The 144,179-nt window shown below is 32.2% G+C and overlaps 2 protein-coding genes and 2 long non-coding RNA genes across 10 annotated transcripts; 1 reads left to right on the top strand and 3 right to left on the bottom strand.

The window, feature by feature from the left end:
* Positions 1-23,710: 23,710 nt before the first annotated feature.
* Positions 23,711-42,908, bottom strand: LOC148281532 (uncharacterized). 3 transcript variants are annotated; one of them, XM_088226582.1, is made up of 11 exons: positions 42,701-42,908; positions 42,280-42,390; positions 39,570-39,765; positions 37,474-37,552; positions 36,689-36,766; positions 35,159-35,249; positions 34,456-34,575; positions 33,248-33,289; positions 31,868-31,967; positions 26,494-26,602; positions 23,711-23,959 (listed from the first exon to the last, which is right to left on the bottom strand). In XM_088226582.1, exons 1-11 carry the CDS (start codon positions 42,737-42,739, stop codon positions 23,908-23,910), a joined length of 1,017 nt encoding a protein of 338 aa, XP_088082708.1. In that variant the 5' UTR covers positions 42,740-42,908; the 3' UTR covers positions 23,711-23,907. The 3 variants fall into 3 exon arrangements, with proteins under 3 accessions (XP_088082708.1, XP_088082709.1, XP_088082710.1); XM_088226583.1 differs by having other exon boundaries at positions 42,285-42,390; positions 42,701-42,893; XM_088226584.1 differs by lacking the exon at positions 42,280-42,390 and having other exon boundaries at positions 42,701-42,893.
* A 15,254-nt stretch (positions 42,909-58,162) lies between these two features.
* Positions 58,163-67,934, bottom strand: LOC148281531 (uncharacterized). Its single transcript, XR_015822335.1, has 3 exons — positions 67,714-67,934; positions 61,373-61,578; positions 58,163-58,302 (listed from the first exon to the last, which is right to left on the bottom strand). It is a non-coding gene; the product is annotated as an uncharacterized LOC148281531 (long non-coding RNA).
* A 7,349-nt stretch (positions 67,935-75,283) lies between these two features.
* Positions 75,284-80,638, bottom strand: LOC148281530 (uncharacterized). 5 transcript variants are annotated; one of them, XR_015822336.1, is made up of 3 exons: positions 80,469-80,638; positions 79,413-79,720; positions 75,284-75,793 (listed from the first exon to the last, which is right to left on the bottom strand). It is a non-coding gene; the product is annotated as an uncharacterized LOC148281530 (long non-coding RNA). The 5 variants fall into 5 exon arrangements; XR_015822338.1 differs by having other exon boundaries at positions 80,525-80,615; XR_015822337.1 differs by having other exon boundaries at positions 80,533-80,599.
* Positions 80,639-83,562: 2,924 nt separating this feature from the next.
* LOC148281529 (uncharacterized) lies at positions 83,563-132,508 on the top strand. The gene is made up of 19 exons (XM_088226581.1): positions 83,563-83,921; positions 89,300-89,474; positions 91,611-91,749; positions 93,913-94,035; positions 100,515-100,650; positions 106,854-106,981; positions 107,052-107,182; positions 111,350-111,533; positions 113,313-113,391; positions 113,605-113,778; positions 115,091-115,272; positions 115,366-115,538; positions 117,722-117,890; positions 121,222-121,388; positions 123,676-123,814; positions 125,110-125,230; positions 126,751-126,849; positions 128,901-129,016; positions 132,480-132,508. Exons 1-18 carry the CDS (start codon positions 83,739-83,741, stop codon positions 129,009-129,011), a joined length of 2,613 nt encoding a protein of 870 aa, XP_088082707.1. The 5' UTR covers positions 83,563-83,738; the 3' UTR covers positions 129,012-129,016; positions 132,480-132,508.
* The last annotated feature ends 11,671 nt before the right edge of the window (positions 132,509-144,179 follow it).

Below are 144,179 nucleotides of genomic sequence, written 5' to 3'. Positions count from 1 at the left end.
TTTATTGAATGAACATTGAACCTTTCATAAATTGCTACAATTGACAACAAACTGATTTTTTAATGATTGGTTGTACCTAGTTACGAAAATTATTATTTGACCTATAGCTGATTTATTCGATAAAAAAATAGGCATTAATTGCGAAGTCAATTTTTAAGGAAAGCCTTTCATCCGATCGGGCCGCGAATGGTAAGTATCTAAATATATTTATAATTAAATGCGCTTCCTTATGTAATATCAAATATAAAAAAGAATAATAACAATAATAATCATAGTTTATTAACAAAATACGATTACTTTATCTACTTTTTTTTCAATAAAAAAAACCTTTATAAAAAAACAAAACATTAAAAAAAAATCCTAAACTTGCCAAAAAAGAGTCTGGCTCTTGTGTTTGGCAAGTTTACAAAATATTATTTTTAAAAAAATCAAATCAAAATAATAACATAAATAAAAAATTAAACAATTGTAAAAATTGAGAAAACTTAATACTAATAACAAGTAAAAAAATAATAAAAACAAAAAAAATTATAAATTGAAAATACACAGGCATATATTATAAATACATTTTTATTTTCAAAATACGGTTGATGTTAATTATGTCAGGAAGCTTTTCTTTAATTTATTCTTAAATTTTCCGTAATTTATCTCTTGACATAGATTTTGTGGTAAATTATTGAAAAGCTTCCGTCTTATATAAGTATAATGATGTTTGGCCGTGGTAGTTTTAATTCTCTGTAGAGCGAGGCATCCTGTTCTTAACCTTCCCGTAATACGGTCCGATGGGAGGCTCTCCTTATGCATCTGGAGCATACAACACTTTCCGTAGATATCTTCCACTCTTAAAACAATTAATTCTTTGAACAGTTCGGTAGTTGAGAACAAGGATGGTTTATATAGTATAATTTTTTTTTTTTCCTGTAGAACATTTAAGGGTGTAAGATGAGCGTTAAAAGCCCCTCCCCATCCAACTATTGCATATTGAATGATTGACTGTACTAGAGCATAATAAACTGTCTTTAATTGATCCGTCGATAAGATACAAATAGGTAATAGATTTCTCTGAATCATGTCTAGTCTGCCTAACTAGGTACATCCTATTTTAAGGCAGACATTTTTATGCAAAAAAAAAATTTTTTTTAATAATTAAAAAAATATTACTACCTACTAGTTAATTTGCTTTACTGTTATACAATATTAATTTATACCATTTATTATTTAAAAAAATATTTTGAGTAAATTTTCCGATTTTTCTCGACCTAAACCCAGTAAGTATTTTTTTTTTCAAATTAAATCGATCTAAATTTGTTACAACAGAGAGGGAAAACATTTTTGAAACAACATATTAAAGGAAAGTTATTATGAAAACTAAAACAAATTAATTATTTACAAACAACTGAGTGTAAGAATGGAATAATAATAATAATTATTATTTTTAAAAAAACAATACAGAAGAATAACATTTTAGAGAAGGAAATAAAGAAGTCTAGGCGTTTACAGGGCTTATGACCTGTTATTGGCTGGTTTAAGTGGCCACTTTACACACTAACATTCAGCATTCTGCCTATGTTTGAACATCCACATTTCCCTAACTCATCCATTTGTTGACTTTTGTAAAGTAAAAGACCCGCAACCTTTATCTGTGGGTGAGATTCATCCAGCTGAACCGTTTCACTACAAACATTTGGACATACTCAAATTGCTGAGAATCAGTCGTTTACTAACTTATAGAAAGACCTCCACATGCTCCACAATAACATTACATTCTTGCGCAGAAATTTATATTTTATAATTTTAAATAATTTTTGTTTCCATATTTGATTATTCACTCAGTGAATTGTTGAATACAAATATTTTTTAAACAATAACGTGTAGTTTTAATAATAAACATGTGAAATTTAAAAATAATTACTATTTAATTGTTAAATTTTAGTGTATCAGTTTGATGTTATTATTTTTATTCACAAAAGTTCATAAAAGTGTAAAATTAAAAAAAAACTTGTTTTAAAATAAATAGTGTTGAACGGTAACAATGTGATGGAATAGTATTGATGTTTAAGAATATGAAAGACATAACCTCCACAATACATCACATACAAATAATATAATCACTAGATCCTCAACACATAGACAACTTAAACAAATACAAACTAAAACCACTTTCGGACAAAGAGATTTTGAGTATTTTTCGATTAAAATCTATAACCTACTTCCACTATCTATTAAAACAATTAGTAATGAGAAAATGTTTTAAAAGGCTACAAAAAATGGATAGTGGAGCTAGGTAGAAGTAAAATGGATTGTCTCATTCGCCCATACCAATATTGAATCAACTGCTCCACAAGTGTATAGCTTATGTTAGGTTTTTGTTATTTTCATTGTGTGTTTTGTAGTATAAATAATATAGAGGTACATAAATACCTTGTTTTTAAAACTGTCTGAATATTTGTTAATTATCTTCGTTTTTTTAAGTTAGTCTTCTTTGTTTATTCTCAAATGTAATTTTAAAAAAGTATCCTCAGCACGGGAAACCCCAGTGAGGTCACATTATTTTATTTTTTTCATTTAAAAAATATGAATAAATAAATAAATAATAATACCATTAGCGAACCGTGATTTATTTTAAAGGTAATGTACAAAAAAAATATTATTTATTTGTACTTACATATAAAACCATAATACGTAAGTAATACAATTATAAACGACTATTTTTCCTGTGGTTCTGTGAAAATCAACTCAAACAACAATAATTATTAATGACGCGATATACGTAAAGTTATTCTCCACTATTTTAATACAATACTTCTACAAAAGTTTATTAAATAATAGCTCAATGACATTCAGCAGTAGCTGTCAACACTGAGCACTGGGTGATTCCTTTTAAATTTAATAATGCCTAAAACGGCTACTGCATACGCCATATGTCCTATGTGATACATAATATGTCAACGGTATCATATCAAAGAAAAATAGTCCTTCGGAAATAATGTTCTAAATACTATTTTCCAAATAGAGAATCCTCAAATAATCTTTGTAATCTGCAAGCTTGTTTTAGTACTAAAAAAGCTGACTTGGGTTAAAGATAAAATACAGTGTACTTTTTTGTAAGGATAAATAAGGTGAGATAATCGGCTAGTTTTATCGTTCACTGAGAACAGGCTGGGCGCTGGGCGTACTTGATAAATATTTTTTTGTAAGAAAATATAAAGCGTAGTGGTGATTAATAATGAAAAACTTTATTTATTTTTACATAAACATATTTACTTTAAAACATTATTACCGAACGTCAACTTTAATGGTAACCTGTGCATAATCGCTTATTTTGACAATTCGCCCCCGGTAGGTACTCCCTAGTATTATTATTATATATTTATCCAACCAATGTACAACTAAAAAATAAGTAAAATCACAATCAAATATAAAATAATTTACCTTTTAGAGTATACATGAATTGTTTTATTAATTTATTTATCATTTTGTCAAAGTAAGGTACGTATTGGGTGACATCACCATTACAATTACAAATACTTTCTGCAGTAAGATAGAGCCATCAAGTGCTCTTTAATTTAGATTTTTAATTTGTATTCGATATGATCCTTCAAGTAGATGTTAAAATATTGTTTTCATTCATATGCATGGTAGGTAGGTATCTTACAAGTTAACGAAAATACTACAAACTTAATCCAATTCACAATACCAAGAACATTGGCGGCCTCCGTGGTGTAGTGGTCAAGACGCTTGACTCACGCACGGAAGGTTCCGGGTTCGATTCCCGGTGAGGACACAAAATTTAAAATGTGATTTTTCTCAAGCCTGGGTGTTCTGTGATATAATTCACCACTGTAATTGGGCCTCCTGGCCTGTTGTGGTGCAAAAAAATAATAATAAAAATATATATAATAATAATAAAAACTTGCAAGCAATATAACTTAGATTTACCAAGGTTGATATTTTTTATGACAATGAACGTAAATTTAAGTAAAAAATCATTGAAATATTAAGAGAAGCACACATTTCATTCATAATTATTATTATCTACATCTATTTAATTGATGATTTTCATACTTTGTTTTATTTAACACGATTTTATTTTTTATGTCTTGAATTATAAGTGTGTGTCCTGCACTAATAATGCAATATTTTTTACATGCTGTTTGTTAACCTAATAAAATAATACATAATAGACAGTGCGCGATGGATTTAAATATTGACACATGTTTAAATGAGCCATAATACCTTATAATCGTTTTGGATGACACGGGTACAAATTGAGCCATTTTCAATCCGGCGATTTGATAAAAATGACTGAATTATGATGTTACGAAATTACATTTTCATGTTGCTTTTACGGTTTTGTCGGAAAAATTTAATTAAAATCATTAAAGTATTACAAAACTTTTTTAAAAAGCTGGTTCCTTGCTTTTTAAATGTGGGCATTTAATGCTTTTAATCAAGATTGTTTTTTTTTTATATTCGTTGAAAAAATTTCTGACATTAAATCGCGTACAAACATAACATAAAACATAGTAAAATAATAAGAAGAAAATCCCACATAAGCATAGCAATGATTTATCAGTTTTACGTGCAGCACGTTACACAAAAAATAATGCACAGTATAAATTTCTAATTTATTTATATTATTGTTTCTTACGAAACAAAAAATAAACCTAAAAGAACAGTGTTTCCGAAAAAATAGTATCTTTAAGAAATTCTTGTGATTAATTTATATCGACTTTTCTCTCGAGACGGTGAACGATATATAGTGAGGGTTGTACATATTTTTTATTTTAGTAAAATTCATATGAACGACATTTGAGTAGTAAAATGTTTTAGTAGTATTATCAATATTATTGATAATTTATGTGATAAGAAAGATTGTGACACCGTCGTGTGAGGTAAATATATACCTCGGTAGATAGAAAGAAATGATTTATTTTTGTTAATTTTCTGTAAGTACTATTGTCTTTTTGTTTTTTTACTGAACTCGGTAAAATACAAAATTCACAGAAAAAAAGTTTGGTATTTTGTAATCCAACTTGAAGACGAGACAAAAAAGTATCTGGAAATTAGTAAATAGTTCCTTTTTATTATTGTCGTGGAATATCATCACCAGCTCGGATTTTCACACAGGTAAATCATTATTTTTTTTCACATAGGATATATTATTACTTCAAAACATTGAATATCGTGGTAACATCTCGATATATCGTATTCTTGTTTTTCTGTAATAATTTAGGACTCAAACATTTCTTTAAAAAGAAGTTAATATTCTATAAGTAAGCAAAACACAATATTACACAGTCTGAAGACGCCCGTTAGAGAGCGTCAATTGGACAAATAAACATGTGGAAATACGAGTATACAATTTTATGAAATGTTTATTTTTTATACATATATTATAATATATCTAAGGGCACCGTTTGCCAAATAAATTATTCAATTAAATATTGAAATTTAATTTATAACTTATTTTTATTAAATTATTTTATATACCTATTATTAAAACATATTCCTCCTAGATTGTCACGAAAATACTAAATGTCGCCTCAACTAAAATATGCGTAAAATAAATATTTTGTGCGCTATTGAAATTCCAACTACTTCATCATTATTCCACTTTCCGCACCCACTGGTGCATAGGGCACAGCATTGGTAAACCAAATGTGGCGTATTGCAATTGTCCGCTACTGCCAGTCCAGGATCAATGAAATATTGCAGTTAAAACAATCTTTAAAATACATATTTTACTTTCACCCTGCCATAAATTGAACCCAGTATCTCAAGAATGGTAGGCGAAGTCGCCAACCACTACACTACGTGGCAAGGTGGTAGTCAAATTCATACCAACTAAAAAATCGTTTTCCATTTTATTTTTTTAAAAATCAATAATCAAAGAAATAATCACCATCGTCATTCTCTTTCCGCACCTAATGGTGCATAATGCACTGCTCTGGTACACCAATCGCAGCGTACCTTAATCATTTTTGTTACACAAAGGTAAGACAATCAGACTTACACTTCAAGTGCCAATCCAGAGACTGTAAAATAGTATTCTAGTGTAAAAACACATTTTTTTAAATAAATATTTCATGGTAAGCAAACAAACGCAAGGCCGGAGATTTTTTTTTATATAGTAGGCTGCACCTCGAAGAGTGAAAACGTTTTAAAAAATAAACAATTTTAAAATACCAGAGTTCGTATAATTTACTCAAATATTTAAATTTTCAGACTTCTGCTAGAAAACTTGTGCTGGAAAAATGGAAATCGAGTTGTGGTAGAGTGGGATTTGAACCTGGGACCTTTGATCCGTGGGTCCACAATACTACCTCGGCACCACAATCCGGTTCAAAGATGCATACGAACGTTATCGCCGAAACGTCGGAACGAATCCAACTTACACGGAATCAATGAAAAATATACATATCGATAACAATGACAGTGAAAAAGTCCTACGAATAAAAGCATTTTTAACATACGATATATGGAACGAAAATAAAAAAAAACCTTCTGCGAAATTCACTATTTGTCGCTTACACTGTTCTGCCGATAATGGCTCGATATTATGTTTAAATATTATGCATTTCCAGTGTAACGAGTGCGGTATATTTTTATTTTAATAAATAAATACATTCTGTAACGTGTGATCGGTTAGTATCTCCGTGGCTAAATTCATCAAAATGTGTTAAAACTATTTATATATGAATACATAGACATGCCCTGAGCCCTCAAAAATGATGACACTCGACTCATTCCCAAACGCTCAGTCATGCCCAACGCCTATTTAGTCGTTCTTTGACCGCCAGCTAGGCGTGACGTTTAAAATCAAAACAAAAATGCCTACTTGTGTCATGAAAACGTGTAAAAACCTTTCGGATAAACATTGCAAATATGATTGTGTAACTTTTTATTGGTAAATATTTTTTATGAGTGATTAACATAGCTTAAAGCGGATAATATTTTAATGTTAATATTATTTTTAGTAAACGTCAAATTATGCCTAGCGGCGCAATTGCGAAGCCCTTCTTAGTTACCGTGATGGACTGATGGGGATACGTTTTTAAAATTAGGTATAATAAAGTTTATACTATCTTTTTGTTCCTTAAAATCGTGTAAAAAGAAATAAATGGGTTGAAATTATAAGGAATTTAAGGAAAGAACCTGACTGGGATCCACCAAAATCGAATATAAATACAACATTTTTTTATGTACCAAAAATGAGTAGGGGAGAGGGTGGATGGTTTGAACACAAGGAACCTTTAAACAGGCAAATTTTGTTTTTAAATACATTTAGGTATTTTATCCTAATGGCAATAATATTGAGTTCAGTTGGCTTGTAAATGAGGTTGATGATAATTGTGCATTTTGTTGAAATAAAAGCATGTTGTTTAAAATAAATTTCTAAAATACTCACGAATCTGTCTGCTTCCGCTGTTAAGGAGGTTTAAAACATAATATTTTACTCAGATATATACGTTAGTAATATTATTAAAAACTCATTACTTCGTATTTCGTTTTTTTTTTTTTAAATGACACCCGAAGGAGGCTTTGAATAATGTCAATGAGGAGCCTTTGAACACTGTTCAAAACGTTCTCATAATGTTCAAAACCTCCCATTTCTTATAATATTGACTGTTCTTCTTAAATTTTTACCACATTATGCCTTGAGTATACAAAAATAAGGGCACCAGAGAAGAGATTTCTGAAGCTAACGTGCAAAAGGCAATAGAATATGTGTTGTAAAAGATTGTCGCTCAACGTAATAGCTAAAAGCATACTGCATTATTTTACCGGCTATATAACAAGTATTTATAGGAAGATTACTCTCAGAAGTAATAAAACGAAACATTTTTAAATAAAAATAATGACAATATTTTCAGTTTGTCCAATATAGAGCTGTTAATATGAACATTATTACAACAGAGATGAAGAAAATTTTAGAGAAGAGAATATATAAGTCTAGCCATCTACATTGCTTATGACCTGTCATTGGCTAGTTTAAGCTAGCACTTAACCCACTGTGTAGCATTTACCATTCTGCTTATGTTTGAAAATCTATATTTCTTCAATTTTTAACAAACATCAACAGACAGAAGTGAAGAATTGATTTAAAAAAAAAAAAAATTCTGAAGATAATGTTAAGTTTCTCAGAAAGATAATAGTGAGAGTGAAGTATCGAAATATATTGTAGAAAATATAAATGATGAAGGACAGTATTAAAAATGGACGGACAGTGTGCTAGCTGAAGTAAATGAGGATAACAATGGCAAACATATGCAAGAAACTTTTTCTGAAAATGATTTCATACTGGTAAAATTTTGCACCAAGAAATATGTTGTTCATTATGTCGCTCAAATTGAAAAAAAAATTTTTGTGAATTTTATAAAGAAAAATTAAGGTGACAGTTTTTTTTAGGCAAAGAAGATGTTTCTACAGTTCCCTTCGAGAATATTATTATTAAACAACCTCAACCCAGTGTCAGCGGGGGCACGGCTCATCAAAAAAATAATTGAATTTCCTAATTGTAATTTTTCTTCATTTAATTTGCGTTAAAACCATCATTTAATATTTTTGAGTATATTTTATTATCTTTATTCGTATATACAAAGGTATTTTTTTATATTTGACATTTTATTATTGATTTATACCGAAAAAAACACGTTTTTCGTGCGTAGTTCAAAACCTCCTCAGACCTTCCTTATCCTGGGGTACGTTTGAATAAAATTCGACCTTGCGTAAAAAGATCTAAATGTTAAATAAGTGTACTTTTAAAAACTTTAAAGTTATTTAAAACTATTGATCAAGCCCGTGGCTAACATTTGTAATAAAATTAATTTTTAAAATGTTCATTATAAACACACTATTTTATAAAATATAAATATTGTTAAATCCCTCCACCCTCTTCCCTACCTATTCTTTAATTTTTGGTAGCATATGAGCGCTCATTGAATGCAGTCCTGGTTTAAATAAACAGTGTTTCGTAACTATGGATACGTTTTAGTGCCACTGTTTTTTTAAAAATATTTTACTCTATCGGGCATGTCTATGTATTATATGTCAATGCTTAAAATCATATAAAGTAAATTATTAATAAATTGTAATAGTTATAGTTAAATGAATTATGGTCATATGCCGGTTCCATTCAATTTTATATAATTCTTACAGTTTACCTACCTACTTAAATAATAACGTTTTAATTTACCTATAATACTATGTGAATGTAAATATTCTGCTGTATTAATCAATCACGAATATTACACATTAATTTTATAGAAAAACGTTAAAAGATATAAATGTATCCAAGAGTTTCTATCTTTTTAGAAAAGGCATTGCTAATTATTCCCCGTGGCCCCAAAATATGCAATATGTTACCCAAAGATTGCAAAACCATGACCCGGATTCAATTTAACAAATTTGTAAAAAATTGGTTACTAGATTTAGGTCAAGAAAAATTTACTCAAAATAAATTCCTAATAAATTAATATTGTATTACTGTATAGTACGAGTATATTAACAAGTAGATAGTAATGTTATTGTTTATTTTTGCATAAAAATGTCTGCCTTAAAACAGGTTGTACCTAGTTAGGCAGACTAGACATGATCCAGAGAAATCTATTACCTAAGTGTTTATGTAGTAGATAAAGAAATTGTTATTTTTGTTAATAAACTATTTTCTTTTTTTTAAAGGAATAACCCGCTAAGCCTCTATATTGAGGCTTGTCAGCAGGTGGGATAGAGGGGATATGGAAGAAGGTAATGAAAAATACACCACAACACCCAGACCAATTGAGAAAAAATCTTTCTTGGATTTTTTCTTGCAACTGGCGGGAATCGAACCCGCGACGCCAGTTTCACAGATAGCCGTCTAACCAACTGCGCCACGGCGCCTGTCATGATTATTATCATAATTTAGTTTTTTTTTTACTGAAAAATTTTATCCATCATTATTAGCAATCTGATTTATTGCTTTAAGTTCTTTGTTTAAAATTAGTTTCTGCTAGTGAAATATTAATTAAGTAAACCTTGGTAAAGAAGCTTGTGTAGCTTTGAAACAGGTCGGTAGAAAAAATATAATACAAGTGTTCAAAAACAAAGTTGTTTTATATTTATTTTATTATTGTAAATAACCACAAAGTTAGTGCTTCAAACATAAATTTTACTTTTTATTACCTTTGTTTATAATTGGAATATTCACATGAAATTATTCTGCATGCAGTATGCAAATAAATTAATTTAATTTACAGTCTTTTTATGAGAATTTAATGTACCCATAATATATTCTGCTTTTTAAACTATTTGACGCATTTCGAAAAATCAACTCAAAGTAAGTAGATCTTGCAAAACTTTTTTTACCGAAGAAAATGGTGAACACGTTTTTTATATGTGGTGCCTCTAAAATAAATCGTTGCTCCGATTGAAATGTGGATACATAATTAATTTGAAAGCAAAATGTAGATCTGAATAAAAAATATTGTCTAGTAAACAAAACAATGAAAATGTCACGCAATTCGAGATAACTAACAAATTTACTGTTTTTATTTACAAACAAATTTAATCGAATTGTTTCAATAAATTAAATGATCGCTGATTTGATTTAAAAACTTGCCCGTAGGCATTTGGCGCTTTTACGCGCAAATATTTTGATAGGTATTATAATCCGCAATAAAAAATACGATTTTGCGATGCAGATAAGAAAAATATGCGGCTAAAACTGTTTTCCAAAATACGAAATATGCTCATTTATTTTGTTACTGCAGGTGCCTACCTCCCTACTATCACCATAATTAAATTAATTGTTTATGCAGGCGCTATATTTTTTATTGGAAATAGGAAATGTTTTTTCGATTTATTATATTTTAGGATTTTTATCGATAAATCTGCAAGTTATAAAATACATATAGTTGAATAAAAAGGGCATAAGCATTTTCCTAAATTAATAAGTTGCTTCCATTTTTTTATTTATACATTTAAATTAATTTTTTTAAAAAAAGGCCTGTTAAAATACGCGAAACTAAACATATAAATCAAACTAGAATATTCCAATAAAAAATATCGGATGCTCTACAAGATTGAAATTATTAAATAATATATACACCTAGACTTGAAAAAAATCACATTCAAATCATTATTGTAATCTCCTGGGAGTTGAACTGAAATCTCTGTAAAAGAAACAAGCGCCGTTGTCATCATACCACGGAAACTATGTTTTAATATCATAAGTAAAAAAAAAGTACGAAAACAAAGCATTAAATAAAAAAACAAACAATTTTTTACCTGGTCCCCCAATTGATCTCCTGAGGGTCTGAGCACGCAGCAGGCAACCTCCATCCCCTCGAGATTGGCCTGCGTTGCCGGGCCCTGGGCCTCAGCTGGAGGGGGTCTTTCTGACCTCTTCAGCCTTCCGACCCTTCTAGTCCAGCGCTACTCGAACGCACATCGGAAAACTGATATGAAAAACCTATAGCGCACTTTTCAGATTTTCAGAATCCGTCCCTTGAGGATCATTCACTTCTCACATATTTTTAACTCAGTCTAAGCACGCGTACTATTTGTGAATTGTTTGTAAATCGTATTTCTAATAATCAAGTCCTGGTTTGTTTCCTTTAGCTTTGAGTGTCCGCGTTATTGCGATTGCGATGACGTATGACGGAGCGGCGCGCACACGTGTCTACAGCGCGACGGTCATCACCAAACTGAATCTACCGAGCAGAGAAGAGAATCTAGCAAACCAGTTAACAGTGCCTACGTCCTCTATGTGAGGCTTCTCAGCGCCGCGACGGTGGAAAGGCTTCTACGGTCCCCGTGCACATACATCTATTACGGAAAATCTTATCAAATGCGGTAGACAAAGCGACACGTTATTCCTTTCATTTTATTAAGGAACGATGACAGACTGCTGGACACTGGACAGTAGGCAGTGGGCAGTGGGCATACATTCAAAGATAACGAATTTATATTTCTAGATCCGATGCCCTTTATGATTATCGTTGATATGATGTAATGTGTTACAAACAATAAATTATTCAAAATAATTATAGATTATAAAAGCTAAAAGTACAAAGCAAATCTATGGCTTGCATGTACCAGAGTCCCGATTGTGTCGTAATGTAAACTCGAAACAGGATCTGGACTTTTTTGGAGCAAGACTTTCTAGATTTAAATAATCACTAACATTCATCAGATTTTGCTCTAAGTCGTTATTTTTGTAGCTTTATTTTTAATATTTGTATTTTATTTTAACCCGATCATAAGGAAGCTTTTTTTAATTCCGAATTTCATCTTGAAATTTAAGAGAATGGTTGTTATTGAAGTAACGATTTGTTTTTTTGATAAATCAAAAAGTTTGTTTCCCTACCCCCCTAGAAGCCTCCCGAAGAATGCCTTTTTTGTTTGAATTTTTTTTGTTAATATTTTTACGTAAATAATAAGTCAATTTCAAAGTTTTTAAAAAAATATAAAACATTTTGAAAAAAAAAACAAATAAATTACTATCGATTATAATAAATTGTTGTCTCCCGAATCTATGGTTAAGTTCTTCTAAAATAATAAAACGTGTAACAGTAATAACAATGTTTTTATTTCAATAATAATTTTAACTAATTGTGAAATTATAGCGGAGCCGAATGCCGATTAAAATAAAATAAATATAGGCTTTACGGTTTACTAACCTCCTCTATTTTTACATTATGTAAAAAAATCTCCTTTTTTTAACACTGAAATTGCACTGTGTTCGCGTCAGCGGGGCGTCGTCACAAACAGATGAATTCAGGACACCTACATTTTTAGTCTATGTTCAGGACGCGCGGAAAGAATGCGGTAGTGTGTTTTGACGCCGTCCAGTTGAGTTGAGATAAAAAATATCTCGTCGATATTTACAAATATGTTATATTTTTAAATATCGAGGAACAGACAAGGCTAAAAGTATGGCCGGAGTTAGAAAAGGTTTTTATTACATTTTTAAACCAAAAATTGATCACGTTTACTATTGCATCATTCATCATGAAGTAATTTGTGAGCAAGCTTTTTCAGAAGAAATTTGCAATGTTATGGAATTCGTGCTCAAGATCGTCAACACAATAAGGATGTTCAGTGATTTTTTTTTTTTAAATTGTTAATAGACTAATAAACTATTTCAAATATTTTTTTATTTTTTTTATATCGTATTATTAGCGCTACGATTTTTTAAAGTTTTGTATTTCTGAAATAACTCAGCGTTGAACGTCAGAGGTTTATTTCCGCTTATTCTCATTCAGTTCTTCCCATTGGTCCAGAAGCGACAAGCAGACCGGAAATCTTCCATAGCTCTCAGATCATAGGTTGATTCACATGAACCAGTGACGTCATTCAAAGAAGTGCGTTTTTATCAAAATATTTTTTATTATTTTTTCTGTACATTTTCAAGAAACTTTGCACTACAATTTGATGCTCTAATTTTTAGCCCGCGCAAGAAAACATTTTTTGTATCCAATTTCCCGTAGGGCTGAAGTTCCTCATTGTAGCTAAAGCTTTTTATCATCACCAATTTAAATAATTTTTAGTTGAAATGGAGGGTGAGTTTGCATATTTCCTGCTGCATAGTACTCTGGGTTTAAAGAAGAAAAGTTTGAAAACGAAAAATTTCTTCTATACCTACCAATATACGAGTATGTTACTTATCAAACCTTCAAAGAGCAACAATGTCCAGAATGTGTAGATTAGTCAATTTGTAACACAACTTGGAATTTTTTGGGATAGACCTTCCGGCTTTTCGTAGATCTCTTCACCACTAAAACAGTGTGGAATGCAGATGCAGATGGATTGGCATGGTTTAGCTCGAAGTCTTAAATGTTGATCGTGTTTATGAATATATTGTATACCATTATTTTATTACCCTCGTTCATCTTTGCCACATAGTTTTATGTTATTTTTGTTCAGCTTCTTGTAAATATGTTTATTTATACAACTGTTATTGCTATTGCTAGCTTTCTAAAGTTTTTTTGAAAATGTATGAAAATATGAATAAAGATGGTTTAAATAAAAATAAACGGCTTTGAAATTTCACGTGCTCATGAGACCACGTGTTTACAATAACCAATCAATTATAGCGTTGTTATCTCAGAGTAATAATGCGTAAACTAGAGAGAAGTCCTATCACAATATAATTAAGAATAGTCCAGAAACCGCATACGCACATCAAACAGAAGGCGACTCAACTACTCAAAAATGAGTAGGTTTATGTTTTGACCTATTAGTTTCTTTGTAGACGTCGCTCAGAACGCAACTCCTGATTCGAATTTAACCATGCCGTGTTGTGTCCTTTTAAAGTGTAGAAATACTACTAGGATCTTAAAGAAACAGGATGCAATTACATTTCATGTGTAATTATGAAATGAATGTGTTTGTCACAAATGCATTACTTAAAAATTGAATTATTTTTCCACCTGTCAGATTGTCGAAGTAACAAAATGGAAATATCGTTAGTGTTGCCAGAGTAGTCAAATTTTTTACCCTACTTTGCTCATATAATAAGAAAAATAATAAAAATTGAACTTTGGATTAAACAACGCCATGGTGGACATTTGGCCGACATTATCTTGCAAACATAAAGTATTATTTAACATGATATAAAAATATCCGTTTTAGGTCAAATATAATTTGTTTTATATTTTAAGTTCAAAGTTCATTAATTCAATTACTCTTATGAAATGACCCTTTACTTGTCTACTCTGTTGTATCAATCGATGTTTCCGAGTGCACAATGAAATTTTAGAAAAATAAACAAATTGTTTTTTTTTTACCTTACATTTGTGTTATGGTTATATTCTTCGCGATCTGGCAATATTACTCGGTGACTTCAAGTATGCGCGCGGTGAAAGTGTGTCTAAGTTGGTGAATTATTGGACACAGTCCGATGTATTCAAATATGATTCTACGCTCCTTCTGGAATATTCTTAATTCTATGCCTATAACAATGTTTCATAGAACGCAAGCGATGTTGGTTTGTTGGTTAGCAACCAATTGGTGGCCATTTTGTTTTATTTGACAACATAAACATAACGGTTCGATCGGATGCTTTTGTAGTTGTGCTTGGCTTTGTTTGTAAATAACTTAGATATTTACGTTATAATAAATAAAAATAGACTATGGAGAATTGCAGTGAGTCATTTTTATTATCATTTGCATGTACCATACCAATCATACCATACATGTAAATCGTAATGCTAAAGCCCCATAGGCATTTGTAAATTAATAACATATATTTATGTCACAATTTTTTAAATATATAATTTAAATAAATTCAACGTTTAAAAAAATAAAAACGAAAGAACACTTCAGTAGATAAATATTAGGTAACAGTTTGATTAAGGTAGAATAAAGTACAAATGTAAAAAAAACTAAAACAAATTAGATAATATAACGTTTGGTCAACTGGTTAAAAATTTACACAAAAAAGTTAACAAATGACAATCTATCTTTCAAAAAATAAATCAAAATATGCAGTACATTGGCGTATTATTTATCAAATATATATAAAACGCAATGTTCGTTTGTGTGTCCTCGATGGACTGAATAACTACTGGACCGGTTTACGTGCAGTTTTCAGCGAAATGTAGATCTTTGCCACAAACGTGTTTATAGCTATGAAAATCTTCAATGTCTTAAGTAGAAAAAAGTTAAGATCGTAAATTTAATGATTTTTTTTATCCTTCACCATATAATAAAACATGGTGAAGATGTTATTTTTTAATGCAAAAAAAGTTTGTTTTTGAATGTTTACAAATACACAAACAACATTCGTTTTTAATAGATCGCAATTAGATTATTTCCTTGAATTCCTTATAATTTCTACCCGTTTATTTTTTTTTCTGGATTTTTGGCAATATTAAAATAATATACAAACAACATTCGTTTTTAATAGATCGCAATCAGATTATTTCCTTGAATTCCTTATAATTTCTACCCGTTTATTTCTTTTTACAGGATTTTTGGCAATATTGAAATACAGTGGTGCCTCGCATAACGAACGCCTCGCACAGCGAACGCTGCACACAACGAACTTCCTTTTCGTTCATTTCACGATTCATACAACGAACTTCGCTTCACACAACGAACTTCGCTTCACACAACGAAGTCGCCCACTTCACACGATCACTGCCGATTTATTGCATCCTTCCGCGCAGGCAGTCGTTAGTCACTGAGCAGTACGCTTAACTTACGCACGTGTCGCAGCAATCGTTGAAGAGGATGTAGAGGAGCTTATTGAGGAACACAAAGAAGAGCTGACAACTGAAGAGCTCCAAACACTTCTGGCCCAACAACAGGACAATGCTCAAAGGGAAGCGTCATCTGATAACGAGGAGCAACAATCAAACAATCAACCAATTCCAACTGCTGACATCAAGAACATCCTGGTCAAATGGAAAGCAGTTCAGGAGTTTACCAATGCCCACTATCCGGATTCCGCTGAAGCAAACAGGATCAACGACCTGTACTCCGATACTCTTGTCCGTTATTTCCGGCAGATGTTGAAGAAAAGAGAGAAACAAACGACTTTGGACAGGTTTTTCACTGCACCATCGGCCAAAAAGCGGAAAATGGATGAAGATGTGCAAGATTCGATTATTTCTTAAAATTAAAAAATGTGTGTTTTTTTCATTATGTTTTTAGATGTATCTAAATAAAAATAATAACAAAAAATTTATCTTTTTTTTATGTCATCTTACCATATTTTATGCTACAGAACGAATTATTTTTTTTAACATGTATTGTTATGGGAAAACGCGTTTCACATAACGAACTTTTCGCATAACGAACTTGCTCCTGGAACGAATTAAGTTCGTTGTGTGAGGCACCACTGTAATATACAAACAACATTCGTTTTTAATAGATCGCAATTAGATTATTTCCTTGAATTCCTTATAATTTCTACCCGTTTATATCTTTTTACTGGATTTTTCGCAATATTAAAATAATATTAACTGACATTTCGATACATTTTTGAAATCGCATTTTTAAATGGTGAAAAAAAACGGAGTTAGACATTTAATTAGAAAAAAGAATCCCATGTTAGAAAATGAATTATTTAAAGTTTTGGGATTCGACCATAAACAAGTACCAGTACCAACTTAAATTCAATATTTAAAAACGAATTAGTAGAAGTTTTGGAATTCCATCATAAACGAGTACCCTTTTCTCTTTTCTGTTAAATAGGAACTATCAGGTTTTGGCGGGTTTTTCCTGTTGGTGCCTTTTTCAATTTATGTTAAAAATTTTGTGGAGTTTGCTGCATCCATTCTCTTATTACTTCATTCCTTACAAAGTCAAACCACAGCACACCCAAGAGTCTTCTGAGACACGTATTCTGCTGTTTTGGGCCCTAGTGAGGTGCCACAAATCGCATCCGTAGATGCGAATAGGTGTTATGTAGGCGTTATATAGGCGGCATTTAGTTTTCACCAAATAAATATCCAATCTCCAGACAGCCTTTATACTGTTGAATGTGGCACTTGCTACTCCTAACCACAGTCCCAATTTTTTTTAAAGCTGCCATTTTATGTAACATATTCTCCCAGATATTTGAAACCCTTGACCCTTTCAATGATCTGGATTGACAGAGTCAGAAGATTTTAAGCATCAAGGCACGAAGTATTACACAGTACATGGGTTTTTGCAATATTGATTTTTGAACCCATGCATGCGGAGTACCTATTTAGCTTATCTACAGTGACCTGAAGACCCCCGACTGAATCGTCGATTATAACCGCATCGTCGGCATACTCTAGGTCTCAGAGCTTTTGGGAGGGGAGATGGATATTCCTCGATCTAGTTGAATTGACTTTCTATGGATGACGTCCATAAGGATTATAAAAAGGAATGGTTCAAGGATGCAATCTTGACGAACTCTGGTGGTGACCTCAAACCAATCTGTGAGAACATCATTTTAATAAATAAATAAAAGAACAAATAAAATGAAATAAAAACCAAGTACCTGTTTTTTAAATTTTAATACTTTTATTTTTAAAGATATTTCTTTGTAAGGATAAAAATCACACAAAAACCAATAAAAAGCGTGTAAAAAAATATACATCTAAAAAAAGCAACCATAAATGGTTGCTTTTATAAATTACATACAGTTAGTTACTTTTATTAATTATTATTGGGTTTGTAAAAGTAACCAAATGATTTTGACTAGTATAGATAATGTTACAAATCTTACTAAACGGAGGTATTTATCTGCTTGTTTGGGAATAGCTAACACAGTAGTTTTAATTCATATAAAACACTTGCTAATTCACCCATATTGTCAATGGAAATTTAAAATATTGCTAAGGACAAATTACGAACTATTCAGGAGAGTAAATAAATATGAAAAAGACATTTTAAAACCTATATTTGAATTTGTCATATTGAATTTCGAAAAGTTCCATAGATAGAAAAAAAAAACAGAAGTTTCATCAGATACTCAAAGGTGAGTTTAATTTGAGATTGTTATTTTGCCCGCATCATGGTCTGGTGGTTAGCGTGGAGAGGCCTCAGATTCGATTTCCGACAAGGTTGACATTAAACATTTAAAAAAATGGTATTTTTACACCAAAATTTCACCGACTGACACCAAAAATGCAAGACTGATGGTAGCGCCTTTGTTTAAAAAAGAACTGTACCCTAAGCACAATAATGTGCAAATAAGGGAGTGATGATGACAGGATAAGATATTATAATAAAATTATGTTATTTACGATATTTTGTGTTTACAGATAATATGCGTTTAAGACTTTTATTTTAAATCATTTTCCAGTTGCTAATCACAACGGCCACACTTGTCGGTAATAACCAAGGCAATAAAAATTCTCACCAGGATTGTTTATCGTATTAGCGGTTCTAGTGGAACATCGATTAAAATTTATCTATCGGGATTATTATATTTTTTAATATTGCCACGTCACACTTCGACCTGATGCATGACAGCACCTATTATTGAATGTCTTTTTCGTTTCACGACGTTTAAATAGTATTTGAATATTACTAGGCACTGGTGAATTATATTAATTGAAGATCGAAAATACATACTCCAAAACTGTTAATGTTATTGATAGTCTTTTCGCTAATTAATTAAAGATGGAAAATACTCTTGTTTGTGCACAATTTATCATGCCCAAAATGGCCAACGATAAATTAATCATGTTTTATCGCGATTGATAAAGTTGTTTAAGGACTTTTTAACTTTGTCGAAAAAACATCTGTAATTTAGCAACGGGGCTTATATTTTTTTTATATTAATGTTTATTTTCATATAACATTAAATGACAAAAACTTTAGAGTATATGAAAACATTGTTGTATTTCAATAATTTAAAATGCTTAAAAATGATAGAAAATAGAGTAATTCTCAATTGACACTTCTGTTTTTCATTCTATTATACATACATAAATAAAATATATTTGATGCTCGATTTTGTCAAAAACACACATAAACAATTAACACAATATTTATGACTAGTAATGATATCAAAAAACAAAACAAACAAAGATGCATAAAATATAAAATGCTTTGAACCAAACTGAATAATAATCTTGGCAGTAATTCTCACAAGTATGAAATTAGTATTTACAATGTATATCTGAATGATTCATTTTAACTGGTAGGTAATTAATCATTTTTCTGAAAATGTTCAAATCCATCAAAAGGGGTTTTCCCAATTTTAGTATCATTTACTTTTTGTACAGTGGGTCCATTGTTATTATTAAAACCATAAAAAACTGCTTAGTAAAAATATGTCACAGCTACTTAAATAAATTACACGAGGCATAATAACCTCTTGGTAAGCAGAATAACCCCGTTTGATGGTAGTTTGAATGTTATTTTTGGCTAAAATAAAAAATTATTTATTGCTTTAACATTATTTAATAGTATGCAGTCGATTTATGAATAGTTGATATTTGAGTTGTTACGGAAAACTATTGCATTTGTTTTTCTTATTTTAGAATTTGTTATTATTCTATACAAACAGTGGTGATCTACAATCATAAAGATTAAAAAATATTCTAGTAAAATAAAATCATAATATAAGACACAAAGTTCAATTTTTTTTGTTATAATTACAATATCTACTGGGAAAAAGTATTTTTATAATTTTGAAACTTAAGTTTTTTATTATAGTTTTAAAAAAACTTTAAAATCTCTTTATCAGTTAAATGCTGATCGGTCTTAGAACACAGCCTTTTCTTTGTCAAGGCATAAAAATGCAAATATTAGGTTGTTCAAAAAGTAGTTTTGTATTTTGTCGTAAGATGGGGTTGAGCTTAATTTGCTCTGGCAACACAGTACCGATTTTGACAAATAGGCTCGCGTTGGAAAGGTGACATTTCAAATAATATTTTTGATAAAAATAAAGCTTCGTTTTGATCAATCGTGTAAAAGTTATTCCATTTTGAAAATGAATATGTCGAGCGAGGGAATTTGTGGTATTTTGAAGTTTTACTTCCTGAAAGGCAAAAATTGCAGGACCGTGAAAAAATTTGTGCTATTTATGGTGACGATGCTCTAGCACATGTAGCACAACAATGGTTCAAGCGGTTTCGTTCGGGAAATTTCAATGACAAAGATGCACCTCGCTCCAGATCAAGGAAAAAGACGACGAAATAATGGAAAAAGTCTATGAAAATCCACATGGGACCACTCGTGAGATTGTTCAAGAGTTAAACATTGGTCATGTAACTGTTTCAAACCATTTCCATTCTGCTAGATTGGTTAAGAAGCTCGATAAGTGGGTGCCGCATGAACTAAGTGCAAAAAAAAAATATGGACCAAATTACCGCATGTAATGAGCTGCTAAAAAAGTTCAAAAACAAGCAACTGTTGAAATGAGTGGTCACTGGAGATGAGAAATGGATCACGTACGACAACGTGCAGCGGAAACGGCCGTGGAAGAAGCGATCAAGAGCTCCAGAAACAGTCGCAAAGCCAGGATTGACGAATAAGAAGGTTATGCTACGCGTGTGGTGGGGACCACAAGAGTAGCATTCACAATGAGCTGCTCCAGCCTGGCATACTATTGATTCGGATCACTACTGTCAATAACTAATGAGACTAAGCGATGCAATCAAGAATAATGACCAGAATTGACGAAATCCTGTGTCGTCTTCTTCCAGCAGGATTACGCGAGACCACACACATCTATGGTCACCCGACAAAAACTGGAGGAGCTTGGCTGGGAAGTTTTGACCCACCCATCGCATAGCCCTAACCTTGCACCTTCAGATTATCATTTGCTCCAGTCTCTTCAAAACTCTCTTCAGGGAAAGAAATTGAATTCAAGAATTGACTGAAAATCACTTGTCCCCTTTTTTTTCTACAAACTACCGAAGTTCTATGAGGATGGGATCATGGCTCTACCAGAAAGATAACAAAAGACCATCAATAATAATGGACAGTATTCGGATTGATTCTGTTTATTTGAAGAAATAAAAAAATACATTAAAAACAACTTGAAAAATACTAAATTATTTTTGTTTACACTTAAATGTGTTCGAGCAAAGGGAATCCTAGAATGAAGCATATTATTTATTGAGGTGGCAATTAACTTATATTAATGATTTGTCATTTTAAAACTAATTTACTGTCTGTAACACAGGTTTATGTTATATTAAAATAACACTATTTTGAAACACATTCCGTTTGTAAAATTCTTATGATCATTTTGTTTATATTGTGAGGCAATCTACATTTCAAATACAAAACAAAATGTGTGTGTTGTTTTGTCACAAAAATTGTGTAAGCACAACCACTGACGTATAATAAATAGACACATTATTCCTGTACTAGTTGCATCTCAGATATAGAAAATATTGCGTTGCCCTCAACAATTTACCACTGTCATTATTTATGTACATTAAAATATAACTAGTTATCTACTTATTCAAGGACTGTATTTACGAATGAAACTAAATATCTATTTTTTTTGTGTAATTAAAGCATCTTCTCATCACACACGGCAGAAGTTTTCTGAGTAGACTCAAGTCTGATTACGACAAAAGTCGAATGAATGCAAGGAAGGCAGTTACCCACAAATCGAAATGCCATCTACTATGCGTTTGTAACATGTCTACTCAATGATACGTCATTGAATATAATACAATTTAATTTTTGTATAACACATACATGTAGGCATCTACTTCAATATTTGATTTTTAACATTTCACTGAGGATCCTAAACCCAATACTCGACATGTGAAAAATTGGATCATCATCATTCCCTTTCCACACCTAATAGTGAATTGGGCACTGCATTGGTTCACCAATCGCAGCGTATCTTGATAATTTTTGTTACATGAAGGTAAGATGATCAGTCTTACGCTTCAGGTACCAGTCCAGGGTCTAAAAAATATTCTAGTGTAAAAACACCCTCGTAAAGAAATATTTCATATCAACCAGGTTGGCAATGGAGTCCTCTTGCATGATAGGCAAAGACGCTGACCATTACACCACGAGGCCGAAAAATTAAATACTGACTTATTAACCCGTAAGCGAGTATAGCCGTACCGTGTACGTCTTAAATAATTTATGCATTAAGGAGTATGGTGACATTGAACGGCGTCGCTTGTCGAAAACCTTCAATTTCATTTATTCATAAAAAGGACATGACAATCTATGGATGATTGCTGTAAATATTATTTACAAGAAAAATGTACATTTCTTTCATTTATAACTAAACTACGAAAAATACTTTTTTTTTTAAAACTCACTCTTGGAGGTTAATTTCATTTACCAGTTTTAGTTATTTTTAGCTTCACAGCAACTTGAAATAAATCGTTATTTATTAAATAGGTGAATTTGTACTTATCAGTGATTTGTATTATGTTTAATATGATTTATAAACTAGTCTCATGTTCACAACTACATAATACCTTAAATCTAGCAAGACAGGACAATCTAAACCTAATAATACTCGCATTTTATTCACATTAATTCAATTAACATGTTCTAAACATAAACAGCCCTTTATTAAAATTTAATATTTGGTAATCATTGTGCATAGGAAATAACACCGCGTAAACTGATTATGGAAAAAAATAAATGAAAACAATCTGGGAAACTTTAATTTTTTTGACTAGTTTGCAAACATTTCAAAACTATTCACAAGCAGATAACATGTGAAAAGTTCAAATTTATCTAAAAAAATTGTAAAAATGTATAATTTTAGTTTTTGGAAGTCGAATCTCTTCCATGCTTCTTTACAATTTGATTTTTAATCACAGAAAATAATACTTTAATTGACTTAAAAACGATTTTACATATGTTATGCTACTTTTATAATCTTTGAGGTTTTTATTTTTATAATCCATATGATAAAATAATATGAAATCCATAATCTTTTTTAAGGGCTGAGCTGGTTATAATTTTTTTGTACAATCAATAATTGCAGCTGTAGCCTAAAGGACAACATAACAAATTAATCTAAAATATATATATATATATTACTGTATTTAATTCAATTATAAATTTGAATTGCATCAAAATCAAACCATAATTACAGAAAATTTTATCATTTAATGTATTCAACCATGTAAAAATTAGTGCAATCTTTTAAATCAGGAACCAATATAATCCAATGTTTATCAAAAACTTTTATAATATGAGACTTACCTTTCAGATAACCCTTTTAATCCCAGCCTAGTTTGCATGTAATGTACAACAAATCCCACGCAATTTCCTGACAAAAAAATTGTAGGTTATGTTTTTTTTTTTTTTACCTCAGCTGTGTAAGCAAGTTTACAAAATATCCCTGAACTACTTTGAAATTAGTATATAAATTATTGACCACAAAACGTTTTATAAATTGAGGTTAATGGTTGGCTCCATGGGGTTAAACCAGCATTAAACAAGTCTCAAAGTATATTGTATATGTTTTGTAAATCGTAAAATGATACACAATTATATTCTTTCGCTGTTTATAGGCTCATTGTAAAATCCGCCTAGCTGCAATCTGAAAAAAATAAACATAATGGTATAATCGATGTTCCATCATTATTGGGAAAAGTAAAAATCAATATTCCGACTCGTAGGTTCAGAAACAATGAAGTACTGTTCATCGATCAGCATAGAACAAACTATGGCCTTAATTCTCCAATGGCCTGTCTTTATCGTATTGTTAACTCAAGACAAGATCTGAACTTTTTTGGTTTAAGTTTACAATGATTTAAACGAGCACTAAATAAATAGTCCAGATCTTGTCTTGATGTCACTTATGTTTGTCAATGCTTCTTTTCTTTTTTTTAAAATGTTTTAAACTATTATTTTATTGTAATATTTAAACCCTATAAAATGTAAACATGGACAATGTCTGTTAATAAATAAATAAATAAAATAAAACATAATTAATGCAGTATTATTTGATTAATTATTTATTTTTCATTTATTAATGCTTTTAAAAATATCTATTAAGAATAATGATCCCACACTGGGATAACCCACGCCACGGGAAACATTAAGCACTTTTTTTAGCACATAGCTTTTTGAGCATTTTTTTATTTAAGTAGTGCCATTTGCATTTTCCGAGCAAATTATGTATGCATACGGTATCCTAAAATTTATTTAAATATTTCATTAATGTCACTACTTCTTACAAACAGTCTGTATTCCAAATCATCATCTCGACCTCATCCGCACCGGGTGGTCCACATAGCAGGGGCGAATCGTCAAAGTAAGCGATTATGCACAGCTTACCATTATATTTGACTTTAAATTATAATCATTTATAGTAACCATGTTTATGGGAAAATATATAAAGTAATTGTTATTTATTATAAATCACCGTTTATATCTTTCTACAAAAAAATATCTATGAAGTGCGCCCAGCGCCAGCGCCCAGTCCATTCTCACTGAACGATAAAACTAACCGATTACCTCAGCTTATTCTTCCATACAAAAAAGTACACTGTATTTTTCGTCTTTAACCCAAGTCGGCTTTTTTAGTACTAAAACAAACTTGCAGATTACAAATATTTTTAGAAGATTCTCTATTTGGAAACTAGTATTTCGAACATTATTTCCGAAGGACTATTTTTCTTTGATGGGATACCGTTGACATATTATGTATCACATAGGACAGGTGGCGTTCGCAGTGGCCGTTTTAGGCATTATTCATTTTAAAAGAAATCGGCCAGTGCTCAAGTCTTGACAGTACTGTCAATGACAGATCATAATGAAAATATCTGTTGAATGTCATTGTGGTATGTGTTAATAAACTTTTGTACTAGTTTAGTATTCTAATAAAATAGTGTTGATAAAAGCTACGTATATCGCGTGGTTAGTAATAATTGTTGTTTGAGTTGATTTTCACAGAACCACAGAAAAAGTAGTAATTTATAATAACATTACTTACATGTTATGTAAGTACTTATATGTAGTACAAATTAATGAACATTTTAAATAGATTACCTATAAAATGAATCACGGCTCGCCACTGCCACATAGTGCTGCATTAATTCGTAGACCAATCACAGGGCATACTGATCATCTGTTGCAAGGTAAGGTGACCAGTTTCAGGCTCTGGGTGCCCGCCCAGGAACAATTAAAAATTGCAGTGTAAAACCACCTTTGGAATCTATATTTCATATTGACCTTCCCAGGAATCAAACCCGAGACCTCAAGTATGGTAAACGAATGCGCCAACCACTACACTAAGAGAAGAACTTATCCCTGCTTGGTTTCCTTGTTCAACATTTTTACCTTAAGAGTAGCAATCAAGTCAAAAACAACCGTCCAGGATTCTGGTTCTATTTCACACGCAGAACTGTATTATTCATCTGCCCGGACACGGAAGAAAATGTCAAAAAAATATTGGGTATTACCATAAGTTGTATACATTTTTCCAAATGGAGAGAACAAGAGGACACAACAAAGAAAATTGCAACAAATTAGTTAATCATGTATTCTTCCTCATCATTTTACAGCAAATTAGTCAATAATTCATAGCATCTTCACCGTATATTGCGCAAATATCGCGAACAGCTTTTGTAGCTTTAAACTCTCGATGTACGGGAATAGAAGGGGTGTCGAAAATGCCCACATTCGTCTACTTGACATTCCATTTTTAAGGCTTGTAATCAAATAAAATAAGTAACGTAAAAGCAAACACAATATCTTGTAGAGCAGAAAATTTTCTTTCGAATTAGGTAAATGACTAAAATGCCTTAACCATTTTATTTAATTTTGGAGCTCATTTTCAAATTTGGATAAAAACGGACACAACTCGTGCTAACACCTTATAAATTAAAACATATATATATATAAAACTAGTGGACCCAACAGACATTGTCCTGCCCAAACGTTGGCTTGCCTGCTATTAGCTGGTTCAGCAAACGATTTTTTAGCGCCACCTACCGGGTCCAATTGTGAATCTAAACCATCCAGGGATCCACTCAAACACACAAAAAATTTCATCAAAATCGATCCACCCGTTAAGGAAGAGTTCAGTGACATACAGAAGAATTGTGTATATAAAGACAGATATATTACCTCAAATTCAATCTTTCGATTTCTTTTACACACGTCATCTTGTGCTCCAAGAACTCTTCATTTTTTTCTTTCAGCTGAATTATCTGCTCAGATACTTTATCTATCTCTTCTGAAATAAAGAAAGAGACATTTGCTTAGCATAACATACCAAAAATATCATAAGAAAGAATACTAATCTCGCACAGTGTTATTAAATGAATTAATCACAGATTTTAAGATTGAATAGCGCAAATAATGTACTGCCTAAGATTAGAGGCGTGCACTCCATAAGTGCCTACTACCTACCCTATTATTATTATTTTATTTTTACAGTCAGTTAAATAAATGTAAACAAAGAGTCATCGTGTAAAATAATCACCTAAAACGGCCGATATATATATTTGGATAATTTATATAGCGCCGTTTTTGTGAAAATCACCTCAAGGGCGCTGCACAATAAATAAATATCACACCTCGTCTTGCAGCTACAGAGCGCATGGACGGTTGGGATTCTTGTTCCTCGTCTCCAATTATGATATACAGGAGCTAGATTACAGCACGTCTTGCAGCTACAAAGCGCATCGACAATAAGAAATCTAGCCCCTATTTACATTTTTTATTTGACAATAAAGTTTATAGATTTAGTGATATTTAAAAAAAAATTAATAAAAAACAAATTTATAAAAATAGAAGTTAGATTACAACAAGTCTTGCAGCTACTAAGCGCATGGACGAGTGAAATTCTGGCAACTTAAAATTATCAATAAATTTACAAAAACAAACATTGAGCATAATAGTAAATTTGTAAAGTGTTCATGCTAAACAGTAAACAATAAAAAACTAAACAGATTAAGCCCTTCAACACTATGGATAACATAACCTTAGAGTATATATACTCTAAGAACATAACAGATAAAAATATCCGAAGGGTAGGTTTCGTAGATTTTGGGTAATCACTGTCGCACAGGTGCAAACACATGTTTGCTAAATTCCTAGAAGATGGTCAGGTCCACGTGTAGTTGCCAGAGGGGGGAAAGAACATTTTAGTCTGTATTATTTCGTTTTATAATGAGCATGAAATTCCCGCTCAGTTTTATTTATTTTTTACATTATTATTAGACAAACGTGTGTATGAGAGTGGTTTGAGGATTGACGTATCATTTTGTATGTACGAGTATATTGGAAAGAATATTTTGAATCTATTGAGTATTTGTCTATTGACAATAACAGGTCGAAAGGCCTGTGAACACCTAGATTTCCATATTCAACTTTTCCCACCGGTTCAAAATGTAAATCCCCTACCTAGTCTCAAAAGTGTTTTGTTAATATAATATTACTTATTATTTTAATCAACCAAAAGTACCGCTAGTTTGTCCCAATTTTTGTAGATGAGGACCATACTCAATCCCCTAGGGAGCTGTTAACATTGACATATTACAACAGAGATGAAGAACATTTTAGAGAAGGAAAAATAGAAGTCTAGGCATCTACAGGGCTTATGACCTGTAATTTGCTGTTTTTTTTTTTTTAAGAAAAGATAAATACTTGAGTTCTTATTATTTACTCAAATATTAAAATTTTTTAGACCATTTTATAAAAGTCGTAAATAATTTGTGCTGGAAAAATGGAAATCGAGTTGTGGTAGAGTGGGATTTGAACCTCGGACCTTTGGCTCGTGAGTCCACAATACTACCACGACCCGGTTTTAGTGGTCACTTTACACACCGTGTAACATTTACAATTCTGCCTAAATTTGAAAATCTATATTCTTTCATCTGTTGATGTTCGTGAAGTTAAAGAGCTGAAACCTTTATTGATGCGGGTGAGATTCACCTGATTGAATTATTTCACCTACATACTAGGCAACGCCTTAAAAAAAATCAGTGAAAATGACAGGTCAAAAGCTCTGTAGATGTCTAAACTTCTATATTCCCTCCTCTGAAATGTTCTTCATCTCTGTTGTAATATGTTAAGAAAAACTATCATTTTATTGAGTAAAAATAGCAATAAGTACCGGCTCTTATTCCCTATACAGCTAATAGGTCGTAAGTCAGATCATGCAATAATTTCCTTCCATATACAATTACTTACGCAGAGTGATAATATTATTATACGACAAAAATGAAATAGCATGTCACTGTCATTTATCGGGTTTCTCTATGTTTTTAAAAATATTATTTTGGGTTGGTCTGTGGTGGAATAATCATTACCTTACTTAGAAATCTCGATTTTTTGTATTCAGCGCAGGCGGACAACTGATCGCGGATTGTGGTCGTAAAGTCCAAGAGTCGTAAGTCGCATAGGTCGTAAGTCAACGAATAGATGTAATGAATTGACTGCGACAAAAAAAACAGCTTATATGGTATTGCGGTATCACTAGCGATTTGTATTATTCTGTCACAGGCTAAAAGTTCTCATGTTTGCTTTGAGAGAATGTGAAAAATGTTTTTTGGCCATGTTTTTTTAAAAATTGCATTTTAATACAAATTGATAGGCATATACATAGCTCTACAAAACCAAATCATTATTGCTTTTAAAAAAAATTCAAAATCAAAATTACATTATATAAATAAAAACAACAAAAAAACATTTTTACTATGGAACAATTATATTTGCAATCAGCATGGAATAAATTATTAGTCACGTATAACAATGCATATAGGTAATTATTTTGACTGCCTAGGTAATGCGGTGCCTCCAAAATGTTTACAGCTGGAAGGGTAAGCACCTTCATCGTCCTACTTCGCCAAAGAGCCTATGGGAACACCTGAAATGCTCCAGCAACACGCTTCTCCAAGCCACTTCAGGGTGGATCTATTCATCCTTGTTGAAGCGATGGCTGCAAATGCTGAGACCGTCATGAGGATAATATGAGAGAAGTTATTTTATTTATTTATTTTAATTTTTTTAATGCAAAAATTCATTCAATTAATATTCTTTTTTTTCTTTCCTTACAAGTTGATTATTTTTATTCATTTTTGTTTTGGATTTTAGTTTGAATTTTTTAGGAAGTTTTTATCTTTAAAAAAATATATTCATATATTGTACATACATATTATGCAAGTTATCTCTACATTGTTATATCAAAATGAAATATGTTTTTGTATTATATGGTAGAATTGGCTCTGTACTATTTAGCCATTTTACTGGAATAAACATTATAAATATTAATTATTATCTGTTTATATTATAATTAAACTCTCAATTTAATGCATTCTTTACACCAAAATAATAACCCACTAACCCATTGCAACACAAAGCCGGCGAATCGCCTGCCATGGTCAATTTGTCACTGACTCACAAAGCCGGTGATTCGCCGGTTTGTCTTTGAAATGATTTTTTTTACATTAAAACTGAATGAGAATAACTTTATTCATAAAAATGACATAAATAAGCATATTTCGGTTACAGATTTCATAATAAAATGTAATTATCACAATTTATTTCACATTAATTATTACAAAATATTAATTTAGTCTTAATGATATTGTAATAAAAAAATGTGTCAAAAGTAAATAGAGTGTTGTATGAACAAATTATGACATCTTTATTAGTGGTGCAATGGGCTACCCTTGACATTATTAGGTGGAAACATAACTTTTAAACCTTTACCTTGAATACAAAATTACATAAAGAACATAAAAGATATGTTTTATAAAAACAGGTTTATAAAGTATGCAAATCTTGCGCTTTAGGTGCCTAGAACTAAAATCTCAAGTTTAGACTGCCTTCGTGTAACAAATGATCAAGATAATATGCTACAGTAGTGCAGCGCTCTATGCACCATAAAGGTAAGATGAATAGGTTATGTATTTTTCTATAATTGACTGTAGATTATGAGAACAATTCGCAAATTTAGAAATAAGCTTAAGTAATATAATTCGCACACATTATTTGAAACGCATAAAATATATTTTTTCGCAAACAAAAAATGAGCAAAATATTTTTTTGTTAGTTATTACTTAAAAGCTTTATGGCAGATTACCCCTTGATAGTTGAGACAATGTAAATAAAATAATAACTTTCTATTTAGACAAAATTGAAAAAACTATCATTGTTTTAACTTCCAAATGTAATGTGTTAAATACTTCTTTTAGTTGATATGATTGAAACACTTATATGCTCTCTCTCTGCTTTTAATCCTCTAATATATATATAGGTTTGAAGCAAATCTTTGCATCTCTTTTGCCACCCCGGTCTATCCTGTGCGGCTCTCTTTAGCTCTTCACATGAGCTTCTTCACTGCAGCTCATATCCTTGCATAAAGGTATTCTCGACAAGGGCGCCCCCTGTAGTTTATAACCTCAGACATCCCCTCTATTGCCTCTACTGCGAACTATGTGTCCAAGCCATCTAGCATGTCTTTTGAAGGTGGTCGACGGGTGCCTTCCACCATTGATTTTACTAAGAACTTCATTATAAATGCGGTCATTCATTAATTCGAAATTCCACAGGACCACATCCCAAAAATCTCTAGTCTCTTTCGGTTAGGCACCATGTCTCACAGCCATATTAAGACACTCCACACATAAGTCTCGCTAGGCAGTTTGCGTAGTCTTGATTACAAATAAATAGATTAGCCATTAAATACAAGTCCTGCCTGGTGTACAATATAACGTTATCAACCCACTCTTCGACTGACTATCTCAGGTGATATTATTCCCAAGGTAGACAAACTCCTTCGCATGGCTTTTTTTATGTCTAAAGATGGGTTTTGGTTTCTTTTAATTCACTTTTCTATAATTATGCTCAATGACAGTCTTGCTTCTCTGGTTATTACTCTTTTCTAAATCCATACTCGTCCTTAGTAAGAATATACTCCTCTTTTAGTTCTATTCTCTTCAAAATAATACTAGTCAGTATTTTGTAGGCATGAGATATTAGGCTGAGAGTTCTGTGTGCTATTCGCATTTCGTCGTGCCGGCTAGTGCAATAATTAGACCTATTTAGATTTTACCTCGGGTATCATTCCCATCTTATATATCATTTAGACCATTTTAAACAGAGCATCTGTGACTCCTTTTCCTGGTGATTTAAAAAGCTCAGACGGTACTTCATCAACTCCTGGTGCTTCTCTATCTTTAACATTTTTTAAACAAATTCTTCCAAAACAAATTCTTCTCTCAAGATTTGGTCATCCAGATCATCAGCATCCACTTCAGTTTCATTTTCTTTCAAATGTTCAAGGATATACTAATAACAAAACAAAAAACAGAGTAATTCATGAAAACAATGTACGTATTTGTCCAAATTACCATTAGTAACTAAAATACGAAGTTGGCATTTTGTAAAAGGTCAAAATAAAAATACATTTAAATCATTAATATAGACATGGCGCTGGCGAAAGTATAAAATTCTGTTATACAACGGTATAAAAAAATTAAGCAAAATTTACCTTGGGCAATACAAATCTCATAACATAAATCTCTTATTTGTGAACGAAGAGTTGAGTTCTCAATCAGAAGTCTGTCCTTCTCTAGATCCGGCCCAGATGCCTAAAAATAATTAGTTAGATTGTATTGTACATTTTTTATACGAATACTTTTGTATACTAATGCAAACATTAAAAGCACTAACAAAGAAGTAAGATTACTGATGGATATTCAAAATGCTGTTGGACAATTTACAAATTACGATAAGAAAACATTGCAACAGAGATGGAAAACATTTTTAAGATGGGGAAAATAAGCATAAGAAGTTACAGGACGTATAATTTGTCATTAGCTGGTTTAAGTTATCATTCACTATGCTTGAACATCCATTTATCCTCAACTATTCCATCTGTTGGCTTTTAATAAGTAAAAGAGCTTGATAACTCCCTAAGGGGGGTCGTATCCAGCCTTGTCTACAAACATTCGGAAATAATCAAAATATTTACTTAGATTTTTTAAATATTTAAAGTTTTTTTTTCTGTTATTATTTTGAAAGCACTATAAATTTTTAATGTTTTTAAAATCCGCATTAGATTTGTTACATCAAAAAATTATGACACCACATGATGACCACGAGATAAAACTATGATGCAACACTTGTGATGATTTATAATTGACTACTAAGATAAAGAAATAATGCACTAATGCATCCTTTGGGTGTATTCAATTTAAAAATTTTAAAACATTTTAGAAAACTCGTAATTTAAATATTTGTATAATCGTATTATCATAAAGTTAGTACTTAACTTCGACATTAACTTTGTGAAAACAGTTTATGAAATGTTAATTTGCAAAATTGGCACGACTCGTTTGTATGATTCGAATTTTTTGGTTAGGTGGTGTGACAGTAAGTTTAGGTCACTGATATTCTCAAACATTATTTAATTTTTTAAATTTGAAAAAAATCAAAGATAATCAAAACGTTTGAACCATGAAGGCCCTGCCCTAACCATAACATAAATTTTACAAATGTCAAAACGGGATGCTAAAATTTTGTAGAAATACCAACGCAGTATACCAACCTAACTAAAAAGAAGAAAAAAAAAAGTTAAATGAAAGCACCACATAGTGACAATTCTTTAAATTTTTGATAAATGAGGACATGTATAATTTATTGCACTTTAAAAAAAAATCTGTAAAACATACTCCCTCTTTAAACACAAGTACCTTGCTCATCGAGCAAGATACTCTAGAGGGTGGTGAATCACCAAAAGTCCCTTTTATTGAAGCCACTTGTAAATTTAGAATGATAAAATTCAGCTTAATAATTTAATTTAAAAAATCATATAAATTACTTTTTTTCATCACACTTGAATTAAAAATATAGAAAATTTAGAATTTACCTCAGCCAGTATTGAAGCATCCCTCAATGCAATGAGTTGTTCCTGAAACAAAAAAAATATATATTCGAATATATTATTATGTTTGGCAAAATTATTGATGAATACGTATTATATTTTTGACCAGATTCCGGATTAGAATTAAAAGGTTTCACGAAAATTTATAAAATGAATATGTTTATTAACATAACGTGTTTTAACAAACAGAATGGCGGATATAAGGCAGTTTATAATGCAATCAGTTAAGCCAGCCAATGGAATATGTTGGGCCCTGTAATATGTACATTCTTTCATATTCCTATCTCAAAAAAATAATAATAAACTGTCTCCTTTGAGATAGTATACGTTTTTATTTACATAATAACATTTTAATAACATAATAAAATTATAATTAACGTTGATTGCGCACAAATTCTGTGGCATTTGGGCAAAGAAGTATATGTTACCAAAATTGAGAAAATGAGTTAAGTCTGCAGTTCCACTCTATATGGTCTACAGAAGGTTGGGAGAAGTGATACAAGCTAAGAAAAATTTATTAATTTCAATAATAAATTGGTTAATGTATAATTCAGATGGGCAAACAAAAGAAGTGTTAGTAGGCCACAGAAAAGATGGGTCGACGACATTGCTTCTATTGCTGGTAAAACGTGGATGATGAAAGCGGGTGATAGGAAGGAATGGAGACGTTTGGAAGAGGCCTTTATCCAGCAGTTGAGAGAATAAGGCTGCAGTAGAAGAAGATAATTCAGATGTACTATTATGTAGATAAAAAATTAAATTTTACTTTTATGAAAATTGCCTCTAAAATGGAAAAAGCAACACAATACAACTTGTACCGCTTAAAATTGTATGTTAAATAATTATATGGCTCCCCTGCACAATCAGCCGATGGCGACAGAGAAATAGCGCAGAATTGCGTATTATGTACATGTGAATGAATGCATATGTACAAGTATATTTACGATACGAGTACACACTGTTACTCCTAAATTTAATGCAGTTCTTAAAAAACACAATTGTAAAGTTCATGTTCCTTCAAAATCCCTATACGTATAGGAATATTATTTTATAATACTTGTAAAAATATAAAAATTGATAATTGATTTTTAAAAATAGTAGGATCTGTCTGATAGTGTCTGCAAAATTATGAATATTCGTTTTATTTTATGAATTTTCAAACTGTTTTTCAAAATCAAAGATTAAATTGTTACCTTGAGTGTATCAAGCTCCAATTGTGAAATCCGCAATTCTTGTTTAAGGACAATCTTTTTAGATTTTAAATATTCTACATCCTTTTGGAATCTTTTTTTTTCTGATGCAATGTTCTCCAGCTGAAATGAAAATGTAATAATTGAAATTAACATTTAAAAGCCGATTGATAAAAAAGTGCAAGACGTGTCACTTTTTAAAATTAGCTCACTGCCCATAAACCAAATTTCACAAAAATTATGACAATTTTGTTTCAACAAGTAAAATAACGGAACCAAAAGTGAAATTTGAGTAAATAGAAGTTGTAGAGTTGTAGAGTTGTATTCGGGGAATCATAAATAACTGAGCTAGAAAAAAGAAATCAAGTGCTTCAGATATCTAATCTGAAATTGCAATACTTACATCAACAGTTAATTACAATTATTTCAGCTTTGAAAATATTGTAGGACAATAAACAATACTGTTTAAAATGGAAGAAAAATACAAAAAAGTCTACAAGTTAAATAATAATTTAATTTATTATGCACTTATTAGCACTAGATAACAAAAAAAAATTAAAAGTTAATAAAGTTAATGAAATATATCACTAAGAACCTCTTGAAGTCTAGAAAAAATCAGCTGACTACAGCAAAATAAATAATATAATATGTATTTAAATTTTAACAAATAGAAACATGTTTTTTTCTTCATTAGTTCACAACAAACCTCATCTGACATAATTTCTAGAAGTGATTCATTTTTCTCATGTTCGCCGCTCAAATTGTGTGCCTTTTTTGAAGATCCTTGTGAATCCGAACTGAAATCAGCAGTGTTATACTAAATAAGTTGCAGAATAAATTTAAACTGAGTATCATATTAGATGATATTGTCACTGTTCAGCAAAAGTCACTAACCTAAAAAACATCATTTTAAGAAATCGCAATTTGAAAGCTAGGAAACCAAGAAAAAATCAGATTTTTGTATTTTGGAAGTTTAATGTACACAACATAATTCATTCGTGCCTTTTTAATAAATTCCATTGGTAACTTTTCCTTCTCATGCATTAAAAAATATCTGGAAGGTTTTTAATGAAACTTTGCTGGTTTATAATCTGGACAATGCAAGCAATAAGAGTTAGTAAAAGGAAGGAAATATTATATGTATACACAGTAAAACCCCTGTTTTACGGTTTTCAAGGAAGCAGCGAAAAAAGGGGTTACAACTAAGGATAACGCTAAAGTGAGGAAATAAAAAACTGCGGAAAAATTGTAAAAACGGTCATAATTGGGGATTATTCATATGTATTTACCTATAATTCAATTAAAAATATTTTGTATTTTTTCAATCAATACCATAACTTTTATTTTTATTGATTTTTTTATTTTATTATTTTATGTGGGTACTTAATCTTAAAAACACGAAAATAAACATTTTAATTAGCATAAAATGCATACAATGATTTTTTCCTTAAATATTGGGATTTTTTTTATATGGTATCACTTTTTTTAGTATGGTAACACAGAATTTCAACTGCCATTTACATCGCGACAAAACTGTTTCACACTTTTATGATAACTGTTTACACAATCTTCTTTCCAAATTATGTGTATAATTTCAAATAATATTTTTATTGCCAAATTTTTTAACTTTCTGCATCGTAATTTATTGATGTAAAGACTTTATTCTTCCTAAACATGTGTCAACTGCATGTGACAATTTAGTAGAATATCACATGTGACAATTTAGTAGAATTACACATTTTTTTATTAACCTTGATTTTATTTACCATTTTGGACAAACGTAGCAGCGTGCGGCTCGGCTCTTTTGACAGATCAAATGAGTTTTGAAAAATTTTCAAACCGGGGTTATAAAAAATGTAACAAATGTTAATTGGGGAATATTTGAATGAGATTGTATGAAAAAAATGGGACTTAAACATTTCGGCGTAAAAAGCAGGAAAACGTAAAATTGAGGAGCGTAAACACGAGGTATTACTATAATCATTATAGTGTTATGGTTAATTTTTTGTTTTTAATGTTTTAATATACATATAATAATATAAAGTCAGGTAAAAAAAATATACTTGAATTTGTGCAACTTTTTTCTAACCAAGTACTTTAGTTATGTTTGCCTCTTAATGAACATAATTTTACGCTTTGAATGGCACATATAACTAAAAATTGCCATTTATAGAGTAAGTGACTTTTGCCTAAACGGCGACGATATTAGGTATAATCTTATGAGATAAAAACAAACCTTTTGCTGTTATCTTTATTACAAGTAAGGTCATCATCTGGATAACTTATTTCACCTTTGGATGATTGTTGAGATTTACTGCAAAAATATATCAATCAAAATCTCCAAACATGATAAATATTTATTCATATTTTATTTTTTTTTGTAGTATAAACAAAGATTAATAATAAAAATAATGTGACCTCACTGAGGTTACCCGTGCTGAGGACACTTGACGATATACTTTTTTTAAAAATATTTTTACATGTGAGAATAAATAAAGAAGACTTCATAGACGGAGATAATTAACAAAATGTTCAGACAGCTTATATTTAATTTTCGTACACCTTTATTATTTATATTTTAAAACGCACAATAAAAGAACAAAAACATAACATAAACTATACATTTGTGGAGCAGTTGATTTAATATTGGTTTGTGCTAGTGAGAAAATCCATTTTACTTCTACCCAGCTCCACTATCCATTTTTTATGACCTTTTTTAACATTTTCTCATTTTAATTTATCAACACAGCACAAACTATGGCTTGCATGCACCAATGTCCCGATTGAGTCGTATTGTAAAGTCGAGACAAGATCTGTTTTTTTTTTGTATAAGTCTTTATAAATTTAAAAAATCACTAAGATAGACCGGATCTTGTCTTGAGGTACTAATTCTTTCTTGAGGTACTAATCGTTTATTTTTTTATATTTTCTCTTTGGAGATGTCTAACTAATGAACTACATTCATAGATGATCAATTTTTATTTTGTTTTCAAATTGTAATGATTGCTAGAATAAACTTACGATTTATGATCTGCGGCAGTTAAGTCTCCTGCCATACCCATGTTAAGTTCTTCTTCTTCGTGTGGTTTATTATTTCCTTCTAAAATTAATAAAATGAATTTTACTTGGCAAATTATGGTATTTAAAACAGTGAATTATTTTACTGAATGTTTTTGGTGAAGCTTTATTGTAATACATTACTTAAATTCGTAAACTTGTAATAACCAGTTTTATTGAGCTAGACCAGTCTAGAAGATGTTCTGAAAGCGGTGAAATTATGACTGGTTATTCTTTTTTGTGGATTTAAGTATAACTCATCTTTTATTTCTATAAGAAATAATTCAATAATAATAATATCCACCCACCCTGGAGTGGATTGGTGTGAAACGGGCCCACAGATGCAATCAATAATTTTTAGAATAATAATTATATGGATATATATTAAATCAACATTATTTATATTTAAAAAAATTATATTAGGTATATTTTTTCTAAATATATAAGCTTTAAAAAAGAAAAATTACTGCTGGATACTGTGCAAATATACTGTGCAAACATTAGTTAAAAATTTTGACCATAAAGTTGATGCTGAAAATAAACAATAAAAAATAATAAACAAGATTATGTTTATATTAGAAAAACATTTTAATTTGAACATATTACAACAGAGATGAAGAACACTTTAGAGAAGGTAATATAGAAGTCTAGGCATCTACAGGGCTTATGACCTGTCATTGGCTGGTTTAAGTGGCCACTTTACACACTGTGTAACATTCACCATTCTGCCCATATTTAAACACCTATATTCCTTCAATTCTTCTGTTGATGTTTGTGAAGTTAAAGAGCTGAATCTTTATTTAAATTTGGACAAACTCAAAATATTGTTGATAAAATCCACCTGGTCCATGAAGAAGTATAGAAATTGAAAAAAAAAAATTTTTTCAGGCGTTGTTTAGTATGCAGGTGAAATAATTCAATTAAATTAATCTCACCCGCATAAATAAAGGTTTCTGCTTTTTAACTTCACAAACATCAAAAGATGAAAGAATTGAAGGAATATGGATGTTTAAATATGGGCAGAATGGTGAATGTTACAGTGCCTTGTTACAATGCCTTGACTTCTACAGGGTGTTTTTTAAACCCTGTCACATCCGAAACCACGATGGTCAGTATAAGCAAGAAGACATATTGGCACATTAAAATAATTTTTTAGAACTAATAAAATTTACAATAATAAAATATTAAAAAAAACAAATGATTGCTTACTTCTGCAAGGAAGAAGTGAGGAGAGGGGAGGATGGAGTTTTATACACTGTCAACCACATGGCCACGCCCCCCTCGCTTCTCCCCTGCAGGAGTAAGCAACCATTTGTTTTTTTTTTTTTATATATTTTTTTTAAAATCTGCATTCTAATTATATTTTAAATATGCTAATATGTCTTCTTGCCCATACTGATCATTGTGGTTTAGGATGTGACAGGGTTTAAAGAACAACATGTATATGACCTTCTCTAAAGAAATTTTCATCTCTGTTGTAATATGTTATTATTAACAGCTCTCCAGGGAGTTGAATCCAGTCCTTATCTACAAAAATTTGAGCAAACTCAAAATATTATAATTTGAATGAAATAAATACAACATAATAAAGCATATAAGAGAACTACAACATAGTTAATAATAATTGAGAAATCAGTTGTTATTTTTTTACTGTAAAATGGAAATTACATAATCTATATTTTTATTTTATTTTTATTTTATTTTATTTCATTGGAAAGCCAACAGACATTTATACATTTATAAGAATCAATTATACCATAAATACATATCATAAAGTCCAATTAGAGGCTTCCACATAATATTGTTATTGTAAATGTTGTCTGTATTACTGTAGTATACGCGGGTAAAAGATGATAAAATAGTAAAAGGGTGATATATGGGTTGGTAAGAGTTTAGTGAATGGTTTATACCGAGTATAATGCCCAGTATTTGTATTTCACTTTAATCATACCTGTATATAAAAAAAGAAAATGTATTTTATTGTAACTAATGAGTCCATAACTAAATAAATAATAAATGTAACTTTAAGAAATAAGAATAAAATAAAATTAGTATCTTACCGTACGGTGGATCGGGAGACGAATGTGATTCTTTAGGACGACATTTATGCAAAATATTTTCTAGTTTAGATGTAACAGCAGCATTATCATCAGTAACTGGTTTGTTCAAAATTTGTTGGATTTCGTTCAGAACGCTGTTTAGTTGACTGTTCACTGAAGTCACCTGTCTTTTATAAGAGTCCCTTTCATGTCGAACCTGCAATGCAATATTCAAGTCTAAATATAAAATCATCACTCGCATCTGATGAAAAATGGGGGGCTGGATTACCACACCAAATGCAATGTCTTTTTTTATATTTGAAGCACTATTGTGGTTATTCATTTTAACAAATATAAAAGAATTTTGTTTTTAAGCACTTATTTTTCTTTCTTTCTACTGACCGGTTTCAAAGCTGTTAAAATGAAATAGAAAGAATTCATTAGTTTATTACACCTTGATAAAGAGGCTTGTGTAGCTTTGAAACCAGTCTACAGAAAAAATAAGTGGTTGATTGCTTTATATTTATTTTATTGCAATGTCTCAATCGTCTGTTAGATCGGGAGTCTCCAAACCACGGCTCGCGAGCCAAATCAGGCCCGCCAGTGCTATCAATCCAGCCTGCAACAGCTAATGACCAGTGTCGTCAATTAAGCCCGCGACAGCTTACGGCTTATTGATGTTGTGATAAGTTGGATAAAAAACAGAATAAAAGTAACTCGGTTCTATTTACTTGCTAGGTAAAGATTAATGAAAAGTATAATACGCAGAAAATGTAACTTAAGCACAGTCACTTAAAAATACTTTAAATGAATGCATCTAACATTTCATATAAATATTATAACATATAAACACAAACTTTTTTTTTTTTCACGCCCATAAGGCTTTTACATACATGGAAGTTATATAAAACATGAGTATATAAACAACATAAATTTTTTTTAATACAATATAAAGCAATAAAAGATAGAACAGTGTTTAGAAGTAAAGTTGGTATAAAAAAGAAGATGAGTATATAAACAACATAAATTTTAAAAATACAATATTTTTTATTTTATTTGGGAAATCAACAGTTCTACATACATATTTTTAGTAAACAAACAGATATAGTGTACTCAGAACTAATAACAGATTTCCACATAGTATACAAAGTTAGTAAAGAAAATATATTACATATCAAATAAATACATACAATTTATGCATATAAAAATGTTATTTTCATGGACTCGATAATCAAAGATTTTTTAAATATTTATTTTAAGAACATTAAGTTACTGTAAATTGGGATAAAGAAAATAAAGAAATTAAAGATAGGATCAGTGTTAAGAAGTAAAGTTGGTATAAAAATAAAAAGATGAGTGTATAAACAACATAAATTTAAAAAAAATACAATATAAAGAAGTAAAATATAGAACTGTTTGGAAGTTTAGTTGGTTGGTGATTATGACATATAAAACACTAATGATATTTATGTAATTGTGATTTTCCACTGACAATAGTTTGTAGTTGTGAACCAATTTTACTTGCACCAATTATTAAAAGATATTTAAGATGCTCATTGGTTAACTTAGATCTGTAAATATTTCTTTGAGTACTTCATTTTGGAAAATGTTTTCTCACACAAGTAAGTAGTACCAAAAACAGAAACAGGCCACAAGCAAATTTATGCAAATTATCGAATTGTGCCAGCGGAAGACTTATAAAATTCCAATTAAGATGTGTTTCGATATTTGTGCTTAATTATATCACTGCACCGTAAATCGATATTTTTTATTTAAAGTTCCGGGGCTAGGGTCTCAATGTCAGTATCAAAAGGATTTTGAAAAATCTTAATTTCATTCGCAATAATATCAAAGTCAGAGAAACGAGCATCAAAATTTATCTTCAAAGCAACTCAAAGCTCCGATTGGAAAATCCACTAGAAACTCAGTCTCAGTAATGTGGCTGAATATTGTACATGTTTTTTAATGTGTGAAGCATTTTTTACGTAATTGTGACTTAAACAATATTATTTTCTGCCAGAACGATTTGATATTAGTGTATAAATTAGGCAGAAGCTGGTTTTCTCATTCCAATCTCAAATTCAGTTTGTTCGTATGTTTTGTCAAATTGACATAGAATACTAACTTCCACAGCCATTCGCTATTTTGGGATTCGGAAAGAAGGCGATGCTTTTCATTTGAAAAAATTCGGTCACTGATCGAAGTTCAAAGAAGCGCTGAAGGACTTCTCCGCAACTTGGCCAGCGTTCAGCAGTATGATATGGCTATTCATTTTCTCCAATCTCTTTAGTAAAGTTGCGAAATTCTCGGTGATTCAGCCGTGGATCTGATGAAATTAACAATTGATATGACTGCTTTTAGAACTTCAGATATATCCAAACATTTCCCGCACAGAGACTGTTGACTTTAAATTTTTATTGAAAGTAATCATCGAGCCAAAAACAATCACTCAAGATGCTGGTCCTATTTCACACATGAAACGGTATTCTTCATCAAACAATTGGAGCGTTCGCCTATCATGCTTAAAGTCCCATGTTCGATTCCTAGCAAGGTGGATATTTGTTGTTTCGGTTGTTTTTGACGCCTGAAGCATATAAGACTGACAGTACCTTCACGTAACAAATAATCGAGATACGCTATATTTGTTGTACCACTTTCCTATGCACGATCGGGTGCGATTTTGGGTATGATGATGTTAACGATGAATAATTTTAAAAAGTGCTGGAACTACCTTACTCCACTTCTGCCTCCACCCGGCTGTACATGCTGTCCACCAACGAACTGTCTTCTCCATTTGACACTCTCTAATGCGAGCATCTTCCAATTCCCGCAACAATGCTGGCTGATGACCAAAATAAAACTTTTTATTTTAATTACAGTCATTTCCAAAAAACAATTGCAACAAAAACTAGGTTATTATCTTTAATGTATTCAAAAACAAAAAACTAATATTTTTAATTATATGCTGTTAATGTTGTTAATGTTGTTATTATTACGATAAATGCTGTTATCAAGTGTTAAACATGACGTTTTAATTTAAGTAAAGAAAGAAAATGTAATTTTTAAAAAGTTATTTCTTTTCCGGAATCAACAAGACAAGTAGTCAATAAAATTTTCAACGGGGCAACTTTCGCATAAAATCAGTGACTTACTCTTGACAGCTCATCCTCTATTTCGGAATGCGTCGTCATTTTATCTTAACACTCGATCAATCCACTCTTTAATTAGTAAATGTTTAAAGAAAATAAATTTGATTAAAAATTATCAACAGAACAACACATCTAAAAACATCTGTCAAAAACATTATATTGAATCCAGAATCCATTGAATCTATGGACAAAACTCAATTTGCTTAAGTCCATTTTTGCCAACCTCATCAAATGAAATCAAAAGCCAGAGACAATATTTTTATTTATTTATTTATTTATTTATTCACACTTATTATCAAAATACAATTCCATATTCACTTTGCCCAGCTAACAAGGGTACATACCCCGTTCCAAGCTAGGCAATTACATTTTAATATATTATAATACTTAACAAATTAATATAGAGCACAGACAAACAAAATATACACTTATTCGGATACACATTTTGATTCATATACATACAGACATACACACATATACACATATACACACATGTATATATAAATATACACATATATACACATGTACATACACACACACGTACATACACCCATGCGCATACACATACATACATTCATAAAAACATAGACAATTTATTTATGCGAAACTTCATGGTTGTCATCTATAAATATATATTTTTTAAATTATTCTTTATTTTTTATATTTTATTTTTGACATCCAGTAAGGTTCTCCAATCCGTGGCATGCATCAACTTTTCTGACTCCCTACGACCAATGTCATGAAAGAGCGAGGTCAACACCTTCCGTAACTTGACAACACTCCCGTCTTTCCACGATTCTGGCAAAAGGTTATGGACCTTTTTGCCTACGTTATAGTGTTGTCTCGATGCCAGAACAGTGTTGACCCCTTCACTTAGTATCAGATCCCTATTAGAGTATCTTGTGTTATGGTTGTGGTTGACGCTTGGGTAAATGTCTCTCTTTATGTGTGTAACCACTACCGTTCTCAATATATACTGTTGAATAATATTCAGTACTCTGAATTCTTTGAAGAGCAAGTCACTTGGATAGCGAAATGTTTTTTTTAAGATGACTCGGATTAAAGATTTCTGTGCAATTGCTACAGGTTCAAGGGCGGTTTTTGTGCAAGCTCCCCAACCAATTAGACCGTAAGTCAACACAGAATTTGCCAGTGCATGGTATAGGTGTTTCAAGTCCGGGACTTTAAGTATATTTTTAAGTGGGATGAAAAAATGTATTAAGCGCCTAATTTTTGCAGTTATAGTTTCAATTTGTTCATTCCATCTCAAATACTGGTCTATAATTATTCCAAGATATTTTATACTTTGAACACTACTTAGTTTTTTGCAGTTGCAATTTACCATCACTGAATAATTATGTAGTTGAAGTTCGTGAATTTCATATTATTTTATTTATTTTGGTTCACAAACAATAAACAATACATAGAATTATTTTTTTTAATTTTGAGATAAAAACGGTAGATCGCTAACGCAATGGATGGAAAAAAGTTGCGGAACTTTATTAGGTCTAAATTATTTTCTTCTTATTTTTACTCCGAATCGAATTCTGCGACAACGTGTATTAATAAGGGAACGACCTGTGTCCCTCCCTTTCCCGATAAAAAGTTATAACCCTTAAAAAGGCTAGGCTAAAAATTTCTTTATATCCAGTGATGTAACACACCGTTACTAAAAACATAAGTCAAGATATTTATTAAAATAAGCTAATAAAACTAATTATTTACAATGATGTGTGTTAGAAATGATCCCTATTCTAAGATGTTACATAATAAAATACAATCAAATAATATTTTTTAAAAAATGAGAAAAATTTATGTGCATTTCGTCGTTGCTAACCCTAACAATGTTTTGGTAGATCAACCGATTTTGGGAGCAATCTACTATTCCACCGAATTCAATTAAAACTCCGCCGATTTTTAAATATTCCCTCACATAATAAAATTACACTAAAAAAATTGTTTCATCTACGAAATTTTAAACTGTCAATTTTTTTGACACAAAAACAGCTACCTCCCCGCTTTTGGGTTTTGGGAAGACCGTGGCTTTTAGGGAATAATGAATGTGGAGTTTGGCATTGCGGGCCAGCCCCCGTCTTATGCTTACGGCTTTTAGGAAATAATGAATTTAAAGGGTTGCATTGACACTTGAGTAGATAATGAACACTTAAGTAGATAATGAATCTATCGGAATCTAGCGATTTATTTTTCAGAATCTACCGATTTTCGCTTGATGGAGGTTGACAGTGCTGATGCATTTCATTTGACATTATGCTGACGTGCGTTCTTACCCGGGTTTCGCCCGAATCGCCGCTTTGGGAGCGTATGGATCTGAAATTTTCATTCGTAACCGGGAGACTACGAAAAAAGGCTTTACTTAAATATTAAAACTATAATAATTTAATGCAAATAAACGTATCACACTTTTACTAATAAAACATTGAATTATATAAAGACAAGCAAAAACGTAGATAAAACATATTTTTAAAACAACATAAAAATTAAACCTAAAAAATAAAATTTACTGAAAAAAAAAAACATATGTGAATTAATATAATAACACATTTGAAAAAATTGCATGCATTTTTTTTTTGAAAACGCAAAATGTACCGATACAGACATTTTTACTCTGATACCTCTCTCTAAAAAAACAATAAAATCACTTCACTTTTGAGGTGCGGAAATCGGGACAACGAAACGTCGATTTTGTCTATTCTAACAAACGGTCTGACATGCAATTGTCTTTTTTGCACAGTATCGGGGAGGCATTTGCAAGACAGTGACAGGAAAACAAGGTTCAAATACCTATTCATCAAAATTCTCTGTACTCAAAATTTATGTAAACCGAAACACAAAAATAATAATGTACACGTTCATAACTAATTTGGGCTAAATACAATAATTGATATTATTAAACTTTTCATTGTGTTCATTTAATCAATAATCGAGTATGTACTTAAATCGAGCAATAGCAAAGCATTTCCGGATTCAGCTCATTTATTATGAATGCGAAATGTTTGTTTGTTTGTTTGTGTTTCCTTGTGGGTTAGCCGGAGAAGTAAGAAGTATCATATCACCAACTTTTCATTGGGAAAATTTCTGCTAGAAAAAACAATTTTTAATTAAAAATTAATTAGTATTAAAACGGAATAACGATGCTACGTCGCCATAGACATGTAAGGATTGTCCTTTTTTGCATAGTGATAGTTGAAGGACCAGCAATCGACCAGGCTACTTTTCATCCCTAAAAATTTATCTTTAAACAAACAAACCATCACGCCGTTTCCCCGTAAGGGTAGGCAGAGAGGATAGAACGTCACAACACTCTATCTTTGCATACAGATCTCGCTTCCTCTACATTCATACATCTTCTCATACACACGCGCCGATTATTCCGACTTTTGACATGTCCATCTTTAAGTATTTGTTGGATTTGGTCATGCCATGTCTTTCTCGGTCTTCCTATTTCTGCATCCATCAACATTCGCATTGTAAATATTCTTAGCCGTTCTCTCGCTGTCCATTCGTTCTACATGTCCAAACCAGCGCAGAGCTCCTTTCTTGATTTTGTCGATAATGCTTGTCTCAGCCTTACATAATGTACGAATCTCAACATTTGTGCATCTATCGTACATAGTTTTACCACACATTCGCCTGAGAGATCGCATTTCGACAGCATTCAGCCTACTTTCATCCCTGTTTTTCCAAGTCCATACTTCGCTCCCATACATCAGGGATGGGACCAGGACTCCGTTGTGAACTGCCAATTTTGCCTCTTGTGACAAGCATTTATTTGCCAAGGTCGATTTAAGTGCACCGTTCACTCTGTTCCCGGCACTCACCCTCCTTTCAATATCTTTCTTAGTCATTCCATCCCTAGTGAACATACTTCCCAGATACACAAATTCCTCTACTTGTTTTAGTATAACTCCATTCACAGTGATTTCACATTTAGTCATACTTTCATTTCTTTCAAAAACCATCACATTCGATTTATCGACATTCATCAGCAAATCGCTTCTCTTGCATACATCGTAGACCTTTGTTACCAAGAATTGCAGTTCCTCTTTGTTATTAGCAAGGAGTACAGCATCGTCAGCATACAAAAGACAATTGACTTTTTAATCACCCATTTTTGCTCCCATTCTTAAGCCTTTCAGTTCTTTCATGCAGTTATCGATATACACGTTGAACAGCCATGTTGACATAACACATCCCTGCTTCACTCCTTTATGAATGTCAAACCACGATGTGTATGATCCATTTACCCTAACACATGCTGTGCTGTCTTTATACAGAGAAGCAATAGCACGTGTTAGATTTCCGCTTACTCCGTACTCCGATAACACCTTCCATAATTTTTCTCTGTCAACTCTTTCAAACGCTTTTTGCAGATCGACAAATGCGCATACCCGGAAAATTCTTTTTGTTAAACGACAAAACTAATTCATTACCTTTTTTCTTAATATATACGAGCGAAGCCGCGGGTAAAAGCTAGTACATATTGCAAAAGAAAGGAGTTTTCAAAATTGTATGTGTGCGACGTTTGTATTAATGTGTGTGTTTGTGAATTAGGATGTACGAGGGTAAGGTGAAAAGTTCTCGACCTGACCCAGAGATAGCGTTGCAATCAGCAAAAAAATATGTTATGTCATTAGTTTGTATGAAAAGTTTCAACTTCACGATTTTTTGCAGTGGACGTCTTTATATTTTATTTATTTATTTGAACGCCTTGTAGGCTTTTACATGTTTTAAATATATTTATATATAAAGAACAGACATGCATTTTACACAAAAGTAACAAAAAATTGAACTAAAGTAATAAGAATAAGAAAATAAAAAATATATAAAAACTAATCTTACATATGGTACATACATAAATTTATTCCAGCAGAGAGAACAGAAGTTAATTTTTTCCTGTCGATTGTATAAAAAAATCTTAAAATTAGAAGAAGTTAGAAAAAATCATTAAAAATACAGATATAAGTTAATAAAGAGTATGTTATGGATTAACCACGTACATAGAGCACATTTTGTATTTAGTAAGCTGGTGGTAGAAATAACGTTCTGCACAGGATGAAATATACCCAGAGTTTTGATGCATTTGGCACTTAACCATCTGGTAAAGTATTCTGGTAGGTATAAGTATTTTTATTGAAAAGGGTCGTTTATCGTATGCACTTGAAAACTATATGCTTCAACGCGGTAATCTCAGGATGTAGCGTGGGAAGAATAAATGTACCTATTTTTTGTATCAAACCTACCCCTCCAAAAGACCAGTATTATATAAATCTATACTCAGTCCTTTGGAGGATGAATTAGAAATGTAATATCTCGTGGTTACTACGCCCTTCTGACGTAATACTTAGTTTTAATATACACGGTAGCTTTCAAATGTAACAGTATAATGGCTTTTTGTAATGTTTTTAAATAATAAAATTAACATACAACATCTTCGTGTCTTCTCAATTGATCTGCTGGACTTCGAATATTTATTCTCTGTGTGCTAAACTACATCGGCGTTTTTTGCACAACAACAGGCCAGGGTGCCCTATTACAGTTGTGGGTTACACCACAGAACACCCAGGCTAGAGAAAAATCACATTTATTTTTTGTTTTCTCACCGGGAATCGAACCCGGAACCTTCCGTGTGTGAGTCAAGCGTCTTGACCACTACACCACGATAATTGTAACAATAATGATAATAATTAAACCTCATCATAAATTGTAAATTCAATATGGGATTGCCCTGAACTATTATCTCTCATCAACTTCAGGGTGCCTGGAAGTAGACAAGTGCCGCTATTTTGTAGCAACAATTCACGTACAGTGTATACTTGTAATGCCGTATTAAATAAACTTCATGAACTCGGCAATGGTTATTCCCATGTATCTGATAAATTTAGTGTAGAGTATTGTTCCTTCAGAACAAACCTTTTGAACTTTTTCAAAGATGGTGAATGGTAATTATATTTATTTTTTCATGCATTTCATAATATATACAGTTTTTTGTTCACTTTGCCCAGCTATATGAAACAGTACTTATGATTTTCTTGTTGTATTACTGTAAAATGTTTTATTATTTATTTATTTTTTTTACATTTATTCTTGAATTATTTAAACTTTTTACTGAATATGCAGTATAATTTTTAGGTAATTTTTTTTAACTATAAATCTTGTATAATTTTTAGGTTTAATTTTTTTTTTTAATCTTGGGTATAAGGAAATTTATGTTTTTTTTTTTTTTTTAATTAAAATATTAAGCCAAATATATTAGTACATATTATAAATTTTTGTAAAAGGCAGATTTGCCATTTATGTTAATAAAATAAAATAAAATAAATAAATCACGTTTGTCTAAATTCTAACGTAATAACGGTGTCTCAATTTATTAAACATTAAAGATATTCCTAAAGAGTGTCAAAATTCTATTTAAATTTATTCGTTTATCAATTAAATAAATGTATCTTCTCTTATCCTAACACGAACGAAAATAATAAGGTTGATTTTATAAACTTGTTACTTGAAAAAAGGAATAGGATTTCGATTTGATTATTAATTGCATTTACTGCAAAAAAGGAAGTCACTCAATTAACGATTGTTGTAAATTGAAAAAAAATTACATATTAAAAACGAGAAGAAAGAATCTAAAAAGATTCCAACCGGAAACCATCTTTTCTTTATCCTCGTAAATGTGACTCTCCAAATTTTAATCGATTTTAAATTAATTAATAAATTACTCTGTCAGAACAAACGCTTTTTTTCAAGTGTGCCCTAGCTCATACCCACCGGAGATGGGATTCTCAGACCCTATGAATACGAAAATTATCGATTACGCGATAAATAAATTTTATATGCGATTTTAGTTCTATGTAATCTTTCAAAATCAAATTAGCTTCAATTCAAGACATTAAAAAAAATCGGTTTAGATAAAACAGAGCTGTAATTATATGTATATACTCTAAGGCTGTAATGTAATTTAAACTAATAAAAATATCATTTGTTCTATGGGTGCTTATCTTTTCTGTAAATTTTATAATAGAGATCGGCTGTAGCTCTGTGTATTTATCTCTGTGAAATATAATTAAGTTATTACCTAAGAAGATTAGCCTTGGAAGATATTGTCAACCTTTGGCACATGGTATTTTTAACGGCTGACTTTGCCATTATAAATTAAGCTTTATATATTATTCCTCTGTTCGTGTGATGTCACCGAACTCTTCCTAAATGGCTGAACCGATTTACGTGTGGTTTTCAGAGAAATATAGATCTTTGCGCTGTGCGTGTTTGTAGATGTTAAAATCTTCAAATTATATGTAAAAAATATTGTGGGAGCATAAATGTTTTATTCGTCGATCTACCAGAGTTGCATTTGAGGAGAATGTTTTTACAAAAAAAATGGAAAGGTGTGGTTTTTTTGTGTTTAAAAAAGTTTGTTTTTGAATGTTTACAAACAGCATTTGTTTTTTGTGGATCTCTTGACTATTTGCTTTTGTGGTCCTTTGACTATTTGCTTCGCTTCGATATTTTTAATTTTAATTAGAAAAACGTGATAAATCTTACAAAAAAACTTATAAATTGTCATCTCTTTGCTATAAACTACATTTCTATTTTTTTTAAATAAAAAAACACCACGAAACAGGCCCAAAAAGCGACTTTTTAAACTGGGTCTGAAAAGACCGACTTAGCCACTTAAGTTTTTTTTTCGAGCATCGGGCTTTACGTGCTAGGGTAGATTAGAGTTCAGCACTTTCTACATAATACATGGAAGTTGTAAACCACTGCTAAACTTATTATGTTCGGTGCCGTTCAAATGCGGATAACCATTAGCTCGATGCTAGAGCACATATCTGTCTTATTAAAGCAGATTCAATAGACAATGATCTATTAATTGATAAATCTATCCTAATACAATCAAAAGGATTAGATATAACTTGCAATCCAGTGATCAGTGTTGGCGCTGTTGCAGTATTTATTTATCTACAAACACGAAAACAAATTAGAATGAAAAATTCTTATTTTAGGCGATCGTCAAAATTGTAATTCTAAACAAAATATTTTTGACGAAAATTCGTTAATAACGAAAAATGTCGTATTCCAAAATTAACAAAATAAAAGCGATATAAATGGCAAAAGAAAACAATTGCCTTAAATTAATTTTAAAATGCATCTGCATTTCTATCAAAGATATTCTCTCTAAAAAATATCTTTATATTATTGATCATCTAATTTGTTATGATTATACTTTTAACATTCGTGAGATAACGAATTCTAATAATAAACAATTTAATGTGTCAAATACATAATAAACTTTTAATAATGTTTCAATCTCGATATTAACATTAATTAATTTCATTTGACTATTTACAATTCTAAAACTGATATTTAAATACAAAAAATAAAATATTTGTAATATCTATCGTTTTGACAAAACTTGTAGGTAAATCTTCGCATAACTCGATGCATTTACTATTTTGAATTTTTCCTCAATTAAAAACGTAATTACTTTGTTTTAACTTAAATAACAGAAATCTCGGTAACTAACTTTTTTTTAACTATAACTTTTTTGAAAACAAATATCAAAAATAGAATTGCATAATTATTACAATTATTAAAACAAAATTTTCATTTAAATTCATGAAAAATTATGAATCAGATTTATCTTAAAATAATATAAATCAATCAAATAGAGTTCGAGATTTTGAAACATAGATTTCATAAGTAAATTATTAATTAAAACAATCCCCCTTTTTAAACAACAATCAGGTTTAAATTCTGAGTTGCAAGTAAAGGAGTTTTTTTTTCAATAGAAAATATCAAAATAGAGACTTTTATTATTACAAAATGTTATTTAATAATAGTTTTGAATAATTAGTAATATTAATACATTTTGTTGGTCAATAATTTACATAAATGTTTACACATTTAATTCTTTAAATGTGCAATTTGCAAACATTGAAATTACTATAATTAAGAAACAACAATCAATAATGAAAAATAGATTATGTATATTTTATCATTTAAATTTGAGAAATAGCAAAGCTGTTAGAAGCATGAGTCAATTAAAAACAGTACAATTTTGTATGTAATAATTTAAAGTATTAAAATGAATAAGATTTTGTACGTAATAATTTATTGCATTAAAAGGAAAACGATTTTGAACGTAATAATTAGTATTATGAACAATACGATTTTGTACGTAATAATTTATAGTATCAAAACAATACGTTTCTGTTCGTTATAATTTATAGTATCAAAACAAGAAGAATTTGTTCGTAATAATTTATATTATTAAAAATAATATTTTTGTGTTCGTAACAATTGATTGCATTAAAAACAATACGATTTAATACAGAGTTTGGACTTCAACACAGAAAATTTCGTTAGCATGTTTATTTAGTATCATTTAATTTCTCGGCTTAAAATACCACGCTTTAAATAAGTGTAACTGTTTTTTTTTACAATATGCGTAAGAGGTAAAACGTAGTATCAAAAAATAAAGAATTATTACACAGCAATAACAGTAAAAATAGTAAACGAAAAATCCCACAAAGGCATGGCCTGTTCGTAGGTATACAAGAAATGTTTATGAATTTTTGCTCCTATAATAAATAGACAGAGATATAATATTTTTGTATAATATAAAAAAGAGGAAAAAAAAAGTTCTTTAAAATATTATAAGGCACATTTTTATTTTATGGTAATTAAAAAGAAAATAAAAAATATTTAAAAAACATAAAAATATTCCTTATATATTAAAGAGCAATAAAATCTATCATGGAAATAAAGAGTTAATATCTTTAGTTTGAATTTAGGATAGTGCGTGTTTTTTAAAAGAAGGAAAATTTTGAAAGTTAGGGATCAATGAAATATTATCAGCAAAAAAGAATAAAACTTTTTTGGGCCTATAAAATATGCATGTCTCTGTGCTAGCCTCGTTTTACAATGTGATATTTCTAACACACAATTCCTTCTTCGACTCGATCTATTTGAATTACTTGTAAAAACATTTTAGTTCTTAAATGCTCGTATATATTTTAAACATTGAAAACAATATATTTGTATTATATCTTAAAGTTTAGTTTCTTGGATCAATTGGAAAGAGGGAAAAGTGCGATTTTTGTGAAGCATTATTTTTAAGGTAAATTTTTTAACTGATTCTATTTTTTCAATAGTTTCAAATTTATTACAGTTCACTTATCTATGATTTACCTTCATTGTTTTAAAAACCAATAATTTCTTTTTTCCAACTAAAACAATGTGACAAAAAACGTTACCCACGCTCTCATCTTATCTCATCGTCTCATTTAGCGCACCCGTGCGCGCGTTAGCTGGGTCACTTTGTACAACTTTTTTCAGATTTTTGATCGACAACTCTTCACTCGCGCGTTCTACAAAAAAATGTTTCTGTAATTTTTTTGTTGAAAATAAAATTATCTACAATTTTATCAAATGGACATGTTTTTTTCAACCTCATACTTACTAAAATGCAGAGCTTCAAAGCACTTTGTTTTCAAATCTTTAATTACGTACTACAAAAAAACAGTATCCGAGCTTATTCAATTTGAAGACAATGTTAATAAACACATTTTTGCTCTATTAAGTGCATACAAAAATCAAATTATGACTATAATGTATATTCCATGTATTATATAATATAAGTATGTATATTCCATGTATTATATATATAATATTATATGATAATAGGATTTGCGCCTGTGAATTCTGACTGCGAATCTGAGAAGGATAAGTTTCGGACAATTCGGACGAGTGTGAAGAATGTAACGAGGCACTCCTTACATGTTGGTCCAAGATCCTTCAATATTCTAACTACAAAACAATCACTGATACAGTTGAACGTAGTTATGCGGAAAGCAGTCAGCCACAGAAAAGTGAAACTGAGATAATAGCACATTTATGAAACGATAAAATAATCAAATCTACACAACAGTTTGAATGTCTTTGACTTTGCCAAATGATAAGCAATTAATATATTCGTATTTTTTATTACAAATAAGAATCTAATTATGTATTTGACCAGTTTTAATGATTTTTTAAAGTACAGTCAGATTTTTCTAGTGCTGTGGGTGTGTTTTGAAAATTAAGAAATGCTGTTTTTGTGATCAACACTATTTTCAGGTGTATAATAATATAGTTTTTTGTATGAAAGCCATCTGGCTGTTTTTAGCAGAACATAGAATTGACCTTACTGCACCCGATAACACCAATATCTCATTTTTTCAAGATCATGGACTGGCTGCTTTCTGCATAACTACGTTCAGTTTAAAGTAGGTTGGAGGTCTTGGATTAGTATGGAAAAATACACATTCTTAAAAATAAAAAAAAATGCATTTTTTTCATTTTTTTTTTGGACCACACAGGCCAGGAGGCCTAATTACAGTGGTGAATTACATTACAGAACAACCAGGATTGAGACAAATCACATTTTAAATTTTTGTGTTCTCACCGGGAATCGAACCCGGAACCTTCCGTGCATGAGTCAAGCGTCTTGACCACTACACCACGGAGGCCTCCGCATGCACACTGCAAATAAATCATGTTTTCGTAATATCAGCATATGTTAGTTTGGTTTTTCTTTTTCTTTTCTTTTCTTTTTTTTCTTTTCATAGTCATGTCATACCATATTTTATGCTAAAAACAAAAAAAAAAGGAATGGCCCATGCTCAGACGCTGAAGTCTTTGTGGGCATTTTTTTCAATTTATGTTATAGCTTAATTTTATGATGTATTTTTCTTAAGTGTATTATTGTAATTATATTTCTATGTAAATAATATATGTATGGAAAAATAAACAAATAAAAAAAATTAAAAAATAATGGAAAAAAAATTTTGAATTGGTGGGTGGGAACTCGGAGAGACGAGATATAGTCGGCCCTAGGTATGTTCGGGGATGGAAGGCAGAATGATATTGGAAGAAGGCTGCTAGAGGTATGTCTGGAATGGAACCTTTTTCTGTCAAATACGTTCTTTGATCATAAGGAAATCCACCAGTATACGTGTCAAAGAGGCAACGAAAGGTCTATTATCGATTATGTAGTCATCGACTCTAGATTGAAACCTGTAACAGTTGATACACGTGTATATAGAGGAACCGAGATGGAAACCGATCACTTCTCGGTGGTATCAAGAGTAATTTTGTTCAAAGGATGGCGGTCCAAAACCCGTAAGATACAGGCGCCTTCTAGAGTCTAAGTTGAAAAACATAAAAATGATGACATGAAAGATAAATTTGAAAGCGCGGTTAATCGTAGACTGATAGAGGAGTGCGAAGAAAGTATGAGCATTGATGATATGTGGGTTTTTTTGGAAAAAGTATGTGTGAAGTCTAGGAAATAATAGATCCCTGCAAGTATGAAGACTGTCCAGCATCTCTAGGTCAGTTGCCATTTTTTTAATGCAATAAGTTTCACAAATAAATAAGGAAGGTTTTCATACAGCAATTTTTTAGAAATTTTATTTTTTATTTATTTAGAAAACCAACAGTTCTACAAATGAAACTTAGTAACATAGTAATATAATACAAATATAAACAATAACGTTCAAAGTATTAACTGTTTTAGTATTGTAGTACCTGTCAAGCTTTATAAGTGCTAATTTCAGTACCTGCTGATAGTAATTTTTTAAAGTCTACAGTCTACATCATTAAATTTAGTAATTTGTACTGAACAAGACCTACGGAAAAAAGTATAGTGGTTTGTTTTTTTTAACATCTCGTTTTATAACGTTCAAATGCGTTCAACCACTTTTTCCGCATTTCTCCATTAGGTACTAGGAATGGCCGTCTTCACCGTAGTGTTTATGGACATCGGAACTAAACAGTACTTGTATCTTATAACTAAAGACATTTTATGCGCGTTAATTAGTTAAAACAGCGTAAAACAATGATTACAACAAAAACAACACGTAGGCTATACAAATTCGTATGAATTTGTTTGAACGGTCATTTGGATTCGTAACGCGTGACGTCACAAGCCCATTCGGCATCCGAATAGTCGTTTTGGCGCCAATTCAAATAATACGTTTTTAAACCGCTCTGAAAAATTAACGCATGGACATAAAAAAAAACTGTACAGTTACCATCGTGATTTTTGTCTCTATTTTTTTGCAAAATAAAAAATAACGTGATAATACCCTATTTGGATTTTATAGGTACTTGCGACATATTAACAATCCAAAACAGCATTACCTATTTCCAGGTAAAATGTACTCGGCCACTGGACTAGGCGGTAAAAGTCATAATAAATGGAAAATTCATATCCGTAATTATATTATAAATGCGAAAGTATGTTAGTTTGTCCTTCTTTCGACGAGGGAGCGACCGATCGACGTGACTTTTTCTATAGGGATAGATAGAGATCTGAAGAGCGTTACATACTACTGTACTCAGAAAAATTCTTAGTGGACAAATAATTCTTGGTAGGAATTCGATTCTCAGTGGAAAATACATTAATGTTAAGTTCTACGACGCACTTATTAATTCGACATCACTCAAAGAAACGTTTTTAAACAGAGCTCAGTTCTATTATTATATCTCTTTCCTGTTCGGTCAAATCAAAAGATTTAAGTGACTCTCCAGTCTGCGTGTTTTGCTGACAAATACTTCGTAATTTTTCATTATATCGTGCGATCAAAGCCGCGATAAATGTTGATCTCGATTTGCCGAAATCGAGACAAATTCTGTCAATTTCAATAAAAAAATAATTTAAATGATCATCAATTTTTAGTGAGAAAATCGTTGGAATCTAGATTGAAGACAAATAATGAGAAAACTATGAGCAGGTATCCTACTTTGCGGACAATAAGACAACACCCCAATTTTCAGTTGAATTTTCAGAGTAAAAAAATTCGTCTTGTGGTCCGAAAAATAGTCACTATTTTTCTGCAGATATTTCAAAATTATAAATTTTGATTTTTACTCCCTCTCTAAACACGAATTTTCACTATATTAGAGAGGTAGAAACGTTATTATTAATTATGTATGCACACAAACCATTTGTAATTTTATAAGTACTTATTTTGGCAATATTTTTTTCAATAAATATTTTTTTTTAATGTTTGTGGCCCAAATATATTTTTATGGATGTTGGCTACATTGTACTGAAAAGCAAAAACTTTAAACTGGAGGGAAAAGGTTGGATTTGAAGAATCTGGACGCCCGACGATTTTTATTGGATTATAAGTAGAAAAAACATTTTCAGTTACTCAAAATTGGATATAAAATACCTTTTCTCATATGTAAGTATTATTTTATTTTATCTCTTGCATAAATTATGTGCATAATTTACATCGTTATGAAATATCATTACAAATTACAATGAAGATAATACTCGAATGCCGTATGATTTGACTCCCTTGTTTGTACGAAATTACAAATACAAACCATTCCGCTAATATTGCTATTCATTTTGTCGGTTAATTATTATTTTCTCAAATGATTTGTACAGATTCGGTAGCATTTAATGGTGCCTTTTAAATAGTGTAGAATCAAAAGTCACATTTCGAAAATATGCAAACTTACTCTTATTAGCGCTATCTATCCATAAAATCCACATAGTTTCGTGGTCGAAATGTAACTTTTAAATGTAGAAAAATGCTTTACAAAATGAGCGTTGATGTCAAAACTAATATAACGAATAAATTTAGTTTTGAATTTTGACACCAAACCCCTTTCAACCATCATAACTCAGCATTTTAAAGGCTTGTCAGCAGGTGGGAAATCGAGGATATGGAAGAAAATCATAAAAAGTACACTGTAATACCCCGGACAAATAAATTACTGGAGATTTTTCTTGTAACTAATGGGAATCGATTCCACGGCGCCATTTTGAATGTCGGTATACTGTTGGACCAAGAATCAGTAAATTTAAAATCATTATGAGGTTTCGTTTGGTATAAGTATATTATATATTGTATATGTAAAATGTTATTATTAGAACCTTATTTTTCCTTGTGTTTACTATAAAGTCACATAATAATAAAACTTGGGATCAAAACTCATGTAAACAAATGCGGATTTATCTCATTAAATAAAACTTTAAAACACAATAAAATAATAAGAACAAAAATCCAACATAGGCATAGCCTGTGCGTAAGTATACATGATTTTATCCGTTTTACGTTACAGCACGTACACAATACGTATTTTAATAAAAGAAACAAAAAATAAACCTAAAAGAGCAAATGAAAACTCAATGTTTCCCAAAAACCAGTATCTCTAATAAATTCTTGCAATTTGTTTCTGAAGACATTACTATCTAGAGACAGTGGATGATGCATAGTGAGGGTTGTATATATTTTTTCATTTTAGTAAAACTTATGTAAACAAAGGGAGGATCTACCCCATTTAATAAAACTCGCAGTTCTTTAAACTTAAGACTAAGACTATGTTAATCATAGAACTAAATAAAATAAATAAATAAAACACAGTTCATTTCAACAAGAGAAAATATGTATGGAGCAACACAACAACGTTGCGTACACGGTGAGTTCTGCAGGAGGAGAGAGTGAGGGTAAAGCTTCAGGCTGCTGACCCTAGCGGTGGTGGAAGTGTCTTAAGTGTTGCCATCGTTATACTTGGCCATCCTGCATCTTGTTCGTGACCCCACAACATAAAGCAAACAAAACAGTTAGTTCAACTTGAAATATAAGAAGGGGTACTGAAAAGTAACTAGAATAACACCACTAACGGCCACCTATTAGCGACACATAACACAGTGCCATTCTGATAACATTTCAGTTCTGGTGATTACTAGATGGGCCATCATATAGCTGTTTCACACAGAAAGCTCATATGTGCGCTCATCACCCTTCAAAACTCCACATACAATGGGGTCTATCATATTGTACAATATATATATGATATATGTAATATAAAATATATTTTGTTAGTAATTTATAAATAAATAAAAATGAATAGAATTATATAAATAACAGTTTACATGATACAGCCTTTATACACAAACTCAGCGAATACATAGGTAGTCACATATATGTCTAACCTTCAAGAGGGTCTATCAAATCATCTCTATCCACATCTCTCACTACCATGGCTGTCAGATTCACTAGAATCATCAGGTACCCCTTTATAAGGTCTCAAAGCATCTGGCGCTGCCAAAACCACAAACTTTTTGTAGCCTCACATCCCCTTGATGCTTCTTATCTCGTAACGGTCAATACCCAAGAGAACTTTGGTTACCTTATTTGGCCCACCATACACTGGATCTACCTTATGATTGACTCCCGCTCCCCCTTGTACACCACCATGATAGCACAAGATCTCCTAAATTATACCTGTGCGCTTCCTTGCGACGTCTATCATATTGTTCCTTCATACGTTGGGCAGTTACTTCCATAGCTCTCTTAGCTTTGTTTCTTCGCTCCATTAATAAACATTCCCTGTCTGAAGTCTCTATTGCGCTATCTTGTTGATGTATGTCACCCAGCAAATTACTACTGTGTCCAAACATCAACTGAATAGGGGTGTATTTAGTACTAACACTAACGGTGTTATTGATGCCCCATATTATATCAGGTGTGCTCAGATCCCAAGATCTTGCATCCATGTCAGTAGCTCGCATGGCATCTAACAAGGACCTGTTCATCCTTTCCACTTGACCGTTTGTGCGAGGGGTTGCCACTACATTAAGGACATGTTTAAATTTTTCTTAATCGAAAATTGTTTAAAATGCCTACTGCTAAATGATCTTCCTCTATCTGAGATTATTCTACTGAGAACGCCAAAACTGCTAAACATCTGATTTAATTTTCTAATGGTCTCTACCGACTCTAGAGTGCGTACGGGGAATGCAAACACAAACTTGGAAAATGAATCTACCCCTACCACTAGTAAATAATTATTCTCTAGTTTACTCTTGGCAAAAGGCCCTAAATGGTCCACATGAACGGTGTTCATAGCGACATCCAGTTTGGGTATCGTGTGGAGCTTTTCCTTCCTTTTTGCCATACTGACCCTTAGCAAATGCACAATTAATGCATGCGTTAACATATTCTTTATAAATCTAGTCATTTTTGGGAACCAAAACTCACTTTTAACTAATTGTCACCTGTTAACGTCTTTCGATACAACCTCCCATTACTAACATTAAAGTCATTTTTAAAGTCTTTATTTGCTGTACCACTTTTTAATTGTTCTATGATTAAAGTGACTTTAAGATCCTGTAATTGTAAGGTGAGTAACCAATCATCTGTCTTAATCATCTGTATCATCTGTGTGAAAGGAATAGGGTTGCGACTTAGAGCATCTGCATGCGGTCACCGGGACGGTATTCTATTTACATATCATGGTCTTGGATCAAAAGCCACCAACGGGCTATACGTGGTACCATATCCTTCTTAACAAAGGTCGATCTAACTGCAGAACAATCTGTGACTACCTTAAAATGAATGTCCACCAAGTATACACGAAAGCGTCTTATGGACTCAACAACTGCTAGTGTTTCTAGTTCATAACTGTGATAGAAAGCTTCTTCTTTTGACGTGACTCGACTAAAATAAGCTACTGGTTTAATTTCTCCACTTAACTGATATTGCATAAGAATTCCGTCAAGACCTAGTTTGCTCGCATCTATATGTAATTCAGTGATTAGTTCTCTGTCATAAATAGCTAAAACAGGCCTGGAAACTAGCGCGGACTTTAAGGACTCGAATGCCTTAATCTGCATTGGGCCCCATTCCCATGCTTTCTCAGTTAGCCCTGTGAGGGGGCAAGCTGTGGTAGCAAAACCTTTAATAAACTTTCTAAAGTAACTAGCCAAACCAATAAAACGGCGTATTTCATGAACATTTTTCGGAGCCACAAAATGTTCCACAGCTAAAATCTTACCTACTCCTGGGGCTACCCCATCACTGGTAACCTCGTGACCCAAATAGGTAATCTTCTGCTGTAGAAAAGAACACTTCTCAATTTTTACTTTCAGATCCGCATCAGCTTAAAGTGCCAATACTGTCGTCAATAAATCCAAGCCTTCCTTTACTGATGATGACGGTATCAGAATATCATCCATGTAAAACAGAATACTTTCCTTTGGTACTTTGCTTAAAGCTTTCTTAATAGTACGCATAAAGACTGATGGTGCATTAGCTAATCCATAACTCATACGAAGATATTTGTACTGTCCATCTGGAGTTATGAATGCCGTCTTGGGTATCGATCCCTCTGCGATAGGAATCTGGTGATAGCCTTGGGTCAAATCTAAACTTGTAAAATACATTTTATTAGATAACTTACAAATTTGATCATCTATGTGGGGCAACGGAAATCTGTCTTTAATTGTGATGACGTTGAGCGCTCTATAGTCAACACACAATCTATAGTCACCAGTCTTTTTACTAACTAAAATTACCGGACTAGCATAATCTGAGTCGGATTCTCTAATTATCCCATTAGCCAGCAAGTCATCAACCTTTTCTTGGACAATCTTTCTCTCGGAGAATGATAATCTGTATGGCTTATGGTACACAGGATATCCGAGCTCGTCTTGATTACCATCTCTCCAATATGTGTGCACCCAAGATCAGAGGTTGCACTCCCAAAACATGAATTAAAAGTGTTCAATACCAATAGCATTTTCATCTCCTGAGTACTAAAGCGTCCAAAATCCAAATCAGCTGCTTTTAAAGAATAACATAAGGTACTTACAGTTTCACCAGGGGCCTGACCTTTTGGGGCTCCCTCACACTCAAGAGCCCTAGTCAGCAACTGGCCTTGGCTCCAGGTAATCGGCTACTGACCAAGATTATGCACTGTCAGATGAGGGTCATCGTTGCTCAAGAGGGCGCCTGGCATCATGCACGTCGTAGCTCCCATCTCGTATCATCCTGGTGCTGTTGTCAAGCATTCAGTACCTGAAACATTAACTTTTACTGGCAAACCGTGTTGGGCATGATTATAGTATCTTCCGAACAGGTCACCGGATGCGATATATTAAAATCAGTGGCTTCAAGCCGAATGCTATACTTTTTAACGGGATGCTGAAATAGAGGTGATTATCAATGTGGCTTCAGACCCAACAGATCACTATAGACCATGTGCATTTCATGAGCAAAGCCTATGAAAACTCTTAGGAATTCGAAATGTTTCAGCCAATTTTGGCTGAAAATATGATCATTCATTCATTCAGGTTATATTTAAAAATATTATTTATACTGTAATAATCACGATAGGTGCTTTCATGCATTCATATTGCAAAGAGGTTAAAGAGATCCAGAGTTCATTCTTGGTTTGTCATATACGGCAAATCCACAATATACTTGCACTGCATTATTGAGGAGAACCAAAAGCTTTATAGCTCCTTGACTATGTTTGTAAATTCTGAGCAAGTCATCATCATCATAAGCTCAACGGACCTGTGTGGGCCTTGCTGCATCAAGGAGTCTCTTCCACTCTTGTCATTCTGCTGCCCTGCCTCTCCAGTTCCCCGCTTTGTTGTTGCCGTATTCGTGCTGATGTAGTCCATCCATCGCATTTTGGACCTTCCTGGTCTTCGTCATCCTTGTGGCACGGAGAGAGTTAGGCGTTTTATGGTATTGTCAACCATTCTAAATATATGGCCAGCCCATCTCAAACGCCACGCCTTGATGGAATTGATCACATCAGGCTCTCCATAAATGTCATATAGCTTATGGTAGCAACAACACCAAAAGTTGTTTTCTCTCACAGGTCCATAGACAACTCTGAGGATCCTTCTCTCAATCGCTGCAATGGTTCCCACAATATTCTTTGTCATTACATAGGTTTCAGAGGCATATGTCATTGATCATAGTGAAAGTACTTCCTCCACATACCCGAAACTAGATTGTGGGTCTTCCTATCGTTTTCTCTCATACAATAAATCTATGTTTTTTTTTTTTTCAATAAACGAGTTACTCTTTTAAAGTTTTCAATTTCGTACATCGCAATTTTCATTGAATTTTACTCTACTACTTTCACTGTGAGTTTGGCAAATTATATGAAGGGCCTTTGTCTGGTATTGTCATTCATCCTCATGTCCATATTGCAAACTTGAATGGTAGCAAAATCTGTATTTACTTGTATCACAATAGACTGTGTCCATAATAGCAATGTTATAAATTTAGTAATAACAGATTATTAAATTTATAACATCAGATTATTAAATTTATAACATTGCTATAATGGACACAGTCTATTCTTTTTTTTAATTTCTCAAATTCAACGCCCTTTATATAAGTCACCAAAAGATAAAACCCACAATCATGCGTGTAGCACTGCTTATTTAAAGGTTTTTAACTACATAAATTTAATCAGGTCACAGTGAAAGGATGTTAGTAGGTAGGTACTACGTTTGACGATTTCAACACCAAGGGTTAGCAACACTACTTCCCTTTGATGGGAAAAGACGGCACCAAATAGTAGTTCAATTCATACCCAGAGACATTGGTCTCTCTGGACAATACATCAAATTTAATTTCAATTTACCTACCATTTCGCACATTTCCTGACAAGAATTTTACAAGTATCAGGCACCATATAATGGTTTGATCAGTGTTTTTTTTGTACAGTACAATCTAAGCGTTTCTTCTTATTAGTTCGATCGTAGTTGGGTAGTCGGCTTCCTCGTTTAATGGTCAGCGCGTTTGCCTACCATGCAAGAGGTGTCGGGTTCGATTCCCGACATGGTTGATATGAAATATTTATTTGAAAGGGTGTTTTCACTCTAGAATATTTCATAGTCCCTGAACTGGCACCTGAAGCGTAAGACTGATCACCTTACCTTCATGTAACAAAATTGATCGAGATATGCTGCGATTGGTGTACCAATCCAGTGCCCTATGCACCATTATATGCGGAAAGGGAATGATATGTAGTTGCGTAACAACGGTTGGCAGCCATTATTCTCCTCCTGATTTCTTACTATGTATTGTTGTCGCTGGTTACTGTGAAGCCCAAGTATGTGAACAGGTTGGCCACCTCAAAATTGTGGTATTCTGCTGTGAATGTGAGGGGGATTATGCCTTGGGTGTGAGAGGCAATCTTAATTTTTTTTTTGTCCTTATTATTTATGATGATGTCAATATTATCTGCATAAGCGAGCAGCTGAACTGACTGAAGAAGATATTGCCTCTAGTTTCTATTTTTTAGTCCCTGGTCACCTTTTTCAAGGCTATATTGGACAGGAGACATGCCATTATGAATCAGGAATGATTTGGAGATGTCTATGACGTATTCCTGGCACTTTTACAGTATCTGTCTCAGGCCATGGATTTGATCAGTTGTGCCTTTCCCGGGTGTGAAACCACACTTATAGTTGCCAAAGTCTCCAAGAGAAGAAGGTGTCTTAGAGTGATTTAACATTTATCCTATTAACCCATTTGTGAATTCTTATCTTTAATTTCGTTTCTCGTCGATCATTTACTTAATTTATAAAAATAGTTGCTAATTTAAATGTTCATGTTTTCTTGCAGCTGCAGCATGATGAACGATCACCCTTATCAGTTGGCTGGCTCATCTCATATGGGCCATAATGATCCTGAGATAGTGTGCGCCTTCTGTAAGCGCGACTTTAGTGACCCCACCGATCCTTACAGAAAAACCAGGTGCGGTCATAAATTACATGTGAGGTGTATGAGTATCTGGTTTCCAATAGTTAACCATTGCCCAGCCTGCCGAACTCCAATTGACAGCTGGAAAAACATTACAAACACATGCGCAGCTTGCTTAGGTGATCTTGGTGACCCACAATACACATTCACTGCAAACTGTACTCATCAGTTTCACAATGATTGCTTTGATTGGTATTCATCCTACAGAAACAGGTGTCACATTTGTCAGAACGTGATACACGTCTGCCATATCCGACTACATGATGATAAATCCTCAGAGGCATTGCTGAATCAAGCTATAGAAATGGTACGCTTCAGATACCTTTGTAAAATATGTTTGCAGCTATTTGAAGAGAGCGAGAGACCAATGTGTATAACTAAATGCGGCTATATTTTGCACGTACATTGCTTGAACGAGATCCCTGCACTGTGTAAGAAATGCCCAATTTGTGAAAAGAGCATAATATAGATTGATATAACCAACAAGTGTGTGGTTTGTATGACCACCTATATGCACGGTGAGGTGCAAACGTACTTACCATGTTTCCATACATGCCACCCGCAGTGCTAGGAGAAGTTTAAAACAAGTAATCTTTGTCCTGTTTGTAAATTTAAGCCAGTAAATTGTACAATATGCCAAAATATTATTACAAAAAATAATCTGTATCCCTGTGGCCACAAATTATGTATGAAAAAATTGCTAGTTTACAGTAATTCATGCCCGCTGTGTCAAAAACCAGTGAACTTGTCGATCTCTGTGGCCACAACTTCCACAAATAATGCAGAAACAAATGGCTAGTTTACAGTAATTCATGCCCGCTATATCGGAAACCAGTGAATATGTAGTTGTAATAGAGCAGTAATATACAGTAGCGAGTATTGAAATGCTTTGAAGAATGTAGATAATCTTTTTTAATTTTTTTTTAGAAGCATGTGGGATATTGTATGGTTTTTATTTTGTCTTCCACAGTTATCAGAATACATGTGTATTTCATCGATGTTTGAACGAACTTCAGTAGTGAGGAAATCCAATAAAAATATAGCCACTTCATATGGGGACTTTCTGGCTTCACCTTCATGATATAAATAAATTCTAGCAGTGTTCAAGTTTTTGAATTTTAAGTATTTAAAATATTAAATTTCAGGTAAAGTTAAAGAAATATTTGCGTTCTTATGATTTACCCAAATATTTCAATTTCGGGGCCATTTTCAACTAGTTATAAATAACTCTATTAGAAAATGGGAACCAAGTTGTGATAAAGTGGGGTGCGAACACTGCAAACTTAAAAGGTAACTTCTGTAATCTATCATCAGCCTGAGTTTCTTCCTTTTTTTCTTCCTTTAACCATTTTTTCGCTCAAGACATGCAAGCACCTTTATATTTTTTTACTCAATTTAACACCATACTTTGACTACATCCTATCTGGTGTCCTATAGCTGTAGAACTAAGTTTTTGCAACATCAAAGTAAGAATCAAATGTTTTGTAACACACTCAATTTTTCCCATACTCAGAATAAAAAATAATGAGGCTAATATGTTAACTCATTGATATTCATGGTGAAACTAAATTATTTGAAAAGCCCCCGCACAGTTACAAAAAACTAATGGTACCAATAAAAATAACAGTAAATAATTCTTAAAATGCCCTTATTTCCGCTATTACCATTTTCAGTGAATGAAAACATTTCAATGCTCACTACTGTATATGGATAAAAAAAATATACAAAAACGGCAATATTACATAATGTCGACCCTGCTTTCAAATGTGTTTTAAACGTGTGTAGGCCTAATACACATTATTCTAGTATGTATTTGTTTTAACTTCCTTTTGATAGATTTTCAAACAGAGAAGGAAAACTTTTTGAAATGGAAATATGGAGGTCTAGGTATTTATTGGCTGGTTTAAGTTCACTTCACTTTACACACTGTGCACACTTAAATTAACCAATACATTTCAAAACCACTCAAAATGCCTAGACTTCCATCATAGAATTAAGAATAGTCCAGAAACCGCATACGCACATCAAACAGAAGGCGACCCAACTGCTCAATGAGTAGTTTTACGTTTTGACTCATTAATTAGTTTCTTTGTAGACGTCGCTCAGTACGCAACTCCTGATTTGAATTCAACTATGCCGTGTTGTGTACTTTTAAAGTGTAGAAATACTGCTAGGATCTTAAAGAAACAGGATGGTATCACATTTCCTGTGTAATTAGCAAACGAATATTTAAATAGCAAATGCATTACTTAAAAATTGAATTATTTTTCCATCTGTCAGATTGTCGAAGAAACAAAATATAAATTTCGTTAGTGTTGCCGTTAGTATTTTTTTTTTACCCCACTTTGCTCATCTAATGAAAGAACTAATGAAAATTAGACCTCAGATTAAACAACGCCGTGGGGGACATTTGACCAACATTATCTTTATAATATCAAATATTATTAACACAATATAAAAATATCCTTTTTATGTAAAAGATTTTTTTTTTTTGTATTTTAAGTTTAAAGTTCATTAATTCAATTACTCTCATTAAATGACCCTTTACTTATCTACTCTGTTGTGTCAATCAATGTTTCCGCGTGCACAGTAAAAATTTTAAGAAATTTGAAGATTGCTTTTTTTACCTTACATTCGTATTATGATTATTTTTTTTATCATTAAGCAACATTACGCGGCGACATCACGAATGCGCGCGGTGAAAATAGGGCATGGTGGGGGATATTGAACACAGTCCGATGTATTCAAATATGATTCTACGCTCCTTCTGGACTATTCTTAATTCTATGACTTCCATATTACCTTCTTGATTTTTTTTCGTTTTCTATTGTGAAATATCTTTCAAATAGCTGATACAGCATAATTTTGGTTCCTATAACATAGTTTTTACCAAATTTTTTTTTAGTTACTTGCAACTGATGTACATTTTAACTTTGTGATATATACTCGTAGTATATACCATGTTAAATGGGTAATTAACATGAATTAGTTTTAAGCACTGCAACAGTATCTTATTGTGCCGGTTTTGAAATACAACCTGCATTTACTATGTTTCTATTTCCTATGTTCCTTTTTAATTATTTATTTTAATGTCACTAGTACCTTTCCTAAGAAGTTATTTCAGACTTTATGGTGCATAATTAGTAATAGTAAAGTAGGTATCTACATTTATAAATATTGTTACAAAGAAATGCATAAATGTGCCTTTTATCTAAAGTACATGAATAGATTATTGAACACAGTGCTTAATAAGTGAGGTGGGGTGGGGTGGTGATTATAATTTTGCGTGGATATTATTTGACCGAATCGTTGATCTGTGTTAATTTTTGCGGGGAAATAAAAGATGCGTTTGCGCAATGATGGCAAGAACGGAAAAGGACAGTATGCGGCCAAACAAACTACAGCAAACAAAAATCCTACCTTTAGGAAGACAGGAAAGGGAATCCGGGACAGGAATCTGAATGATATCTTCAAGTTCTGGCTTCTGGGTAGTTTTTTCCTTTTTTGTTGAACACGGAACTTTCACTATAGTTATTTGTGAAATATAAAGATGAATGTGGCGGAGCGGCGGTCAGAAAAAGTAAAGATGTTCAGATGCGGGCAGATAATTATAAGACAAGCAGTTGCGGGCAGATAAAATTATGAACATGCGGTAGTTGGCAGAAATTATCAAGAAGATAAAGAAAAAGTGATTGTTGATGTCTGTTGCTATGGATATGGAAAATTGTACCCATAGCAACCATAGCTACCCATGGCCATAGAAACGAGGAGAATAACAAACAATGAAAGTTGGGAGATCACAGGATGGGTAGGATAAGTAGACCTTCATCCACTGTCAGTCTATCCAGCCACAAATCACTCAACCCCACCAACCACTCGCGCAACCAATATGCATATAGTTTTATGAAACGTGGCAATAACGAGAAAGCACTCAACTATAAAGAAATGCATCTATAAGGTTTTGGTAATGTATACTAAATAATTATAGTAATCCTACAGTAGTTTCTATGTAGATGTGATTCTGACGCGACGATTGCAAAATATAATACACAATTTACCGTCTTATCAATTGTGTTATAATTGTATTCTGATGCGACGCTACGATTGTAAATATAGAGGCCGTTTACATGTGGACCATACTATTTTTTCTTAACATTGTCTTGTCTCAGCACTGTGAACATACTCGACTGCGCAGGACAGGACGCTGGGACAGTACATAAATTCTGCCGCATAATTTTTGTATTGGACAACGGTTTAGTCCTGGAACTGAAAAAATATTGTATTGTGAAAATAGCCTTAAATGCTTAATGTACTGTCTTATTAATTTTGTTTAAATATTGTATTATGGAGATTGTGAATGTAATGCACAATATATTGTCTTACTAATTTTGTTTTAATTGTATTCTTAGGATTACTTGTTTTATTCGTTTTGTTTTAATTGTATTTTTATGATTTTTATGATTACTTGTTTTATTCGTTTTGTTTTAATTGTATTCTTACGATTACTTGTTTTATTCGTTTTGTTTTAATTGTATTTTTATGATTACTTGTTTTATTCGTTTTGTTTTAATTGTATTCTTATGATTACTTGTTTTAATTGTATTCTAATGGGGATTCTGAAGCTATGACTTTGAATATAATGCTCAAATAACTATATTATTGATTTTTTCCAGTTGTGTTTTATGGTGATTTTGACGTCACGATTAGGAATATGCACAAGTTACTGTCTTATTCATTTGTTCATCTGTCACAATTTTATTATCTTGAGGATTCTGACGAGACGATTGTGAATGTACTCCACAATTTACTGTCTTATTAATTTTATAATAGTATAATTGTTTTCTTATAGGGGGTTCTGACGCAAAGATTGTGTTAATACATTAATTTTAGGAATTGTGAGGATACATTATTGACTAATTTGTTGGTGTTAATATAAAATGTGTCCATTTATTACCAAGTGAAGAAAACAAGATTACACACAAAAAAATCGCAACAAATTTGTAAATAATGTTTACTTACTAAATATGTGCTATCAAAGCATTCTCTACTGTTGCTCTAGCATTCAGAATAACAGCTGTAGATGGTTCATAGCAAAAAAATTGATGTTGTGTGGTGTTACTGGTTTTGTAAAACATTTGTAATATTTAAATTTAATTGACTACATTAACTACATACATTTGTATTCACTCGTTAACTTATTTAGCATAAAAAAAATCACGCAGTATTATTTCAGATTATAAGAGATTTCTAAAATCATAATATAGTAGAAAAATTTACAGAATTATAAATATGTAATATGTTTACCATGTCGTGGCGCTGAAGAAAACTGTATTGCTATGAACCATCCGGGTCCTATGTATAACTTTCTTTTTTATGAATAATTTTTTTAAATAGTTAATATTTGCTTTATTAATTTTATTTTCAAGTAAAGTTGGTGGTAATTGTTCAAACACTCTTTTATTACTTACTTACATTGATTTGCTACTAACTTACCTTTATGTTATAAGTCCGCCTCTAAGACCTCGGGGAGCGGACGCCGCTGAGGTCCGAGTGAAACATACATATGTACCAGGAACTAGTAATAAACACGCTTTAGTAAAGTTCACTAATTTATTTTACACAAAATATGGGAAGAGTAAAGAAGAGACAGGAAGCTACTTATCCGTGAGGGCTGCTCTTGTTGCTGCAGCTTCTGCCGCCAAGGTTCAGCTCGATTCCTCCAAATAGCAGGCTGCTTTCCCTGTTGCAAGCCGCCGGGATTCTGCTCGACTGCGGGCACTGGCGTAAACTCCTCTTAATCACTCAGCCAGGAGCCGGGTAGCAGTCTCCTTCCACTCCGTTTTCCCTTTTCCCCCTCATTTCCTAACCGCCGTTTTTCGAACCCTCTAAAAACCTCCCTTCTGTCAAATTCACCCGCATGCCCCTGGGATGCTCTGACCAGTAGTGCTGTCCTTCGGGTTAGTTACCGTAAACGGGGCAGGCTGTTTAAGTTTGGTTATAATAGAAACCGGGACAGATTTTATAACGTAACACCACCTTATAGGATACAAACAACCAAGTACATTGAAATAAACAGGTGAGCAAATTAGAATCTGGAAGAAAGCACATGAGAACACTGGTACGCGGCGGGAAAGCAATTGTTTCTGACTAACTCTACACTATGCTTTCAAATCGGATTAGGCAAAACACTATGTTGAAGCGGCGACATGAAAGATACGAAGAAGTGATGATGAAGCGTGAAAAATGATGCCGGTATCCACAAAGACAATGCGTTAGATGAATGGCCTTGTTCTTGGCCATGGTTGGAGGTAGTGACTTAGAGTGGGGAACGAAGGGAATCATGGGTATACAATAAAGAAAGTTAGGAATTGAAAAAGACAAAATCATATAGCACAATAAAGAAAGTTAGGAATTGAAAAAGACAAAATCATATAGCTACATAGGTGAAATTACATACAGAAATAGCATGGAAATGGCACTTGTAGAAGGTGTACATTTCTAATTTCAATGCAAAAATTATACAACCATATAGTGAGCGTACCTGATTATTACCAGGTAATATAATATAATATCTATGGGAAGGCGTTAGAAAAGCGGTTATGTTTCTAGCTATGTAAATGTTTAGAAATACAAAAAAACTTGCAGATAAGTTGAAGGAAAGTGACACATCCTAGGTTTAAAAATAGCCACAGACTGGCATGAGCAAGTATCCAACACAGGGGAGAAAGATAGCACGTTAGAGTGTCATTTTCTCAATATTCTTATAACTAGACTCCACTTAACATTCCATTTTTAAGATGAGACAAAAGTTGTAAGATTGAGACAGTTGGTACGAGTATACTAATTTATTGAGACTCATTGAATGGCGTACACTATCAGTGGTGATGAAACTGAAGGTTTCCGAGGCCTTTTATCCCCTCTGATAACATGAGTTAGACAAATAGGTTGCAATAGAAAGCAACAAGACACTATGGTCTGTTTCCAAGTAAACTTTACATACCTACATGATTTTAATCTATGATCTCAAAAATATTTTTATGCCCTACAATGTAGAGTCTACATGGTACTGCATTCACAAAACTTACTAGACGCATTTAAAATCTACAGGATGTTGATTTTAAAAAGGTTATATTAATTTAAATTAAATGCGCTATCTTTAAAAAAAAAATCCTAGTTGGATTAGAGGGTTGTGTACATATTTGAAAAAAATACAATGTGATAAGAAAATGTAGTTCTTTAATATTGCTCTTGAAAAATCCATAAGAGATGCAGGAGTAGAAATAACAGGAACTGTTTTTAGAAAGATCACCCAGATATTAGCCTGTGCAGATGACCTAGACTTAATCTCTAGAACTGTCCCGGGATTAAAAGATGATTTCTTAAAGCTTGGAATGGCTGCAAATGACATGGGTTTTAAAATAAATACATCTAAAACTAAATATATGTTTGCAAGAAAGTCACAAATAATCTATGTACAACAGGCAATTGACGTTGGGTCACACCACATAGACAATGTCAATTCCTTTAAATATTTAGGTACTGAAATGACTAATGATAACAATTATAGTACCGAAATTATAGCAAGGCTATCGGCAGCAAACAGATGTTATTATGGCTTATTTAAACATCTGAGATCCAAATTGCTCATTAGAAAAACTAAGACCATTATTTACAATACTCTCCTCAGACCGGTCATTGCATATGGTGCCGAATGCTGGGTTATGACCAAAAGAGATGAAAATATGGTATTAGTATTCGAAAGAAAAATATTAGGAAGATATTTAGTGCTGCCAACCAAAGCGGAGTGTGGAGGAGACGGTTTAATCATGAATTAGAGGTACTGTATGGTGAACCCAACATTGCACAATTTATCAAAATAAGAAGATTACAATGGTTGGGCCATGTGCACAGAATGAATGATAATCGTACCCCAAAAAAGATTCTTTATACCACTCCGGAAGGCAGACGAAGCAGAGGCAGACCAAAATTAAGATGGCTGGATAATGTGGAAAGTGACATTAGAGCTATTGGCTTGACGAACTGGAGAAGAGCCGTGGGGTGCAGGGACGAATGGAGACAAATTCTGGAGGAGGCCAGGGCCCACAATGGGATGTAGCGCCACTGATGATGATGTTATGGGACCAAGCTTCCACAAAACAGGTAAAATACCTGTGGTTAAGTGTAGCTGACGCACTACCGGCGAGTTTAGCAGGTCCACTTTCACTAGGTCGTCCCTTCCGCTGGTTGTAAGGCAGCGGAAACCGAAGAGCAAAGCACGCACTGGTTTCACTACAACTAAAAACCGACTTAACTCGTAGTCCTGAAAAGGACTTTTAACTCCAGAAGAAAGCTCCGCGGTCGGGATCCGTAAGGTGAGAAGTCCAGTAGTCAAACCCAAGGGCAGGCTTAGGTCTTGTAGAGTAGTTGGTATCGGCGGAGGGTAGAATGGAGAGATGATTCAAACACGAGCAGTAGAGTGAGACTGATTTATTGTAAGGCGCTGCATCCTATTTATACACAGAAAATACGCATGGCCTACAACGGCCGGCCAATAGCCGGCGGAAGTTAGCCAACCAATCATGTCGCGAGAGGGATAGCGCGCTGTTGTACACTCAATCTGTCTCCCTCTCGCCATGTAAAAGGAATACCTTCCCCCCGCCACCTGACCGCATTAGGGTGCAGACCGCGCGGCAAGCAACATATACAGTACAGAAAATATTACACGAAATATTATATTAAATTCATATGAAACAGTTACATTTTTATTCAACATTTATAATTCCTATTCCTAATTCTCTAGGCCTGGGTATAATGAAAACCACCCCTGAAGGTAACAAATAAAAGTCTTTATTGAGGGGACTATTACACTTACATTCTACCAAGGTTTCTATTCTGGCTGGTTATTTAAAGGCCCATTGAGGGCCGCTGAGTTTCTATGATGTCCGTAACAGTTAAAGAAAGATTAAATAACCTTGATTAAACAAAATGGGGAACAGTGACATTGTCATTATGATTGTCATAGATGCTGGAAAAGAAATCAGCAAAGAGGTTTGCCATATCGGGACCGTCATCAGCTAATTTATGAGCAAGGCGCATTAACCACACTCCTCAATTTTTCTTAATTTTACTCACGCGTTTTCAGAATACTTTGAGATTTGACTGAAGGGAAGCCTCAACACCTGAGATATAATTATTAAAGTAACGCTCTTTGAATAAGAGTTTAAATTGCTTTCTTAAGTTTGAGAAAACAATGAAGTTAATGAGAGCCACTTACCTTATATTCACTGTGGACTTTCATCTTTTCCCACACCAGTTTTTTTTTTAATCGTGGTTGAACCATGTAGGATACGAGTTTGCCTTGACTGCCTTTTTGGGAACGAATTCTTCAATTGTATTGTTCGCGATAGAATTAAATAGACTGACTCATTAATATTTGTGATTCTATTAAAAGTAGACCAGTTGATTTTGGATAAAGGTGTACACATACTGTTATAGTCAGCGATTTTATAGTCAAGACAAACTGTTTCTGGGTTCTGGGTGGCATCAAATCCAAGAGGAATTTCAATCTGAAGAGGGAGGTGATGGGGGTCGACAGGTACTAACGGGTTGTTACATTTTTTAATTTTAAGATAAGACATATTAGAAATTACAAGATCTAAGATTCTATTGTTGAGGTTTGTAATTTGATTATATTGTTTAAGATTTAGAAAATATCTAGAAGAGTTTGGGCTTTGGGAGTGGAGGAGATCGGAGAATGGGTTGGGTTAGACCAATCAATGTGAGGGAGATTGTAATCTCCAAAAATAAAAAAAGTTGCATTGGGAGTTAAGTTTCAAGTCTTCCATATCATCAATGTGCTTCATGTAGACATTAATATGAGCTAGTGGGGCAATGTAAACACACAATTATAAATGTCGTTGAGTTGATCTTCGCCATTATGGCCACCTGTTCAACAGTCTTGTTTTTTAAAGTTAGTGGTCTTGTTTTTACCTCTACCTCCACCTGGTGATCTGCTCGTACGGTCCAATTGGTACACATCAAAGTTTTCAAATCTAAGTTCTCCTTTTGATATTTTATCTGAAAGCCAAGTTTCAGTTATTAAAAAAACATTATCAATGGTTGGAATTGTGAGTTTGAGATGTTCGAGGTTTGATCGTAGACCGTGCAAATTTTGATAAATCATTATTAGCTGGAGGCGTTTTGAGCAGTTTTTACTATTCCCTCCTACTCTAAAAAAATTTTCCGGGACAATTCACATCTTTCAGCTGCTTGTCGGGCAAGACATACTCGAGACCCAGTAATGTGTGTGGCATCTTTCCTAAAGAAAGTGCAGGTTGCGCAAGCTGGAGAGTTGTCTTTGTTAGGGCAGGCTTCTCTTTGGTGACCCAATTTGGTACAGTAATGACAGCTAGGCTTGTTTGCCTTGTATCTTAAGGCGGTATGTCTATATAATTGACAGTGGCTGCATTTAGAGCTGTCGATCCAGTCACGGGCTCTAAATAGCTGCCAGTCGAGAGCAAATTATCAAAGAATGTCTTACAGAAGGGGGCACTCTATAGATGAGTGCACATTCCTGTATGTGGACCTGATTTGTGTGAAAAAATTTTCATACAAATCTGGCCAAAATTACAAAACTTAATAAATAAAAAAAAAACATAGCGCTGATAGGTAATACAGAAAATGTTTTTTTTTTAGATTTGGCTTAGTTTAATAGTCTATTGACAAATAATAAAAAATATAAAAAACCACTGAACTTCCTCATTGTGAAAGCACTACAATTAATCATATAAATCATAAATATGTATGTCAAGATTCTTAATTAATACCTTGTTAGTAACCATGAAAAGGGTTGTCTCTGTTAGTAGGATGTTTAAAATTAATTAATGTACTGCATAAAATCTTTGTAAATATTGTAAAGAAACCAAGGCGTTATTTTGATTTTTCATAAAGATATTTGTTATTAACTTTATAAGAAAATAAAATTTTGTGATTTTGTTAAAAAGCTTTATTCATTTTATTTCCATAAGTTTTCAACTACATCATTGTACAAAAAAAAATACAGACGCGTCCCAAGTTTTTGACCGAATGAAATTTAACATTTAAAGGGCTTATGATCTGTCATCGGCCGATCAAAATCACTTTATTAACAATTCTGCCCGTGTTTGAATATATTGAATGCCTAAAAATCCATATTACTGTCTGAAAAAAGTTCTCAATCTCATTAAAATCACTGATAAGAGGTTAAATCATTCATAAAAAATGTCAATATGACAGATTGATTAAGTTTTCTCGGCGGAACCAAAATTAATTCAACCACCCTAAGCCGGAGTAAAAGAGCGACAGACATCATTTTTAAAGACTGCTGACATTCTGTCTTCTGAGATTAATGTTCTTGTTTACGAGGTTTTCTGCGAGGCTGACAGCAGCCCCTTCGTCATGGTGGGTCCTGCTGGCGATGATGTTATTTCTCTCAGGACTGAGATGAAGACAAAACATCCGTCTAAAATGAGAGGTAAGAAAGATAATAGCACATGTGTGACTATGACCCATCAGGGATTTGTGTTTCCAATCTTGGAGGAGTATTTCCGGGAGGGTAGATGCGATAACAGTATAGACTATGTTAGTAAAAATTTTAACCTGATGTTATTGCCACATAAACAAATTTGTCTTCTGTGTCACTGTCACTATTATTTACTTCTAGTATAAATTCATCGATATTTACATACAAGGAATTTCCATCCTTATATTTTTTCTGAATGTTGGACACGATTTCTCCAGTTTTTAATGGTAATAAAATCCATGTATGGACATTGTTTCCACCCTTGTGTTTCATTGAGCAACCTTCGGTTTTGCAAAAGCATTTATAACTTTTATAGGATTTAGGTAAGTGTGATAAAATCACAGTGTTACTATCTTTCCCCTATATATTGTATTTAATATATAGGAGAAAAGTGGAATGCTAGAATACATTAACTGAGAAGGCTCCCTTAATAATGAATCAAAAGGAATGTTAATTTATAGCATCTAATATTGAACACTTAAGTGCCTGGATTCGGCCACAGTGACTGCATGATGGTTGCAGAGTTTGTGTTTAACTATGTTAGAGATGTGTTATTTCCCTATTGCCCTTTCCTACTTTTGAATTGTAATTTTAGTACTAGTTAATCAAAATATTGTCATTTTAAATTCGCGTGCGGTCTCTGTGACCGCACCTGAGTTAAAAATTTCATTTACCCACATCACTAAATTTGGATTAAACTTCTTTTTCTTAAGTTTTATAAATAGACTCACAGATGAAAAATAGCTAAAGCTAACTGTTACATGCTAGTAAATTCGGTATTTTGGGCCTCATTTAATCAGCCCCTTTCTGTTCTGTTCTAATGGCCTTATTAATCGGCCCTACAGACCTCAATTGATTAGCATTTAGGCCCTTGGACAATTAGGATCTCGGATGCGCTATATTAGTTATCAAAAATACAAATATGAATCTTGGCACTTTATAAGTTATCGTTATCCATAAAAATAAAATACATATGTTATTTCAGACACAAAATAATTATTTTAGCAATGTAAAAATGTTTGTCGGCCCTGTGGTGTAATGGTCAGCGCGTTTGCTTACCATGCAAGAGGTTTCGGGTTTGATTCCCGACATGGTTGATATGAAATATTTATTTAAAAGGTGTTTTTCACACTAGAATATTTCATAGTCCCCGGACTGGTACTTGAAGCGTAAGACCGATCATCTTACCTTCACGTAACAAAAAAATATCAATTAACACTGCGATTGGTGTACCAATGCAATGCCCTATGCACCATTAGGTGCGGAAAGGGAATGATGATGATATTTGAATATGAAGCATTTAAAGGAATTTTAAAATATCTCCAAAAAAAAAATTGGGGCTTTAATTAAATGTTACCTCAAAATTTAAAAATACTGCTGGTAAAAATAATTCAGAGATACACTTATTATTTTATTTGTTTATTTATTAACATAAACGGCAAATCAGCCTTTTACAAAACTTTTAATATTAACATATTTTGCATAATAATGATTTTTTTTTAAAACATAAATTTCCCTTTACCCAAGATTTATTTTTAAAAATTAAACTTAAAAATTAAACAAGATTTATAAAAAAAATATACAACATATTCAGTTTAAACAATTTAAGAATAAATGTAAAAAACAAATTAAATAATGAAATATTTATAAGTAATATAACGAGAAAATCATCATGTACTGTTTCATACAGCTGGGCAAAGTGAACCAAAAACTGTATATATTATGAAGTGTATAAATAAGTGTATTGTAGTAATAATAATACATGATCTCTAATAAATCTTTTTTTTTTAAATTAAAGGCAAATATTGTGACCCAGAAAATAAGGAGAAGATAATAATCATGGGTAGTATGCCAAGACAAAGAAGCAGAGGCACGAAAAATGATGACCCTGCATGGAGCTGGGGAGAGTGCACAGAGCCGTGAAGGGTGGAAACGACAAAGAAGAAGAAACATTGTAATAATAATACAAACTAGCAGAAGATTTGGCCCTTCGGCCTCAATTTATCGGCCCTGCGGGCCTCAGTTGATTAATTAGAATCTCAGGCACTGTGAAATTTCACCCTTTTGAGTCTCACAATTATTTTTTTTCTGTTTGGAGCAATCTAAATATAATAATGAACTGAAGTGTGATCCCATGGCTAGTGTCGCGGACCCAGGGATCAGAGGTCCAAACTTCGCACCCTGCTCTACCACAGCTTGGTTCTCATTTTCTAATAAATAAATAGTTTGGTAAATCATAAGAACACAAATATTTATTTAAAAAAATAAATAAAAAAAGAATAATCTGTCACTCAAAATAATGCTTCCAAAACCACACGGTTATAATATATGAAATATCCCGGTGGGCTCCATAGTGTAGTGGTGAAAACGCTTGACTCACGCATGGGAGGTTCCAGGTTCGATTCCTGGTGTGAACACAAAAATTAAATGGGATTTTTCTCAAAAAACCAAACAATCGGTAGGGTGCCAAACCGATCCTCCCAAAATCTACCGATATTAGGTGAAATCTACCGATCATAAATGAATTAACCAAATCGTCGTTGCGCCGGCAATATCTGTTAAGTGATTTATTTTTTTAAAAGTATTTTTAACTTCTCATTAAGATTTCAAAATTTTGTTTCAATAAAATATAGTTAAACATTTTGTCAAAATAAAATGACTTATTTTTCCTTTTTGTCATGAATAAAAATGTATTTGAAAATAAAATCCATCATCAAAAGGTATATTGTTTAAATTATCTCCTTAAAAAAAATCAAAATGTCACTTGACAGATATTGCCGGCGCAACGACGAAATACTCACTTTTTTCTGTTTTTTCAGCAAGCTATTGTTTATGCCTGGGTGTTTTTTTTTTTTTTTTATTAAACCACAAAAGGCCAGAAAGCCCAATTACAGTGGAGAATTGTGGCACAGAATAGTCAAGCTTGAGAAAAATCACATTTTGAATTTTTGTATTCTCACCGAGAATCGAACCCAGAACCTTCCGTTCGTGAGTCAAACGTCTTAACAACTAAACCACGGAGGTCACCTATTATGTTATATTTATTATGCCTATATATATATATCTATACCTTAAAACTGAAACACTTGAAGACATTTTTTGCGAAATTGAGTTATGAATATCATTTTGTTCATAAATTCAGATTCTATTAATGCTTGAAACATTGGAGTCCTCCGGTACCTATACCACTACTCAAATAACTAGTTCTAAAACACCGGTAGTCCCATAATACTTCAGAGAGTCCATATTTTAAATGTTTTTTTCTTAAATATCTTTATCAAAAGCCTATAAATCCAAATAAACAGCAATTAATTGAGTTTTTACTTCGAGAGATACATTTGAAACTATTTTACAACTTCAAAACGCTCTCCTGAACGAAATTCAACATGTTTGAACAGAAATCAACCCATTTTATATAGCAAACATACCTTAAGTTCAGCATTTTTTACGTCATAAACAAACTAACGCAGAGTAATATAAACTTCAATATATTATATCGATACGGTATAAAGTAAAATTAATAGTTATATACATTAAAGTATCTTCACCAGTAACTTACATAAAAACGTTTGAAAACGTTTAACATGACAGCGAGAGAGACAACAATCGGACGCAAGAGAGAGACAGCGCCTTACAAAACAATTAAGGACGCATGTGTATTCCTTTCCAAATGACATATGTCTTCTGCTACTGTTGACGCTCTAAACACTGTCAAGAATGGTCAAGAACAATGGAAGAGCATTGGGTGGATTCATTAAACATTATTTCATTTATCACTAGGCAGGAAAAAACACGAGTCAGTACACCATGAGGTCAACTTATCTCCGCTCGATTTCTTTTACCAAAATTTTCAGCCGCGAGTAGAAACTAAATAAATGCAACCAAAAAGGAAAATAATAAATATGTGTCACCACCCTAATTTTAACCGACCGAGTGAATTTGCGCGATACATGTAAACAAGCCCGTACATGACAGACTCAATCAATCATTTTAAGACTATTAATATTATAGATAGAAGATATACAGATAATTATTATTTATCTCTCATCACATTGCACGGTTAACATAAACAGGGTAATAAGTAAAAAAAGGGTCAACGCATCTGTCAAACTATTCAATTGAGGTCTCAACTTTTTCGTATTGATAATTTATTTGAATATCTATTCTAAGAGTCTTAGCTTACGGGGATTAAATTACTGGGATAGCAATTCGCCCCGCATAAGTAGATAAAGTTTGTACTGGAAGAAATCATGCAAAAAAACTGAACCTTTTGCATTATTTGTGTGCGACAGATGAGCCTGCGGGGCATCCGACTGAAATAATAATATTATGGATGGTGTCATTGCGCTTTGAGAGGACTGTCAAACGGTTTGTAAACATAACCTCAAATAACAAGTTATTTTGAACTGTTTTCAAGCAACAGTTCAACATTTAATGTGCTTTTATAATTTTTAGGTTTTACGGAATGGTAATTAAAATTAGAAGAAAAAAAACAATACACTACAGTCACTTCAAGAGTTTTCTTATAAAAATCGTTTGTATCAATTTAATCTTTAAGCATTGCATTCTTCCACATAACGTCAAAAAAACGTAAAAAAATACGTCTTAGAGCCACCTTTTATTATTTAATTCATGATATTTTAAACTAAACAACAATGACAATTTAAATACAATATCACTTGAAAACTTGTACGAGTTCACAAATTAGGATAAGGCATTTTCGACATTTTTTGCATTCAATTAACAAATTTGACGTTTGACGTTTAGTCTCAATAAGGTCTTAATAGACCAATGTAAATAATTAATAATGCTGCCATACATAAATTAGTATGGCAGCACGTAAAAAATTCAAATACAACTCTAGGGGCTGAAACAATACAGAATCGCCTAACAGAATTAATTTAAGGACGTTCCACACATGCTTCGACTGCATGAAATTTCTCGATTTGGTTATCTAGCGTCAAAAATATAAACTTTCTGATTTAACCCAAAAATTTAACCATTTGATGGTAATTTTTGTTTATCTATAAAGTGTTCCGCTATTGTCAGGATGCCCAAGTTTACACGCTTTTTTATGTTCATCAATTCTTTTCTTTGCTGTGCGCCCTGTTTATCCTATGTATACTTTATCACATCTTTGGCAACTTAGTTTATAAATAGCTTCCGTTTCCAAGGGATTATTATTTTTTGGGTTCAATAAATGGTTCTTTATTTTTCCCACAGTCCCAAGCGTTGTTCCAATATTACGTTTTTTCAGCACTCTGTCTATACTGTCAGTAACATTTTGTTCATATGGTAGGTGTGCAGTTTCTTTGGTAATATCTTCTTCCTTGTTCTTCTTTGTAGCTGGCGATTTAATAATGTTGTGAATTTGCTTCTTTTTATATCCATTACGCTCCAACGCATATGTAATTGTGTTGACCTCTTCTCCCTTTTCGGAATCTTCGCATATTCGTGTCGCTCTTGTTAACAATGTATTTATTAACTCTCGTTTTTGGGCTGGATGATGATGTGAATCCGCGTGTAGGTATCCGACCGTATGAGTTGGCTTTTTATACACCGTATGCCCAAGACTGCAGTTCGATTTTTTTTACTTCAATATCAAAGAACAAAAGAGTCATTAGCTTATAGTTCCATTGTGAACTTTTTCAGGGGGTGTAATGAATTTATGAGTTCGAAAAATATTCAGTTCATTCATCCCATGTGGCCAGACTACAAAAATATCGTTTACATACCTCAGCCACACTTTGATTATTTTAATACAAAGTTGTATTAAAATAATCTTAAAATTAGAAGAAGTTAGAAAAATACTTATTTAGAATACACATATACGTCAATAAACGGTAAACAATTGAAATCAACATAGTATTATTTAGGTATTACAATTTTAAGATAGTAAATTGATACACTGCCTTTTAAAATTCAAAAGTGTTATATTAAATATATCTACGTCATTTGCATATTCATTTGCAAATGTATGAATTCTCCTTATCGGCGAGTGTGCACTGTAGTTTGTGGTAGATACATTTACATAGAATAGTTTATTTATATAGAGGGGGGCGACGTGGCGTGAGAGAGACCGATAGAGCGGGTGAATGTGCTCGCTATCTCTCTCGCCGCGTGATTGGTCAACCTAGTACCGCCCGCTATTGGCCTAGCACCGCCGCCGCACGGCAAAATGTATTGTATATATAGCCCCGCCGGGCAAATAATAAATCAGTTAAATCGTCACACCGCTAAGGGCTTTTACTCTCCACCTCGTCTCCCTACCTTGCTTCAACCGGACCTCGCCGCCACCTGAAATATTCGACCGCCGTTACCCCTGGACTTGGAACTCGGATACTCTTTGGATTAGATTTTGGACCCCGGATAAATTGGACTCTTGGCTACTTCCCCGGAACACACCCCGCCGTTCCCGCCGACGGAGAGATACCGGCCTTACAACCCAATTGCCTGCTTCGGGATTGCGGCCGCCAGTGCCACTCTGCATTGACATCAGCGCCTACAGTATACAATTCTTGTGACTGGCGTGATTGCTACGGAAGCCAGTGATCCGCCGCGTCGGTTACAGTATTTTCACATCAATATTCTAAGATTACATCCCACATCGAATCACCCACATTTTCGTGTTTAAAATATTATTTCCAGAGGTTCCCATAATTACCACCGGTAGCAGCACGTCGCGACTCAAGAATTAAAAAATGTGCTTGCATTTATACTCTGTAATATTTTTAATTTTTTGTAATTAGCAAATTTTATAAAAATAATACAAACAGCGTGTTTCAGATGTTTTTTTTTTAATAATATATATTTTTTCTTTTTTGTTTAAAATATTAATTAAATTAGAATTACATTAACAAAACTATTGGCAACAAGCCACGTGTTTTTGTATTTTTTATTTATTAAAAGAAGAAATTAGTCAATTCACTTTTTTAAAATTTTTAAAACGTGATTTGAAATTTTCGCCTTAAATATTATTTTTTCAGAAACCTGCTGTTATAATTTTTAAAATTATTTTTCATATACTTTATTACACCATCTACCAACATACAGTACTCGTTTTCCGAAAATCTTTTATAAAATATATCTGAGGAACCCCCTTATATTTTTTTTCAGAAACCTGCTGTGTTTTAATTTTTTAAATTATTTTTCTCATTTACCTTATTACACCATCTACCAACATACAGTACTTGTTTTCTGAAAATCTTTTATAAAATATTTGTGAGGAACGCCCTTAAGTGACCACTTTACTCACTGTATTATATTTACCATTCTGTCCATATTTGAACATCTATATTCCTTCAATTCTTTTACCTGTGATGTTTGTGAAGTTCAAGAGCTGAAACCTTTATTTATGCGGGTGAGATTCATCTAATTGAATTATTTCACCTAGATACTAGGCAGCGCCTGAAAATCTAATTTTTTCGATTTCTATACTTCTTTACGGACCATGTGGATTTAGCAAAATGTTCCCTCTGTTGTAATATGTTAATAAATATGTTGGTTATTAGAATAAACACTAGACTTTATAATATACATTTATTATTTACAAATACTTGTAGATACCATTTGTATTTTTACCCGATTAAATGCTGAAATATATTTCGTTTTACTATAATAATATAGCAAAGTTGTTCTTGATGCATGTTGTATCTAGCCGTTCGTATCGTTTATATTCTATATCTTTTATCTATGTCCACCTCCATCTTGAATACAAATATCAATGGAGCGAAGCAGTGAATGTTGTGTTTGTATTGAGTTGAGAATATGAGATAATGAGAGTGTAAATGTAAATGTAAATGTAGTGAATTTATTGGCCGTGGTGTGCAATGGCGTCGCCGAATGCAGTGGTTGTTCTTTTAATAAGAAATGACAGAGAATAATCATGTCGTTATCGAAAATTTTATTAAAAAACAAAATGGATAACGAAGTAATTAATATAGAGCGTGTTTGTCGAAGTTGTCTCAGAGAAGACGGCGAGATGAGGGGTTTGTTTACAGCAGAAGAAAACCCGAGACAGCACGAGCCGCGCCTGAACCAAAAGCTTGCGTCAAGCACTCAAATACAGGTCAAATATTTAAATTTATTATGTTATTATTTATCATGGTACGAATGCTAATGGATGCAGAGAACTTGGAAAATTGACTGAGAATGGAATGACCAAATTCAACAAATACTTGATGATAAACATGACAAAAATAGGAATATTCCGTGTGCGTGCATGAGAAGATGCATGAATTTAGAAGAAGCGAGGTTTTTGTTTAATTATAGTAGTGTGGCGTTTTATCCTATCCTTATGGGGGAAACGGCGTGATCGTTTGTTTTGATTTAAGAATTTAAATAATGCGCTTCTTTCTACAATGTTTAGATAACATGTTATTATAAATACACTGATACTATTTCTAAATATTGCTTGTTTATCTAATTTATTTGGTAATTATTTATTTTATTGGCATCTTATCTCTGCGTATTGCATGTATTTTATGGTGCTGCGGTAACATTGTCAACCTCATTTATCATAATATGTAATGTAAAATTGGCGTTGTTTGCTTGATTATTTCATTTGTAAGTGTTCTCCATAATTTCATGATGCAACAATACTCCATGTTCCCATTTTCTGCCAAAATCTTATAAAAATATTTCATACAAAACATTTTGATTATATTTTTGTGCTTCAAAATTATTTAAGCTTCAAATCTTTTCTTTATTAAATTCTTATATTGATTTTATCAACGTTTGCAAATCTAGATTAGTGTTCAGAATTAATCTATGAAAGCCTAATGCATATCTAATTATTGATAGGAATTAATGTTTATCGAATTCCATTTGATAGTTTAACTCTGACTTGCCACCTAATGCAATGTTTCTCGATGCATTCATTGGTCACGGAAACTATTTTAGATTAATATGCCATGTTTGTTTGTTATATTAGCTTTGTTGTTCTGAAAATATGAACAAAATGGATTTAATTTGAATAAACTTATATGCTTAGACTAGATTTTTTACCCGGTTTCGCTCGGAACCTCTTTTTATACTCAATTTTCATTAATTACCTTAAAAGATCTTGTCCTGTTATTTTTAATATATTGCCTAGTAATTTCATCCCAGAATAATGAGAAATTACAAAATTTCCCATTGCTACAACTCACCATTGGTGGGTTTAATTTTATAACCGAAGAAAACCCAGAAAACTTTGGCTTGTACGGTTGATCTAGAAATGTAGTTTCTAAATTTTATGTTGCCACTGAGTTGGCGGTATGCACAAAACAAATTTTCAAGTGCAAAAGGGTTAATATAGCATCAACATACAAATTATTGTATACATACTTACATAGAAAACGTAAAATAATAATTAAGAATAGCATGGATAAGGTACTTATTAAAAAAATCCATAAATTGTTTTATTTACAAACATAAAACATATAATAAAAGAGAAAAAAATCCACATAGGCATTTAGCCTGTGCGTGGGTAAGTAATAAGCGACGTACAGTCCAAAATTCACTTTTTTATGAAATTTGATTGATAAGCAAATTCCATCTGTATCTGTTTACTGTGTTCATAATATTTCCACTAGATGACGTTTTCAGCGGTAAATAAGTTATTTCAGGCAACCAAAATTAGTTAAATTTAGAATGAAATACCGCCTTTCTCCAGCCAATCTCGAAGTAAAACTCGACAAAGAAGAAAGAGAGTCTCACGATGTTGGAAGGGATATATGACAAATAAGAACCACCTGCGTATAAACATTTTGCAACAAATCAAATGTCTGAAATTGCAATATCATCAGTGAAAATCGGCTGTAGGCAATTTTTAAATATTTTTGGGAGATGATGTCCTGGGACCAAAGAAAAGTTTACATTTCAAACATGCCGGTTAAAGAGCCGGTAAAGTGTAAACAAATTGTCTCAAATTAATCTAAATTTCAAGACACCCTGCATTATCATTTAACTGTGGACAATGTGAATGCAAACGGGGATAAAGAAATGGTTTATGCTGTATTGGACCAATACACAGTCCTGTCTCTCAATCTATAGGAATGGCAACATGCTCAAACAATACCAGATGGCATAATAAAAATGATAAAAAACTGAAAGAAATTAATAACCTGAAAATCATTATTTAAACAACTTCCAATCCTTCCTTCCCATTATTGCCAACATCTACATGACTGTTTCTGAAACCAACTTTTACTTGCTTGTGGTAATGGTATAAAATTTATAAAGAAAATTTAAAAACAACTTAATCTGGATCTCGATTTACATTTAAATCTGCATTCAAAGATATAAATATATCTTTTTTTTAAAGTTTCAAGCATAAACTTTGTGAAACATTATTATTCGATATTTAATGATGAAATACCTATTTTTTTGTCCACATTAAAAAGGCAAGTGTGACTTGTGTCATGGGTATGAAATGAAAAATGTCACCGAAGAAATGTATACTCAAGACATATAATGCAAAGATGCAGCTTGAGTCTAAAATGAAACTGATAAAGATGTTGCTAAGATGGAAATGCAACAAGTTTTCACACAAAGTTCCAAACTGGAAGTCTTTCATATTTCTTGAATGCGGGAATTTCCTTATTTAAAGCGTGCACTACAAAGCGGCCATTAATCCTTGGACAGTGGGGTTGTGCGCATTTGAAAGAGCGCAGCCTAACGTTTTTTTATACAGTTGGTTTAGTTACGGCCGTTCGATCATTGCAACCCAGCGGGCATTCAAGAAATAATTTAATATCGCACCTGCAGGTCGTGTTTCTGATCGGAAATCGATTGTTCAGTGGGTGGGCACGTTTATGGATACTGGCAGTCTGTGAAAAAAGAAACCAGGACCTTCAAGAACCACTGGATACCAGAAAACATCGAGAGAGTAAAGCAGGCGGTTCTGAAATCCCCTAAGCGATCTGCAAACATGCAGCTACTCTTACAATTTCTGATTGCGCAGTGAGATGAATTCTTCTTAAAGACCTGAAATTTCATCCACATCAACTGGCAGTGGTGCAAAAACTTAATCAACGCAATTTTGTTGCAAGAAAAAAGGTATGTGAAGCCTTTACTGAAAACCTGCCTCATAGCGGCATATTTTCATCTGTCAGGATGCGTGAATAAATGAAACATGCGATATTGGAGTGGCGTGAACCCTCGAGAACTTTATGAGTAGACCCTGCATGCAGAACGTGCGACTGTTTGGTGTGCATTATTCAGAATTAGCATTTTTGGCCCATGGTTAAAATTAAATTAAATTAAAGCTTGGACAAAAAAAATAATTACTTCCTCAAGACAAGATCTGGTCTATCTTAGTTCTTTCTTTTCTTTTGGTTTCGAATTCAACCTCAAGCTCACGTCAAAACACCGCTGGTGGTTAAAGAAGGACTAAATTCGCGTTGGGCATGAGTTGAGTGTCATAATTTTAGAAGGCTCAGGGTAAAACGCAGTCTGACTATTTTTCATTAACACATCTTCCCGTATTTTCTACATGGATTATGGCACTAGAGTAGTGATTTTTGCACGATTTTAATTTGAGCACGACGAGGCCTCTTAGCCAATCACATGAGGAGATAAAACTAAAATCTTACCCTACGTCTACAAAAATGTGTGTATACCATCTGTTTCATGTACCAATAAGTAAAATATCGTATGTTAAAAATGCTTTTTTTCGTAGGACTTTTTCAGTGTACAATACAAAATATAAAAACATTCACAAACATCACTCTGTCAGATTAAAAATTTACACTAAAAATGCGTTATGTAACTTAGTAGACATTGTATCAAATATGTACATATCCCTTCCCCTCCTCATCCTTTCTTCATGCATCCATGTCCTAATCCCGCCAAATTCACAATAACTTACTGTTTTTTTTTTGATTATTACAAAATAGATACATGAATATAAAATTTTTATGTATATGTATAAACTTAAATGTAATTTTATGATATGTATTATTATTTTCTTTACTAACTTTGTACACTTTGCGGAAATCTGTTATTGGTTGTGAGTTTATACACTATATCTGTTGTGTTTACTATAAATATGTATGTAGAACTGTTGGTTTCCCGAATAAAATTTAATTAAATTTAAAATATAAATATGTCAATAAAGGCAAAAATGGATTCCATGTCTCTTTATATAAGAAAAAATATTTGTTCAACCAGCCAATAGCAAGCAAGCCAACGTTCGGGCAGGACAACGTCTGTCAGGTCCGCTAGTAGTGTATAAAATTGGCTATGTTGAGGTATAAAGTTCATAGAGGTAGGGCTATTTTTGGCTGAAATATAATAGGTAATGTAAAAACTGATTCAACCCTCCTTGGTGTCCCCTAAATAACGAGTATTCTCATTCATCGAATACCTAATACCCTACTGGAACTCAAAATATAATGTTTTTTATCTCTCCTGCACAATTAGATTCTTAGCATTTGGGCGGTATTGTTTCTTCTTCTACTATAATTTAAAGAATAAATAGGTTAGCATGAACTGTATACAATAGAAAATTAATTCATATCTTATCGTCTCTTTCTGGTTTCCTTTTCTTACATTTGTAATATATTATACCAATTGAACATATGTATTGCGTTTTGCAAATTTAGCATACTAATATTATATTTTTACATCATCATTCATTATTAATTGTTTAATTTTTTTATATATCTTGTAAAATTGTATGAAAACTAATTCTAGTACCTTAATATGCAAAATCCCATATGTCAATGCATTAACAAAAAATAAAAACAGCTGTAACTGTTTGATTTTTGTGTTACTTACGTTGTTTGTTTTGTTATTAATATATATATATATTGTTTTTGATGAACAGTTATGCAAAAATTAAAATCCAAATGTGAATTACTTCCATTTTAAGACCTATAACGCACCAGGCAGCTACGACCGGCAGCCACAAAAATTAAGATAATTATGTGATGTGTAAATAAACTAAGCAGGTTCTGCTTGCTCCATTAGTCTAGCTGCCTAGTGGGTTATGAGTCTGTTTGCAATATTCATTAACAGCGTAGGGCATAAGAATTTAGGCATCAAAATATATATGATTGTTATTGTAGTTTTAAAAAATAACTGTTTTCATTTTTTATTGATCTCTTTTATTAGACATGCGACAGGATCTATTTTATTGTATCAAGAACAAATTTAAGTTCTATATAGTTTGCTTACCTTACCCAAGGCCCTGGGTTAGATTCCCAGCGAGGTCTACATGGCGTATTTATCATGAAGTTTAAGGCGAATCATCTTTTCTTTATGTAGCAAATTATTGAGATATGCTGCTTTGGTGTACCAATTCAGTGCAGATAAGGAAATGGTGATATATTTTTTTTATTCCAGGCATTTATATGTATTTGTGTTTCATGAAAACTTAGTGAATGACAGATTTTTTATTGGTAAAATATTATGGATCTTGAATTTATTTTAAAATATTTCCATTTTTTAATGTATTAACAGATTAGAGAAAATGATGGCCTCCCTAATCGAATTTGTGTGCATTGCGCTCAGCAGCTTGACTCGGCATATGCCTTTAAGCAAATGTGCGAAATATCAGATACTAAGCTCAAGAAATATGTCTCCAAATCATCATCACTCAAAAGAAACTGCATGGATGGATCCAATTCTAACTCAGGTTTGATTATCAATACATTACTAACAGAGAAAGATCGATAGCTCCCAACTATTATCCATATTCAGGGTGTTCTTTAAACCCTGTCACATCCGAAACCACGATGATCAGTATGGGCAAGAAGACATATTGGCATATTTAAAAAAATATTTAGAACGAAGAAAATTTGTAAAAATAAAATATTATAAAGAACAAATGGTTCCTTACTTCTGCAGGGGAGAAGCGAGGGGGGCGCGACCGCGTGGTTAACGGTGTGTCAGACTCCCCCCTCCTTGTTTCTCTCCTGCAGAAGTTAGCAACCATTTGTTTTTTTTAATGTTTTATTTTTTTAAATTTTATTAGTTCAAAAATTTTTTTTAATGTGCCAATATGTCTTCTTGCTCATACTGATCATCGTGGTTTCGGATGTGACAGGGCTTAAAAAACACCCCGTATATCAAAATAAGTTTTATGATATTACGAACGGATAGATAGACTTAAACAGTCCATTCCAACATTGGTAAACACATTTTCTTATACTGAATACAGGTACAAATGAAATAAAAAAGAACTAAATAAAAATTAAAACTAGGGCGAAAAAATTATAATAACTTTGGTTTCGAATTGAATGTCAAGGTCACGTCAAAACCTAGATCGCGGTTAAAGAATGACTAATTCATGTAGGGCATGAGTTGAGTATCATAATTTTAGAAGGCTGTAAAACGCGGTCTTGCTTTTCTTCATTAACACGTATTCTTATATTTTTTTCCTGGATTATGGCACTAGAGCAGTGATTTTTGCATGATTTTGATTTACGCACGACGAGGCCTCTTAGCCAATCACATGAGGAGATAAAACGAAAAACTAACCCTTATTAAGAACAATATTTTGAGTTTGTCCAAATTTTGTAGACAAGGACTAGATTACGAATACATAAATAGCTCAATATAGTCCAAAATAAATAATGTGTCTCCTTATTTATAAAATAAGTTTGCTGAATCAGCTTGTACCATGCAAGCAAACGTTCGGGAATATAAATAATTTTTAGTTTTGGAATTCAATCATAAACAACTACCTAGGTACCTATACAGACCAATAAAAAGTCTTTTTTCTTTTATCTGAACAGTTTTTGCACACTTTTACGACCCAATCGAGCATTTTAATTAATTATAGTTAATTCATTAAAGAATGACTGAATTTGCGTTTTTCATAGGTTGTGTGTTGAGTGGTTTTGAATTAAATGTCAAGTTCATGTCAAAACACGGCTGGCGATTAAAGAATGACTAAAGTCGCGTTGGGCATGGGTTGAGTGTCATAATTTCAGAGGGCTCAGGGTAAATCGCGTTCTGACCTTTCTTCATTAACACTTATTCCTGTATTTTCTTCCTGGATTATGGCTTAGAGCAATGCTTTTTGCACAATTTTGATTTGAGCACGACGTGGACTCTTAAAAAAGAAAGTCCGAAAAATGTTTATTCAACCAGCTAATATCAGGCAAGCCAACATTCCGGCAGGACAACGTCTGTCGGGTCCGCCAGTATGTTATAAAAATTTAGGTTCCTTATGTTTGAGGCCGCATATCTCGGAAAGTAATCAATCGATTGACTCGACATTTTTACAGAACATTACATTTTAGCAGAAGAGCATTTTTATACTTTTTATTTGGAAGTTTCAACGGAAACGGAAACAGAAAATGCTATGTGTATTAAATTAACTCATAATTTTTCATAGTAAATAAATACTGAAGACAATTCTACACAGTGCTTCCATTTTATAAATTTTAGCCAAAGTTACTATCTTTCCTCATATTTTACAGCATAGGCACAGTAACGCAAATAGAGATATTCAGTTAAGCAATGTGCTTTCTCGGTAAATGCATATTTGCTAGGCTATTTCTATTTAATCTCCTGATAATTAATATCACACAAAGCCTCAGCGAAGCGTGGCCGGGTTCAGCTAGTAGATTATAAATTTATATTACCCCAAGCAAAAACAGTTTTTTGTTTTGTACCATGCTAATTTTATTTACTACTGACATATCAGGTGGTGTTAATAGTTAAAATAGTAAATAACTAGAGAATAATCCTAACCCCAAAATTAAAAAAAAAAAATTACATTTATTTTACATTCTTTACTGTGACCCGATGTTTCTGTTTTTAGGAGTTAAACAAGAGGTTTCGACCGGAAGTTTGGATATTATAGATTTTAATACGATGTTCAATTCTGATCTACGGTCGATAAAAATGGAAGTTCGAGATGTCACAGACCCTCACTCGGGATCTGACAGTGATTTAAAAATGTATGTACTGCTTTTTAAAAATTTTAATGTATTTTTATATTTAATAAATTAATGACTGGGTGACAATGAAGGAAATAGAAAAATGATACATTTTTTAATATTTTATTTTTTATTATGAAGTATTTTTCATACAAGATTCTCCTCACTAGGGAAACCTGTTCTAAGGAAGGCTGTGTTAAATTAAAAAAAAATTTTTTTTTTCATATTTTCATGTCATTAAAATATTTTTTTATTTCTTCTATCCTAATTTTCTTCAGCCAGGTATATGCATTTTAAGACCCCAATAATTTTGAATCTGCAGTTTTTAATGAATCTTATTTAAAATATTAACATGCCATGTGTAAGCAGAAAATTTACATCGTAACTTCTATAATGCAGTCCTTCAATCCCAGTAAAAATGTTTGTTATGTAAAAAATTTACTATTTAGAATATCGTCTATGTAAGTTCAATACCGCAAAAGAACCATTGTCAAAATGTTCAGGAGGGATAAAAAACCTAGCTATTTAGTAAAAAAAACGAGATAAAAAATTTATTTAAATGCAAATTATCTTATATTGTTGATTTATTAGAATATTGTATCAGTTGCATTGATATGAAAAGTGCATTGACTAAAATATTTTTTTACCCTATTCCTGAATTAATGATCTCTGTTGCAAAAAATTTAGATCTAATGCATGTAGACTTAAGCCCGTTTTATATTGGTCAGTAAATGGTACAAGATCTTGAGCAGAATTTGGTCCAGTAAATATTGTATCGTTAATTCACAAATTTGATGAAATATGTGGTCTAATTCCTAAAACATAAAACATGTCCTATTTTTAAACCAACATTTGAGCGCACGCATCGCAATGTTATATTGTTAACTGTCATCTGTCAATTTCAATTTTCATTTTTCATTTATTACAAAAGCATAATAAACACTAGAGAAAATTTTATTGTAGAATTCAATATCTACAAATTGTATGTTTTTTCAGTATCTATGTAAAATAAATCTGTGGTCAAATTCAGAGAAAGATAGAACACGTCCTATTTTTCAACCAATATTTGAACCAAGATCTGCAAAATGTAAAATGTTACGGCTGTAGTCTGATGAAAAGTAAGGAAATCATATGACTTTGCTCTTTTAAAATAAGGATCATTTCAAATTTTGCAATATGAAAAAAACATAAATAAATATAAAATAATTAGGTATTTTTTAAAGATATTTCTGATAAAAAAATCAATAAGAAGTTTTATATAACTAAAATATAATTTATTTTCGACCGGCAGATTACGCCTCTTGAAATTTAGATTAAAAACTACATTGGTACTCATATAAAGGTTGGTCCAACCATACGTGTGAAACAAAATATTGGCCAAATGCTCACCACGGCATTGGTGGTATACCTCTATCCGATGGTCCATATTTTCAATGGCGCTGAAGCATAATTGAGGTTTAATGTCATTAATGTGCCGAATTATCTCATCCTTTAGCTCTTGAATTATTGAACATTTGAATAAAATATGTTCCAATAATTTTGAAGATGATGAATTGAAGAGGAAAGTTATTAAAGTAAAAAAAAAACTATAATTTTTCTTAAATTCTATGCCTTCAATAAATAAATAATTGTTAAGAAAACAGTTAAAATAGTTTAGATCAAATCTTTTTTTGGCATTGAGTTTTTTTTCATTTTTTAGGAAGAACATTTTGGGTAGCTGCAGATACTGCAAAAGCTGCTAGGAGCAAATGTTCACAATCTTATGTTGGTTGTTGATTGCAAAAATAATAATATATTGTTAGTTGTCAGTAACTGCGTCGCCATTAAATAGCTCGGTTTGCGAACTGTCAAATGTTAAACAGCTAGTAGTCTGTAATGGTGTCGAACACTGCGTACTGCGCATGCTTACGCGCAAGAACTGCCCAATGTAAAACAGATAATTAAATGGCCCAAGATTTGGCACAATAATTATTGTTAAAAAAACTGAGCAAGAACTTGCACAGGATCTTGTACCATTTTTTGGCCAATGTAAACGGCCTTTATGTTTTAATTATTGTTTGTATATTGGAGGACGTGTGTTTGTATTCTATAGTTTTCCTTAGTAAAATTATTTTATTGAATTTATTGTGTTTTCAAGTAAAGTTCACATTTACTCCCACTAATAATGAATATTTGAAATTTCAGCAACACATCATCGGATTTCCCTTCTTCAGAGGTGAATAAAAACGAAAAATGTACCCAGACCTTAAAAAATGACAATTTACACAATTGTCCCCAATGTCAGAAAAAATTTAAGTCATTTGTTTCGTAAGTATACTTTATATTTATATATTTAACAGAGTTCATTTAAGTATATAGGCAAGTTTGGTGGATTTTTTTACTGCAGTTAGTAGTTCTAAGATCTTTCATATTTATATGTTTGTAATTCTTTTATCTGTATTACATATATAGATAAAAGAATTACAAACATCGAACCAAGTTTGTATACATCGTACTGTTTTCAATAGTCCTTCCTCTACCCGACATCCCGCTGCGCGCATGCGTGAAGTGGCCCCGTAATGTTGCCAGACTGTGAACAATGCACACAAATATAATATAATTTTGTGTTATGTTATATTTTACAACAAAAAATATTTTTTTGACTGGACTATAAAAAAAACAGGTACTTTTATTAGGCGAATGTAAAAAAAAAAACCATTTAATAATCACGTAAATTAAAACTGTTTAATATTACACTTGCGCTTATTAATAGAAAACCGGGTACAAAAATTCGACTACCCTGGCAATACTAACAAAATGTCCACGTACTTTTATTTAACAATCTGACAGATGGTAAAATAATTGAATTCTTAAATTATATTACTTGTGGATTTGATCCTTACACATGAAATGTGATCCTACCTTATTCCCTTTTAATCATAGCAGTATTTTGACACTTGCAAACGACACAACACGGCATAATAGGGTATTTTCAAAAACTGGGGATATGATTTTTAATGCATTCAGTATTTAAAGAATATTTTTACTATTGGAACCATATTACTATCAAAATCTGAAACGAATGTTTTCATTTATAATTTCCTATTTAAAGTTTGATAGAAATAAAACGGCCCGTAACTGGCTAAAAGGGTTGATGACGTCACGCGGGACTTATATATCCTACGTTCACTCAAATCCTATACTGAGATACTCCGACGCGGGCGGCTTGTGGCTTTTTATTTGTTTTTTATAGTTAAATTTCTTATTTTCCTTTGTTTTTTTTTTTTTTGTTTTCATTTATAAACATCCATAGCATTATGACTGAAATTGGTTTTTTACAAGGAAAATCCGATAACTTGCCCAAAATAGATATAATCATGATGGGTATTTTTTTCTCATCCAATACAAACTTTTTAAGTTCCGAGTGTAGAAATGTAAAGGCCGTAAGGTAAGCAAATATATAATGTTTGCTTCCAGAATGTATTCATTTAAATAGTTGTATTATTTGCATGTATTATAAATATATTGTTTCGCGTACATTTAATGCAAAAGGGAAGTAACGTGACTTTGACACAACATAATCCATAAAATACCATTGCTTGTAAATATCTCTGTTGCTCGAGTGCGTGTTAATGCCTTCTTTTATTAAATGTGATTTACTTATTAATATATCAGCTAGGGTAAATTACGGAGACAATGCCATAGATTACATTCAAGTAAAACGGACGGGTGATATTTGAATGGTAAAAGGTCGAGTCACCCCAGTAGAACATAAAGTTAGAACCAAATCGTACTCGGTGACGTTGATTTGCGATGAAGTCTAGGAAATAATAGATTCCTGCAAATGTGAAGACTGTCCAGCATCTCAAGGTCAGTTGCCATTTTGTAAATGAAATAAATTTCACAAATAAATAAGGTAGGTTTTCATACAGCAATTTTTGTTAGTAATTTTATGTTTTATTCATATAGAAAACCAACAGTTCCACAAATTAAACTAAGTAACATAAGTACAGAAATATAATACAAATATAAACAATAACGTTCAAAGAATAAACTATTGTAGTACCTGTCAAGCTTTATAAGTGCTAATTTCAGTACCTACTGTTAGTAAATCTTTATAGTCTACAGTCTACATCATAAAATATAGTATTTTGTACTGAACAAGACCTACGGAAAAAAGAATAGTAGTTTGTTTTTTTTAACATCTCGTTTCATAACGTTCAAATGCGTTCAACCATTTTTTCTGCATTTTTTCATTAGGTACTAGGAATGGTCAAAAAAGCTTTATTTGGCGTCTTCACCGTAGTGTTTGTGCACATCGGAACTAAACAGTACTTGTATTTATAACTAAAGACATTTTATGCGCGTTAATTAGTTAAAACAGTGTAAAACAACCGATTACAACAAAAACAACACGAAGGCTATACAAATTCGTATGAATTTGTTTGAATGGTCAGTCAAATTCGTAACGCGTGACGTCACAAGCCCATACGGCATCCGAATGTTCGTTTTGGCGCCAATTCAAAGTATACGTTTTTAAACTGCTCTGAAAAATTAACGCGTGGAGATAAAAAAAAACTGTACAGTTACCATCGTAATTTTTTTTTCTATTTTTTTGCAAAATAAAAAAAAACCTGAAAATACCCTATTGAATTTAAATCGGGAGTTTGTCTATGTTTATATCAAAGAATTAAGAATAGTTCAGAAACCGCATCAAACAGAAGGCTACTAAACTACTCTTAAACGGGTATTTTTACGTTTTGGCCCATTTGTTTCTTTGTAGACGTCGCTCAGTACGCAACTCCCGATTTGAATTCAACTATGCTGCGTTGAGTCGTTTTAAAGTGTAGAAATACTGCTGGGATCAAAAAGAAACAGGATGCGATCACATTTCATATGGAAGTAGTAAATGCATGTGTAAGTAGCACATGTATTACTTAAAAATTGAATTATTTTTCCATATGTCAGATTGTCAAAGAAAACAAAATCGACATTTTGTTAGTGTTGCCAGGGTAGTCAAATTTTTTACTCTACTTTTCATCAAATATTATTTAACATGACATAAAAGTATCCACTTTAGGTAAAATAAAATATGTTACATATTTTAAGTTCAAAGTTCATTAATTCAATTACTCTTATTAAATGACCCTTTACTTATCTACTCTGTTGTGTCAATCAATGTATCCGCGTGCACAATAAAATTTTAGGGAACTTAAAAAAAAAATTATCTTACATTTGTGTTATGATTTTATTTTTCGCAATCTGGCAACATTACGAGGCGACTTCACGCATGCGCGCGGTGAAAGTGGGGGGATTTTTGGACACAGTCCGATGTATTCAAATATGATGATTCTATGCTCCTTCTGGACTATTCTTAATTCTATGGTCTATATATATATAAAAGGCAATGTTTGTATGTGTGTCCTCGATGGACTGAATAACTACTGGACCGATTTACGTTTGGTTTTCCGCGAAATGTACATCTTTGCCATGAGAAAATTTATAGCTCTAGAAGAAATCTCCAATTTACTAAGTAGACAAAAAACTTACGAGCGTAAATGTTTTTTTATTCGCTCACCAGGGTTGCATTCGTCGAGAATGCACATACAAAAAAAATAGATGGATGTTGTTGTTTTTTTTAATGTTTACAAACAACATTCGCTTTTTATGGATCCCAATCAGACTATTTCCTTAAATTCCTTATAATTTCCACCAATTTATTTCTTTTACTTTTACTCAAGGGGGTAGAGAAGATTCAGAATACCACTCCAGTGCTTCTGAAGGCCTTCTGAAGAGAGGTATTATTTTCTTTTGTCACCAAGTTTGTTCATCTTGTAGGACTTCTTCCGTAAGATCGAGTTCCCTCTATTCATTCTTGTACCACCAATTTTTCCATGTTATCTCTTCGCCTCGTAACGTGGCCGAAGTCCCCGAGAACATGACTCTGTTCAATACCCAATTCTCGGATTATTGAAACATATGGATTATAATCTATGGTATCCGCAACATTCTACATGTCTATTTGCCTTCGTTCTCTTGCTCTCAAGGTTTAGGTTTCTGTGGCGTACACTAATATATACATGAAAAATTAGGGTTTCGAGGCTTTTATTTTTGTAGACTTAGGGCTGTAGTCAATTAAAACACACGTAAAATTAGGAAATCATACAATTTTGCCATTTTAAAATTATGTTTTTTAAAAATCGCGCTATTATAGTTTTATAATTTTATAAAACTTGAAAGGATACTAGAATCGTTCCTCAGTGGATGGATACAAGCACGTTTCTTAGTGGTCCATAGGGCACCTAACTTACCTATGAACGGACAAGCAGAGCAGTGAGACAATCTCAGGTCGCAGTTCTATTCTGGTGCTGGCGTGGACATCTCCCGGATGCTTGACTTGGCTGAAAAGGATGTGGCTAGTCTATGTACTAAAAAAATATTTGATCAGTTTATAAAAGATAAATTTATTTACATAGAGTGGCACATAGAGTAAGACATATACAAGTATTCGGACAGTTACATAAAAATATGATACCATAAATAGGGACCTTGATCGCTGGTCTTAATATTTTCCTAGGTTGCACCCTTATCTACATGCTGGTGAACCGACAACTGCAGACCTTTTTCTTTAGGTCGTGACGTCACACATATGGACTATGAATTACATAACCTACTTTAGGCAGAGCATTACCCTTAAAGGGTATCTTATTACACAATTCAAACCAGCATCAATATCATGCTGTTTTTTTATGAATAGTTTGTTAGAATTTGTAAAATAATTAAAAAACGCAATTTAATGTCGTATTTAAATAACCATTATCAACATCTCTTTATTCGCACACTAAATTGAATAAATTGCATATTTATCTAGTACCTACCAGCACTCATATGTTTTGTAATTGTAAAAAAATAATGTAATTTTTCCCATTTCACCAAGTCAAACGCCTTCTTGAAGTCTACATAACGTCAGTATGCATAGCAGTGAGTTGAATTCTCTTACTATTTCGATAACCTGTCTATTAAGGATTTGATCTCGAGTACTTTTTCCTCTGACAAATCCCGCTTGCTCTTCAGCTATTGTTCATTTAAAATATGGAGAGTTATTTTGCTTCCATGAAAAATAAATTATTGAGTCTATAGTTTGAACACTTGTAGACTTTTTTTGCAGTGTTACAAAAACAAACGTAAAAAAACAAATTCTTTAGCCATTTACCTGTCTTCCAGATTTGGCTGCATATTGTGTAAAACATATTCTACACATTAGTCTCTTATTTTTGTAATGATTTCTATGAGAATTACATGCAGACCGAGAGCCTCTTCAAGGTTTAAGGTAATATGTTGCTGCTTTTATCTTTGATTTAAGTAAGACTGGTTCGCATTCACCAATATCTGTCCAATAATTTGTGGATGGACTGGTTCCAGTAAATTGATAACAATTTTTTATTATTTATTCTGAACATTCATTTTTATTCTGATTGCTAATGTTTTTGGTTTAAATTGGCGAGTAATGAATTTTATCTTGTGTTATATAAATCTTTAATTTCTCTCTGTATGTCTCTCTATTTCTGAGCATATATTTCTATGATACTCATTTTTCCCGCATTCTCTTTGAACATCTCTGTTGATGGTTTGTAGGTCGTCATTATTAGCATTAGAGGCTTTCATGAACCTTTGTTTCTCTACCAACTCCAGGGTTTTTATGTCATCCAGTGCTGTTTATTCTATTATAGGGTGGTCATTGATTTGAATAGAAATGATTCAGTCATTAATAGGATTACATCCCAAGACACCATTGTTTTGGAATAACTATAATAACTTAACTATGAGAACTGGTTACATTTCCAATCAATAGGATTATATCCTAAGACAGCATTGTTTTGGAATAACTATAGCAAATTCACCACGAGAACTGGTCCTGAGAAGTAAATAATATTGTTTTCAGTGTCAAAATGAACACTGTCCTTCCATTGTGTTTCATTCGATTCAGATACAGCCAGTTATTATATGACTATATTTTTAATGAGTTTTATATAAGTTATTTACAAATTAGAGCTAAATTTATTGCAAAAGAGAGGGAAAATATTTAGAATTATAAAATTTTAGAAGTCTAGGCATTTACAGGGCTTATGACATGTCATAGGCTGGTTTAAGTGGCTACTTTACATTCACGTAACATTCACCATTCTGGCTATGTTTGTTGTAAACATCCACATTTCCTCAACTCTTCCATCTGTCAACTTTTGTGAAGTAAAAAATCTGAAACCTTAATCATGCGGGTGAGATTCATCCGGCTGAACCAATTCACATACTAGGCAACGCCTAAAAACAATTTCCCAATTTTTGTACTTATTTTTATACCAGTTAGTTATTCAACAATGTTTTGAGTATGTTCAAATGTTTACAGACAGACTGGATTTATTCCCTAGGCAGTTATTTAGAGCTAAATTTGTTGTAAAAGAAACCTTCTCAAAAATGTTTCCCTCTCTGTTGCAACAAATTTAGCACTAAATAATTCCCTAGGGAGGAAATCCAGCCTATCTGCAAACATTTGGACATACTCAAAACATTGTTGTATTCACAAATTAGTTAAACGCCCATTTAAAAAGTAGTAGTTTGTAGATTTTGTAGAACAACTAAGGAGGTAAGAATGATGTCTTAAGTAAATATTAAAGAGGGGAAAGTAAAAATTTCCCCGTAATAAAATAAACACCTAACTTCCTCACAGTAACAAGGCCATGTTGTAAAGTAGCTCCCTTTGGAACTGTGTTGTGTTTGTGTTAATAATGTTTGTAATTTTCATATTCTAGTCTATCCATGCACATGAAAAGGCATAATTCTAATGAAATTATACCGTGCGAAGAATGTGGAAAGATGTATATTAATCGAGAACAACACCAAAAGCATTTGGAGAGTATTCATAATATTTCCAAAGAAACCTCTCCGGTAAGTGTTTTATTTTACCCAATATGAATTTAATATTAATAACTTTTTAGTTAGTTTTTAATTTATAGTAGTTATAAATTCAGACAGGAATAAGTCAATAATTTAGAGAGTATGGTAGTTCAGACACATTCAGAGCTCATGACCTGTCATTGGCTGTTTTTGAGGGATCATTTTACAGTTTGTTTAGGTACCGTTTAGGCCCAGGCTTCCAATGCATTATAATTAAATGTTAAGAAAATTGTACAAATCATTGAAAACATACATATCTTTCGGTGCAGATTATTGAGAGACAAATGGGAAAAGTAATTAGTTCAGGTTTAATAATAAACACAGGATATGTTGTATTTGTCATTTTTATATTTATTACCAAGATGTTTAAAAAATTTTAATCTGGAAATATATGATTATTTGTTGGTTTTTAATATAAAATTTTTCCTTTCATCTACAAATTTGGAACATCAGTATAATAATTTAATATTTTATTCCAATAAACTACAGTACTGTGCGAATTAATGTAATAATGTTTTTTTTAGGTACGGCAACACAATTATGTCAATTTGGCTATTGTTAAGTACCAAAATCATAAGTTATAGTTCGTTGATTCTTTGAAAGCTCATATTGGCATTTGTCAGTGGCTCATCAGTTGTTTTTTTTTTTTTTTTTTTTACATTTTCTCAATGAAAGACTGATTTTGGAGTTACTTGCACATTAAACAGTGTTTTATAGTTGGTTTTCACTATAGATATCATGCTGAGAAAAAACAACAAAAAAAACATATAACCTTAGGTGCACACACCTCAATGACTCAGAACGAGATTTCAAATGAATGTTTTGTGAATCAGGAAGTAGTCAGCAAGAAGAAAAAGCAGAAAAGAGAACCAAGGTCAGTTGAATCTAGAGTGGGTGAAAAGGTAAAACTATTGTCTAGATGAAATATCTTTGATCAGAAATAGTAAGTTAAATACCAGAAAAACAAGTTATGAACTTCAACAAGATTTAGCAGCCACTATTGACCGAACAGTGAAACATCCTGTAAAGACAATGTTCTGGGGCTGATTTTCGTATTCAAGGACTGGATCTTTGATACCAATACAAGGAATGATGAATATCCTGAAATATAAAGCTCTTTTGGCGCAGCACTTAACTACAGAACTGAATAAATCTTGTCCTAATAGTGAAGCTGCATTTCATATGCTTAAATGGTGCATTGATAAAAACATAACTCTTTACGACTGGCCTGGAAATTCACCTGACCTTAACCCAATAGAAAATTTGTAGGCATTTTGTAAATCTAGAATACGAAAATTGGACTGCACCACCAAGATAAAGATAATAGAAAGGGACAGACTATATAAAATAGCAAAAATAACTTAAAATAATGAAGACTGGAATAAATTTAAATCGCAAAGAAACAAATCCTTAATTGAATTAAAAAAGAGAAAAAATGAATACTTTAAAACAAAAATTGAAGCTGAAAAGGAGAATCCAAAAAAAATGTGGAATACAATTAAATCATTGTTAAAAAGTAAAGAAAAACAAATAAATGAAAACATACAATTTCCTAATGGAATAGAGGGATCTAATATATCTAATAAATTTAACAAATATTTTATAAGAAGCGTGGAAGAGATAAATGAGAATATAGAACATATAAATTATAATTTTGACTTAGATGAAGAACAGGAAACCAAATTAACATCAAAAAAATTAACACAAAAAGATCTTTACGCAATAATTAAAACAATTAAATCAAAACCTAGTCCAGATGGAATTACAATTAAATTATTGGAAAAGACTACCCATCATAGGAAATTACTTACTGGATATTATAAATGAATCGTTATTGCATGGAGTCTTCCCGAAATCATGGAAAACATCATGTGTCATTCCAATAGCAAAAATAAAAAATTCAGTGAAGTGTGAAGAATACAGGCCCATAAACACCCTTCCAAAATATGAACAATTATTGGAATATATTGTAAAGAATGAGTTAGTTAATTTTTTGGAACAATGGGAAGTATTATGCAAAGAACAATGTGGATTTCAAACCAATCAATCTTGTGAAATGGCTATTAACTTGGTTTTAGAAGATTGGAAAGAGGAAACCGATAAGAACATGTTCGTAATTGCAGTTTTTTTAGATTTTAAAAGAGCCTTCGAAACAATAGACCGAGAAATAATTATTAAAAAATTGAAAAAAATAGGAATAAAAGGAAAAACTATAAAATGGTTTGAAGAGTACCTTGGCGATAGATACCAAATAACGAAGGTGAATGATGAAATTTCCGAGCCCCTCAAAATTTCATTGGGAGTACCACAAGGATCGGTTCTCGGACCGGTTTTGTTTATTATATACATAAATGATATTGTCGAAACATTAAAATATTCAAAAATAAGACTCTTTGCAGACGATGCCTTAATATATATAATATATATATAATTGGCGGCCTCCGTGGTGTAGTGGTCAAGACGCTTGACTCGCACACGAAAGGTTCCGGGTTCGATTCCCGGTGAGAACACAAAAATTAAAATGTGTATTTTCTCAAGCCTGGGTGTTCTGTGATGTAATTCACCACTGTAATTGGGCCTCCTGGCCTGTTGTGGTGCAAAAAAAATAAAATATAAAATATCGGGAGAAAATTATAAAACAATTATGGACAGACTAAATCATGATCTTAATAGTTTATCACTGTGGCTAAAAATTAATAAAATAAAATTAAATGTTAACAAAACTAAATATATGAATATAGGAAACAAAAGAATAGAAATTACACCATCAATTGTAATAGAAAATGAAAAACTTAATGAAGTCACTGAAATTAAATATTTAGGTGTAATGTTGGATTCAAAACTTACATTCCACCAAAACGCTAAGATGGTAATAAATAAGATTGCAAAAAAAATATCAATTTTGGGAAGGATCAGAAGATTTATTGATAAGGACTCTTGCAAAACTATTTACAAAGCAATTATTGAACCACACGTTAACTACTGTAGTAGCATTTTATTTTTATCAAACAAAGAAAACATAGATAAACTAACTGTATTACAAAATAAAGCCTTTGAAAAAAACAGATACACGAGGGTAAAGTCGATGGTAAATGAAATGAAATTATTATCATATAAACAAAGAATAATTTACAATACAATGATATTTGTTCATAAAATTATAAACTCTAATAAAAAAACAGAATTTTGGAAAAAAATTGATCGGAACCAGCATGAACACGATCACAATACTAGAGAAAAGAACAAAATTAGACTTCCATTTAGGAAAAAGGCAAAGTCACAAAATTCAATTTTATTTAAAGCAATTAAAAAGTATTACGAAATGGAAAAAAATATTTATGAAGAAAAAAACATATCAAAATTTAAAATAATGGTCAAGACATATGTAATAAACAATTTATAAATTAAATATATTTGCAATGTTATTATTAGAACACACATAACAATATGTATATGTGTGCCCTACTTTAAGATTTAAATAAATAAATAGAAGCTGTAATGCAGGTGGGGTTTTGGGACGACAAAATAAAATAAAATCATCAATAAAGCATGCCAAAATGTGTTTTGGCTGTTATACGAGCATTTGAAGCAAACTTAGAAATCTCCATTGAAACTGAGATATTTGCAAAAAACTTTGAGAGATTTCTAATTATGCTTCACCAACTCAATGGAGAATGTTAAGTTTGCGGTGTCAAGTAGTATAATTGAAATCTGTTTTTGCAAGATTTAGAGACGGTTTCGAATTACGCTATTATTTAGGTAGGTAGGTTTTTATGTATAATTTATTTTGGCATCAATAACTAATTTTCCTTTTTTGGTGGAGATTTCTAAGTTTGCTTCTAATATCCTCATATATCCCATTTATCAAAAAATATTTTATGGTTGCATATGTAACTCGAGATATTCATAGTAAACGTTTATAAGGTGTTTTATTCCATTAGTTCGCACAATACTGTACAATGAACTTCCGCGGAGAATTTTCACTAACAATCTTGAAGTGACATTCGGTATTCCAATTCGAAGGTTGAGATAAAATGACACACTGTCACAGCACAAACGGTAGCTTGTGCGCCAATGCTTCCATTGAGTCCATTGTGGGCTTGAGACAGGATCTAGACTTTTTCAATGCAATTCTGCTTTGATTTGTTCATTCAGAAAACTAAACAAAGAATTGGTCAAAATTCTAAACAGGAAATTTTATAATAACTATATTAATACCTTTAGTTTTGATTTTTTTAAATTCATAATTGATTTAGAGTGTGTCTCTGGCCTAGCAATGTCTTGTTTTGTGTATGTTTGTGAATATTGTGCTAGTATGTTAAATAGTTTCTAAATGAGCCAATAAAAAAAAAAGTGTAACATATAATGTATTTATTTAGATAGTTGTACATAACTAATTTTTAGAACTAGTTATTCCTTTACTAATAAAAAACGAAAATGGTTTTTTAAAAACATGTAAATATTTATTCAGACGCTTTCTGACTACCTATGGATGTTTGTTTCTATCAAAAATCATCACCACCCCAGGAAATGTTGTGCATCCCAGCATCCACAATCTCTTTTGGCAACTCGTTAAATGTTTTTTTAAATTTATTTTTCAAAAATATTTACAAAATAGTCTTAAATTAAAGTCCTGCTGAGTTACATACATACAACTCGTCAGCAAGTTCTTATAAATTACATCGATTATTTACACTTAACCTACATTAACAATAATTTTAATTGAAAAACATTACATATTAAATTATGAAAAATTAAAAACTATCACTATAAACTTTAGTTATTTATGGCACTGATTGTTTTGAGTTACCTTGATTCTTGTTTTGGTAGTCTGAAATATTCACTCCTCTCATAAGATAGCTGTTTGGGATAGGACCGTTTGGGAATGGTAGTGGGGATGTCAGCTAACGAATCTGGGTCTCTCAGTCCTCTCCGGCCATCCGGAAAGTGAGGACAGGCGTCTTGGCGGAAGTTGTTTTGGGACCTTGTACAGAAGTCAAAATGCAGCGCTCGGTAGAGCAAAAGATGGCGATTAAGTTTTGCATCTAACTTAGCAAGACTGCCGCGGAAACTGTTCAAATTACTGTCCAGATTTACTGAAGTTGGTGTGTTTCCGAGTTCCTGGTCTAGATACCTGCCACGGATCTCCTTTTTGTTCTGAAAGTTCTAGGACCAACTATTACATGCACTCGCTTATCCCTAGGCTCCACAGATATGGTAATCAGTGTGAGGATAAGGCTGATATATTTGGATCTGGACTTGATAGTTATAAAACAAGTCTGATTTTTTTTTTCTCTCAATATAATTCTTAAACTTTTCTCTATGTTTAAAAATGTTTTCTTTTTTGCTTTTTCATATTTATGTATATAAGGGTGCCCCTTATTTTTTAACTTGATTATTTTTTAATGCGTAGGGCCAAATTTTTTTTATATTGCTATAAAACACTTGCACAGCAAATTTTAATTCATTTGAAACACAGTAACCCGTGCTGACTTGTATCGGAACATGTTCATATAAGTTACGCTGGAGTACAAGCCCGCGAGCGGCACGCACTTCATAAAAAGTGTTACAATCATCCATTCAAGTCAAATATGCGCCCTTCTGTTTGATAACTTGTTGCCAACACGCGCCGGCCCACAGCGCCTTCCTCGTCACCAACTACTTGGCCAAAGCAGGGGTTCCAATGATTCCCCAGCCCCCCTACAGTCCGGACTTGGCTCCCCCTGACTTTTTTTTATTCCACGCCTGAAAGGACCCATGAAAGGAAAGCATTTTGAGACTTTCAAAGGGATCCAAGAAGCTTGTATTGAAAAATTACTGGAGCATATGCATCAACGCAGGAGGAGCCTATTTTGAATAATTTTTATGTGTTGTAATAAAAAGTTCAATAACTTCTTTGTAATCGACTCAGACATTACTTTCCGGACACACCATGGATTTTAATCGCTTAGAAAGAGAATACTGGAACAATAATTGAAGGGCTTTTTGATAGAATCCCATTTGTCAAATTTAGTGATTTTTCAGGATAGAAAAAAAACCTTTGAGTAAGTTTTTTGTCTTGTCTCTGAAAAGATTCTATCAAAAAGCCCTTCAATAGAAATGCAGTGAAACAATTATTGCCTTAAAAACTAAACTACTTGTATTTAAAGTTGTTTCTTATTTTATTTTAATTCTTTTTCTTATTTTTGTTTCAGGATGTGTCTACTTGCCTCATATGTAAGTTTCCCTGCAAAAAACTTCACCATCTCCGGAAACATATGATGCTTTTACATGGAAAAAATAACAATTATAACTGTGTTAATTGTGATACTGGCTACAATAAGTAAGTCAAACAAATATGCATTTGAAGGATATGATTATTTAAAGATTTTTAAGTGCAAGTTTTCTTTCAGATATGAGAATTACCAAAACCATGTATTGTCTTGCAAGAAAAAATCTCATTTCTGTTTAATTTGTAACAAAAGTTTTACTACATCCGAAGCACTCTGTCTACACAATAATGAGATTCATAAAACTGAGACGGGTATGTTATATTTTTTAGATTTCTAGGTTTGATCTATCGCTATTTTACCCTAATTTTTTTTACAGTTCTTGTTCGCAATAAGATTAATGAAATTTAATTGACGATAATTTTAACATCAACCTTATCTATGCGCCAATTAAAAATAGTTCAACTAAAACAAAATATACCTACTATTATGCGTGATGGTCACTTTAAACGAATATGTATGTTCGCAAAATAGTAACTTCAGCTCTAGTTTTCTCGCTCTGCCCAGAGATGTAAGAATAGATTGTGTTTTAGATAGCGAAATTATAATTAATGTGGGGGATGACAGCAGACTCTACAGTTCAGCGGAGAGTGATAGTAATGTGTATGAATGAGATTAAAGACATAAAATAAAATATTTTTATTATAGAAAAATGTATTTAATTATTCTTATTTATGGTAACCAGGGGCATAATACGAGTTAGGTTTTCATCATGTTATGCCAAAAATATCGTCAAAAATCACTATTTCACTGGCAATTATTGTTGTGTGATCCATACTACAATTCAATATGTCAAAAATGACACTTCCGAGTTAATGTAAATGAAACAATTATTACTTTTATTATAATTGTATAAATCTTTTTATGTTACTATCTTTGTCATCCCATAATTATTGTGGGCGGCATATTATAACCTTTTCTTGATATCTTGAATTATATATTCCTGTTGAATGATCAAATTAAACAAATAAGGAAAGTGCTTTTGTGTATTTTTTTTTACTGTAACCGTTTTATTTTTAGTAAGTATCAAGCTATTTAGTCGTAAATATGAAAATCCGTGTCTATTCACACCATCTGATGGAAAATTATTCAAAATTAAAAATCGATATCGAAAATTGAAAGTAAATAGACTGCCACAACACTATTGTAAGCTGTCAAAAGTACCTGCTTATATTGCCTGTACTGTAGCTAAAGTGTATACAGTAAAATATTTTTTGCATAATTTTATACATTTATATAAACCGCTCCTTTCTTTTAGCTATATGTCGACCAGTTTAGATGTTACTACCCCATCATCAAAACTTACAAGGCAAGAGAGAAATATGTTTATATGAATCATAATGGGAATACTTTTAGTAGACGGCTTGAAGTTAATTTTGATTAATTATTTACAATGAAAAGACTTTGGTTAATGCTTTAGATATTTCAAACTTTTCAAGATTATTAATATGTAAAGACCACATTTATTAATATGTAAAATTTCTACATCCGTTGATTAAAATTGTGGGCTTAGGATATCAGATAATTAGTTTATAATATAAACAGTGACGCGAGCGATTCTAAGTTAGTAAAAGTCCTGATGATGAGTTAGTAATGTATAACTGAAAATTGATGTAGTTAATAAGATATAATCTTTTATAATAAACAGAATTTTCCAGTTAACAACTTAAAATACATTTCCGTCCATAAATGCTTCAAATAGAAAAGTTGTGATGCGTTTAAATAATATTATGATGGTTTGAATGCACGACTTGTTCATTTGCAGAATTAATGAAGAGGGATACAAAAATGTATTTTAGTTAACTCTTAAATCCTGAATGTGTGCTAAAACAATGCATGGTGCACAGTCGTCGACATCTCAGCCTTACATAATGCAACCCTGCAGTCATCCACTCTCAAATATCTGTGCCCCGACTGCGAACTCGGTGTGAGACAGCTTCCCGCATTGAGGAATCTAGTTAGCCAACTCCAATGCCAAGTAGCTGAGCTCAAAAAGGAACAATCTAAGCTGCCCAACCTGGATTTGGTTTCAGAAGAACTCGGTGAATGGAAGAAAAGGAGCAAAAATGTAATACTGTTCGGTATTCCTGAATCCTCAGAAGCAGGAATAGATAAAAGAATAAAGCAAGATATGGACAAAGTCCAAAAAATCTTTTCTACTGTACCAGACACTGAAAAGCCAGCATTGGTCATTCGACTCGGAAAACCACAATTAGATGCTACCAGGCCTCGTCCGATTAAAGTAGTTATGAAAACTAAGGAAAAAGCGTGGAACATCCTGAGAAATAAAGCTAAACTACCCCCAACAGCGTCAGTTAAATCTGATTTTGACCATCTACCAATGCGATCAGTTAAAAAAACTAAGAGAGGAATTAATAGAAAGAATAGGAAATGGGGAGACAGATATAACTATAAAATATTGAAACAACTGCCATCAAATTGTTAAATTAAAAAAAAAACTTGTAATTCCTAAATTCACCGAACTGACTGTCTTCTATACAAATCTGGCTTCACTAACTGCTAAATTTGATTTGCTGCCATTGGAAATTCCAAAACATAAACCAATGTTTATTCTTATAACTGAAACTTACTTAAAACCCAAAATAAGTGACAGTGTTGTTACTATAACTGGATACACATTATTCAGACACGATAGACTCGGTGACAAGAAATGGGGCGGTGTAGCCATCCATATATCCACTAGTCATCAAAACACACCTATATTATCAAAACTAAACCCTGCAAATAATAAGGAAAGTGTAGAAGCACTATGGTTGGATATTCAGTATGGAAAATTTCTATTCTTATTAGCCGCCAGATATCGCCCCACCCACTACTCACTAGAGGAATCTGACATTGAACTATTTAACACCATTCAAAATTCTACTAATAAAGGAACTACCTTAATAATAGGGTATTTTAATTTGCCAGACATAAAGTGGCCATTGAGGAAACTCCATGGATATAATGCTCTACATGAAAAATTTATTGAAATGTATACAAATTCTAATTTTTATCAAATTGTAAATAACATTACACGCAAACGAAATGACCAGGAATCACTCCTCGATTTCATTATGAGCAATGATGAAAACTTATGCACAAATTTAGAATATCATCTCAATATAAGAAAAAGTGACCACTTAATACTGATAGCAAAAACTCAGTTCTGCCTGGAGTCTATCACGACAACAGTGATGAAATCATCTCGTCGGGACTATACAAAAGGAGATTACTATTAAAAAAGCCATTGAAAGTCATATCCCACTGTGTATATTAGTATCAAGAAAAATAAAAAATAAACCTTGAATTAGTAAACAAATACTGACTATGGTTCGAGAAAAAAGAATGCTTTGGAAAATATATCAACTGAATAAATCCGATAATGCATATGTAAATAAATAAATAGAAATAAATAAATAAAAGATTTAAAAATTAAAAAAATGTGTCCTATAGAACAATAATACTATCACAGAGAGTGCAAAACTTAATAGAAAATATTGAATTTACGCCAGAAATAATCCTTCAGGTACAAAAATTCTTTAAGGATACTTCCTCTATGGGGCCAGATGAGATTCCAGCTATCCTTCTAAAGAGATATGACAAAAGAATGGCTCTTAACGCTAAACCCTGAAAAATGCACCGTCCTACACAGGCCCTAGAAATCCGAAAATAATATATACCGTAGATGGAAATCAAGTGCAAGCAGTAACGTCACAAAAAGATCTCGGAGTTGTGATTACTTGTGATCTTAAATAGGAATCACATATTATCGAAATTGTCAAACAAACGCACACAAATTCCCTCTTATACTTAATAAGGAAAACATTCGCTCACATCATCCAAGATTTGTTCCTCAGAATTTATAAAACATATGTTCGTCCACTCCTTGGGTACGCCTACCAAATCTGAAGTCCCTATTTTAAAAAAGACAGTTGTTGGAGAAAGTCCAGTAAAGAGCAACTAAAATGGTAGTTTCTCTAAGAAATAAATCAAATGAGGACCGCTTAAGGGAGCTCGGGTTCAGTTTACCGGAAGAGCGGAGGCAACGTGGTGACTTGATTGAGACCTTCAAAATCTTAACTGAGCAATGTAATGTACCCAAATTGAAATTAATGTTCACTATGAATGAAAACCGCCATCTCATAGGTCATTCATTGAAATTAAACACTACCTCCTCATCCGACCACAGGAAGAACTTCCCGACAAACCGAGTTGTGGAGAAATGGAATGGCCTTCCCGAGAAAGTGATTGGTGCTAGTTCAGTTCATGTTAACTAGATGCACACATCAATTTATAATGTTTAATAATCATGTACATCTGATATACACGCATCAGCTTAATAGCTGTTAGTGTATTATTATTAATAATAATAATAACAAGCTTTTTGTATTTATACTAACTTTTATTTTAACTTTTAGCAATATCTGTACCTAAAAGTAATGATGATGTTTTAATAAAATTGCCAGAAAATTCTAAACCATCTAACAACAATTTGGCAAACAAAACTAATTCTACAGTATCTAATGTATCCAACTGCATAGATGAACCAATTAGTGTCATAAAAGAAGAACCCTTAGAAGAATTGCTTGAAGAAGCGGAAAGGTACGAAATTTTATTTTGATTCTATTCTTTCCAATAAAGTTGGGAAGCACATTTTTAGATAATTTAATATTATATGTATGTAAATTAATTATGTACATATTTTTATTTGTTTGCAACATCCTCATTTGCATAGTATATCTACTAGTGACTGATCGAATTTTCGGTTTTGGCCAATAAAATGAATTTCAGACGCAGATTTGATTTTGGCCAAAAATTGTCAGAAACAGTTTCGACTCGGCTGAAACCAGCGGTCGGGATATGTTGGATTACGTTTGGCTGTATACGGGTGCATCTAATAGCTCGTGACTCAGCCACGTGACCTGTGACCTTTAGTTAGTTTTGGCTTCCGGCCGGTGAGTGTTGGTGTCACATTAAATTTATGCCGTTTATTTTATTGAACACATATTTTAATGAATTCATAAGGTTTAACAATAAAAAAGCCTATCTTTGAAAGTGTTGAAGTGACTTTAAACGTATTTAAACAAGTTTCACTTTCAGTTTCGGCCGAAACTAGAACAGAAGCCAAAATTTTGTTTTACCTGAAAATTTTGTTTCGGTCGGTCACTAATAATAACTACATATACAGTAAAACCTCGTTTTTATGTTTCTCGATTTTACGTTTTCCCGCTTTTTACACCGAAATGTTCAGGACCCATTTTTCTTCATACATTCTCATACAAATATTCCCCCTAATTAACGTTTTTTACATTTTTCATCACACCGGTTTTATGCTTAAAAATTTCCGAAATTCATTTGATGTGTCAAAAAAGCCAAAATTATGTCATAATAATGATGCCGCGACCCGTGTGCCACCGCGTGTGCCACGCAAATGAAGAATTAGAACAGGTAAAACACTAATAAAGGATAAATTATTGTATTAACCTAAATTCAAAGCAGGTGCAGTGTAATTGACCTTTTTGTTTAAGTGTCTTCCTTTAGGGTTAGTCTTAGTTTTCATTTGAACAAAAACGTCTTATTGACTTGTACAAATCAAGATACGCAGTTGACAAATGTTTATAAACAAAAAAGTTTTTATATCATTAAATTGCGATGTTTAAAACATAACAATAGAAACATTTAAAGTTATAAAAAAGATGGTTCAAAAAGTTGTCATAAAAGTGGAAATAATTATGCCACGATCTTTATGACAGTTGTTTTTAGTGATGCCATAGAAAAAAAAGTGATACCGTATAAATAAAATTTCCCAACATTTAGGGGAAAAAATATTTTATGTTATTTTATGCAAATTAGAAATTCTATTGTCATTTTTTTTATTTACACATGAAATAATTTTAACATGCTGTTTCTAAATCAAATAAAAAAACAGATAACATAATACGAGTATTGTATGAAAAAATATAATTTTTGTTTTTTAATGAAATCATTGAAAATAGGTAAAAAAAGATTGACAATTTCCACTTATCACCTTTTTTACAATTTTTCTGGAAGTATATGTACACAAGAGTGTAGCAAATCAATTTTATTTTTATGTAATTACTATTTTTTCTGTACATTTTTAATTTCGTCACTTTAGCGTTTTCCTCAGTTTTACACTTTTTTCTTACTCCCTTGAAAAACGTAAAAAGGGGGTTGTGCTGTAAAATCAATAGGCCATTCAGCTAAGACATGGGAATTATCTCTAAAATAACATATTTCTGCTTTCTAATTTCATCACTTTTGATCAATTTTCTCACTGTAAAAACTATTTTACAGGAGTATTGTTGTACATATTTAAGTCAACAAAGTTATTAAATTTGTGTTTTTTTTCTTATCTTGCAGGGAAAACCAAATAAACAACGATGATGCAAATAGTTTCTCCGATGCATTGGAAAACAATGTTTTAGATGAAAATGATGAGGTATAAAACCAGATTATTTGTTTTTACTATAAATATTAATAAATTTATTTATTGTCATTAATATTAGTATCCTACTAAATGATTTTTTCTGATGAAAAAGTAAACAAAAAAATTACCACCATTCCTTCCTTAAGTTGTTACTGCAAAAGTGTTATTATCATTCCTTATAATGTAAATGTAATGAATTTATGCTCAGTGTATGATAATTTTCAGGAGCTACCTAGTGATTGTTCAGAGTACCAGCCATTCCAACTCAAGAAGAGAAAAGGGCCTCGCGGAAGGAAAAGACAGATAGACTCCAAGAGAAAACGCAAGATAGGCAAGAAGTTGAAGCTCGACACTAATTCTGAAGAAATTGGACAATTCCCGTGCACACTATGCGACAAGGTAAATTATGTGATGGTTTATCACTCTGGGGCCACAGCAAATAAAAATAAATTTAACTCGATCCAAACGAGAACTGTCTTGAAAATTGAGCCCTATACACTGCAACTGTCTCTACATTCTTGACTTAACCCCAACGCAAAATGTACCCCAACTGCCGAATATTTTGATTTGACTGATTTTAAAGCCTTTTTTTGCGATTGTAATTTTCACGTAAAAACGGAACATAATAACTGATGGATTGCAATTCTTGGTTGGCTTCTTTATCAACTGTATATTTACATGCTTTTCACTCTGAAAAGCGTCTATATTATTTTATTTAAGCACAACATTTGTAGAATAATAGTTAATATTTAGTACTTTCTTGGAAAACTAATAAAATGAAGACTACATCACAAAACTGTGCATTTTTTTCACTCAACATTATTGTGGTATATACAGGTTATCAAAAAATTATTCAAACGTAGTAAAAAAAAAAAAAACTTGAGAAAATGAGAAAGTATTCTGTTCAAAACTATTACGCGTGTGCTCCGGCCACAAAGTAATGGCGCAGACATGCTCTCTGGCCACAGAACATTTCCCGCATGCAGCATGATTGAAAAATGATATTTTTCAGGTCATAATCTACAAATGACAAACTTCATTATAATTTTATTTATGTTCAAAGCATTAACTTATGGTCAAACATTTTAATTAATGTTAGTAAATATTTGTATTTAACCACTTACCAACTTTTCATGTCTACCGGTTTCGAGACGTACCCGTCTCTTCATCAGGACACTCACTACACCAACATGCAAATACTAAAATACACATTCACATTTTGTATTTTTTCATAAATACTTTGTGTACTGGTGATGGTAAAGGTGAACGTTTATTTTAGTATTTGTATGTCGGTGTAGTGAGTGTCCTGACGAAGAGACGGGTACGTCTCGATACCGGTAGACATTAAAAGTCGATAAGTGGTTAAATACAAATATTTACTAACATCAATTCATTCCAATAAATAAATATAAATTATCAGCAAACTTTTGTTGTTCAAATTCAAATTCCTGTGATTATAAACTCATTTTTTGCGGTATCAATTCATTTTCATATATTTCAAATCCTATTTAACATTAAAATTTTCAGATTTGAAATTCTAGCAGCCCTGTTTTTTCCGATGATTAACATTTTTTTATTTTTCAAACGTCAATTTATCTAAGATTTAAATTGCCCCCAAAATTTAAATACTTAGATGTAATATGACTTTCTTTTTAAGTGCAGCTTCTATTTTAATCACTTGCAAGAAATAAGTAATATTTATTTTCTCCAGGTTTTGACATCAGAAATAAACCTCAATGTGCATTTAGCAAAGCATACTGGTGAGACTTTTCTCTTCGGCTGTGTTGCGTGTGACAAGACTTTCAATAACCTTAATCGTCTCAAAAGGCATGAACTATCTCATGAATCACTTAACAAATTTAAGTGCAACTCTTGTGACAAGTCTTTTAACCGGTATGTAAAATATTTCTAAGTAAAAATGGTACATATTTTGATGTAAATTCATCGTAACATATTTACCTATAATTTATTTGTAACCTTCCTTAGGCAAGATCATCTAAACAAGCATATGTGGTCCCACATGGATACAAAACCTTACCAGTGTGATTTGTGCCCAAAGGGATTTATCAAAGCTGAACAACTTGAGAGACACATACAGGCTTTACATTCTGGAAAGCAGAAAAACCCAAAGACTGCATTCTGTGCTATTTGCAACCGAGGTATATTTAAATATTATATTCTTTTCAAGCCAAAAGATTAGTACCTACTTCTGTATATATGTGTAGAAAAAGGGCTAGATGTTGCTTTTGCAATTTAGATGGTGAAACACATTATGCCTTTTTATCACTAAAGAAGCCGCATCTTCAGCGGGCACTGTGGGTGTTAAAGCGTTCGATCCCTACCCAATTACCCGATACTTAAGAATCTGGGCTTGGAGGTGGAAATTTAGCAATATGAGAACACTCGCTCACCACTCAGTAGCCAGGCTCTTGAAAGAATATTTTTTTTTTTACGGATACCTGTCACAGCAGATCTACACAGGTCGCAGTGGCGTCGGGAGCTTATACAGCACGGATTCCCATTTTTCAAAATAAGAATAAAACGTAGATAAAGGGCTGCCTAATGAGCAAGAGATTTTGATATTAAGGTAAAATTTACTGTTTTCTAAATAAGCATTGTTTGTGCCAGCTTTGAATACATATTACTCTAGTAGGCAAATAGAATGACACATTATGATATTATATTACATTAAATTTGTACATTTTAAAGGCTTGTGTGGCCTATCACTAAATGATTTTAGGAAAATCTGGCCCATGGGGATATTAGGATTGAGCTTGCCTACACTAGATTGTGTTCACATGCTGGTCCACTTCCTACAATATTTTGAATTTTCAAATCAAATTTGTCTGCCTTATCATGTCAGTGGTTATGGCTACCATGTCTGAGATCCCAATGAAACAAAGTTTTAAAAACAATGTTAAACTTTAACAAACTTTGAAACGTAATGTAATAGTTGGGTTATTCATTCTCTAGTTTATTTTATTTATTAAAAGAATTCAGTGAGAATGAAATATGATTGCCTTGTAATTTATGATGAAAAAGTACTTGATTGTATTTGCATGTATAATGTAAAAAAAAACATAAGAAAGATAAACAAGATAAAAAGAAAACCAACAGCCAAGAATTTAACCTGGGTCTTAACTTGATTCTTAAATTTACGGACTACTAAACTGAATATTACCCGAAAATGCAGGCAACGTTATTAGGCTCTCAGATTCTCGAGCAGCACAGCGCAGGAGGGGTGCGGGTGTCGCACGATCTGGAGATGGGAGCTTCTAGCTGCGGTGTGTGTGCTAGTGCAGGTAGCTTAGGCGACCGCATCTGGCTGCGGCGAGGTTGCACGGTTAGCACATAAGCGGCGTCGTGTCGGAGAGATGTGTTGCAGGCTGAGTTTGTTTTGAGCGACAGCATCCAGCTGCGGCGAGGTTTATGGTTAACGTTGCAGTTGACGTGTGGGTGGCTTTGTGTGCGTCGGCACGATGTAGGCGGACATCTGGGGACGACACGTAGGGTTCGTCATCGCGATGTGTGCGGATTGAGCGGCGATCTTTGGCGGCGTCATCTACCGGAGATAGTTCCTACGCTGGTGGTAGGCGGAGCTCTTGGCTTGAGGCTGGCACGACGTGGGTGTCGGACTGCGGGGGTTGCAGTGGTAAGTCCTACGCTGGTGGTAGGCGAATGCCATGGACATGGCTGCGTGCGGCCACGTGGTGAAAGCTGGCAGACTGGGCCAGGGCATTCTGGGAGTCCGCAGATCGGAAATTCAAATGGAGGGCTGAGACAAGTCTGAGTACTTGTCCCGCGACGAGTTTGTCCTTTACTGAATTATCGACCACTCACAACTTATGGTTACTAACGACTGATTCCACTGCAACTGATTACTGACTGATCTTGTTCTAAGGGCTGCGGTCCTTTTTATGGGACCACCCGATTGTGTCCTTCTCTCTTCCCCCATGGCGCAATTCGTTTGTTGTCCTTTTGTCCCGGCAAGGAAGAGCATTTATTAATTGATAATATATAATAATTAATATGGCAGAATATTGCAATATAAATAAAAAGTCTCTGGACTTGACTTGATGAAATACCAGTTATTTAAGTGTGGCGGGTTGCAAGAGATTTGTTTAAGCTTGAGATTTTTGCCAAAACGCATGTGTATGATTTTTATCCTTGTCGGCATCTTTATTTTAAAGGTAATTTTACTATATATACCTTTTTTCACAAAGGTTTCATTGGTAAACGCTGCCTTGGTGTTTTCCATACATCAAATATTCCACACGTAGAAAAGGAAGTCTTTTGTGGTTGCTCATTTTGTATTAAAAGGTATTTTGTTTATACATTTCAGGTTTCACTACATCAAAATATCTAGAAACCCACATGAGAATGCACACAGGGGACAAAACCTTTACCTGTAAAGTTTGTAATAAATCCTTCAATTCAAAGTGGCACCTAAAAGAACACAATAAGTGGCATTCAGCTGAAAAACCCTTCCTTTGTTCTGAATGCGGTCAAAGGTGAGTTCATTGCATTCTCCTAGGTATTTATTTACAAAGAAAAGAAATACACAAACAACACCAAATTAGAATGTGTATGACAATTTTACTATGAGATTGTGATGGCTATGTTTTTCCTACTGTCAAAATATAATGCATACTCATAATTTCAATGTTTTGGCGATATATTTCCGGATTATTAACCTATTTATCGCTGACTTATGAGAGGTTACCTACCTTTTCACGCTGGACCCATTAAACTTTTTGACACATCTCACTTAAAACACTAAAAAACACCATAAATAAGTACGAAAGTCAAAGACTGTTTACACAAACATCTTTTCTCATAATCTTAGACGACACATAGTGAAAGAAACAAACCATTCAATGTGAGAAACATATAAATATAATCTAAACATAATAATCTACTAAAAACACAAACAGTGTCTTGTAATTATTCCTGCGTGTAGCATATGCAGATATATTTATATCTTATTATGTTTGTTATCTTTATGTTGGTCGAGTTTCACTGAGACACTCCACTGATTTTTTCATTGTATGTACAAGGTGTGTTCAGAAAATGAAGGTTTTTTTTTAATTTCGTGGGTTTGGAGAGTCCAAATGTCAATTCTTTTTTAAATATTTTGGTATACATGCTAAAAATTTCAGCTGCATTCATTGTTTACTTTATCTGTGGCAGCCGCTAAGGTTAGACGAGTTTTTGTGAGCTCGGCAATTTTCGTTTGTTAAAAAAATGGATCAAAGAATTTGTATAAAATTTTGTGTAAAAATGAAATAAAGTGTAACAAAGTGTGTGAAATGTTAACAAAGGGCTATAGTGAGTCTGCTATGAGTAAAACAAGAGTTTACGAGCGGTATAAGCGTTTCCAAGATGGCCGCGAAAACATTGAAGATGACGAACGGCCCAGATGCCCCGCACATCAACAACCAATGAAAACGTGGAAAAAGCTAATGAAATGGTTATGAATGATCGCCGAATCACAACCAGAGAAGTCGCTGATGATGTTGGCATATCGATTAGCTTATGCCATGAAATTTTTTCAATCGTTTTTATTATTAAACGCGTGGCAGCAAGTTTGTTCTAAAATTGATGAATTTTGAACAAGAACAACGGCGAATGGAAGTTGTTTAGGTGTAACTAAATGAAGTCAACGACGATGCAGAATCACTGAAACGTGTTATCACAAGTGACGAAACATGGGTTTACGGGTATGACGTAAAAACTAAGGCGCAATCGTCCCAGTGGAGGCATTCTGGAACGCCAAGACCGAAAAAGGCTCAACAAGTGTGGTCTAACGTGAAGGTATTGCTCACTGTGTTCTTCGATTTTAATGGCATAGCGCATCGTCAATAAGGAGTACTACCTATAAGTTCAACGCCGTTTGCGTGAAGCAATCTGAAAAAAACGCCCGAATTCGTGGCAAAACAATTCATGGCTTTTGTACTATGATAATGCACCTGCTCACACGTCATCGCTAGTTTGTGAATTTTTGGCCAAAAAAATACTGTAACGATGCCCCAGCCTCCATATTCACCAGACATGACTCAGTGTGACTTTTTCCTATTTCCAAAAATAAAGAGAACCTTAATGGGCCGTCATTTTACAAGCATAGATGACATTAGAAGCGCATCACTGAAAGAGCTACAGGCTATCCCAAAGATCGAGTTTGAGGATTGGAAGAAACGCTGGCACAAGTGCATAATATCTAATGGGAACTGCTTTTGAGGCGACAACATTAATGTAGATGAATATATAATTTTTTTTTTTCAAAACATGAAAACTCCCGTTATTTTCTGAACATACCTCGTATTACAGATATATACTTAATAACCTACTTCCACTATCTATCAAAACAATTAGTAACGAGAAAATGCTTAAAAAGGCTATAAAAAAATGGATAGTGGAGCTAGGTAGAAGTAAAATGGATTGTCTCATTCGCCCAAACCAATATTTATTTATTTATTTTATTTATTTGGATAACCAACAGCTATAATTATCATATATATATATATATACATATATATAACAAAACAAATAACAAATAAGCCAATTACAGGTTTTCACAAGTAGCATCACAGTAAGTTAAAAAAGATTCTCGAACATAAAATGAATAGTAATTAAATGTAAATTCAAAAGAAAAGAAAAAATACTACAAATTGTTTTGAAAGCAAACGCCGTACGTCATTAAGATTATTTGCAAATATATCTATGTTAAATGATTTATTTATTACATTAAAAAAATTGGATCAACTGCTCCACAAGTGTAGCTTATGTTAGGTTTTGTTATTTTCATTGTGCGTTTTGTAATGTAAATAATGTTGATGTACATATATGCCTAGTTTTCACAACTGTCTGAATATTTTGTTAAGTCTGCTCAGCACGGGTAACCCCAGTGAGGTCACATTATTTTGATTATTAATTATAGTTTGTAAGAGAAAAATATGAATAAATATAAGTTATTACATCATTACAATGGAATTTCATCAAGAATTGACAATAAATGATTTGAATAAAATAATTTATTTTAACTTGTGCTTTCTCCTTGCGACATCTTAGCTGGTAATATTTTGTAAAAAAACAAAGGAACAACATGTGGTGACAGATTTTAGGTTCCTTCGGACATGTCCGCATTTGTCACGCTTTGCATTCTTTAGTTAAAATAAAACATTGATATGAAATTGGGAGGAGTTGCCAATCAAAAATTTTGAATTATTACATTTCAATGAAACTTCTCATATCAAAACGAAATACAAGTTTTTACAAATTAACAGTAGAATTTACTATGAAAATTCACTCTGCGACTGAGAATTGCACAAAAATGTGAATTAGGAATTATCATTGTTTTAATTAATGGACTTTTACCGTATCAACAAGTTCAAGCACATAGTGATCTACTGTTCACGTACATCAAATGAAATCATTTTCAAATACACTGATTCCTAGAAGTTTAGCCTGCATGTGAAAAACTTTCATTTTGACGTTCCATTATATTGTATGAAATCATTTGTGATGTTCTCTTAATACTAAAATTAATCTTCTTCATAATCAACTGACCTTATTTTTTTGAGAATAATCAAACTGTCAATTGAAAAATTCATTATGATTACTTGAAGTCCTTTATAACTGGTCTAGAGGTTACTTAAGAGTAATAAACACATTTATGAATTTAGTAGCATCACTTATTCAAAGCTTTTTAAGTCGTTAAAAGAAAGCAGAGATCTGTTTCTTTGACTACGTATTATGTCTCATAGAATATTAAGTAATAAAAGATATTTCAATGGAACTGAAAAAATTCATCAATATAACTAAATACATATGTGGCTGTTTCAGATTTATCCGTAATGATTACCTCGTGATTCATATGCGTCGTCACAAAGGAGAAAAGCCATACAAATGCAAGTTTTGTTCCAAAGGTTTTCCTAGAGCTACAGATCTTACTGTTCATGAGCGCTACCACACTGGAGAGAAAACTCATTTATGCACAGTTTGTGGCAAAGGTAAATAATGAATATAATTACTTTCGAAAAACATACTGCAATGGTGGGCATGTAGAGTGAATGGACGACAAAATAGCAACTGAAGGGATTAATAGTGGGAATGTAGAAATGTAGTAGGCAGAAATCATCAATTCAAATTTCATCAAAATCAATCAATTCTTAAAAGTGGGCATGTCAAGTATGTAAAGATAAAGTGGAATGGCGTTCTATTCCTTCTGCCTATCCCTATGTGGTATGTATCTTCTATTTACAACGTCTCTTGCTGCCTTTAGGAGCAGGATTTAAAAAAGAATTTTATTAATTGTTTTCTTTATTGGTGTACCTGATATTTTGATTTTAAATCCCATAGACAGTTTGCGTCCATAACATTTAGACGTGGGTAAGACCCTGTCACCGAGAGGATACGTATCACTTGATCTGCATCACCAAAGTCACCGAATCTTTTAAGTAGTTCAATTGAGCGAATGTATCTTTAGCTCATTCGGCTCATTTAGGTCATCATATCTCCGCATCTTAGCATCTTCGTATCATTTGTATTTTCATATCTTTTGTATCTTCGTGTCTTTCGTGTCTCTAGTTCGTTTAGTTCTTTGTTTGCTTGAGCTGAATGTGTACGAGCAGTGAATGAAACATATAATTCAAAACCTTTGGCTTGTTTATCAACATGATTTTCTTTTATCGGTTTTATAATATTGTTCTTTAGATATTATAATATTGAAAACCTGTAGAAAACAGATAAATTGATAAGGCATCTTTTATGGAACAAATTAGCACAATTATATTTCATGCAAAGTTTGTTTATTTTTTTATAATTAATGTTTTGTTTATTTTTTTAAATTATAAAGATTTTCAATCCTCTTAGCTGGGTTTGCATTTTTTTAAAGCATGTTTTGTTATTTATATACAATGTAGAAAATAAACAAATTCAAATGGAAAAAAAAATATAAATAAAGTTAAAAAATCAATAAGTCTCTAGCACAAAATTAATAACTGAATAACTGACCAAATAAGTTATTCCACAATCAGATTGTTATTTTTAATTTTTAACATGGTTGTTGTAATTATTATTTAATCAAAATTACAAAAGTTCAGGTCGTTCGCAAAATATACACCTCTAATAACACCCATTCAAACTCAAATTACAGTTAAAAAAATAAAAATAATACGTAATATTTATGTATTAAATAAATTCTTAACAATCTAATGTCGAAATATTTTATCAATAACAGTATTAAAAAAAAATAATCTAGAAATAAGGATAGAATAAGGTTGCCATTAAAAAAATAAAAACAGAATTCCAAAATCACACCATGAACGAGGGTCGTATGACAGAAAGCTAGCCTAAGTAAAAAATGCACGATTTTCGTTTTTTTATAATTTATTTTTTTAACATTTTTTCAACATCGTACGTTTTCAACATCATCCACAATAATAATAGTTCCCTTTTAGGGCAATACACTTTTCAAGACGACTTTCTAACTTCTTCATCCTTTCGTAATTTTGCTTGAGCTTTTCAAGACGGTGAGTTTCAGTCATCATTTCATCATTTGTTGTAAAACAGCGTCAGTAATGGACCCACGTTTCATCAACAGTGACGTATTGATGAAAAAATCCTTCAGATCATGTTTTATCTTTGTCAATAGCTTCTCCGAATCCGTCACACATGTGCATTTTTGGTCAATAGTGAGCAAACGTGGCACCCATTGCACGGATAGCTTTTTCATGTCCAAAAGTTTGTGTATGATGGCGTTTGCAGCCTCTGCTAGCTCACAAAATTTTATTTGACGGTTTACCATAGTCATATCATAGATTTTGATGACGATTTCTGGTGTAGTGACGATATTTGAGAGCCCTGGGTGGCCATCATCAAAAACACTCATACAACCACGTACATATTCAGCTTTCTATAATTTAACTATTGCTAGCGACAGTGAAAATTCGCCATTTACAGCATCCAGTTCAACTTTCAATGTCAGACAAATGTCAAAACAAATATGGCATTCGTTGTCATGTAACGCCATCTATCGAAGGCTATTTTTCTTTCAAATGATTCTCTGTATAAAGGTTTAAAATGATGACGAGATGCCCGAATGTATGAAGAATGAATTTATAAATAAATATTTTGTTTACTGTAAGGTGATATAAATATGTATGTAATTAAAGCAATTGAAAATAAAAAAATTTTGCACAAATTGTAATATAAGCGAACTTAAGAAATAAATATAAAAAAAAGAAAAATTAAATAAATGTATTTTCTTATATGTTTCTAACCAAAGTTTATTTTTAGGTTTCCAGAGACAATATAACCTGACAGTTCATCTTCGCGTTCACACAGGTGAAAAACCATACATCTGTTCCTATTGTGGAAAACGCTTTGCACAAGGAAATGACCTTAAGTCACATGTTCGGCGTCATACTGGCGAACGGTAATTATGACTACTCATAACTTTTTAATTTTTAAAAAATGTGTCGGAAACAAACATTCAATATTCAAGTTTTCCCAGTGAGGAGGACTCTTAAATGATTTTGGTATAAAAAATATTTAATATAGTATAATAATAATGAAAAAAAACATCAATGCCTCTCTCTGTTGAGTTGTTGACATTGACATTTTGTTCTAATATGCAGTCAAGTCATCAAAACTGAACTCATGTTCCAAATTGAACAACTTGAGTATAGCCAGCCACTCCTATGAAATCAAAGTGACCCTTAAAGTATTTTAGAGCAGTTTGATACAACATCATAAGACAGATGGACTGTCGCTTCTCAATTTTCATATTTTTTTTTTATGTTTGTACTGACAAGCCAATAAAAAAGTTTTTTTTTAAAATCTACCGTAATATCGGCGAATACCGACAAAAATATATGTAGTGGATTTAGAAAAAATTATTTTATTTTCAAAATCAGTATGGAAATTGTGGAAAAATGTTTTTTATTAACATAACTTTAAAAGAGAAATTATAAAAAAATATGTCCCTACAAAAACGTGACATGTTTGGCCTTGATAATTGTGACGTCAAGATGCGTGACGATGTTCTATTTAAATTTCAACAATGACAAACAAAGTTCAATATTTACCTGAATCGTGACGTATTAGGGCTGTGGCCAATGGAATGGAATTTTTCACAGGAATTAAAAATTATAAATTTGAAAATATTTTTTATGCTACTAAGTATTACATTTTTTTTTTACTCTATAGTATTTCATAGACCCTTATTAATTTAAAGTTGTAAAAAAAAGGGATATTTCCATATTATAAATTATATCATGAACTTCATTTAACAAAATATCATATTTTTCTAGTATTAATATTGCATTGTGAACGATTTTCAATGAGTTTTAAAGAAATGCTACGAAGCTTTCTATTTTCAAACAATTAGCTTCTGAAAAACATTTGTACAAAGCCACAGTAAATTTTCATTAATCTCTGAAATGACTAGATTACTTTTATACAAAATTGGTAGATGTGGAAAATCGAGAAAATAAGCATCTGTCAAACCTGTCATCGGGACACTGAAAACAGGGGTCTAAAGTTGGGACAGTTGGCCAGCCTCATATTGTTGGGTTAATGTCAAAGCTAACATGTTAATGAAAGTTAAAAGTTTTTTCTAAACTTAGTATGTTCCATCAAAATAGCCATAAATAAGAATAATACATACTTTATATTTATTAATTTCTTTTTGTCAGTATTTTATGAAATTTATTTTTTTTATACTCAAAGGTTCAACTGTGACATTTGTGGGGAAGGATTTATACAAGGTTATCACCTAACTCAACACAAGCGCAGTTTGCATGGAATTGACTGCACATCGCATATACGGAGAGTAGAAAAACATCCTCAGGTATCTTCAGCATAACATTGTTTATATTGCAGTGAAAAACGTTTTGAATAATATAAATGTAATATATTTATTTAGATAGTTGTACAAATAAAATTTTAACACCTAGTTATACGAGGTGTAGCAATTAAATTCCGAGAATTTGGAAATAAAACACAGGCAAACAAAAGAAAATGATCAGCATTGCCTTCAGCAGTGATTTTGACATCCTTGCTTTCGTTGGGCTCTTCCGACCCTCTTCCACCCACTGTAGGGTTTGTCTACGGGTCACGGTATCATATTCGAATATCCAGGACTCATCTCCATTGATTACACGGCCCATCCAGTATCTGCCATCACTCTCAATGCGGGACAACAAATCGTCACAAATTGATTTTTGCATTTGTTTTTGTCGCATTGTGAGTTGTTGCATACACCTGTCGTAATTTTCGTAGGATTTGTGCAAGTTTTACACCAGTTACGACCAAAAATTGGATCTCAGCACGTTGCTTAAAAACTGAGTTAGTCATTTCTGCGACTGAGTTAAAAACTTGTATCCAAAGAGCACCCGTAAAAAACTAACCAGACGCCCGATTACTATGAAATCTGCACTGCAACTGCCTATCTAACCAGGCCAGTCATGCAGTGTTGCCAGTTTGCACGCCGCAACTAAATTCTCGGAATTCAATTGCCACACCTCGTACCTTAACTAATAAACAATACCTATGCATTCAAAAATAATTTTAAAAATAAAACATTTCTAAAATCCAGACGCTTGCCGAAATATAACTTAAATATAGAAATAGAAATTTAGTTTTTGTTATGTAAAATATAATTTGGCTCTCAAAATAATTCTTAGTATGTAAAACAATTTATGCATTCGTCCTTTTTTTTTATTAAATTGATGGCTTAGAACTAAAATATAGTAAATCCGATTTTTGCCAAAAATGAGTTAAGTACTGAAAAGTATTAAGTTTAACCTATATTTTTATGTGTTAAAATATTGCATCTCCTAAGCCTACCAATCCAAATATATATACTTATTAAAATATGTTGCAAATCCTGTAGACAATATTTTTAAAAGCACAGATATAGTATATCCATAACAATATATTTATCTTTTCCAAACAAAAGTCCATGCCAAAATATTGTATTTACATCAGATACAAAACTTTATTTCTATTAAATAAAATCTAATCTTCCAAAATGTGCAAAATTTCAAATTTTTTTCAAGCTATTTTCTCAGTATTTTGATTTATGGAGATACAATATTTTAGTTCTAAGCCATCGAAATGTCTTCAAATAATTATTTTTTTTCAAAAATGCCTACTATGCTTGGAGTCCCGGGTTAGATTTCTGGGATGGTCGGCATGTACTAATGGTTTAAAAGGTGGCTTTACACTACAATATTTTATTATCCCTGGACTGGCACCTTAAGTGTAAGACTAATCACCGTGTAGCTGATAATAGGGATACGTTTCATTTGGTGTTGAAATGCAGATTAGAGAATGATGATGATAATATTAAAATGAATGTTTTTTTAGGCCAACCCTCAAAACCAACAAAATCAACAAGTTAAGCATCGTAATCGCAAAACATCTAATGGTCAGCAAGCTGCACAGATATCTGACAATCAATTGGAGGTAATAATGCTTTTTTAAAAAAAATATTTTTATTTATTTAACAGCCCTCAGGGTTTTTATGTAGGTAATGTGCTTAAGTCTTTGAAGGGACCATTTAGTTTAAATATAGTCTGTCCTGAAAAATATCATAAGGACGCAGGAAGAGCAACTTTTGATCAAAAAGTCATTTATAAATTGCACCTAAGATTATACAATAGTAGGTATTCACTCATTTCTAACTATATTACACTGCAAAAAGTTACAAAATAGAACACTGGGATTACCGTATTTTTCAGACCATAAGATGCACTTTTTTATTCTGAGAATTCAACCGAAAATTGGGGCGCGTCTTATGGTCCGATGTGTCTTATCGTCTGCAAAATACGATAATGTTTCAGATTTTTTCATATTACTTTTTAACACCAATAATTTAAATGTGGCTAACATTCATTTGCGTTGGAAGTCAAAATTCAAGTACTTTAGCTTTAAAGCTGTTCATTTTTTTTCTCATTAGTTGCTCATTGGTTTTTGCTCAGATGTTTTCATGAACTGAGTGATAGATAAGTTCAAAAAGTATTACTTTTCAATACAAATTCTGTCACTGGTTCATAAAGTGGTGCAGACGGCACCCAGCATCAATGATCACACATCATTGTTTGCACGCTTTTGGTTGCAACGCTTCTGTTTGAGAAAATTCGAGCACAATAATGAACAACGTGGAAGACCGGAGACCAAGGTTGAATATTAATAATTAAAAGCAATAACGAAAGCGTACCCATCTCAGACTATGACCAAGCTAGCACCAGCTTTCAACGTTAGTGACAAAACAGTATTAAGTAATATACATACAATCAGCAATATAAATAAGCTTGAGAAGGGGGTATCCTATGAGTTGAATGAACGCCAGTGGCAAGATCTTATACGACAACCATAGGCGTTCATCACAGTGGTTGGATAAAGGGGCTCCAGCCAGACAATTCCCAAAATGAAAGATGACCAAAAAAAGTTTATGATAATGGTATGTCGGTCCTCTGTGTTGGCGTTATTCACTATGGCTTTAAAGATCTGGCTCAACTGTAACTGCAGACTTATATTGACAAGAATTGCAGACAATGGTAGATAAGCTTGCACCAAAACAACCAAAGCTGGTTAATAGTTCATCGCCACTGCTGGTTCACGGCAACGCCTAGCCGCACACTTCATGGCAGATGGCATCTAAGCGGCAAGAGCTGAAACTGAAGATTCCAACTAATTACCTTTTTTCAATAATTTGTATAACTTTTTACCAGGAAAAAAATTAAATGCCACCATAGGTAGCATTTGTCAACAAGACTTTTACAGCAAAGGCATCAATTAATTACCAATAAAATAGAAAACTGTATAGATAATACGGGACAATATTTCAATTTAAACATATAATTTTTGTATAAAAATTGTTCACAAATTTGCAATTTTATAGGCGATCACCTAATGTGTATAATATATCTGCCTGACACTTATACAATACATGTAGTAGGAGTATTTTCTGACACCTTTAAATAAGTTGTAAATAAGCAATAAATCACAATATGTAGCAAGTTCCAGTTCTTAAGAGGATGTGCTTTACAGATCCGTGAGGTGTACTGAGAACATGTGATAAGTGATTTAATGGTAAGGAAATGAGTGAGACAGTTCAATGAAGTTCGTGGTAATGTACACGACAACGAACGGAGTTGACATCACCAGTTCATCACTGATCAATAATCTGTGTCAGCTTCAAAAACACACTTGAAATTGATGGATTTCTAAAAAAATCATATTAGGAAAGCAGAAAGACAAAAAAGTTTGGGGAATCTCTGCTCTAGTGACATAATCTTGGGAGAAAATACAGGAATACAATGTTTGTATGAAGAAAAGTCTGACCGCGCATCCTCTTAAACATTTTTAAAAATTAATTACGTTGTATATATAGTACTTAAATAAAGTCACGTATCCCCAAACTCTATATTTTTCAATTCAGTATATGTATTTGTCCTTTCACCTTTAAAAATTTTGTTGATGTGTGCCTTTTAAATTATTTATGATGATTTCAGGAAGAGTTAGCTGAGGATGGAGAACATTCTAATAGTTTACCACCACCTCTTGTGCCAATTGTGCCGATAGTACCACTCGCAATATTTCCAAACGTTACGCGCATGCCCTAACAAAGGTAAGCCCTAAAAACTAAATTGAAGACTTGTAATAAAATTGGGCCTAAGCACCAGAAAAGTGAATAAAAGTTACAAGGGTTTAAAGATATACTCAGTTTTTTTGGTACACAGCTTATATTTTTTAATTCTTAAAAATGTGTACAAATGTGTAAGAAATAAGTTTAGTGAAAATGATATAGTAAAATATTATTTTAAAAGGGTATAAAATAACAAAGTATACGAGAAGGCCTTAAGACCAACTGCTATTTCATTAGTCAGGCCTAAGTGCCTAGGGTAAAAACATAAAATAGGGCCTATCACCAACATCCATTAAAATGTCTGATTTTTAATTCAAGGATGCGTAAAACTAATAATTTTGAACAAAAAATACATACTTTATAATGTAGGTATGTAAATTAAAAATAATAATTATTAATCAATGGAAAAAGATATCTATCATAACTCTCTACTGGAAAAGATTTTCATAGAAATTTTTGTGTTCTTCAGAAGGCATCATGTTGAGTAAATCGTTTTTTTTTTCGTCCGTGATCCAGCTTTGGTAATCTAATTGGCGTAGTTTATAGGTTTTTATATCGCCAATTAATTTATTTCTTTTTAAATTTAATCAATTTATTACTTGTCTTAGCTCGTGAATAGTGGCTTTCTTGTCGTGGAAACAATTTAACATGCCCGATGACTTGGTTTTCGTCTTCAAGATCGAATTTTCGATATTTTTTCTTATTACCCCTTTTTCGGTGAGGATAGTCTCTTCGCGTTTTTTTTCTCTATTAGTAGGACTCGAATTATCTTAATACTTACTCCAAATATATCAATAAAAGTGGCACGACAGACATTGACTACTTGACCATTGTCATTAGGAACAGTGTAATAAACAGTACACTGCCTTTTGCTTTCTGATGGGTTTTCGTATTTCCCATTTCTCCGTCTTTTAATGTTTGAAATATGGAATAATCCCATTAAATATGCACTTTGCTTCAACCAGTCACCAGCTTTGTAAAATTATTTATGCAACTGCAGCTTTTGATCATAAAGAAGACTTTTACAGTCATTCTGGCACTTGCAAGTGAACTGAAAAAAAAGTCAACTTTACGGAAGACTGTCAAAAATAACCCTAAATGCCACTTTCTAAGGTTAACATACAAGCAATACTACAAATTATTTACCTGTATTTCATGTATTTCACTTTTGACATTTCGAAAATAAATATTCACCCACCTATCTGATAATTTCGCAGGAGTAATTAGGAAAATGCCCAATGTTTCTTGTAAATTAAGCTATAAAGCTATTAATCTTCTAAATTATATATGAAATACATACTAAATTATATATGAATTTTAGTTAAAACGTTTGAATAAAATTTGTAAAATTTGGTATAACGGGGTCAATTTTGCACTTATTACAGCTATATATATAGAAAAATCCTTTTAAAATCTCAGAATAAATAAGGCAAAGTATCATGCGAATGAACATAAAATACTCCGCTATTCTTAAAACTTTAGTAATTCACTCAAAGATTGTATTTTAAGCCGATATTTTTCCATACTAAAATAATTGAAATATCTGACGCCGTGCAATTCAAAAACGAAATTCGCCGACAATTATTTCGAATTCCCCATACAAACATAAAATTTTTGACAGCCGGTTCTTCATTTAAAAAATGGCAGAAAATATCATTCACAATATTGTTTTCCTTGGGCTTTTAACTTTTATTTTTACTTAACTTATTAACACTTCTTTTCCGCTTTGTTGTAAAAGGCGTATCCGGATCACAAGTCTCGCATCCAGCCATTTTGTATGAAAAGCTTAGCGCTGCGATTAATCACGTAGGCCCTTATATGCGTTAATGGGTATTGTACTAAGGCTCCATCCCATATACATGACTTCAGATTGATATAAAATATTTTTTTCCGGTACATAAGTTCTAATTTGTGTTATTGGCGTAGGCATATAGAACATTTCCTCATACTCAACGTCATTTTTTATTTTTTGGTATTTAAGCCCTATTTTATTACAGGTCTTCAATTTACGATCAATAACCCCATCATAATAATGTGTACCAATCAGACATGGGTAAAAAGTAATTAAATTAACAATTACAAAATACTGTTACTTCTGTAATTCATAATTTACCTTCTTTGTAACAGATTACTAAGTAATTAGTTACCGTGTGTACATAATGTAATTAATTACTGTATTATTTAATTGAAAGTTAATCTGATTAAAAATTAATTGATTAGATTTCATCCGAATAATGACTTCTTAATTTTGCAGTGAAAAGTAAATATACGTAGGTTAGACTGTAAAGTAATTACTATCATCCCTATTGAATAAGCAATCACTGCTAATACTAACAATATCTTTATTTTGTGGTTCGAATTACATACTTGTTCCATCCAACTGTTTGGGATAAAGTAATACTTTCTCATATTATATTGTATTACTAATTGTAACTAGTAATGATGTATTTCAATTACAAAGTAATCAACTACATTATAACAGATTGCATAATATGTCCTAATTAATTCAATTACAATGTAATGAAATACAATTTAATGAGATTACTTTAAAATTCAATTCATTATCAACCAGATTAATAAATCAATTACATTGTAATTTAGTTAAGCCCACCTCTGGTACCAATACTGTATTTGCTATGATATTTTTTTTCGAAATACACTTCGAATTGGTTGATCATCCACCTTATAGTCCAGATTTAGCTCCTAGTTACTTTTTCCTGTTTCCAAACTTGAAAAAATGGCTTGCAGGAAAAAGATTCAGCTCAAACGAAGAAGTGATTACCGAAACTAACACGTATTTTAAGAGGTTAAATGCGATTATCTCTGAACTTATTTTAATGACTTAATGCATTCTGTCAGTAAAGCCTCGATATATACATAATAATATGGACACTGGAAAGGAAAAGTTACCAATCGACATATTTTTATTTTTTATTTAAATTATACACAGAGTTTCAGGTCCAGACTGTGAAACTTCAGAAGAACGTTCCTCATGGTAAACTTTTTTTAAACCTTGCAAATTTTTCTGAAAACTCTTTTTTTTAATGAATTTTAAAAAAAACGTTTACGAGGAATGTTCTTCTGAAGTTTCGCGGTCTTGCCCTGAAACATTGTGCATAGGAATCACGCCAAACTAATACATAAATATGAGATTTTTTTATTAATAAAAAAAAAAAAAAACTTTTACTGGCTCTTCTGTAAAGTTGCTACACTTCGCTTGGTAACTTTTTCCTTTCCAGGTCGGTATACTCATAAATTAGTTGAAATTCAGTTTTTATAATGTTTTTCGCTGTTTATACCAATCTGTAAGGATTGGTATAAACATTTTTTGACTTAATTTAAAAAACATGAATTAAGTTTATTTTCTTATTTGATAAACTTTTATTTAAAGTGACCATATTTGTTGCATTCGGTTAGTTTAACCATATATATATTTTCTTTTCAGTTTGGAGACGAAGTAATCATGGAAAGAAATTATTTTAATCTGTCCTTTTTTATAAATAGACAAATGAGGCCTCCCATATCAAAATTGGAAATCATTACAATTTTAGATAAATGAATATAAATTCTTTTTTAAATCTTAATAGATACCGATTGGGGAGAAAACCCCCTATGCTTTTTTAATGATTTTACTTTACATAAAAAATCAAGGATCCATCATATAACAACCCAGAAAAAGACCACCGAGGAAAGTTTATGATCTTTAATAATAAGTATTATTTTGTACATACAGTTGAATTTGGTTATACGTCGGTCCCATCTTCCTCGTAATAGCCAAGTTTGACTGTATTTTAAAAAATGAAATTGAATATCAAATGAATGACAAGTTTTATATAAAATGAGGGTATTACTTGCAAACCTGGCAAAATCCATCATTCTTTATTTTGAGAAAATCACAAAAAAACTGATACAATACTGAACTTCAATTTTTTTTAAACTTAATTTTTTTATTGTAATCAGTAAATATTTTATACGTAAGGAGTGATGACATAAGCATGATTATGTCAAGAAACAGTAGTGAAATAATAAATTTAATTTTATACATTACCAACTTTGCAATACTCAAGTAGAGGTTGCCATGTTTGCAACAAAGCCGATAATTTAAAAGCCAAGTCTTACAAATTAAGCCGTATTTTTAACTGAAAATGTTAAAATTATTGTTAAAAATTGTATTCTCAATAAGTTTCAATTAATTTCTCACTTTTTTCAATTTTGGATTTTGCTGAGTTTGCAAGTAGTACCCTCAATTATAAAATCCAATTTAATATAAATTACGAAATCCAATTAATATAAATTATGAAATCCAATTTAATATTTATTTTTCCAACCATGTTCTGGTGATAAATCTGAAAATCAATTAATTTGAAAATAATGTATTTAATAGTTTTGTTTATTTATTTACATGTAATAAAATTTGGTATATTTTTTAGTGATGCAACGTACCTCTGTTTCTGCTTACGCAACTCCGGAAGTTCTGCTCGTTTTTAAAAATCTGTTTCTGTTTCTGCAAGTTTTATAACAGAAATTTGAACAGAACTTTGCGCGCGGGAGGAGCTTGTCTTATATATAAAAAACACCATAACAGATCGTTTGGTGTAAAAGCGGCAAAACAACTTTTCAAAAATATAACTTACCACTACTTCAATAATATTAATTTCACTAAAAATTGTATTTGTAAAAAAATGAACTTTTTTTCACTTCCGTTTCTGTTTCTGCTAAAATTTACTTTTCACATTTGTTTACATTTCTTCTTCCTTTATGTCACTTCCGTTGCATCACTAATATTTTTATTGTGCAATCATTTTCTTCTCAAAACATAACACTTTACCAACATTAAAAAATATAAATAAAAACTTTATGCATTCATTCTATGAATAAGGTAAATCTAGGTTTATGCTTTATTTAGGTGACGTCATCGCGAAGATGTACATATATTATTATATTATTTATGTGATAAATGATCGTGGTATTTTTTAACACCATACTTAGTTTTGACAAATCATATAGATAGTTTGACGTGTTTTATTTTTTAACAGACAAAATGAACTACAAATGAAATAGCAGTACAGAGTACATATTATTAAGTATGAGTACATATTATGTATTTTTATCAACAAAAAAATTTATTTTTAACACCAATACAAAATGTATTTTAATGTAAATACTAAGATTTTTACCAAAAATGAATGATGTTATTAATTTATATGATGTTTATGTTATGTTGTTTACCCTGTCCCGGTCATCATAGAAGTGTTCTCATCTCATAAAGCTGATAATGCACCAAGCAGGCCCCACCTGGACTCCAGTCATCTATAGAAAGATAATGAGAATTTTAATGCTAGGTATAACTCCAATATTATGCGCTCTGAATGATGTCTGGAGTCCATATTATGAGAGATCTGTCTGTTATCTCTATCTATCGGGTAGTTCTCCAACCAGTTGAGTGATGCAACCACTGAGTGTGTACTGCCGGGTGTGGCTTCCACTCCCGCCATCTTTATCCACCCTTCTATTATTGTTCATGTAGCCGCACAGGGCCTCTCATGCTTGTGAAAAAACTGTTAAGGTATTCCACTCCCCAACGACCATAGAGTTGACCACAGATCCAGTTGTAGACATTAAAACCATAATACATGGAAAAAAGTTATTGTTTCTCTCTTAATATGGACTCCAGACATCCATACAAACATCATTTGAGTTTTCATGGTAGGTCTTCTTCTTCTTAGTCGTTTGCCCTTGGCAGGAGGGAAGCACGTCATTAGGATCCGCCTTCATTCGCTTCGCCAGTCGCTTCTTTCACCATGTCTGTCCATCTTGTGAGGCTTCTTCCGCCAGATCGAGTTCCCTCTTTTCGTCCTTGTACAACCAATTTTTCTATTTTATCTCTTTGCCTCGTAACGCGGTCGAAGTTGAAGGTCTTAGAACACGGGTTCGCCGATGAAAGAAAGACACTGTTCAATACCTAATTCTCTGATGTTAGAAACATCAGTTCTAGGGGCTGTCCATGATATCCGCAACATTCTACTTCCCCACCACATTTCAAATGCGTCTATCTTTTTTTGTTCTCTTTATCTACAGGCCCACGTTTCTGTGGTGTACGAGAATTCAAGAAAAATTTGGGTTTTGACGAATTTTTGTAGACTTGATACTTCTTTGTTGCCAAACTTTTTTCAACTTATCCATTGCAGATCGAGCTATTTATTTATTTTATTAATTGATTTCATAAATAAGTATACATATTTAATACCAGGGAATCTATATAAAACTAGTGAATTAAAAAATTAATACGGAGCATCCTCTGGTTAGGATTGTCTCCATCTAACATGGCTTAGCCTGTTCTAAGATAGTTCCATTGTGTTTCTTCTCGATTTCAGCATCGCACCCACCGTTTACTATCATTGAGCCCAGATAAATATCTCCATTAACGACCTGGCAATTTCATATTTGAGTTGTTTCCGTTCTATTCTTATTTCTCCGATCAATAAACATAATTTTGGTATTTTCCCTGTTGATTTCAAGGCATAAAAAAAAATTGTGGTCACGTGACCGTCGACGTCACTCATGCGTGTGCGAACCGAACATAACTGGTTGATAACCAATGTGCCTAATATGCTATCAAAATATTGCTGTAATGAAACAATACAATTTGAAATGACATTTTAACACAAAACATGCCGACTACACTACTACTTACCCTGAATATTCTGATTTATAAAAAATAAAGTGAAATCCTCGATTGACGGCCGGGCTCCGTGTACTACTGTGGTATGCAGGAACTGAACAAGAACTGGCAGTGTCAGTGTCACTTCGCGGATCGATTCTGGTCCGCGGGCTGCCAATTGCCGATTCCTGATATATGTTATGTTTTTTTTTAAATAAAATAATAGTTTGAAATTTTTTTTTGCTTTGTACACCATTAAAAAAAAATCATACATAATTTTATACTGTTTATTGCTTCCAAATCAAAAATATTGAATTAATGAGAGATAATTAACACATTTCTGTATGAGTCGTTGAGTTACAAATCCCGCTCTGGATGAGGAGAGTATCATTTATTAATGTTTTGAAAAATCAGATTTTTAGTCAATAATTATTCAGGTGTATTGAAAAACTCCACCAACTCATAATTTTTTTGTTTAGTTATATTGTAAACCAATAAAATTATGTCAGAATTACAACACCCGCTCTGAATGAACTTTAAAACAAAATGTATTTTGAGAATTTTTCAAAGTAAAAAAAAACCTCCAGTGCGGGTTTTGTAACTCTAAGACTCGTAAAGTAATAATATGTATCTGTAATGTTTTTGAAAACATAAAATTAATTTATGCCCTAAGTTTTTTGAGTGGCTATCGATTATTTATCTTTTATTTCTATAATAAATTACAAAAAGATGATGAATTTTATGAAAAAAACCGCAATTCTTATTTTACAGCTTTGTAATTTGAAAATCGTTTTTGCAATTCTTGTACTAATCAACAAATTGGCAGTTTTCTTTTCATCCTTGTCATCGATCAGTGAACTGTTAGTGTCATTCCAAGAATATATAGTAGGAACACTTTTCTTGAATTGTAGATCTTAATTCCCATCTGGCATTTCGGAGGAGGTAGGCGGCTTTACGGAATTGAATACACGTTTCTGTTATTAAATTTAACACTCGGGAAAGTTCATCAAGATTGATAAATATTTCAACAGATTTTCATATTTCCTTCTTAAAGAGGTTCTCCATCTCTTTTGAAATGTTTGTCAAATTTCACTTTGAGATTCTGTTTGTCACAATTTTATGTTATATTATAAACCCAAATTTTCCATGTTTTTGTCTTATTACTCTTGTTTTTTTTCATAATACTTTTTTATTTTACTTGTCACACTTGCCAATGTTTTTTTTGTTTCATCATATAGTTTTTAATTGTAATTGGAAGTTTGTAAATTGTAATTAATGTATTTGATTGGAAATCAGAAAACTAAGTCAACTTCCCCTTTTATGTAATATGGTTTCTTTAATCTTAATGTATTTTTAAAAATCCAAGTTTGTTAATTTTGTGGATACATACAGTTGGATATGTTATTTAGATAATATTTTAGTTATTTTAAAATAAGTTAGGTTAAAATGGTTTTATTAGTTATGCTAAACTACTGTAATTTTTAAATGCTATGGTTGATATGATTTTTGTTTATGATTGTGGAATGGTTTACCAACATTAAATATGCACAAATGATAAATACATACATAACTGTTTACAGTGAATTATGAGTTTTTAAAAAGTAATACAGTAATACCTCTTTTTTGCATTTTTCAAGGGAGCAATAAAAAAAGTGAAGAAATGAAAAATGCATGGAAAAAAATAAAAAAAGTTTTAGACTATAGATATATTCTGTAAACATACTGCCAGAAAAATTGTAATTGTTAAAAATGCATTAGGGATGTTGAATATTTTAACCTATTTGAAAACAAGTTTAAATAATTTTATATATAAATACTAAAATTTAAAATGAAAATGAAAGTTTGAATTTGCATAAAATTTATAAAATGGCCTTTTCCCCTAAATGTGGGGAAATTTTAGTTATATGGTATCACTTTTTTACTGTGGCATCACTTAAAATAGCTGGAATTTAAATTGTCATTTACTGATTTAGATCATGTAAAAACAATTTCATACTTTTATCATTGTTTATAACTTTTAATATTTCTATTGCTATATTTTTTAACTTTCTGCATTGTAATTTATTGATATGGAGACTTTATTATTTTTAAACGTGTGTCAACTTGTGTCACGATTTTTAACATGCCAATGCGGCATTTTTATTCAAATGTTAACTAACCCTAAAGAAGACACATGAAAAGGTCAATTACACTGCACCAGCCTTGAATTTCGTTTAAGATAATAATTTACCCCTCATTAGTTGTTTGCCTGCTTTTATTCTTCAGTTTGTGTACATGCGGTGGCGCGCGGTACAGTTTTTAGTTTTTATGTCGACATAAGTTTGACTTTTAACACATCAAATGAATTTTATAAAATTTTAAACGTAAAACTGGGGTGACGAAAAATTTATAAAACGTTAATTAGGGGGAATATTTGTATGAGAATGTATGATGAAAAATGGGACCTGAACATTCCGGTGTAAAAAGAATGCGGAAAAATGTAAAAATGAGGTTTTACTGTCCATTTATCGATCTGCGAAAATCGAGTTAATTCGACAGAATAAATTTATAAAAAGTCTTATCAGAGTATGGAGTGAGCAGAAACCTGATCTGGGCTATCGCATTACCGTATAAGGATAGCACATGTGTAAGGGTAAATAAGTTGAACAGGAATGTGTGATGGCACCATGGCTGTTCAATCTTTCAATGTATGAAAAAACCGAAAGATTGTACAAAACAGAATAGAAGGCATTATTATCATACTTAAGAAAGGGGTGGTGCGATGGTTTGGATATGTAGAATGAATGGAGAGCGAAAGAACAGCTAAAAAGATTAATGATGCAAATATTTATGTAAGTAAAGACATCATGTCAAATGTCAGAATGCCTTATCAGCATGCATGCATGAGTAGATTCATGAATGTAGAGGAACCTAGGTGTGCATAGAAAGATTGAGTTTTTTGGTATTCTGTCTGAAACAATGTAATGGTTTGTTCTGTTTCATTTCACATTTCTGTTTGACATTTTATATGATGCAAATAATTGTTTCAAGTTATGAATTAATCCTTTAATAACCTTTTCATAATCAGTATTAGTATACACATTACGCATTTTATTTAAGATTGTCTGTAGTTTTTCTTTATAATAAATATCGAAAATATTTTTGTTTTTTAATTTACAACTATCCTAATCTCAAATGCATGTGGATGTTCTGTGATTACTGCAATATGTAATTAGTTTTTGAATTTCATCTATGAAACGTCACCAATTATTCATCTCCGCCCTTGAGTGTCACATCATCACGAGCAAGATTTTATGACAGACGTTGTCCTGCCCGAACCTTGGCCTGCCTGCTTTTAGCTGGTTAACCAAATGTTTTTTCGTAATTAAGGACACACGTTATTTATTTTGGACTTTTTTGAGCTATTTATATCATTGTAATAATAGTTAGTTTTTTGTTTTATCTCCTTATGTGATTGGTTAAGAATCCTCGTGCTCAAATCAAAATTGTGCAAAAGTTACTGCTGTAGTGCCATAATCCAGGGAGAAAATACGAGAATACATCTTAATGAAGAAAATTCAGAGCGCGATTTACCCTGAGCCCTCTAAAATTATGACACTCAACCCATGCCCAACGCGACTTTAGTCATTCTTTAATCGCCAGCCGTGTTTTGACGTGAGCTTGACATTTAATTCAAAAATAAAATAAATGAAAAGAAAAATGCCTGATTGTGTCGTGAAAGCGTGCAAAAACTGTTTGGATAAAAGGAAAAAGACTTTATTGATAAGTAGGTACTTGTTTATGGTTGAATTCCAAAACATAAAATAATTCATTTTCAAATATAGAATTCTTTTTGCAAATGTCAGCGCTACTTACCAACAGTGGTGCATTTTGTGTAAGAATCTGTTTTTCGAAAATGTATCAAATGTCAGTAAGAATTATTATTATTACTAAAAATCCATTAAAAATAAGTTAATTCATAGAAATTAAGAAATTGTAAGGAAATTAATCAATTCAGCATCCATAAAAATAATTGATGTTTGTAAACGTTGAAATATAAACTTTTTTAATATCCAAAAAATAAATATTTTCCGAACTTTTTGGAATATGCATTTTAGTCAAATGCAACCCTGGAAGTTCGATCAAAATCACATATTCGCTCCCAACTTTTTTCTGATGAACATATTGAAGATAATATTATTTACAAACTTAATTCATGTAAATAACATTATTTTGCAAAAAATCGTATGTAAATTGGTCAAGTAGTTATCGAGTCCATAAAGAACAAACTTTCATACATTCGTTTTTATATATTAGATCATAGAATGAAGAATAGTTCAGAAACCGTATACGCGCATCAAACAGAAGGCGACTAAACTACTCTTAAACAAGCAGTTTTACATTTTGACCCATTAGTTTCTTTGTAGACATCGCTCAGTGCCCAACTCCCGATTTATATTCAACTATGCTGTGTTGTGTCCTTTTAAAGTGTAGAAATGCTGCTAGGATCAACAAGAAGCAGGATAGGATCACATTTCATGTGTAAGTAGTGAATGCATTACTCAAAAAATTTATTATTTTTCCACCTGTCAGATTGTCAAAGAAAACAAAACAGACATTTTTTTAGTGTTGCCAGGGTAGTCAAATTTTTTACACTTCTTTTTATTAATAAGAACATTTGTTTTAATTGATTTAGAGGAATTTTAGCTTCCCTGCTAATGAAAGAAGGAAAAGAGAGTGGATAAAAATAATACATTGAGTACGGCAAGATGAGTTTTGGAAACCAACGAAGCGAAGCATAATTTGCTCAATGCATTTTGAGGAGAAATGTTTTTATTACACAAAAGGTCATTTATCTAAATGAAAAACTCTAATGATTAGTTCTGTTTCTAAAAGGCAATATTACAAAAAACTTACTCAACAAAGGGTACATTCAAACTATTGGGTAGGCCATATTGATATGTTCTTATTAAAAAGGTTGATATAGGTCTTTGATATAGATCACATGCCGCTCCTACTGGAAGTTGGCGACCATCACTTAAAACTCCTCTTGATCCTGGGTCCTTCAGATAAGCATTGCTGCATTTGGTATTCCAGACCACTGCCGAAGATTCCTGAGCCATGATGTACTTTTGCGCCCCATATCCTGTCTATCCTCTATCTTCCCTTCCACTATGAGCTGAAGAAGGGCTTTTTTTCACCAGTGAAGGTGTGACCAAAGTATGCGGCCTTTCTTCTTTTGACAGTGGTCTTTTTTCATTATATTCAGTAACCTTTCGTTGGACACAGCATTATATACGCAGCATTCCCCTGCACAACCACATTTCAAATGCCTCAATTTGATTTATCATGGAGATTTTGAGAGTCCATCCTTCCACTCCATACAACAGCACAGATAATATGTATGCTTTTACAGCTCTCCATCTTGTGCTTAACCTAATAGGTTTTGTAATTTTTAAATTACTCCCCCTTCACAAGTTCTCGTCGTAGAGTTCTGCTGATGGGCGAGTTAGCTTCCTGAAAACCCAAAATCTATCACAACACTATCATTGGTTGATTTGGAAGAACTTGTGACATAGTTTAAAGTACTAAATGTTATCAAATATTAGTATATAACCACTTACCGACTTTTCTATGTCTACCGGTTTCGAGACGTACCCGTCTTTTCGTCAGGACACTAATTAAACCAACATGCAAAACCCACTATACACCTTCACCATAGTTGTTGTACAAAAATATAAAACCAACACGACATGCATTTTAATAAGCACATGCACTGATTAGGACAAACATGCACTGATTAAATTATGAAAATATTATATTTTGTTTGAGAAATAGTTGAAAAAAGGTAGAGGGGATAGAGGGAGGGGTGAGCTTAATAGGTTTAGGGTGACCATTACAGTGGAACATCATATAACGGACTGTAGACGGTAGACATAGAAAAGTCGGTAAGTGGTTACATACAAATATTTCATAACATTTAGTCAAATATTTGACCACAAAGTTAATGCTTTAGGGGTGAAATCCAGTATTTTGTCTACAAACATTTGAACAAACTCAAATATTGTTATGAAACCAACTGGCCCAAGAAGAAGTTTAAAAATTGGAAAATCGTTTTCAGGCGTTGCCTAGTGTGTGAAATAATTCAGTCAGATGAATCTCTTCACAACAATAAAGGTTTCAGCTCTTTAACGTCACTAAAATCAACAAATGGAAGAATTGAAGAAATATGGATGTTACACAATGTGTAGTGGCCACTTAAACCAGCCAATGACAGGTCATAAGCCCTGTAACTGCCTAGACTTCCATATTCCCTTATTTAAGGTATTCTCCATCACTGTTGTAATTTGTTAATATTAATAATAGTTTAAAGTAGTTAGTTTTTATTAAAATTATTTTTATAATTTTTTTCATGCATTTTTGAGAATCTTCACTGTATAATTAAATGCTCTAATTTTTATCACATGTAAGAAAATATTTTTGATATCCAATTTCATATCTTTAGTACTTCCTTCCTCTGCAAGACATTATTTTCTGCTATATAATATAGATAGGTTGTAAATTTTATCAACCTCCTATAACGAGCGTCTTGAGGGTGCGGGGGTGGACCTGGCTTGGACACGCGCTGCGCATGCCTCAGGAGAACCTAAACCCAAGTTGCCTCTTCTTCAAATCTGCCGACTCACGCCGTCCTGGAAGGCTATCGATGACGATCTATCGACTTTATTCGGCGGAACTGAGGGGCGCTGGATTGACATGGGGGGAGGCGAGAGTGGCTGGCTGGGGATAGGGTCTCCTGGCGGCAACTGGTGATGTCCACGTGCTCCACTTAGGAGCGGATGTGGAATAAAAGATGAAGTAAATTAAATAAAAAGTAAATCATCTTGAATACACATTTATTCAATTATATAAGATAACATTTATAACAATCAAATAACATCCAAATAATTAATTATTAAAATTCAGTCACAAGAAGGCACAAACATATTATTACTTTACATTATTTTTAAAAAAAAAATTGTAATAATCTCAGCTTCATTTCTATAAAGTTAATTATCAGTAGCAATAATTGGGCATTGTGCAAACTCAAAGTATCAGATTATTAGCGGTTTAATGACATCTAAAATACTTGTTTATGATAAAGGAAAAAATTTCTGCTTTACTTATATGTAAGCAAAAAATAAGAATATCAAGATAAATCTCACATAGGCACAATCCGTGGGCAGAGGCACACATTCCATAGAGATAAGTAAATACCTTACTAGAATACACAACATAATAATCCAACAAATTTACATTTTAAAAATATGTACATTCAGTTGTTTCACACGACACAATATGTCAAAGACAAGTATTAACTTAATTATCGACATTGCGTTATTATAAGTAACAGGCACTGCTTTGGCAAGAGATAATCGCCAGTGGCTTATTGTATGGATTATAAATTAACAATGTAATGTTTTTTCAACCTAGCCGGACTGAAGGGGGGGATTTGAATTCCCCATAGACCGATTTGGTCAATTTCACTTCATGTATAAGCATTCGGCAAACTAAAAAAAAAAAATACACAAAGGAGTAAAATATGTGTACGCGAAAAAATGAATAAATTATTGCACGGTCATAAACACTTCCGACGTTTTCTTCTCCTGATGCCATATACAAGTAGGGGTCGTTTGGTCCCCCCGTTCGGATCATGTGTAATTTTTTTGATGCTTAGTGAGGGAAAGATTAAGGCAATAACAAAATACGCACTTTGAAATGTCAATACTTCATATTGATAATTATAATCTATATTATTTTTCTGTTTGCCGTTGAATGAAATGTGTATTTACTAATACTAAAAACCATGTATTCTGTTATTTTATTTTCTGTTTTAAATGGGTTGAAATGAAAGCAGCTATGAATTTAAGAAAAATATATAAATGCTACTAAATACATGACATGCGATAGTAATTTGCATAATTTGATTATAGCTTAGCTACAACTAGCTACTGCTATACTTAGCATATTTTTAACACTAAATCGAAGGAAGTTGTTTGGTAAGTACCTATTCCAATATCAATAAACACATACATGTCAGGTATTTAATGATATCGCGTGTATTAAAATGGTCTACTTTGCTCATGTTCGCAGTTTGCTCGAGTATGCCTCTTCTGTTTGGTCTCCACAATATGTCACACATAAAGAAAAGTTTGAGAAAATTCAATGGACATTTCTTAGACATCTTAACTGGAGATGCAGGTATACCGATCTCAATTATATGTCTTCCTGCAAAAAACACCACTTGCTTACTTTAGAAGATCGCCGTCTACTGTTGGACATGGGGGTGCTTCATGACATACTCAGTGGACGCCTTGATAGTCCGGCTCTTTTGTCAGAGTTATCATTAAATGTCCCCGGCTACCGCACCCGTCACACGTCGAGCTCTCTATTTCATGTGCCAGCAGTTCGTACGAACTATGCCCAGAACTCTCCACTTATACGTTTTGCTAGTGAATATAATTT

Source organism: Micrasema longulum, unplaced genomic scaffold, assembly GCF_059751315.1.
Source record: "Micrasema longulum isolate JH-2025_06_02 unplaced genomic scaffold, ASM5975131v1 h1tg000443l, whole genome shotgun sequence".
Classification (NCBI taxonomy): Eukaryota; Metazoa; Arthropoda; class Insecta; order Trichoptera; family Brachycentridae; genus Micrasema; species Micrasema longulum.
This window is presented reverse-complemented; position numbering and strand designations above follow the sequence as displayed.

Coding starts and splice junctions, on each gene's coding strand:
- LOC148281529 (XM_088226581.1), top strand. CDS start 83,739: ATGTCGTTATCGAAAATTTTATTAAAAAACAAAATGGATAACGAAGTA. Junction 91,750..93,912: donor TCTGACAGTGATTTAAAAAT/GTATGTACTGCT, acceptor TTGAAATTTCAG/CAACACATCATCGGATTTCC. Junction 121,389..123,675: donor ATGCACAGTTTGTGGCAAAG/GTAAATAATGAA, acceptor GTTTATTTTTAG/GTTTCCAGAGACAATATAAC.
- LOC148281532 (XM_088226582.1), bottom strand. CDS start 42,739: ATGACGACGCATTCCGAAATAGAGGATGAGCTGTCAAGA. Junction 37,553..39,569: donor GTCTCCCGATCCACCGTACG/GTAAGATACTAA, acceptor TATTAATTTTAG/AAGGAAATAATAAACCACAC. Junction 31,968..33,247: donor ATGCTTCAATACTGGCTGAG/GTAAATTCTAAA, acceptor AATTATTTTTAG/GCATCTGGGCCGGATCTAGA.